The sequence below is a fragment of the Panthera pardus genome, unplaced genomic scaffold (assembly GCF_024362965.1).
Source record: "Panthera pardus isolate Hobbes unplaced genomic scaffold, ASM2436296v1 HiC_scaffold_12, whole genome shotgun sequence".
In the NCBI taxonomy this organism is placed as follows: domain Eukaryota; kingdom Metazoa; phylum Chordata; class Mammalia; order Carnivora; family Felidae; genus Panthera; species Panthera pardus.
The window spans coordinates 72,281,451-72,402,494 of NW_026526677.1; the positions used below are offsets into that span (position 1 = coordinate 72,281,451).

At 36.2% G+C, this 121,044-nt stretch overlaps 2 protein-coding genes and 2 long non-coding RNA genes across 6 annotated transcripts; 2 read left to right on the forward strand and 2 right to left on the reverse strand.

Moving 5' to 3' along the window:
• Positions 1-2,338: 2,338 nt before the first annotated feature.
• On the forward strand, positions 2,339-70,918 carry NAALAD2 (N-acetylated alpha-linked acidic dipeptidase 2). Of its 3 annotated transcripts, XM_053900186.1 has the most exons (21): positions 2,339-2,497; positions 5,204-5,339; positions 9,628-9,758; positions 10,517-10,628; positions 20,367-20,553; positions 22,050-22,151; positions 24,741-24,866; positions 26,570-26,756; positions 31,674-31,767; positions 33,000-33,098; positions 37,848-37,933; positions 38,223-38,342; positions 38,448-38,530; positions 48,652-48,715; positions 49,412-49,479; positions 52,594-52,685; positions 53,888-53,978; positions 55,431-55,695; positions 58,236-58,317; positions 59,410-59,502; positions 70,503-70,918. In XM_053900186.1, exons 1-21 carry the CDS (start codon positions 2,386-2,388, stop codon positions 70,690-70,692), a joined length of 2,520 nt encoding a protein of 839 aa, XP_053756161.1. In that variant the 5' UTR covers positions 2,339-2,385; the 3' UTR covers positions 70,693-70,918. The 3 variants fall into 3 exon arrangements, with proteins under 3 accessions (XP_053756161.1, XP_053756162.1, XP_053756163.1); XM_053900187.1 differs by lacking the exon at positions 5,204-5,339 and having other exon boundaries at positions 2,408-2,497; XM_053900188.1 differs by lacking the exons at positions 2,339-2,497; positions 5,204-5,339 and having other exon boundaries at positions 9,448-9,754.
• LOC128776192 (uncharacterized) lies at positions 61,786-63,643 on the forward strand. The gene is made up of 2 exons (XR_008421244.1): positions 61,786-62,349; positions 62,623-63,643. It is a non-coding gene; the product is annotated as an uncharacterized LOC128776192 (long non-coding RNA).
• LOC109267337 (uncharacterized) lies at positions 62,787-69,400 on the reverse strand. Its single transcript, XR_002080037.2, has 2 exons — positions 69,022-69,400; positions 62,787-64,321 (listed from the first exon to the last, which is right to left on the reverse strand). It is a non-coding gene; the product is annotated as an uncharacterized LOC109267337 (long non-coding RNA).
• Positions 70,919-83,932: 13,014 nt separating the features above from the next.
• Positions 83,933-105,649, reverse strand: CHORDC1 (cysteine and histidine rich domain containing 1). Its single transcript, XM_019450065.2, has 11 exons — positions 105,467-105,649; positions 101,810-101,859; positions 98,714-98,770; positions 96,923-97,080; positions 94,412-94,515; positions 93,697-93,755; positions 89,844-89,914; positions 88,792-88,897; positions 86,756-86,875; positions 86,024-86,086; positions 83,933-85,330 (listed from the first exon to the last, which is right to left on the reverse strand). The coding sequence occupies exons 1-11, from the start codon at positions 105,528-105,530 to the stop codon at positions 85,184-85,186; spliced, it is 999 nt and encodes a 332-aa protein (XP_019305610.1). The 5' UTR covers positions 105,531-105,649; the 3' UTR covers positions 83,933-85,183.
• Positions 105,650-121,044: the final 15,395 nt, after the last annotated feature.

Here is a 121,044-nt window from a genome sequence, read left to right on the forward strand (position 1 = left end):
CATGGTAAGTGCAGTCTCTGTTTCCATGCAGTGTTATTAAAATATTGATCATATTCCCTGTGCTGTGCTTCTCATTTCCCTGACTTACAACTGGAAGTTTGTACCTGTTACTTTCCTTCACCTATTTTGCCCATCCACCTACCTACCTTCCCTCTGGCAACCATCAGTTGTCTGTATTTAAGAATCGTTTTTTTTTTTTTTTTTAGATTCCACATAGAAGTGAAATCATATGGTATTTGTCTTTCCCTGACTTATTTCACTTAGCATAATATCCTCTAGATACGTCCATGTTATCACAAATGACAAATTCTTTCTTTTTAAACTTTTTTAATGCTTGTTTATTTATTTATTTATTTATTTTTTTGAGAGAGAAACAAAGCATGAGCGGGGGAGGGGCAGAGAGAGAGGTGTGGGAGAGACACAGAATCCGAAGCAGGGTCCAGGCTCTGGGATGTCAGGACAATGCCCAATGCAGGGCTAGAACCCACAAGACGTGTGAGATTATGACCTGAGCCAAAGTCAGACGTTTAACCGACTGAGCCACCCAGGTGCCCCACAAATGACAAATTCTTTTTGTGGTTGAGTAATTGGTCATGATATATTTATACCACATCTTTATCCATTCATCTATGGGTGGACACTTGGATTGCTTGCTTATCTTAGCTATTGTGAATAATGCTACAGTAAACATAGGGGTTCAAGTATTTTTTCAAATTAGTGTTTGAGTTTTCTTTGGACAAATACCTAGCATTGAAATTATTGGATCATATGGTATTTCTATTTTTAATTTTTTGGGAAACCTCCATACTGTTTTTCATAGTGGCTGCACCACTGTATTCCCACCAACAGTGAACAAGGGTTTCCCTTTCTCCACACCTTTGCCAACACTTGTTATGTCTTGTGTTTTTTACTTTGGCCATTCTGACAAGTGTGAGGTGATATCTCATGTGGTTGTGGTTTGCATTTCGCTGATGAAAGTGATGTTCAGCATTTTTTCACGTGTCTGTTGGCCATCTGTATGTTGGCTTTAGAAAAAATATTTATTCAGGTCCTCTGTCCATTTTTTAATCAAATCATTTGTGAGGTGTTTTTGTTGTTGTTGAGTTACAGATATTTTGAAATCAATTAGTTGACTAAAGATATTTGGTTCAAAGTTAACTCTCAGGGATTCTACGAAAGTTCCAAGGGAAAAGTCTATCCAGTATATCTATCATCAATTACAGTGCAATAAAAATGAATTTAGACTCTTTTGGCAACCTGTTAGGACCAAAGAGAGGTGTCTTAACTATGATCATCAAGGAATCAAACAGTGCAATGAAGATTGGAAGTATAACTGTAGATGTACTGTCTCCATTATTTACTCAGTAGGCATGTTTGGTTTGGCTGCAAAACTGTTTTTGGTTGGATACAAGGAATTCAGTCATGAATTGCTAAAGATTTTCCTTTAGGATGAAATGGATGGGTGCAGGAGTCCTATTTTGCAAACCTTCTAAACACTTCTAAAGAGAAATGCTGCATAACTGATATGAAGGGGAGGGCAGGGAAGATGCCATTTGTTGAGAACCTCTTGTTCATTATGGTGCAAGGCACTTACAGTGGTTAATCTTATTCATTTGAACCTACAATATTTTAATAAGGTAGGGAAAAAACCCCAGGACAGAAAAAGAAACTGAGAATTATGGAAACTTGGAGCCTTGCTTAGGTACAGAGGACAAAAGAACTCAGTCTGATTAGTTTTGATATTGATGCGTGGGTTAAGGAACTAATAGGTTACAGTGGAGCAGCCTGGATCAGAAATGTTTCCCAAGTGTATCCAGTTAGAACTTAGGACAGAATCTGGCAGCAGAATGATAAACAGGGAAGGAAGAGCAGTACTTATATGCACTTTGCTGCTGCTGAAATTCAGCAATTGAATGGAGGTGGCAAAGACACAAGAAAAAAAGTAGTGTGAAAATTAACAAAGAGAAAGCTCATGAAAATAGAGTGGGAAGAACAGAAGAGGGAGCTTTCATGCTGTACTACTCATCACCAATTGCAGGCCCTAACAGGGATAGACTTACCTTTCTAATCCTATTACTTGACCCAGCAGAAGGAAGAAAGGTCATCCCTCCCCAACAGCCCAGCCAATGAAATACTGTCACAATCCAGCCAATGAAAAGCCACTATACTTCAGACTCTCAGTTTACTCCAACAGACTGTTTGATTATAACAGCAATCATTCTCCCTCCCCCTTTGCCCGCCCCCGGAAAAGAACATTCTTCTTTGTTCTCTGGGAGCTTGCGTGTCCTGAACTGGAACTCTCTACAACTCTCGAAATAACCCATATTTGTTAGTGAAATAAGTGACAGTTTAACTTTTAAGATTAACATTCCTTGGTGAGCAGATATGGGATCTCAAGAAGACCCCCCAATAACTCCAAGGCTAGTGAGCAAACAGGTGCTAGACCCCAAAGAGCCAGTTGAGCTCACTGCTTTCTTGCCGACCCTGGAGTTTGAGGGTAAGTTTTCTCCTGGATTTGGTCTCTGCTTTCTTTGTGTTTGTAGTGATCTCTACAGGCTTCATTTGGGATCTACTTTGGTCTGGGTCTTTCTGAGAGTACTTGTTCAGCTTTTGGTATGCCTCCTCTTTGGAACCAGGCTGTGCCTTTTGGAACTCTGCTGATCTTTGGTGAGACTCCTTTTTGGAACCAGGGTGTTCCTATTGGAACTGTGCCATTTAGGAACTTTGCTTTTTGCTTTAGAGAACACTTCTAAAAAAAAAAAAATGGAATTCTAGTCATCAAAATGCTTTGAAGGGTCCCTTCCTTCTTGAACCCCAGATGGTTTTATGTTTAAAAACTGTGGTCCCTCCTCATGTGCATGTCTAACTAAATGCACCAACTTAATCAAAAGCAATTTAGAACTTTAATGGCCATTATGGGGAACTTCTGATTTCCCCAGTTAGAAAGTCACAGCTAAAAGAAAAACAACAAAAACTGGGGTGCCTATTTCATTGATACCTTGAGGCTTCCAAATGTTTTTTGGAATTCTAATTCTGCTTCTTTGTGAAATACTATTTCTAAGTTAACTGAAACAAACAATTGAAAGGAATCAAAATGGCTTCTGAGGACTATTTTCCCCCTCCCCCTCATTTGTACCCAGACACCTGTGCACAGGGCCTTCCTCCAGTACCATTTTTCTCTATTCCTTTGTGCCAGCCTTTCCTCCTGTATATGTCCCCTCTCTCTTCTAATCCTTTTGCTTAAGTTCCTTTTTCCTTTGAATCCTTTCTTAGTTCTTCCTCTTCTGAATGTATTAAAATCAGCCCCTATAAAGTTAAGTTTTCTGAGGATCTGAATGACCCCCAAGTTTCTTATGAAGACCTGAATTTTAAGCTGTAGTTTCCTAAAGTGACTGAGGACCCCTTTAGGTTTGCTGAAGAATTTAGCATAGTTATTCAAATGTGCAACCTGGTTTCTCAGATTTATATCAGTCCACCTGCCTGTTGGTGAGGGCCAGGCCAAATAATTGGATAAAACTAACTCAATGGGGACATCTTGAAAGGGATGTAGAAAAATAAACCCCTAACTTTTGGCAAAATACTTGGAACTCTCATTGGAAATCTCCACCAAACAATTACAGTAGCTTTTCATAAACCTGTTGATGAGAACAAAATTCAGGTTTGTACACAAAAACCTGGTGAAACTGTTTATGTCTATTACAGTCCACTCCAAAATGTCTGTAAAGGAAGTTTTGGTCTTTGTTTCAATGTTGAATCCACGTGGGTAGCTTTTAATTTTATTAATGCACTGAAAGGGGATCTTTCCCTTTTAGTTAAAAGAAACTTGATGGAATGGGGAACTGTGTCCACTCCAGATTTAGGCAATTTGGCAAACTAGCTTGTTCATATCCCACATAAGTCACCTAAAAGAAAGATGGCTACAGTTCCAATTTTCAGTTCTGGAAATCAAAGCCTCCTCTACAGAACCAAAACCTCCTAGTTTCTGGCAGCTTTGCAAAGGGCCAGGACATTGGACAAAAGGATTGTTACACATTTAAGCATTCCAGGTGCCATCAGCCCCCTAGCCAGTCTTTCCAATGTCTTCTTCATTCCCAGTAATGGCACACCGAGGAACTACAGGGGCTCTTCTCAGTATTCCTTCCTAATTGGCTTAGAGAAACCACTCTCCAGTTTGGGAATGACTCTCTCTTTGTCCTTATTGACACCAGAACAACACTCCCAGTGCTTACCCCCACTGCTTTAAATCAGCCCCATCTCAGAGTACGAAAACAGTTCAGATACTGGGGGTCTTTAATAAATGCCAACAGGTTCCTTTCTGTCTGTCTCTCCTTTTATCTAGGCCTTTGTGACATGCACACTCTTCTCCTTAGTTCCTCCACCACTATTCATTTATTGGACCAAGATTTCTTAGAAAATAATCATGCTGGAATTTCTTTCACCCAAAAAGAGGAAATCTAGAATTTGACAGTAGTAATCTAAATAAGCAACCAGGGAAAGTAAATGACTCTTTGATATCTTTTATTTGCTCTGTCTCTGATGTCACTATAGCTGAGTCTGGAGACCATGATCATTTATTCTTCTTGGATCAGCTACCATCCTCTTATGGGCAAAATGTCTAAATGACAATGGTGGAGTCCAGTGTACTTCCCATCAAGACTCAGGTGGATCCCTCAAAACTTCTCAGAATTAATAAAGATTTATTAATCAATTTTAATAAGTTAACCTACAAATAAAGAAGTCCTTCTAAGGCATTAGCTCCATAATATAAGATTGCAAGGCTCAGGGCCCCATTTCCCCTGCCCTAGTCCCTATTCTCTTCCCCTAGTCCCTATAATACCCCTATTTAACCTGTGAGAGAATGCAGCGGTAGAGGATGGAGATTTGTCCAGGACCTCTGAACAATAAATAACGTTGTTGTCCCTTGGCATGTTGTTATTCCTGACACACATTCCTACCGAAAGCAATTTTTTCACTATAATTGCACAGCATTTTTTCGTATTCCTGTTAATAATGATAGCCAGTATCTCTTTGCTTTCACTTGGGAAGACTGGAAATAAATCTGGACAGTAATGCCCCAGGGTGAGAGTCTTTTCTTTTCACAAACCTTAAAGGCTGATTTGGATGATGAAGTTTTCTGCAGGTTCTATTTGTTATGATACATAGGTGATTTGCTTCTCTGCTCCCCTCTCACACCTCTTCACAGGAAGACAGCATCCATCTGTTAAAACTTTTGGCCTCAAAGGGGCACAAAGTCTCCAAAGAAAAAATGCAGTTTGCTCAAACTCAGGTTCGATACTTAGGGTACCTGATCTCAGAACAAGGACTACATTTGGATCCAGGTAGGCTTCATGGCATCCTGAACTTCCCAAAACCTAAAACTAAGTGCTATTTATGAAGTTTTCTTAGACTGGCTGTCTACTATTGAAATTGGATTCCAAACTTCTCTCTTGGGGCTCAACCTCCATATATTTTATTTGAAAATGACCCTATTATTTGGAAGGATCACGATGACATAGCTTTTGGGACATTAAAGAAAAGCCTAATTAAGTCCCCTGTCCTCAGACATCCTAATTATCAACTTCTTTTTTCCCTCTTCACATGTGAGGGGGAAAGCCATGCCCTTGGAATACTCACCCCAAAATACGGGGAGCACTATCAACCAATGGGGCATTACAATCAACAGTTGGACCCTGTAGCATGGGGATAACCCCCTTGCCTTAGAGTCATTCCTGCTACTGCTCTTCTGTTTTAAGGCCTTGGGAGAAATAATCACAGGATCCTCTAACCATCCTGTGTTCCATGTAGCAGAAGCTCTTCTGAATACTCATCACCCTCAACACTTCGGTTACTTCCCTTCTGGGTCATCATCCTGCTAACTGCTCCTTTATATGACCTTCTCCTACAATACCTTTAGTCCTGCTATTCTTCTCTCCATCATGGAGGAAATCCCACGTGACCGCTTAATGCAGATAGATGACCTTTTGACTCCCTGTGACAATTTATAGGAAACTCCTCTAACCCGTGCAGATTTTTCATGGATTACTAATGGTTCTTTTCCTTTTTAATTTTTTTTTTACATTTTTTATTTATTTTTGAGAGAGAGAGACAAAGCACAAGTGGGGGGAGGTGCAGAGAGAGAGGGAGACACAGAATCCAAAGCAGGCTCCAGGCTCTGAGCTGTCAGCACAGAGCCTGACACGGGGCTCAAACTCACAACCTGAGAGATCATGACCTGAGCCAAAGTCGGACGCTTAACTGACTGAGCCACCCAGGCGCCCCTACTAATGGTTAAATTTAAAGGATTAAAATGATAAATATTGTGTTGGGTATGCTATTGCAACTCCTTTGGAAGTCATTGAGTCAGCTCCTTTCCCTTTGGCTATTTTGGCCTAATAGTTGGAGTTATATGCATTTACCCTTAGCCAAGGGTAAAACCACATTTATACCGAGAGTTGGTGTGCCTTTGGAGTATCTCATGACTTTGGAATGTTATGGAAACAATGAAGTTTCCTCACCAACAATGGGAATAAAATAAAAAATGGCTCCCACTTTCAAAATTTATTAGATACTATACTTTTTCAGGCAACTCTGGCTATTATTAAGCTTCCTGGGCCTTCCAGACTGGACCCCTAGAGTCCAAAGGAAACTGCCTCACTGATATTCCCACCAAAACACTGATCTCAAGGAAACCAAGACCCAAACCTCTCTCATTGTTGAAAGAGATGTTCTCTCAAATGATGATTTGGAAATACTGACAAAAGCAATCCAACAATCGGCCTCAGAGAGGGAAAAATATTAGAAATCTAATAATTGTTGGTTTAATAAACAAACAAACAAAGATAACTCTGGTTTAGATCTAACAATCCTGCCTTGCCAAAAGTCCTAGAATTTCCACTACTTACCATTGTACATGCATTAAACGATTGGTCTACTGACAAACTAACAGTGTTTGGGAATGTTGGTGGGGAAATATTAAAAAGGCTGCAAAAAGTACCTACCTTGCTTGTCCACCTGTCCAAAGTATAATCCAAAAAAAAAAAAAAAAACAAAAAAAACCTATTCACACAAATGGGTTTCATACAGCATCCCTGTCTCATGGATATAAATGTGTTGTAATTATGGTTTATTTTCTCATTGGACCAAAGCTTTTCCCTTGTAGATAGTCCAATGCTTATTCTGTGGCTAAAAGTCTGTTAGAAAAGATTATCCCTCCTTGGGGAACCCCTCTTAACCTTCATAGTGATTGGGGAGGTCATTTTACCAGTCAGGTGCTTCAACAAGTCTGTTGGACAGTTTTACAACTTCCATTGTGAATGCCATCTTCCGTCCTCAGGGTTAGTCAAATGCACTAACAGCACTAGTTGGCAAAATTTGTATAGACCCTCCAAATACCTCCAAAGCATTGCTGTTGGTCCTCTAAATCTCAGATCCACCCCCTTTGGGACTCAGAGACCCTCATCCTTTGTAGCACAGTGATGAGATGGTCACAGGGTGTCCTATGTACTTGGCCCTTGCCTCCTCTGACTCACAGTTGATAAAAGGAGATCTACTTTAATATTGTAAAGGCCTAGTTGCTTCTATTAAAAATAACCATGCTTTGGTAGAGCAATCTTTTCACCATGTACTCCTGGGAGACCTCAAATATTCTGCAACCTGGAGATTTCATCTATTGGAATAGACCCCTCCAGAAAGGCCTCACTGGAAAAGCCCTTATCAGAAACTGCTAACCAACTCTTGGGCCATTAAACTCCAGGGAATAGATTCTTGTATTCACATGACCCATGCAAAGAAAGCATCAAACCCTGACTGGAACTGCACACCAGCTGGTGGTGACATGAAAGTAAAGATTTGAATCGAAACAGACAACATCTGACGAGACAGCTTTCCCAAGATGTCCAGACCAGGCCTGTAGCCCTTTTTCTCACTGTTTGCTGCTGTTCGATCTCTTGTGGAAAGAAAATGCTCTGTCTGCATTTCCCAAATTCTTGCAAAAGGAGGAAACCTGTTCTTTTGTTTATGGCCTTTTGGAAACAATCTTATCACGATCCGTGAGCTCTCTCTGAAGGGTTAAGGTTCAGAATTCACAAAAGTCTTTTATCTTGAATTACTGACTCCTGATTCTAACTCAGATTCGTGGTTTCTGAATGTACAACTTTACATCTGTATTATTGATAACATATTTGCTTCCAAACGGTTCGTTTTAAAACATCTTTGAAGTTTTGCAACAAGTTCATCAGCTACTGCTTCATATTTACACCTGTACTGTATCTTCCAAAACGCACTCAGTTAATTCTTTCAGTGTGCTCTTGCTGTATCCACTAATCTGCTTTCATGGTTGTTTTAAGTGGGGGACTTCCAGGAAACATACATGACTTCAGTTCTGCCTTCCTAAGGTGGAACCTTGCTCCCCTAAATTGGAATAAGAGCCAATAAACCTTTTCGTTGGCTATTTTCTGACCTAGAGTCTTGGTTGAGGGCAATCCTACAGTTTGGAATTGTCACGTTACTACTTTTGCTTTGTATAGTTATTTTAAGTGTTGGGTTTTGTTCCCCGTCAAACTTTTGTATAAACAGTGTTTTGAAAAATGCGATGCTAGCTCAGTGCTTCAGAGATGATTTCCAATGCTTATGACTTTGAGAAGATATGGACTTGACTGGGGAAGTGCCTGAGAATTCTGCCTCCAAGTCCTTTCTGTTACCATGTGGTCTTTAGTGGCTTCCGACTGGTATGTTGTACTTTCCCTCGGACATTGGACATGACAACCAGGAAAAGTCCTTCCTGGACCCAAGGGACAAAACCACTAAATATGGAAAACCTGACTCTTGCTCAGTGATGCTTTTGAGGAGAGATATTGGTCAAAGAGAAGAAATGTAAAAATTAATAAAGGTAAATTTAACTAAAATGGAGTGAAGAGGCCAGAAGAGGGAAGCTCTCACACTCTGCCACTCATCACCAATTGCAGACGCAGATCAGGAGAGCCAGAAGAGATGAACCTTGCAAGCGGATATACCCCAGCACAAGGAAGGAAGGAAGGTTTTCTCCTCCCCCAGCAACCGCTCAGCCAATGAGAGACCGTCATAACTCAGCCAATGAAAAGCCAGTAAACTTTAAACTCCTGCAAAGTAAACTTTGTACTCCAATGGACTTGTTTAAAGCAGCCCTCCCAAGTGCCCCCACCCCTCCATAAAAGAGCATTAATCTCCTTGGTTCTCCTGCCTTGCCTATGGTTTTGCTGTAGCAAGGCATGTTTGGAATTGTAATTTTCTGCTATTCTTGACTCATTTTTGTTGGCAGATTAACTGTTTTATTTTCAAGGTTGACAGCTGAGTTATTTAGGAAACAATTAGAGATGTTTTCCCGGCAGCCACCCCCTCCCCATCCCCCCAGAGCAGACTGTCCCGGTTTTTACAGGATCAACAGAATGGAAGTTGCATGCCTATGGGAAGGCTCTGTCTCCTCCCCTCGCAGGAATTCCTTTTTCCCCGGGAAGGCCCCCTGAGGACCAGAGGGGCAACGAGTTGTTTGGGCCTGGTTGGGAGGGTGGAGTCAGTGGCCAGACTTTGCAGAAAGCCTGCGGGTGGGCGGGCTCTCACCACCTTCCCGGGGTGCTCTCTGTTGGTCTGCAGGCTAGAGGCCCGCTCTGGCCAGCCCCCCAAGCTCGGTCCTCAGGGAGGCATGGCGAAGTCCAGGGGCCGACTCTACCTTTGGATGTGCTTGGCTGCGGTGCTGGCATCTTTCCTGGCAGGATTTATGGTGGGTAAGTACGAGCCCCGTGTCCCCAGAGCCCCGTGTCCCCAGCGCGGGGCTGGCGCTTCTGGCTCTGATGCTAGGGAAGAGACACAGAAAGCCTGGAGGCCCTGGCGGGGCTCCCTGAGCTGTGGCCAGCCCCGCGGAATTCAGCCCAGCTGGAACCCCGGTAGGATGACTTTGACCTTCCTAATAAAGTGCGACTGAAATCCACATTCATTAAAGTTTACAGCGAGTTGAGGATACTGCCAGGAGCTGTTAGGAAAGCAGGTCAGAGCTGTCACTATCTACCTATCCACAGGGATGAAAAGATGGTTTCATTTACAAGCACGCTTAACAAGCCAAAACTAGCAAGGAATGTGGACAGCACTGCAAAAACTGCCCTTCCTTCCTCACTTACTAAATAGATATTCGTGGAATGTTCCTTGTGTGTCAGGCGCTGTGCTACAAACTAGACCACCCCGAGGAGAATGAGAAAGACAGGCCCCACGCCTTGATGCAGAACATGTAGAAAGAGAAGTTATCTCTCTCTCACATAAAACTAGTTTTAACCCACCCAAAATTACATTGCACAGCAGAATTTGAAGGATTTCTGAATTTAATATGAACATTTTTGTAAAGCCTGCCGTGAACTGTTTCTTATGCAAGCACTATTTTTTTGGCTTCTAGTGTTTATAAAAGCTAAAAACAATTATGTCTGTATGTAACATGTATATATGTATATATTTCCACCCCCCCCCACCCCCCCACCTCCCCGCCCCACCCCAGGCTGGTTTATTAAGCCTTTCAAAGAAAGCACCACTTCACTGGGCTATCATCAAAGTATGCGGTGGAACCTGGTATCTGAGATGAAAGCTGAAAATATTAAATCATTTCTTCGGTAAGTTTGTCTTGATGTTTATTGCAGAGCATTTAAAAACGTTTTTTTGCAGAGTGGGAAGTCTATTACAAGTGGTTATATTCACATAGGTAAACTTTGTGTGAAATTACGTGATATCACATTAATTTATGGTAGCTTAAAATGTCCCTTTAAACCACTCAGGGTACGATGTATTTGAATGTTGCAGGAGTGGGTTTTTCTTCCCTAACTTCATCTACAGAAAAAGTATCTGGTTGCTTTATTCTGAGATGTTTTAACTTCATGTAACTTTAGACTGCAGCTGAATGTTATTTCTTCTTCATGCTTAATAAGCAGTTTTAATGAACATCGCATTCAGTCAGGAAGACTTAGATGGTTGTAAACTCAGATTTAAAGGAGGCGAGATAAAAGTTGCAGATTCTGTCTGCCACAAATTAAACGTTTGTCCCACGTTGCAAACAGAAGTCACACGGATAGGACAAAATGAGAGCAAAGGATCAGTGCAAATCCACCAGCCTCTAAGCATGGAGAAGAGTGACATTTGGGGGAGTGGTGATGAACTCCTTGAAGGCAGTCACCATGACATTTACGTGCCATTAAACAAATAAAAACAAAACCCAGCTTTATTGAAGTATCATTTACATAAAATGAACTGCATCCTATAAAGCCTAAAATTTGAGAGTATTGACAGATGTGTAATATTCCGAACATACCACTTCTTCAATCGAGATTCAGAAATTTTTACATCATGCAATCTTCACTTTTAGCCCTAGGCAATCACGGATCTTTTTTTTTTTTTTTTTTTTTTTTAAGTTTATTCTGTGTGAGAGAGAGAGAGAGAGTACATGAGTGGGGAGTGGTAGAGAGAGAGAGACAATGCCAATCCTATGAGGGGCTCTAACTCACTGAACCATGAGATCATGACCTGACCTGAAATCAGGTTCAACGCTTAACCCACTGAGCTACCCAGGTGCCCCCCAGTCACTGATCAGTTTTATGTCACTATGGCTTCTTTGCATTTTCTAGAATTTTATGTAAATGGAATCATACAGTATGCGTTCTTATGTGTGTGCCTGCTTTCATTCAGCATAATAATTTTGGAACTCATCCAGGTTGTTGCATGTATCCGTTCATTGCTTTTTACTGCCGAGTAGTATTCCATTGTGTTCATATACTGTAATGTGTAGTTGTTGGACACTTGGGTTGTTTGTAGTTTTTGATTATTATGAACAAAGCTGCTGTAAACATGAGTTTACAAGTATCTGTGTGGACATACATTTTCATTTATCTTAGAATGGCTGTATTGGAGGATAAACATGTTTAACTTTTAAAGAACATGGCAAATAGATTTCAAAAATAATTGTAATGTTTTACATTCCTACCTATTATGTGTGAGTGTACCAGCTCTTCCACAACCTGGTCAGTACTTAGGATTGTCATTTTACTTATTTAAAAAAAATTTTTTTTAATGTTTATTTATTTTTGAGAGACACAGCCTGAGTGGGGGAGGGGGAGAGAGAGAGGGAGACACAGAATTTGAAGAAGGCTCCAGGCTCTGAACTGTCAGTGTAGAGCCTGACATGGGGCTCAAACCCAGAACTGTGATGGTGATCTGAGCTGAAATCTGACACTCAACCGACTGAGTCACCCAGGCGCCCCAAATATTGTCATTTTAACTATGCTAATATATATGTAGTGGTACCTTATTATGGTTTCAGTTTGCATCTTTCTTATGACTGGTGATGTAAAGCATCATCTCCTATGCTTATTAGACATTTGCATATCTTTTATAAAGTTTCTGCTCACATATTTTCCTATTTTAAGTTGTTTTCTTATTATTGAATGGTAGGAGTTCTTTATGTATTCTGGGTACAATTCCTTTGTCAGACTTCTACTGTGAATATTTTCTTCTATTGTATGGCTGGCCTTTTTTTGTTCATGGAGGTTTTGAAGGGCAGAAAAGTTTAATATTGGTAAAGCTCAGCTGACCAATTTTTGGTTTTCTGTTTCATACTCTGTGCTCTCTAACTTTGCCTATGAGAAGTTGTGAAAATTTTCTTCTATCTTTTAGAAGTTTTATAATTTTAGCTTGTATACTTAGGTCAATGGTCTACTTCAAGTTAATTTTTGAGTATGGTATGATGTAAGGGTTGGCAATTTTTTAGATACAAATATTCAGTTATTCCTGCAACATTTGTTGAGAAAAAAACCTCTATTTCTGCCTTGAATTGCCTTGACATCTTTGTCCAAAATCGCTTGACCATATATGTGAGGCTTGGTTTTAGATTTACATTTTCTTCTATTGACCTCTATATCTCAACACTACACAGTGCTGGTTAGTGTAGCTTAATAATATGTCTGAAAATGAGGTAGAGTTAATCCTACAAATTTTTCTTTTTAAAAATTGCCTTGACTATTTTAAGCCCTTTGTATTTCCAAGTTAATTTTAGAATTAACTTCTGAATTCCTACAAAAAAAAAAAACCCTGCAGAAATTATTAAAATTGCATCAACTCAATAGATGAATTTAGAAGAGAAGCAGCATCTTTAAAATATCAAGTCTTTCAGTCTCTTTATTCATTTGTCATAGGAATGTTCTACAGTTTAACTTTTCACCCATGGAGAGATTTTTTACATTCAGTGTTTCGATATTATGATTAATGCTGCTATTAATATTTGTGTATAGGTTTTACATGATCATAGGTTTTCATTTATCTTGCATAAATCCCCTTGCTAAGTTGTAGAAGAATTTGCCTAACTGCTCTTTAGGGTGGCTGTATCATTTTATCTTTTCCACTGACATTATCATTTTTAATTTTACCCCTTCTGACAGGTATATAGTGATACCTCATTGTGATTTTAATCTGCAGTTCTCTAAGAGTTAATGGTATTGAATAACTTTTCCCATGTTTATTCATCATTTGTATACTCTCTTCAGTGAAATGTCTATTCATGTCTGAATTTTTTTCTATTGGGATAGGTTTTTTATTGTTGTTGCTGCTGTTCTTTTGTTTTTCTGCTGTTGAGCTTTGAGAATTATTTATATTAAAAAACATTTTTTTAACATTTATTTTTGAGGGAGAGCGTAAGGAGGGTAGGGGCAGAAAAAGAGGGAGACACAGAATCCGAAGCAGGCTCCAGGCTCCAAGCTGTCAGCACAGAGCCCAATGCAGGGCTCGAACCCATGAACCACGAGGCCATGACCTGAGCTGAAGTCGGAGCTTAACTGATTAAGCCACCCAGGCAACCCTAGAATTCTTTATATCTTCTAGATAAAAGTCTTTTGTTGGCTTTGTGGTATTCGGATATTCTACTCTATTATTTGTCTCTTCATGTCTTAACAGAGTCATTTGTAGATAAGAAGTTTTTAATTAATGAGGTCAAGTTTATCAGTTGTTCCTGTTATGGATGATGCATTTAGGTTCATATCTAAGAACTCTTTGACTAACTCTAGATCCCTTTTATCCTCTTTCCCCTGCCCCCAAATTTTATACTTTACATTAAATTTGTGATTCATGTAGAGTTAATTTTTACATAAGATGTAAAGTTTGGCTGAGGTGTATTCTTGTGTCTATGGATGGCCAATTGTTCTAGCACCATTTGTTTGTTGAAAGGCTATTCTTCCATTTAAATGCTTTGCACCTTTGTCAAAAATTAGTTGGACTTATTTGAGTGAGTCTATTTCTGGGTTCTCTATTCTCTATTACTCTGTATGTCTACTTTCTGCTAGTACCACATGGTCTTGATTATTGAAGCTATATAATAAGCCTCCGCAATGTGTACAATAACTCTTCCCACTTTGTTTTTCCAAACAATTGTTTGAGCTATTCTGTATCCTTTTCCCTTTTATAGAAAACATAGAATAAACATACTTCTGTCTGCAAAGGCATTGCTGGGATTTTGATTGTAATTGCACTAATCTTATAGACCAGTTTGGGGTTTTGACATTTTTCCCATGTCCAATCTTCTAATCCATAAACATAGCAAGTCTCTCCAATTATTTAGGTCTTTTTTGATTGCTTTTACCAACATTTTGTAATTTTCTGGATGCAGATCCAGATCTGTATGGTTAGATTTATATCCAAGGATTTCATTTTCTTCGGAGAAATTTTAAGTCATCTTGTGTTAAATTTCAGTCTCCACATATTTGTTGTTAATATATAGAAACACTGTTGATTTTTATGTTGGCCTTGCCTCATGTGGCCTGTGGAAACCCGTGTGTTTGGAAGTTTTTTGTAGATTCATTGGGATTTTCTATGTAGACAATTATGCCGTCTTTAAATAGGGACAATTGTATTTTTACCATTCCAAACCATACGCTTTTTACATGTGGATTTTTATTTGTTTGTTTTGTCCTTATTGTGCTGACTGGAATTCCAGTAGTATGTTGAATAAGAGTGAGAGCAAACATCTTTTTGTTTCTAGTCTTAGGGGGAAAGCATTCAGTTTCATAATGAAGTGTGACATTGTCTATAGATTTGTTGTAGATGCTCTTTATCAAGTTAAGGAAACTCCCCTCTATTCCAAGATTGCTAGGGGTTTTGTTTTGTTCTTGTTTTTGTTTTATCATGAATGGATGTTGTTACTGTCAAAAGGTTGTTTTCCTGCATCAACCTATATGATCATGATTATTTTTCTTTATCTGGGTTATTCTTTTGCTTTTTTACTGATTTTGGCAGGGTGGGGATCAAGTTATATCAAGAAGGGAGTCACAATCTCTAGGAATGTGAAAATGTATATTTTTCCCATTAATTATGTAAATTTTTGCTTTATATATTATGAATTTCATTGATTAGACATATATACCTTAAGATTGTTGTGCTCTTAAGACAGAACTACCCTTTTATCTTTATGAAATATCCTTTCTTATCTTTGGTGATCACTATTTTTAAGTCTATTTTATTTGGTATAAATATTACTCCGTCAACCTTCTTATGCTTAAATTTACATGCTTCCATCTACTTTTAATCTATCATTTTCTTTAGAATTCAAATGTACCTTCAACAGAGATCATTTAATTGCAACTTGATGTTTAATACATTTTGATAATCTTAATTAAAGTGTGTCCTCTGTAGGCAGCAGATAGTAGCAACTTGCTATTATATTCCTTCTGGTAATCTGTTGCCCTTTAATTTCAGTATTTAGTCCATTAACATATAATGTAACTATTGATATGGTTAAAACTTAGGTCTACTAATTTATTGTTTTCTGTTTGCTGTGTTTATTTTCCTTTACTTCTCATTTTCTGACCTGTTTTTGGTAGTGGGAAGAGTAGTTAAAATTTTATTTCATTTCAATTTATCTTTTGGCTATCTGTCCTTGCATTGGGTTTTTTAGTAGATGCTGTAGTGATTATATCATACATCAATAACTCTTCACTCAATTATTTATTTTATTTTATTTTATTCTTTTATTGGAAAGAGAGAGCATGCAAGTGGATTTCATGCACATCCCAACCTGAGGCTCAATCCCACAACTCTGGGATCATGACCTGAGCCAAAATCAAGAGATGCTCAACCAAACTGAGCCACCCAAGCACCCTACTTCTCTCAATTCTTAGTTATTTTTGGTACAGCTTAACATACAATATGAAAAACTCAGATTTCTATATTTCCATTCACCATTTCCTCTATCATTCTTTATATTATAGCTGTCAAAAGTAGCATATGTGCACTGCAATATTAACCTTACAAAACAATTATCAATTTTTCTTTGAACATTATATGTATTGAAATTCATTTAAGAGCTGAGGTGCCTGGGTGGCTCAGGAAGTTGATCATTGGACTCTTGATTTCATCAGGGGTCATGATCCTAGGGTCATGGGATCAAGCTCTGCCTTGGGCTCTACACTGAGATCTGAGCTTAGAGCCTACTTGAGATTCTCTCTTCCTCTTATGCTCTCTCTGTAAGATAAAAGAGTTAAAATAGTATTTTGTATTTAATTTCCAATGATCTTCATTTGTTTCTGAAAAATTTTGGTTTTGCTATGATATTTCTATGTAGTCTGTGAAATTTTCTTAAGCATTTACTGCAATATGAACTCTGGTGATAACAAATATTCTGTAATTTTTTTCTATGTATAAAATCCTTATTTGATCTTAATTCTTGAAGCATACTTTTCCTGAATATAGATTGCTAACATGACCTTATTTTCTTCCTCTTTCATAACTTTAAATGTTTTTCATTGTCTTTTGTCTGGTATTGGCATCTGATGAGAACTTTACAGTCATTTAAATTATATAACATATGTCATTTTGTCTTTAATATTGAGCAGTTTTACCATGTGCCTAGTTTTCCTCAAATTTATTCTGTTTACGGCTGAGATTCTTGGCTTTGTTAACTTCTGTCTTTCACTAATTTAGGAAGGTTTTATTCACTGTTTCTTAAAGTTTTCTGCAGATTCTCTTTTCCCTTTCTGAGACTCCACTTAAACCCTAGAAATCAAATAAAGTGTGTGCAGTGTGGTATATTTCCTCCTTATCAATTCTGTGATTTAATGAGGTCATGAAGTTCCATCTTCATCTCTGGGTAAACTAGAGCAAGCTGTAGTAATGAGGAATGAAAACAGCTACACTGTCATCAAATTTGAGCTGATTTATGATTGAGGTGCATTAGAGATTAGGAAGCAAACTCAAAATGTCTGTTGAGGTGCTTGTTTAGAGATAAAGGAAAAGAATCAGGCAGTTAGGATGCATGTTGTTTAAAGAGAAACTCAGTCTTTATTTTTCCTGCAGTACAATATAAAGGCAAAATGTCTTATCAGTTGAGACAGAATACTTGTATTTAAATTGTGTAAGTTAAAAGATGAGATATAATGTAATACTATCGAACTCTGTCTGCAGCATATTATGAAGTTGCTGAAAAAAGTCACCTAGAAAGTTAGATCTCAGAAGCAAAACTTAGTAATATTTTTGACCATTAAAATTTGTTTATCTCTATTTTCCTTTAATGTGTAGTATAGCATAAGGTGATTAGTTATGTATAAATAGTTTATATAATTATATTTTTGGAGTTTGCTTTTCTTTCCTTTACATCCAACTGAATACAGAAGTTGCACTTGAAGAATGATGACAAGAGTAGAAATAGAGTGAAAAACACTGAATTAGGAACTTAACACTCTAATGAATGAGAAGTTTTGATAATTTTGACAAGTACCCAGAAGGTGTAGTACGTGGTAACTTTTGGTATGAGCTGTAATAGTCGTGTTTTTTGTTAAGAAAAAAAAGGAAAAATATTTGTAAGAGCCAAGGGAGAGTAAAAACTAGTAGCAGATCTTCTAGCCCTGAGATATGTGGGGGCATGTGAAATAAAACAACTTGCAGGTGAGCAGGGTCCTCTGAGGAAACCAGTTACAGCAAGGAAGTCAAGCAAACATTCAGAGAAGGGGCTGAGGATACAAAATTGTTGATCATGGATGTACAGGGTTTATGATCAGTGAAGGAGCCTAGGAGGGAAAGGTGATCAAGATTGGATTAGCAGTTATAATATAATAAGAACAGTTTGATTTCTCCCTACCCACTTTCTTGTTGACAGTGTCTGACTGATGACTGTTGAGTGTTCCTCATCCTTCATGTATTCAGTAAGGGTTACTTCCTTCCAGCTCAGGAATCTCTTGATTGGTCCATAATCCAATCATTAAAACTCTTCCCTTTGGTAGTGATTCGTTTAAGAGGTATATACCCTATTATGATGAAACGAAAAGAATGTTTAGCTGGATCTTCTACAAAAAAGTTTTCCTCTGTTAAAAGAAACACAGAAGAGGAAATAGATATTCCTGTTTGTACTTGTTTCTCCTGAGCATTACAGTGTAAATATTTTATGCCTGGAACTGTACCCATCTTGGGGACCATAAGGAGAAATTTTAAAATAAACTAAAGGATGTTACACACTGCTGCTCTTTTTGTTTTGTTTTACTTTTGCACTTCGGTATTTCATTTCAGTGAATTCTTTAAAAGATGGATAGCAGAAGTTGATGGCCAACCCTCCATCTTAATTTAAGGAAATACATTTTGTTCTTAGTTATAATGATATTATCTGCTCAATGTAGAAAATAAAACAATAATAAATTATATAAAGTAGAAATTAAATATCTTGAGCCTCACTGTTTTCATACATATAAAATAACTTCTTTCAAATAAAGAAAAAAATAAAATTGCTTCTTTCTATAAACATAATAATGCTTTTTAAAACATATTGTAAGATGTTAAATGTCTGTAACCTGTAGTTTTCATTTAATGATAAAGGGAAAGCTTCACAGAGGAGAAGATGCTGGAGGAGTCCTAATGGATGATGAGTAGTTTGCAAGTGGGAAAGGGGAATAAAAGAAGTGGTGACAGAGGGAGATTCAGGTAGATGGGACAGTATTTATGTCTGAGAGAAGATCTTGTGCAAAGGGAACAGGTGGTCACTGCAGAAGGAAAATGAGTCTACCAAATGCTGCATGGTGGAGAGGGATGGGAAATGGAAAGGAGAAGGGTGAATCAGATGAAAAAGGACCCAATACGCCATGTTTGAGTGTGATAATGGAGAGTGCAGGGAGCCATACAAGGAGTTCAAGTAGTTAAATAATATGAATGATTTCAAATTATCACTATTTCTCAAAGTCAGACAACTATGACTTTCATATTTATTTAATGTTTATTTTTTATTTTTGAGAGAGTACACGTGTTTGAGTGGGGGAGGGGCAGTGAGCAGGGAAGACCCAGAATCCAAAGCAGGCTCCAATCTATGAACTGTCACCACAGAACCTGACGCAGGGCTCGAGCCCACAAACCGTGAGATCATGAACTGAGCCAAAGTTGGACACTTAACTGACTGAGCCACCCAGGAGTCCCATGATTTTCATATTTTAGCCCCAGCATTTAATGGCTATGAAATTGTGAGCAAGTTATTTGCCCTCTCAGCTTCCTCATTTGCAAAATGAGGACAATGGAAGAAGGGTTGTGAAGATTCAATGAGGTAACTCAGGTGAAAGTACCTGGTCACATGCCTGACATATAGTAAGTTTTCTGTAAATATCAACTTTCCTTTACTGCCTATATTTTTTGTTGTTGTTTGGTTGTCATATGGTTGACTAAAAAGCCGATTTACAAAAGCATTATTATTTTACTGAAACTTTTAAAAATATGGTTTACACTCATGTAAAGTGAACCGATATAAAAACTACTTTTATGAGGCTACTTAAATGCTACAACCCATTTACCCTCAGAACCAAGAGAACATTGCCCAAATGCACTTCAACAACCTGTATTGTATTATTGCTGGATAACAGGCAGGAACTAAGCAGTAGGCAATATAAAAAAAAAAAAAAATGCATGGACTTTACCTTCAATAAAATCAATAAACAACTGAATAAATATGACAAGACTCTAGTAGAAGTATATGTTAGACAGCCAAGTTGGTCTCTGGAAAATATTATGAACTCCCCTTCCCCCAAAATGTCCTCCTCTACTGATGATCAGCAAGAAGAAGCACCACTGGTATAGAGGCATGACCTTCCAAGGTGCCTTCTTATAGCTGCATACATGTATTTACCATGGAATATGTTCTTTTCTGGGGAAGTATAATGTGAAAATTATAGTGACACACAAATAGTTTTTATTGGCATACCTAGAAATTGGTATCACTACCTGTTTTTTTTTTAAATCTCTGATGTGGAAATAATTTAGTATGTAAATGATGAATGATACCTCTAGAACAGTCCTTAGCACATTGTCTGAATATAGATTTAACACCCACTTGTATTTTATTTTCATTGTAGTTCTTTTACAAAGCTCCCTCATCTGGCAGGAACAGAACAAAATTTACTTCTTGCCAAGAAAATCCAAACCCAGTGGAAGAAATTTGGACTGGATTCAGCCGAGTTGGTTCATTATGATGTTCTCCTATCCTACCCTAATGAGACAAATGCCAACTATATATCAATCATGGATGAACATGGAATTGAGGTGATGTGGAATTGCTGGTACTTGCTGTATTTTATGACCCCACTTGTTTATGTGAATTGGGATGTAGGGTCAAGTAAAAATAGAAATTTGCTAATAGTGCAGTGGAACTCATATTTCTTAGAAAAGTTGATAGGTTACAAACTAATTATTCAGTGTCTACTGTGTGTTAGGCACAGTGCTAAGTCTTGAAGCCAGAACGAAGTCTAGGAACATGGTCTCTTTGCTTTAAGTAAGGTATGGCAGACGTTGGAACACATCATTTTAAGTTAATACGGTAAGTGTTAGGAAGAGTATGGTTTCGGTTCTTTACACAGAAAAGGTTCACTTAGCCAGACACGGACTTAGAGAAGGCTTTCTGAAAGCAGGCCTCCCTGATATGTGAGTTATGAAAGATCCGAAGGGGTTAACCACATGAAAAATCAAAGTAAAAGAATTCTAGGCAGAAGAGAAAATTAAGGCAAAGGTTTGGAGACCTATACTAGCTTAGTATTATTGAGGAACTTAAAATTTTTCTGTATTTCAAAAATGTAAAGTACGAAGTGGGCCACTGTAAGAGATAAACCAGGATAAATGTTTTGGGAACAGGTCATAAAAGGGCTTATACATTGTCGTAAGAGGCTTAGAATTCAACTTCAGTCAGTGAATACCATTTGCAAGTCCTAAGCAATGGAAGGATGTGACTAGAGAGGCATTTTTTAGATAGTTTAGGCTGTCTTCAGATTAGACCTTGACTAGGCAAGAAATTCAAATTGGAGTCTTAAGTTAATAGTTCAGGTGAAAAATGATGATTCCCTGAATCAGGATGTTAGCAGGAATGAGGAAGAGGGATGATCTAAGAAACAGTTAGAAAGCAATATTAGTAGGAATTGATTAGTGATTGACTGGAGGCAGGAGATGAAGACAGAGTTCAGGGTGACTCCTAGTGTTTGGAACGGGTTGCTGGTTACTGACGCTGCTGGTAATCACAGGGAATGCCAAACCAGAAGTCGGCCTGGGGTGAGAGATAATAAATTCAAAATTTGACATACTCAGTTTGGACATCCAATCTGAAATAACCATCTGGCCCTTAAAAATACAAGTCTGGAAATATGGGTATTATAAGTATATTGGTTAAGGTTAAAACTTTGAGAGTCAATGAAATCTTCCGGGAAGGGAGTATAAAATGAGGCAGACAGTGGACTGGGGATAAAACACAGAAAATATTATTTACATGGAATTGAAAGAAAAGGAGTCACTGGAAAAGGAGGAGGAGAACCATGGGGATGCCACCTTCAAAGCCCTGTTTTTATATGGGAATTTCTAGTCACCTGAGATGGCATTAATTTGCAGAGTTGCTACTATTTTGAAGGCGATAATAATGATAAAGCTCTTTTTCATTGTTGCCAGTAGAATTTACCTGTTTAATTATTGAATCTAGTTTCGGAATGCTTAATCTTGATAGTGGGGGAAAATCTGGAATATTTCTCTCCAACTTGATGTGTTTCGATTCTCACTAGATTTTCAATACATCATACCTTGAGCCACCACCAGATGGATATGAGAATGTTACAAACATTGTTCCACCATATAATGCTTTCTCAGCCCAAGGCATGCCAGAGGTAAAATAAGACTTTTTTTTTTTTTTTTTTTTTTTTTTTACTAAACTCTTTAAACCCTTCTTTGTTATTTAAAGCCTATGTTGAGGACTAAAACTAAGGAGAAAAGGCGAATCATACATGATCCATACTTTGAGAGTCAGTGCTATGAGCACCCTGTGTAAAAATAGTTTAAGAAAAAGAAAAAAAAAGAGAAATACATAAAAATCAGAGCCTGATGAAGTGGATGCCACTCTGAAATGACAAGCTACTGAACATATCTTTAATTCAGTAATGTCAATAGATGTTTTTTACAAGCTTTTTTCCTTTGTTCATAGTCTTTGTCATAGATTTATAGATTACACCACAGAAGTTATTAACTTAATACTATGCTTGAAAATTAAACACGGTTGGGATTTCTTTTTTTCTTTTACAAATCTCCTTTATTTCACCCATCCCCCATCCATCTCCCCTCTGGCAACCATCGGTTTGTTGTCTGTGTGTGAGTCTGTTTGTTTGTTCATTTTTGTTTAAATTCTGCATGTAAGTGAAATCATATGGTATTTGTCTTTCTCTGACTTCTCTTAGCATAATACCCTATAGGTCTATCCATGTTATTGCAAATGACAAGATCTCATTCCTTTTTCTGGCTAAATAATGTTTCATTATATATATATATATATATATATACGCACACACACACACACACATTATTTATATATAATGTTCATCTGTCAGTGGACACTTGGGCTGCTTCCATACCGTGGCTCTTGTGAATAGTGATTCAGTAAACATAAGGGTGCATATATTTCTTTGAATTACGGGTTTTGTTTTCTTTGGGTAAATACCCAGTAGTATAATTACTGGATCATATGGTATTTCTATTTTTAATTTTTTGAGGAACTTCCATGCTATTTTCCACAGTGGTTTTACCAATTTACATTCCCACCGATGGTACCTGAGGATTTCTTTTTCCTTTTGTGAACACTTGTTATTTCTCATTTTTTTGATACTAGCCATATCCGACACATATGAGGTAATATCTCATTATGGTTTTGATTTGCATTTCCCTGATGATTAGTAATGTTGAGAATGTTTTCATGAGTCTGTTGCCCATCTGTATGTGTTCTTTGGAAAATTGTCTATTCAAGTCTTTTGCCCATTTTAATCAGATGATGTATGTATGTATTTATTTTTTGGTATAGAGTTGTATAAGGTCTTTACATATTTTGGATATTAGTCCCTTACTGGATATATCACTTCTAACTATCTTCACCCTTTTTAGTTTTGTTTATGGTTTTATTGACTGTGCGAAAGCTTTTTATTTTGATGAAGTCCCAATGGTTTATTTTTGCTTTTGTTTCCCTTGCCCAAGGAGACATATCTAGAAATATATTGTTAAGGCTAATGCCAAAGAAATTACTTCCTATGCTTTCTTTTATGGGCTTTATGGTTTCAGGTCTCACATTTAGGTCTTTAATCCTTATTTAGTTTATTTTTGTGTATGGTGTAAGAAAGTATCTTGGTTTCATTCTTTTGCATATAGTTGTCCATTTTTCCTAGCACCATCTATTGAAGAGACCGTCTTTACATTTTTGCCTCCTTTGTCATAGATTAATTGACTATGTAAGTGTGGGTTTATTTCTGGCCTCTATTCTGCTCCATTGATCTGTATGTCTGTTTGCATGCCAGTACCATGCTGTCTTGGTGTAGTATATCTTGAAATTTAGGATTATGATTCCTCCAGCTTTGTTGTTCTCCTCATGCTTAGTTTGGTTATTCCAGGTCTTCTGTGGTTCCATACAAATTTTAGTATTATTTTTTGTAGTTCTGTGACAAGGCTGTTGGTATTTTGATAGAGATTGCATTGAATCTGTACATTCCTTAGGGTAGTATTTTAATATTTTTCCAGTCTATGAGCATAGAGTGTCTTCTTTCTTCTGTGTCATCTTCGGTTTCTTTTATCAGTATTTTACAGTTTTGGGCGGTAAAAGTCTTCCAACTCCTTGGTTAGATTTATTCCTAGGTATTTTATTATTTTTGGTGTAATTATAAATGGGATTGTTTAAAACATAGCTGGGATTTTTAAAATGACTTTAACTGGGGTGCCTGGGTGGCTCAGTTGGTTAAGGGTCCAACTTCAGCCTAGGTCATGATCTCGCTGTTCCTGAGTTTGAGCCCTGTGTGGGGCTCTGTGCTGACAGCTCAAAGCCTGGAGCCTGTTTCAGATTCTGTGTCTCCCTCTTGCTCTCTGCCCCTCCCCCACTGACGCTCTGTCTTTGTCTCTCTCTCTCAAAAACAAACATTAAAAAAAAATTAAAAATAACATGACATTTATTTCCTGTGGCCCAGTATATGCTGATAATCTCTTCAAAACAGAACACACTGGTTAAAGTGTTACATATTGGCTTTTTTTTTTTTTAACTTCTCAAAGTATTGAAATATTTTCTAAAAACTTATACAGAATTAGCATGGATCTGTTTATTAAGCCCAAATCACGAAAGTTAACTTTTGATGATGTGGTATGGTGGAGCAAACTTATTGTTTGGTTTTCTCTTTAATTATAGCAGTATTACATATTTAATTTTTTTTTATTTTTTATTTTCCTTACAGGGAGATCTTATATATGTGAACTATGCTCGAACTGAAGATTTTTTCAAACTGGAAAGAGAGATGAACATTAATTGCAGTGGAAAGATTGTTATTGCAAGATATGGAAAAATCTTCAGAGGAAATAAAGTATTGTATCATTTGCTTTTCTAGAGGGAAGAGGATAGTATGTATCCTGTAAATGTAAATGATCAGCTTGTGTCATGTTTTCCAGAATTACCTCAATATACATATTAAAAGTTTTTTCCCCCTATTTGCCATGGTAGCATAGGAAATCCTGGTTTTTTGTTAACCTCCCATATCAAGAAAGGGAAATTACTTTTATTATAGAAACAAAATCTGCTTTTCAAAAAATTTTGAAGGAAATTTTGTATGTAAGCTGAAAAATTAAAACTTCCTTGCATTACTCAGTTTCCTTGCCCAGACATGATCAATCTTAACAGCTTTTCTTAGAATATATAAATTCTGTGAAATATGAATATAAATATCTTTTTGTATGTACTAATTTTACATATATTATACATTTTTTTATAAAGATAGGATATACAGTATATGTAGCTTTACTTTTTCACTCAGTTGTAATACAAAGGTATTCCTCTAAGCTAATGCATTGAAAGTTGTATAATGTGTGGCTAAGAGTCTAGGACTCTAGATCCATACTACATGGGTTCTAGTCTAGTCTAGGCTGTTTTCTAGATCTTTTACTGCAAGCAAGTTATTTAACCTTTCTCTGCCAATGTTTCCTCGTATATAAAGTGAAATTAGTGCTATCACTTTAGAATGCTTACTGAGATGAAATTATTTTGTTTGAAAGCACTTATGATAGTGACTGGTACTTAGCTAATTATGAATACCTGGCTTCTTATTAAGTAAATATCTCATTCTAGATAGGTGCATAATACTTTATATAAGTATTATGCATGCGTAAGACTTGATAAGCAGTTTAACCATTCCCGTGTTGACAGATGCTTGGCTTGAATTTATTACTATTACAAATAATTACATTGTGAACATCTTTGTCCATAAACACTTGAACATTTATGTAAAGACTTTTGTAGTATAGATTCCTAGAAATTGAATGGCTGAATCAACATGTATGTTCTTTCAAAATTTTGAAAGCCATCATCAAAATGCCTTCAAAAAAGTTGTGACAGATTTCATTCGCATTCATATTGTAAGAATGATTTCTGAATATTGGAATGTGTTTTAGTTAATCAAGACTGATGGTTATCTATCTTTTGCTATAATACTTCTGATAGTGAAGAATTCAGAATCTTGCTTGGAAAGGTTTTCCTGTTTGTGTTCAGTTTGGATTGTTAAAAAATGTTTACAGAACACGATGGGCAATTTTTCACACACTACAACTATTTTGTATAGAACTTTAGTTTAGTTCCACAAATATTTGTATGATGTGCCAGACTTGGAGGGTGGGTAGTTAAAAGTGAATTAAGACATGGTCCCTTTTCTAAAACCACCCTCAGTCTAGCAGGGGAGAAAGATATTTTAAAGGTATTTAAAATACTATGACCCATCCTATAACAGAGATGTGTACAAAATAGAAGAGGCAGAAAGAAGGGAGACATTAATTTTGTAGTTTTAGGGACAATAGGAATGCTTAAAAGAAGAGACAGTCACTTATTTGGAGTTGTATAGAGTAAATGAGAGTTGTTTGCTCTCCCAGGGGAGAAATTGTATTCAAGACATAAAGGATTGAATGTGTAACAGCATGACAGAAAGCAGTGCCTTAAGTTTCCTTACATTATTAAATTGATTTTTACTTAGATGAATTAATTTGCCAGTACTACTTTATGGATTGCACATTGCCCCTGCAGGTTAAAAATGCCATGTCAGCAGGAGCCATAGGCATCATCTTGTACTCCGATCCAGCTGACTACTTTGCCCCTGGGGTACAGCCATATCCTAAAGGATGGAACCTTCCTGGAACTGCAGTGCAGAGAGGGAATGTGTTAAATTTGAATGGTGCTGGTGACCCGCTCACTCCAGGCTATCCAGCTAAAGGTAATGGATGGGCCTGTCACCGTCCACCTATTTTTACAAAAATATTACTTGCCCTTTTAGAAGACATAAAAGCAAACATCTATAGGATAACCTTAAAACTGTATGTAATTGTAATGTTTTGGATTACTGTTGCTAGGAATTCAAAAACCTTTCCCTCGTATTACTTTTTTTTTTATTTTTTTATTTTTATTTTTTTAATGTTTGTTTATTTTTGGGAGAGCGGGGGAGGGGGGGAAGAGCAGAGAGAGAGAGACACAGAATCCGAAGCAGGCTCCAGGCTCTGAGCTGTCAGCACAGAGCCCGATGTGGGGCTTGAACCCATGAACCATGAGATCATGACCCAAGCCAAAGTTGGCACTCAACTGACTGAGCCACCCAGGCCCCCCTCCCTTGTGTTACTTTTGTTTCAAATTTCCATGAGGTGTGGACATGGAGAGGGAAGGGTGGTTGAATTTCTCTTTAATTTTTTTTTTTTTTTTTTTTTTTTTTTTTTTGAGAGAGAGATGGGGCACGAGCAGGGGAGGGGCAGAGAGAGAGAGGGAGACACAGAATCTAAATCAGGCTCCAGGCTCCAAGCTGTCAGCAGAGAGCCCAATGGGGGGGCTCAAGCTCATGAAGATCATGAGCTCAGATCATGACCTGAGCCAAAGTCAGCTGCTCAACCTACTGAGCCACCCAGGCACCTCAATTTCTCTCTACTTTTTTTTTTTTTTTAATTTTTTTTTAATGTTTATTTATTTTTGAGAGACACAGTGACAGAGTGAGAGCAGGGGAGGGGCAGAGAGAGACGTAGACACAGAATCCAAAGCAGGCTCCAGGTTCTGGGCTATCAGCACAGAGCCCAACGTGGGGCTTGAACCCACGAACTGTTAGATCATGACCTGAGCTGAAGCTGGACGCTTAACTGACTGAGCCACCCAGGTTCCCCTCTCTCTACTTTTAATAGAGGTCCAAAACACAGGTCCCCATACCCAAAGTAACATTGCTTTTACCAAACTAGGACTTTGGTTTTCTGAATTGCTTACTGATTTTATCCTTCTTTAGATGATACATTTGTATTTTTTTAAATACTAATAAGTTTTTGATGTTGTTTAATATGTAAAATGTAAAACGTTTTGACATCTGTGTAACTACCTCCACAATTAAGATAATGAACATATCCATTATCCCAGAGTTTTCACTCATCTCTATGTAATGCTTTCCTTTCAACTCTTCCTCACCCACTCCTTGCCAATTCCTAGGCAATCACTGATCTGCTTTCTGTCGGCATAATTATTTTGAGATCCATCCACGTTTACGTCTGTGTCAATATTTCATTCTTTTTTATGCTATGTAGTATTTCAGTGAATACACTATAGCTTGTTTATTCATTTATTTGTTGATGGATATTTGGATTGTTTTTAGTTTGGGGACTCCTGTATATAAAGCTACTATGAACAGTTGTATAGAAGTCTTTACATGTACATATGCTTTTAGTTCTCATGGATAAATCTATAGAAATGCAATGGCTGGATAATATGATGCATATTTAACCTTTGAAGAAATTTTCAAATTGTTTTCCAAAGTGGTTGTACCATTTTACACCTTAGCATCAGTGTGTGAGTATTCCAGTTACTGTACCCTTGCTACATTTAGTTTGGTCATTCTTTTTGATTTTACATTCTAATAGAGAATCCTCCAACTTACTTTTTTTTTTTCCCAAAGTTTTGGGGCCATTCTAGGTCCTTTCCGTGTGAATTTTAGAACAAGCTTATTTCCACTGAAAACGCTCCTGGGAATTTGAGATTGAATTAAATCTATATGTCAGTTTGGGTAGAACTGACATTTTAGAAGATACTAAATATTTTGATCTGTGCACATGACACAACTCTTCAATTACTTAAGTATTATTTAATTTATCTCAACATGTTTGTTGTTTTATTGTACAGATCCTGTCTTTCACATTTATCCATATGCATGGATAGTTTTATGCCTTTTAAAAACACATTTTAAATTTCAATGTCCATACACTTATTGCTAGTAAATAGAAATGCTTTGTATTTGTAGAAGAAATACATTGATCTTGTGTCCTGCAAACTTGTTAAACTTAGTAGTTCTAGCAGATTTCTGTAGATACTATCAGTCTTTACACAGATGATCATGTTTTCTGAGAATACGTTTTATTTCTTTGTTTCCAGTATGGATGCCTTTTGCTTTTTAGTATACTGGCTAGTACCTCTCCTACACTGCTGAAGAAAGTTGTTTAGAGGAGATACCTTTCCCTTTGTTCCTGCCTCAAGGAGAAAAAAAATCCAGTGTTTCCTTCTTAAGTCTGATATTGCTGTAGGTATTTTTTATAGATGTTTTTTGTCAGGTTGACAAAAGTTGTCAGGTTTGTCAGGAAGTTTACTTCTAATGTGCTAAGAGCCTTTATCTTAGCACATTTACCTAGGAATGTACAATGGATTTTGTCAAATGCTTTTACCGAGTCTTGACATGATAATAAGTTCTATTAATTTTGTTAAGTTATACTCGTAAACTTTTGAATGTTAAACCAACCCTGCCATCCTGGGATAAACTCTACTTGAACACAGTGCATTATCCTTTTGTTAAGAATATCTTTCATGAGGGGTATTGGCCTATGGATTTATTTTCTTGTGTATTTCTATCTCATTTTGGTTTCAGAGTAATGTTGGCCTCATGGGATGAGTTGGGAACTATTTCATCTTTTTTTAAATAGGAGTTTATATAGAATGGGTTTGATTTTTGCCTGTAAACATTCAGTAGAATTCCCTAGCAAATATATCTGGGCCTGAAGTTTTGTTTTATAGGAATGTTTTTAACTACAAATTCAATTTTTTAAACAGATATGTGCTAGTTAGGTTGTCCATTTCTTCTTCTTTTTTTTTTTTTTTACCTTAAAACAATCATTTTTATTCTGTAATGCTTTTCTACAGTCACTATCACTGTGCACGTAAGACTTTACACACATGTCACCAAGGCCTGCAAGCTGTTTCTAGGTTCTTCATTTACCTGATACTATTTCCTCTGCACATCTCTCCACACATCCACTTAGACTTCACTATTATCCTTGTTGATGGTGAAGTAATGTCTCATTAGTTTGACAAAGCAAACTTTGCTTAACTGACCCCGTTTGGTTGGGCATGTGGGCAATTTCCAGATTTTAATCATTCTGAATCACACTGCTATAAATATCTTTATACAAATGGCTTTTTAACTTTTTTTTTTTTTTGAGGGTTTATTTTTTTTATTTATTTTATTTTTATTTTTATTTTTTTATTTTTTAATATATGAAATTTACTGTCAAACTGGTTTCCATACAACACCCAGTGCTCATCCCAAAAGGTGCCCTCCTCAATACCCATCACCCACCCTGCCCTCCCTCCCACCCCCCATCAACCCTCAGTTTGTTCTCAGTTTTTAACAGTCTCTTATGCTTTGGCTCTCTCCCACTCTAACCTCCCCTCCCCCATGGGTTTCTGTTACGTTTCTCAGGATCCACATAAGAGTGAAACCATATGGTATCTGTCTTTCTCTGTATGGCTTATTTCACTTAGCATCACACTCTCCAGTTCCATCCACGTTGCTACAAAAAGCCATATTTCATTGTTTCTCATTGCCACGTAGTATTCCATTGTGTATATAAACCACAATTTCTTTATCCATTCATCAGTTGATGGACATTTAGGCTCTTTCCATAATTTGGCTATTGTTGAGAGTGCTGCTATAAACATTGGGGTACAAGTGCCCCTATGCATCAGTACTCCTGTATCCCTTGGATAAATTCCTAGCAGTGCTATTGCTGGGTCATAGGGTAGGTCTATTTTTAATTTTCTGAGGAACCTCCACACTGCTTTCCAGAGCGGCTGCACCAATTTGCATTCCCACCAACAGTGCAAGAGGGTTCCCGTTTCTCCACATCCTCTCCAGCATCTATAGTCTCCTGATTTCTTCTGTCCATTTATTCTTGAGTGAGCTTTGGTAGTTTGTCTCCTAAGGATTTTGTCCATTTCATCTAAGTTGTTAAATTTAATAGAGTTGTTCATAATCTTCTCAGTCTGTGTGTGTGTGTGTGTGTGTACATACATGTACAAGTATTCTGTTCTTTATTCCTGATTGTGGCAATTTTTTTTTCTTTTTTTCCTGAACTGTCTTGCTAAAGGTTGATCAGCTTTATTGATATTCTCAAAGCACCAGCTTTGGATTTTATTAATAATTGCTACCATTTTTCTATTTCATATTTCTTACTTTTCTGCTCTGATCTTTATTATGTCCTTTCCCTGCTTATTTTTGTGTCATTTGCTCTTCTTTTCTAGTTTGTCAAGGTGGAATCTGATGTCATTTGATTGAAACCTTCCTTTGTTTCTAAGATGGGTGTTTTAGTGCTGTACAACTATTTTGGCTGAAAGCCAAAGTCCCAGTGAGGTTGTAAGTCTGACAATAGTTTTCAGTCTTCCTTTAAAGAGAATATTGTATTACTATTTGAATAGGATCTTTATTATTCCCAGATCTCATAAGTTCCCTTTAATTTTTTTTCAGTTATATCTAGTTTCAGAATTTGGGACACATTTTCCAGGCAATTGGTTAAATGAGTCTTCTTTAAGAAGGATTCAAGATATCCTTGAAGAAATAAAATATTCTTCTAAAATTCAAGAGAAATACATGAAGTGTCAAAACAAATTTGGAAATTTTTAATCCCAATGGTTAATTTTACATTAAAATATAAATGATTTAGTTTCTTACTGTTGAATAAAATAGGCCATGTTAGGCAAAACAATCATTGGCTTGGGGGGAACTTTCAGTTTTTGATATAACTTCAAACATGTAATAGATCTGCAATAGTAATAAAAGACATCTCTTTATACCCTTGGCTCAGATTCTTCAATTGTTTTCAATTTACCTTATTGATTTCTGCAGAGTACACTTTTAGACTTGATGTCAAAGAAGGAGTGGGAATCCCCAAGATCCCTGTACATCCTATTGGGTATAACGATGCAGAAGTATTATTACGGTATGTGTTTTTAATTGGATAGGAGATTGAGATATTTTGTACTAATATGTCCATTTTCTCATCTAAAATCAATGTAATCTAATTATGTTGAAAGTTAAGTCTGGTTGTATACCTGAAACCAATGTTATGTGTCACTTATATCTCACTAAAATGTTTTTAAGTAAAAATTCAGGAAACAAAGTAGGAAAATGAGTTAAAAAAAAAAAGAAAAGTCTTGTGTCAAGATTCTCCTGAAGTAGGAATAGCAGAGCACAGCAAGACATGGCAAGAAACTATTAGTTTGCTGCAAATGAAAGTCTCAAGTGCAAAACTGTCCAAAGATAAAAAATACTGATTGGAAATTTTTCAAGTAGTTGGATTTTCTTAGGTATTAATTTGATGTTTATACCTGACCTGTATTTTAAAAATATTATAATGTCCACTACTTATTAGATTTGTGAACTTGGACCAGCTACTTAATCTTTCTCTGATTCAGTTTCCTTGTCTGTGAAATGAGGATAGTAATTGTTTCTCCCTGATAGAGTTTTGAGGAGGAGGAGATGAGATCAAGTACATGAAGTATCTAGAATATAGTAAATATTTAATTAATGTTTGCTATTCTTGCATTCTGTTACTGATGTTCTTTTACAAACATCCAGACTTTTTTTTTTAAGATGTCTATACCAATACAATTAGTGATTGCTTTATGAGTACCTACTAGATAATCAGCGCCTCTAGAAATTATTCTCCTTAACACAGTCATGAATTTCCTATTTTCAGTATTTCTTAAAAAAAATCTTTAATGTTTGTTTATTTTCGAGCACGAGTGGGGGAGGGGCAGAGAAAGACACAGAATCCGAAGCAGGCTCTAGGCTCCAGGCTGTCAGCACAGAGCCTGTGGTGGGTCTCGAATTCACAAATCATGAGATCATGACCTGAGCTGAAGTCAGTATTTTCAGTATTTCTTCATCTTAAGTCTTCACTAGTCAAAAGTAAAGAGGCCGATGCTTCTCATTTCCTCTCCCTATCTTTTTCCTTAAGCTGTCTTATCACCAACATATTAAATACTTTATCTCAATTATGGCTTTCTCGGTAAAATGTCAGTTCCCCAAGGAGAGGGAACGTTAGCAGTACCTAGCTCAATAAATATTGGTTAAATGTACGATGAAATATCTCATTGTCAGACTTCATGATTTCTTCTAAGAAACTGTGACATCAGCCTTCTTTCTGTCATTTTCGTTTTCTCTCGACAGTCACATGGGAGGAACTGCTCCACCAGATGACAGCTGGAAGGGAAGTCTTAATGTGGATTACAACATTGGGCCTGGCTTTGCAGGGCATGATTCCTTCAGGTAATTTTATATTACTTTAATAGACTGGAAAAGTTTTATATGTTTAATGGAAAAATGTCAAGGTAACTGTTCTGCCAGGTAGCTTTTGCTTGTCTTTTTCTCATTTTTCATAGTGAACAATTGATACTTACAGGGGTGCTTGGGTGGCTCCAACGCTGGGTTTTGGCTCAGGTCATGATCTCACAGTTTGACAGAGTGAGCCCCGCCTTGAGCTCTGTGCTAGGTGTGGAGCCTGCTTGGGATTCTCTCTCTGCCCCTCCCCATTAGCTCATGCTGTCTCTTCCTCTCTCAAAATCAATAAATAAACATTTTTTAAAAATTGAAAAAAAGAAGTATTTACAGAGTGATGTACTGAATTATTATTCTTATAGTGGTATCAGAACATTTGTTTTATAAAGTCTTAAACATGACTAAATTTGAGTTTAGTGTTTAACATTTAACTTCCTTTTTCACCTTAAGTTTTAGAACAATGTTTCAGATAACCCAGTATTTCAAATGTGTAACATTTTGAAAGTTGCCTTAAGGGAAGGAGTACAAGAGAGGAGACAAAGGAGGGTAACATATTGCTCACCTACTATGTAGGGTAAGCACATAACTATGGTAAGGCTCAGTGCATTATCATTCTCACATGCACTATTGTAGAGGAGTGATCACAGAATATTTGTTCATTGAGCTTAAGTTATACAGAAAGGTTAAGTTGAACACTGGATCAAGGCAGGCAGGAAATTGCAGTTTAAAGAGATCATCTTGGGTAGAGTTGTGACACAACATGGCATGATTACAACTTGAAGTAGTTTGATTTGCCTGAAAAAGAAAGGGAGATAGAACACTGATAAATCAGAGAACATATAGCTCTTTTTAATAAAATCAGTCTTGTTTGGTAACACGTTACCATAGGATTCTTAGTGGTTTTTAGTTTTTGTAAGAATTTTTCTCCAGAACTTTTAAGGTATTAGAAGATTAATATTTTATTTTATGGGAATTTTAGAAATACTTTATGTAAGTGCTTATTTATCTTTATAACTTAGAGCAGAGTTACTTTAATATAAGAGAGTTTATTATCTAATTTATTAATACCTTAACAGCAGCAGGAAAACCTAACACACACAATGAAAGATAAAGGCTGTTTGTTTGTTTATTGAGTGTGAGCAGGGAAGAAGGGCTGAGGGAGAGAAAGAGAATCTCAAACAGGCTCCATTCTCAGCATGGAGCCTGATGCAGGCCTTGATCCCATGACTAAGGATCAAGACCTGAGCCAAAATCAAAAGTCAGACACTCAACCAACTAAGCTATCCAGGTGCCCCAACAAAGGCCTTTCTGATTTAGAAACAGAAACATGACACAGAGAACAGAAACATGACACAGAGAACACAGAAAACCTACAGCTTCAGTTCTATAATTGTAGTTCAAGAGTAAATCAGAAGCATACAAATCCCCTTGTCTAGATATCAAAAAGCTGTTCTTCACCATGGGCACAAAATTATTAATTGATTTGAGCTCAAAATGAACAAATACACAAATAAAAATCTCTGTCATTTTTCACCCAGAAGAGTTCTTGACAATCTATTTACAGATATTCAACGTTGTTTTTCACTCAGATAAACCGTCTAGATTCTCTGTCATTTCTCACCCAGAAGAGCCCTTGACAATCTATTAATCCATTTACAGAGATTACTGAGTGACAAGGCATGAAACCACATTTCTGGAGGGGAAGATGGGTGGGAGGATGGGCTAAACGGACGACGGGCATTAAGGAGGGCACTTGTTGGGATGAGCACTGGGTGTTATATGCAAGTGATGAATCAATGGGTTCTACTCCTGAAATCCTGAAACGAATACTATACAGTATATTAAGTAACTTGAATTTAAATAAATACATTTTTAAAAAACATGTACAAAAAAAACCCAAAACACGAAATCAGTAGGAAAAAGAGTATATAGATAGAGATGCACAAAAAAGAGACAAACCAAGGAACAGACTTAACTATAGAGAACAAACTGATAGTTACCAGAGGGGAGGTAGTTTGGGGAGAATGGATGAAACAGGTGATGGGGTTAAAGACTACACTCATCATGATGAACACCAAGTAATGTACAGAATTGTTAAATCACTGTATATTGTATGCCCGAAGCTAATAGAACACCATATGTTAACTATACTGGAATTAAAAAAAAAAAAACTTAATAATAAAAAAAGCTAGAGGGGCACCTGGCTGGCTTAATCAGTAGAGCATGAGACTTTTGATCACGGGTCATGAGTTCAGGTCCCATGATGGGCATAGAGCTTACTTAAAAAAAGATAATTTTTTTTTTTAAATTTTTTAACGTTTATTTATTTTTGAGACAGAGAGAGACAGAGCGTGAACAGGGGAGGGGCAGAGAGAGAGGGAGACAGAGAATCCGAAACAGGCTCCAGGCTCTGAGCTGTCAGCACAAAGCCCGATGTGGGGCTCGAACTCCCAGACCGCGAGATCATGACCTGAGCCGAAGTCGGACACTTAACCGACCGAGCCACCCAGGCGCCCCAAGTATAATTTTTAAAAAGTTGGAGATACAGATCATCAGCAGAGTTAAAATTCTGTCACTGCTTCTGATTTACCTCAGAGCCAAAAGAAGACATGTCTGGGTTTATGCTACCCACACCTGGTTCTGTGAGGTGAATCTATTGCACATCTCAATGGAACTTCCAAAAATGCTAAAGGATGATTTTTTTTTTTAAGTAAAACCATAATTCTCCTACAGATATAAAATGAACATGTGTCAAATATTTCATTTAATTCATTAATAAGGAAGCCGCAAAAGAGTTTAAGATGGTTCAAAGGAAAATTCAATGATACAAAAACAGAATGCTGAAATGAAAGTACAGTACTCAATAGCAGAAAAACTTGTTTCTTCCACTCTGAAGGAATGAACTAAATATTCACTAGACAGATTGGGTGTTTCAGTCGATATGTTGTTTCTACAAATTAACCTTATTCTCTACAGAGTTGTGAAATCTTCTAATCAAAGACAGTGATAGGCAGAGGTAACTGATGGATGAGCTAAGGCCTTTCTTGCTTTTTCCTTAAAGGAGTTTATTCATTCATTTCACAAATATTTATTGAGCATTTACTATAACCTAGGTACTATTCAGCAGTGCACAAAACAGGCAAAATTCCCTCCCATGTGGGGCTTACATTGTCGTTCATTTTTTTTTTTTTTTTTTTGAACATTAGGAATTTGAAGTGATAATAGGACAAATGGATATTCTTTTAGAAACTTCTGGAGTCAATGGTATTAAAACTAGGAAGACTTAAGGATTAAATATGTGGATAGTCTATTTTCAGGTTTTGATTAAAATAGTTTTTTTTTTTCCGGGGTGCCTGGGTGGCTCAGTCGGTTGAGCGTCCAACTTCGGCTCAGGTCATGTTCTCACAGTTCGTGGGTTCGAGCCCCAAATCGGGCCCTGTGTTGACAGCTCGGAGCCTGGAGCCTGCTTTGGATTCATTGTCTCCCTCCTCTCTGCCCCTAGCCCACTCGCATTCTGTCTCTGTCTCTCTCAAAAATAAATACACATTAAAAAAATTTTTTTTTTAAATAGATTTTTTTTCCTCATTCCTCATTTGTAACATTCGTATTTTCTTCATTTAATGACAGTATCAATGGCTTGGGGTTTCTTACTAACCTTGGGCTTCTGTTTTTAGACATACATGCTAAAAGTGTTTCTGCTTTTTTGCTATTAGTTTTTATCTATTTGATATTTTAAATGAACATTTAAAAATATTTTTTTATCTGAATATGCATTCAGAAACACAATATACTTCTGGTGGGGAAAAACCAGAATCTGCAGTTAGCAATGTAAAGGTTTTGACAACCTCTTAATTCCTCCATTCATAAATAAACATAAATTAGAAACTGCTGAGATTCCTCTATCTACCCCACCCCCCATGGATAAAGATTTATTTTGTCTACTTCTGAAAAAAATGGCTCAGCATTTTCCCATATCATTTTGGGTTCATAAAATGTGAATGGCTTTTTTGTTTGTTTTTCTATTTGAGCTTGATTGAATTTTGCTTTGAATTATAATTTGGGAAGTTGTATTTCATGAACGGATATTTAAAACGCTGGCCCAAATCAGAATCAACAGTGATGGGCTAGAAAAGTTTCATCATACAGTTGTCTTATGCATTTTAGCAGGTGCTTCCCAAATTCCTATTTCCTTCCCAAATTTGCCATGTTTCTTTTTGGCAGCTCTCAGCCAGCTATTTAACAATGTACTGACTGAATAACCTTGAAGAAAGGTCAATAACCTTGAAGAAAGTTACTCACCAGCAGGAATTAATGTAAATACAAAGACCTACTTAAAAGATGCTTATTTGTTCTTTAACACATAATTGGCTGTCTTATTTTTGTAATTCATACAGTATACTTACAAAGTTTAGAATGAATACCCAAGACATTTTGAATAAGTATTTTGGACTTTATTAACAATATAGCTTTGTTGGAGGAGTAATAAAAAATATTGACATTCTATTTTCAAAATCTGACTTCAAGCATGCTTAAGTACTTAGGAGTAAAATACATTAACCATTTGCAAATTGCACACATCAACAATATTAATGATTATAGAATTTAGGTTGTGGATGTATGGGAATTCATTGACTTATTAGAGTTTTCTGTAATTTTGAGATTTTTCATAATAAAACGTTGGAACAAAACTGTTAGACATAATGCTCTACATGAAGTAATTTATTCCCTTTGTAATCCTAGGAAGGTTAGAATGCATGTTCATAACACCAATAAAATTACAAGGATTTATAATGTGATTGGAACAATCAGAGGATCTGTGGAACCTGGTGAGTATGAATTTTTTAAACACTTCATTTTCACAAAGATTAAAAGAGTAAGAGATAAAAACCTTTAGTCAATAATTCTTTATTTCCCTTGAGTGATTAGAGACAACTACATTTGAAAAAAAAAAAAAAATTGCACAACGCTAAAAGAAACCTGTACTTTATAAGTGTTGATTTTTTTTTTTTTCTATAGAAGAAACACAACCAAAAGGGAGTTTAATTTAAAGACACAAGTCACAAGTATTTGTAAGGTATTCAAAATTGTAGTTCTTTTGAACACATTATTTTCCAGACAGGTATGTTATTCTAGGAGGTCATCGGGACTCCTGGGTGTTTGGAGCTATTGACCCAACCAGTGGAGCTGCTGTTTTGCAAGAAATTGTCCAGAGTTTTGGAAAACTGATGAATAGAGGTAAATGATGTTTCTTTGGTAGTTGATGACAAAACATGACTCACTTAATTTTCCTCTATTTTTAGGCACATGTGCCTAATTAACGTATGTTAACAATGATTGCAGGCTGGAGACCTAGAAGAACAATCATTTTTGCCAGCTGGGATGCAGAAGAATTTGGGCTGCTGGGCTCCACAGAATGGGCTGAGGTAAATATGGCTGGAGGTTCTTGTTCTTGATCAACAGGGAAACAAATACATGTATTTCAGGGTGATCACAGATAGATTCCATTAGCTAAAAATGGTTTTAGTTTGGAGAAAGACTCAAAAATTTAAGAAATTTTGTAAATGGAATTATTTTAGTAAATTGCCTTTCTGATTTCAGATATTTATTTCTTCTTTAGGTATGATTGATTTTCATTTCACACTGGTCCCAGATGCTTTGTCTTTAAGTGTCTCTCCTAGACACCCTTCTTTCATCTTCCCTTAGCCTCCACATTGAGTAAGTTCTTTAACGTACAAGGTAAGGCCACACATTTTTGTCAAGACATGAACACTGTATACTTGCTTTACCTGCACCATCTATTTATCTTTGGGTTGATATTTTATAGAATTGTTTTAAAGCATGTCATATATTTCTTGTTATTGTCTGGTTTTAAAATACTTTCCTCCTGACTACTTACCTGTTTATTTTGAAATAATGTGAGTGAAATAAACATGGGGGTGAAATCATACAGTTATTTCTCTGCTTTCTTATCCGTATATTCAATTGACATGGCAAAGTTTTGTTATCATTTTGGTAATTATCAATATGCATTTTGGAAGTAGACTGTTCATTTGGATGAATCAAATGTCCTCTACTTTAAGAAATGCAAATTCTTGTGAATGCATGTATATATAAATACGTGACTCTGTTTCTCTAATTTTACCAACTTAAAGATCAAAAAAATCTCAGATATAAAATAAAACATGTACTTCACATTAATCTAAATAAATCGGGGTTAAAAGACAATTTCAACACTGTTAATTCATGATAATATTCAGCAGCATACTTTTCTTAAAAATAGTTAAGGAATCTTTATTTCTACTCAAAATGTTATAATGGAAACTCTGACTCTATCTATAGAAGAGACAGCTACTATTTGGCCATTATGGGCAAGGGGAGAGAGGAAATAGTCCTCACTTGTGCCATAACCACTCACAGCTTTACATTTTTTATTATAATATATTCTATTTGTTTAATTTAAGTTTATTTATTTTGAGAGAGAGAGAGAGAGAGCATGCATACTCAAGAGCAGGGGAAGAGTAGAGAGAGAAGGAAAGAGAGAGGGAAAAGAATGAGAACATAACCCAAACTAGGCTCTGCACTGCCAGTATGGAGACCAATGCGGGGTTTGAGCTCACGAACCGTGAGGTCATGACCTAAGGCAAAACCAAGAGTCAGATGCTCAACTGGCTGAGCCACCCAAGTGCCCCTATTCTTCTTTTAAATTTAAGTATAGTTGACATACAGTATTAGTTTCAGGCACACAAACTGTGGATTGATAATTTTATACATTATTCAGTGCTTGCCACAATAAGTGCAGTTACTACCATCTATCACCGTACAAAGTTATTATAATATTGACTATGCTGTACTTTACATTCATGACTTGTTTATTATTTATAACTGGAAGTGTGTACCTCTTAATCCCCTTCACCTATTTTTCCCATTTTCTCACTCCCCTCCCTTCTTGCAACTACTAGTTTTTTCTCTGTATTTATTAGCCTTTGTTTTTTGTTTGTTTTGTTTCTTAGATTCCACACATAAGTAAAATCATGTGGTATTTGTCTTTCTCTGACTTAATTCAGTTAGCATAATACCTCCTAGGTCCATCTATAGGTCCATCTACAATGTCACAAATGGCAAAATTTCATTCTTTTTTATGACTGAGTAGTATTCTCGTGTGTGTGTGTGTGTGTGTGTGTGTGTGTGTGTATGTGTGTGTGTGTAGAGAGACACATCACATCTTCTTCATTCATCCCTTGATGGACACTTAGATTGCTTCCATATCTTGGCTATTATAAGTAACGATGTAATAAATATAGGGGTGCATATATCTTTTTTAATTTGTGTTTTTATTTTCTTTGGATAAGTACCCACCAGTGGAATTTCTGGATCATATGGTAGTTCTATTTTTAGTTCTCTGAGGAACTTCCACGCTGTCCTGTAGTGACTGCTCCAATTTCTGTTCCTACCACCAGTGCACAAGGGTTCCCTTTTGTCCACGTCCTCACTGATACTTGTTATTTCTTATCTTTTTGATACTAGCTATTCTGACAGATAGGAGATGATATCTCTTGTGGGTTTCATTTGCATTTCCCTGATAAATGATGTTGAGCATATTTTCATGTGTCTGTTAGCCATCTGTATGTCATCTTTGAAAACATGTCCATTGAGGTCCTCCACCCATTTTTTATTGGCTTATTAGGTTTTTTTTGTTGTTGTTGTTGTGTTGTATCGGTTCTTTATACGTTTTGGATATTAATCCCTTCTTAGTACATAATTTGTAAATATCTTCTCCCATTCAGTAGGTTGCCTTATTGTTTTATTGATGTTTTTATTTGTTTGTTTTTTTGTTGTTGTTTTGCTGTGCAAAAGCTTTCTATTTTGATGTAGTCTCAATTGTTTGTTTTTGCCTTTGTATTTCTTGCCCAAGGAGACAGATCCAGAAAGATATTACTGAGGCTGATATCCAGGAGATTACTGCTTATGTTTTCTTTTAGGAGTGTTATAGTTTCAGGTCTTACATTTAGGTCTTTAATAAACTTTGAGTTTGTTTTTGTGTATGGTATAAGAAAATGGTCTAGTTTCATTCCTTTGCATGTAGCTACTCAGTTTCCCCAACACCATTTATTGAAGAGACTGTCTTTTCCCTATTGCATATTTTGCCTCCTTTGTCATAGAGTAATTGCCATTAAGTGGGTTTATTTTTGGCTCTGTATTCTGGTCCATTGATCTATGTGTCCTGTTTTTTTTGTTGTTGTTGTTTACTTATTTTGGGAGTTAATTTATTTTGAGGGAGAGAGAGAGAATGGGAGAGAGGCAGAGAGGGACAGAGAGAGAATCCCAAGCAGGCTCTGCACTGTCAGCACAGAGCCCGAAGTGGGGCTTGAACTCACGAACCATGAGATCGTGACCTGAGCTGAAATCAAGCCAAATGCTCTACCATCTGAGCCACCCAGGCACCCCAATGGGTGCTATTTTTGTGCCAGTACCATACTGTTTTGATTACTATTGCTTCTTAGTGTAGTTTGAAATGTGGGATTATGATATCTCTAGTTTTGTTCTCTTTTCTTAAGATTATCTTGTTTATCTATAGTCTGTTGTGCTTCCATACAAATATTAGGATTATTCTAGTTCTGTGAAAAATGCTAAGTTACTGGTATTTTGATAAGGATTGCATTGCATCTGTAGATTGCTTTGGGTACTATGGACACTTAAAAATATTAATTAATCCATTCCACCAGCATAGTATATCTTTCCATTTGTTTGTGTTATCTTTGGTTTCCTTCACCAATACTTTCTACTTTTTAGAGTACAGATCTTTCACCTCCTTGGATAAATTTATTCCTAGGTATTTTCTTTTTGGTGTAGTTGTAAATGGGATTGTTTCTTTAAAATCTCTTTTTGCTACTTTGTTATTGGCATATAGAAACAACAGATTTCTGTGTATTAATTTTACATCTGGCAACTTAATCATTTATTAGTTCCATTAGTTTTTTGGTGGAGTCTTTAGGGTATAGTATCGTCATCTAGAAGCAGTGACAGTTTTCCTTTTCCTTACCAATTTGGATGCCTTTTTTTTTTTTTTTTTTTTTTTCCCTTGTCTGACTGCTACAGCTAGGACTTCCAATATTATGTTGGAGAAACTGGCAAGAGTAAGCATCCTTGTCTTGTTCCTGATCTGTAGAGGAAAAGCTTTCAACTTTTCACCATTGAGTGTGAGGTTAGCTGTGGGTGTGTCGTTTGTGGCTTTTATTATGTTGAAGTATTTTCCTTCTAAACCCAGTTGCTGAGAATTTTTATCATGAATTTTGAATTTTGTCAAATGGTTTTTCTGCATCTATTAAGATGATGTGATTTTTTTATTCTTCATTTTGTTAATGTGTGTCACATTGATTTGCAAATATTGAACAACCCTTACATCCCTGGAATAAATCCCACTTGATCATCATAAATGATCCTTGCATTTTTGGTTTGCTAATAATTTGTTGAGAATTTCTGAATCTATGTTCATCAGGGATATTGGCCTGCAATTTTCTTTATTTCTATGTATTTATTTTTTTGTAGTGTCTTTTAGATGGTTTTGGTATCAGGGTAATGCTGGCGTCACAGAATGGGACGTTTTACTTCCTCTTCTCTTTTTTGGAATCGTTTGAGAAAGATACATATTAGCTCTTCGTAAGTGTTTGGTAAAATATATATGTGAAGCCACTGGGCTGGCCTTGTGTTTTTTGGGAGTGTTTTTGTTACAGATTCAATTTTGTTACGAGTAATTGATCTGCTCAGATTTTTGATTTCTTCTGATTCAGTTTGAGAAGATTGTATGTTTCTAGAATTTTATCTGCTTCTTCTAGCTTGTCCAGTTTTTGGATATTTAATTTTTATAGTCTTTTATAATATTTTGTATTTCCATGGTGTTAGCTTTAACTTCTGTTTTGTTCATGATTTTGAGTCCTCTTTTTCTTCATGGGTCTGGCTAATGGCCAATCAATTTGGTTTATATTTTCAAAGAACCAGCTCTTAGTTTCACTGATACTTTCTCTCTTTTAAGTTTTTATTTCCTTTATTTCTGCTCTGATCTTTATTACTTCTTTTTTTCTACTAATTTGGGGTTTTGTTTATTCTTTTTGGGTTTTGTTTGTTCTTTTTCTTTCTTTAAAATAAATTTTTTTTAACGTTAATTTATTTTTGAGAGAAAGAGTGTTGTGAGCTGGGGAGGGACAGAGAGGAGACACAGAATCCGAAGCCGGCTCCAGGCTCTCAGCTGTCAGCACAGAGCCTGACCCGGGGCTCAAACTTACAAGCCATGAGACCATGAAGCCTGAGCTGAAGTTGGCTCCTTAACCAACTGAGCCACCCAGGCATCCCTAAGGTTAGATTGAGATTTTTCTTGTTTCTTGAGGTAGGCCATAATGTATTGCTATAAAACCTTCTTCTTAGAACTGCTTTTGCTGTGTGCTGAAAAATTGAATCATTGTTTCCATTTCCATTTGTCTCCAGGTATTTTTTTATTTCCTCTTTGATTCATTCATTGATTTATTCGTTGTTGATAGCATATTGTTTTAACCTCAACATATTTGTGTTTTTACCAGTTCCCTTCTTGTTATTGATTTCTAATTTTTACCGTTGTCATTGGAAAAGATGCTTAATAGGATTTTAATCTTAAATTTATTGAGATTTGTTTTGTGATATAGCATATGATCTGGAAAATGTTGCATGTGCCGTTGTAAAGAAAGGTGCATTCTTCTATTTTTGGGTGGAATGTTCTGTATTTATCTGTTAAATCCATCTAGTCTAATGATTCATTTGAAACCACTGTTTCATAATAGATTTTCTGTCTGGATAATATATCTATTGATGTAAGTGGGGTGTTAAAATCCCCAACTATTATACTATTACCATGGATTTCTACCTTCTTATGTCTGTTAACATTTGCTTTATGTATTGCTTTATATGTTAGGTGCATAGATATTTACCATTGTTATATCTTATTGTTGGATTGATCTCATTATGTGATGCCTTCTTTGTCTCTTATTATAGTCTTTGTTTTAAAGTCTATTTTGTTTGATAAAAGTATTACTACTCCAACTTTTTTTTTTTATTTTTATTTTTTTTGCTTCCTCTTGCATGGATATCTTTTTCCATCCTTTCACTCTTTGTCTCTGTGTGTCTTTTATCTGAGGTGAGTCTCTTTTAGACAGCATATAGATGGGTTTTGCTTATTAATCTATTCCGTCATTCTCTCTTGATTGGAGCATTTAGTCCATTTACATTAAGGTACTAATTAATAGATATATACTCATTGCCATTTTGTTAATTGTTTTCTGTTCATTTTTTTTCTGTTCCTTTGTTCTTCTCTTGCTCTCTTTCTTTGTGATTTGATGGTGTTCCTTTAGTATTATGCTTGGGTTCCTTTTTATTTTTGTGTATTCTAGGTTTGAGTTTGTGGTTATGGTAAAGTTGATATATAACCTCTTATGTATTAGTACTCTATAAGTTGATGGCTACTTGGGTATGAATACATTCAAAAACACTAATTTTTGACCCCTCCCCCCCATTTTATTTATATGATGTCATATTTTACATATTTTTCATACTGCCTACCTAATATTCTAAATATAGTTGACTTTACTATTATTGTCTTTTTAACCTTCATACTAGCTTTATAAGTGACTCATTTACTACCTTTACTATATGTTTGCTTTTACCAGTAGAAATTTTTCCTTTCATAAATTTTTTTCTAGTATGACCTTTTCTTTTCTAAAGAAGTCTCTTTAATGTTTATTGGAAGGCAGGTTTAGTGATGATGAATTCCATTAGCTGTTGTTCATCTGGGAAACTCTTTATCTCTTCAATTCTGAATGGTAAACTTGGTGGATGGAGTATTCTTGGTTATGTTTTTTTCTACCACTTTTAGCACTTTGAATGTATCATGCCCCTCACATCTGGCCTGCAAAGTCTCCCATAAATCAGCTCATAGCCTTATTGAGTTTCCTTTGTACGTAAGTATTTGCTTTTCCCTTGGTGCTTTCAAGATTTTCTCTTTATGTTTTGACATCTTAATTATTATGTTTCTTGGTGTGGACTTCCTTGGGTTTATTTTATTTGGGGGATCCCTGGTATTCCTGGATGTCTCTTTCCTTCCCCCAGTTAGGGAAGTTTTCAGCTGTTATTTCTTCAAATAAGTTTTCTGCTTCCTTCTCTCTTTGTTCTCCTTCTGGGAACCCTGTAATGCAGAAGTTGTTATGCTTAATGCAGTGATACCTTAACCTGTCCTAATTAAAAAAATTTTTTTTTCTTTTTGCTGTTCAGTTTGGTTGCTTTCCACAATCCTATTTTCCAGCTCACTGATCTGTTCTGCTGCCTCTATTCTGCTGTCATTTTAGTTATTGTATTTTTCAGTTCTGATGGTTCTTTTTTATATTTTCTGTCTCGTTGAAGTTCTCACTGAACTCACCTAACCTTCTTTCAAGTCTGTTGAGCATCTTTATGACCATTACTTTGAACTCTTTCTCAGGTAGATGGCTTATTTTTGTTTCATTTTGCTGAGGTCCAGCCCTAGCAGGTCCAGGGGTTCCCAAAGGATGAATGGCGTCGGCGAAAATAACAAATGGACACAGACAATAGCAGCGTGTTAGACTGGTCGCTTTATTGTGGCAAACGTGGCATTTTATGTGTTAGCAATTTCTTTGTAGAGTGCATCATCTATGTTTTTCAGCATTACCTAATTCTAAATATGTTTCTTTGTGTAATCACCCAGTAAGGAACAACATAGTTATTTTCTTGTAACATTCCCTCCTGCCCTTTTGCTTATTAATTTCTTCATACTATTTTCATTATGAATCTACATTTGTCTATAAAGCATTTGCTTTGCTGTTTTCATGAAAGGTCATCTATCTCTCAACACCTCAAGTGGAACGTTTACAGGGATGTGACTTCTTAATTGTTCCTTTGAACCATTTGCAATACAAGGAACAAAAGTATTCTCTTTGGTCTTGGGTGCCGGGAGGGAGCCAAGAGGGCCCTGGGAACCCACGCCTTATGCATTCCCAGAGAGACAATGTATACCTAGGAGCTAATGAACCATTCTGTACCTTAACCCACCAGGTCGAGTTATCATCTGGAATGCCTCCTGGGGGCCAAGTGGGTCTAGGGTTTGGAGTAACTTGTATCCATGGATACATTTCTTTGTTGGCCGGGTGGGGATTTCAAACCCATTTGTCCCCCTCCTTGGCTGGGAAATATATGGGGCTATCCTTCCTTTAGGTGGGGGACAGGCAGGCAGGGGTGGCACCGGCTGGGTATAAGGTTTCATTATCCATCTTCGGATTCTCATGGTTTTTCCCAGAGGGAGTTTATATATCCCCGAGTTTGCCCCCATGGGTTTATTTTGATTCACCAATGCTAATTAGACTATGGGGATGGCCATGATGAATAACAGGAGGGATACTGGTAGCTTCCCATTCGAAGGGTCGCTGTGCGTTGCCCTCTGCCAACCACCCACGCTGTGCCATCAGGAAGGCTGGATGGATCGGCTCCCGGCATCATTTAGTTTTTTTTTTTTTGAGGTCTTGTTCTTTTGTTTAGAACATCTTCCTCTGTCTCCTTTGTCTGACTTTGTTTGTTTCTATGAATTATGTGGAATGGGTACCTCTTCCAGTCTTGAAGGAGGAGCCTTACAGAAGAATGTCTCCTGTGTAGACTGTGTACTTGGTGGCTTTGGCTGGCTGGTTGGTGCTGGATGGGCATTGGCTGGGGCCCTCTACACAGAGGCACCCTGTCAGGTCAGCTGGAGCAAGTGTAATCCATGGTTCCTGGAGTGCTTTGCACTATGGTCACCTTGGAGGGTCAGCTGACATGAAGCAGACTCAGGCCAAGGGTTTTTGGGGTGCTCTACATTGGGGCTGCCTTGGTGGGATGGCTGGAGATGGCATGGGAGCAGGCCAGATATGACATGGTGATTTGTGCCTGGGTCACCTTGATGGGACAGCTGAAGCTGGTGTGGGTTAGAGGACTGAGTAATCTGACCCTGGAGAGAGTTCTAGCAGTTACACCCATTTGGCAGACATTCTATGGTTGGTAAATGGATTTCCTTCACTTAATAATCTAGTTTCCCTTTATTTTATTAAAAAAAATTTTTTTTAAACATTCACTTATTATTGAGAGACAGAGAGACACAGAGGGTGAGCAGGGGAGGGGTAGAGAGAGGGGGAGACACAGAATCCGAAGTAGGCTCCAGGCTCTGAGCTGTCAGCACAGAGCCCGACGTGGGGCTCGAACTCACGATATGTGAGATCATGACCTGAGCCGAAGTCAGTCGCTCAACCAACTGAGCCACCCAGGGGCTCTCTAGTTTCCCTTTAAATTACTGTTTGTTTTGTTTTTCTGTGTCCCAGGGTAGGTGACTCTGTCCATCGGCCCCTCAGTGATATCCCTCTCTACTCTAGGTTGCCACATCAGGTGGTTGTTCTCAATGTTACTGTGTGTCTGTCTTTCCTACCCTTCTTTATGTGGTCCCTCTATTCTTTGTCATGCAGAAGTTGTTCAGTCAGCCCTCAGTTCTTCTTTAGGAAGAGTTGCTCTGTTTGTAGGTGTAGATTTGGTGTGTCTGGGAACTGAGTTCAAGGTACTTATATGCATCTATCTTGGACTGTGTCCTATTATACTGTGTTCTTATGAGGTAGCAAGCTAGAGAGAAGTAAAAGGCTCTCTCAGCATATCCCATCTGTGTGATAGTAGTGTGTGTGTGTGTGTGTGTGTGTGTGTGTGTGTTATAGTGAGAGGAAGAGACTATCCTAATGGCTTTCCTTCTCTCCATCTAGTTTCTTTTTCTATCCTTCTTTTGAAAATTATTTTTCTTTGCATCTCCTCTTTTAAAAATAGATAAATGGAGGGGCACCTGGGTGGCTCAGTTGGTTGCATGCCACTCTTGATTTTTGGCTCAGGTCATGATCCCAGAGTCACGGGATCAAGGCCTGTGTCAGGCTGTGTGCTGATAGTGCTGAGCCTGCTTGGGATTCTCTTTCCCTGTCTGTCTCTGTGCCTCCCCTGCTTGTGTGCATGTGCACTCTAAAATAAAATACTTTAAAAAAATAGATAAATTGACTCTATTTCTGACTTTTAAAATTATACTTGGGTTTCCAGTCTCAGTAGCTCTCTCAAACTTCAGTGTATGTAAGGATTTCCAGGGATACCTTTTAGAAAATACAGATTTCCAGGCCCTTCAGAAATTTTTAATCAGTACATCTGCTGTGGGGCCCAAAATCTGGGAGCCTCACCCCTTCATATTCTAATGCAAGGAGTCAAGGAACCACACTGTGAAAATACTTTTTTTCTGAGAATCCTTGCTATTGCTATAAATAGTAGCTACACATATTTTTCTTTTTACTTGTGTTAATGTTGTCAACCAACCAGTTATCTGCATTTTCTCATAAATTATGGCAAAGGCATAGATACTGGATTCATAAAGGTATCTGTAGACCACCTTTATACTAAATTGATTTGCTTATTTATTTCCACAATTGTAAATATTGTGAATTAAATAACAACTTTGCTTCAACTGTAGGAGAATGCAAAAACACTCCAGGAGAGAAGCATTGCTTATATCAATTCTGATTCATCTATAGAAGGTAAATCTTACTTCAGATTATTAAACAATGCATCATCTTTTCAGTCTGCAAATTGTAACTAACTTGTAAACTAAGATTATTCTCGTCCTATGAAATTCCTCAATAGTACCTCCATTTTCCACTTTACCACAGAGAAAATGATTATGATTCAAATGAATCAGTATGAGTCATATCTGAGCTACTGATTGTAATTTCTTTAGTATGTTTGCCATTTGCCTATCTTGAATTACTACTTAAAACTCTAGTATTAACCATATTCTTCCTGTGGAGATATTAAAAGAATTTGGCTACAATATTTCAGAAGAATGTTTTACGGAATATTCCACATAGAAATACTTTATGGGAGCAATTTGAAGTGAGTACATACTACAGACTTTGCTTGGAAGCTGACATACGACACTTGTGTCTCTAGGCTTTCTTTGTATTACTTCTAGATGAATGTCAGAGCATACTTCCGAGGTACTGAAATGCTCTGGTCTAATGTCTTGATATACACTGTTGAATTGATGGAGTAAATATGAATGGCATAGCCTTATCACTTCCTTTGCCAAAGCCCCCCTCGAAAGATACCACCTTAAGAATGATGCTATTTGATTTCAAGACTATACATTGTTTATAATTAGAAATAGTTAGAATTAGACTTCTCTTGGAATTTCACCTGGAAGTATTAAAATACATTGTATTTTATTTTTTCAGGCAATTATACTCTGAGAGTTGACTGTACACCCCTTCTTTACCAATTGGTGTATAAACTGACAAAAGAGGTATATAAATAGATGTCTTAATGTTTTCTGATGAATAGAAAATAAGTGGATAACACTTGTTTTCTTAATTAGTGGTACTGATTTTTAAACTGGTAACTGATTTGTATAAGTAAGAAGTCAGAAAAAAATCTTTAATACACTATTTATATGACCTATGTATAAAAATAGCATTGCTAATCTTTCTAATAGTAGTTATTATTGTATACACTGTTGCCATGTAGAGGGTATACAGTTTCATTTGGCAGAGGAATTTCGATACAACAGAATGAGCTGGAATGGAGAAAGCCTTGGGTTCAAACCCTATAAAATGAATTCCAGCAGCATCAATGATAAAAGGACATGGTCACTGTATCCAAATACTTCGCAATCTAGAGAGGATACACACTTGTAAGTGAGGAATTACACGTCAGTAGAATATTGGATACTACAAACAATGGAGAAGAATTATGGAATAGAGAAGCTGAAATTCTGGGGTGGTTGGGGAAGCATCAGAAGATGTTTACAGAATAATTAGTTCTTGGGTTGTAAAATGGAAGGGTGTGAAATTAAGAGAGAAGGCATTCTCAGCAGAGAACACCGTAACCTAAAAAAGATGTGGAGACATGAAAGAAAATATTTCCTGAACTGTAGGTGGTTCAGGGTGACATAAGTATAAGGTTTTGGTGGATAAATGGTAAGAAATGGAGCAGGACAAATAGGCCAAGGTCAGAAATATGGTGATGGGAAAATTAGAGAATCTTTTTTTTTTTAAGAGACCTGGAAGATCATTTCTTCCTTTTATTTGTTTTATCTTATTTATTATTAAATGTTTATTTTTGAGAGAGCGGGTGAGAGAGCACACGTGCATGCACGTGGGGCAGAGAGAGGGAGACACAGAATCCAAAGCAGGCTCCAGGCTCTAAGCTGTCAGCACCTATCTGATGTGGGGCTCGAATTCATGAACTGTGAGGTCATGACCTGAGCCAAAGTCAGATGCTTAACTGGCTGGGCTGAGCAACCCAGGGGCCACAGAGAATCTTTAACAAGGTTATACATTATCATATTTGTTCATTAGAAAGACCACTCAGTATCAGTATAGTGAATAGATTAAGCTGTAGCAAGTCTAATAGCAAAATGGAAATAATTCTTACAGGAATTTTGTGAATATTATTGATAAAAAGTACTTTGCACTCTACTCTAAAAATGACATATATCTTTAATTTTTGTGTACTTCATTTAAATGGTTCATTATAGAATTTAGTTACCAAATACAAATCTTTAAAGTATGTTATCACTTAGATTACAATGTGAAGTAGGTGTCACTTCTCTGTAGGTACTATTTTCCACTCTCCCTTAATATTACCCTTTCCTTTTTCCCATTAAATGCCTTTAAAAACCAGTTTTCCCAAATGGGAGTGCTCTCATCATTCCCATCCCAACTCTCAACATATTGGGTAGCTTATGTTCTTGACACTTTTATTCGAATGTCCCATTAAAACATCTAAAGCAAGCTGTAAGGAAAATTCTGAGAGAATCCTGCTCAGGACATGCATTTATGCTTTGTGCTGTCCTCCAGAGATGGCTCCTGCCTTTGATATCAAGGATAGTTAATAATTTCAGGGCCAATAGGGAGAAGTTGAGGTCTATGCCCCTTTGTACACAGGCAGATGCTTCTCCACGGCCATACCAAAACCTGGTAGAAAAAGACTTCTGTGAACGGACTATTACCATTTCAGCAACCTCTAGAATGTGTTGGCAGAGGCAAACCATGCTGGTGGCAGGAATGCAGGATGGGAGTGGTAGAGAGGGCAGAGCTTAGAGACTGGGCAGCTGCCCAATTTAAGAACTGGGACAAGGTGTTGAAAATACCCAAGGGTCAGCATTTGTGACAAGACAGCAGAGACAGAAAGTATGCTCTAGGGGGTACAGGCTAGAAGGACTCAGTTCGGGGTAGTGCTAGACTGAAATTGTGATTCCAGAAAAGGAGAGGGTTTTTCAGGGAATTCGGTCTAAGCAGGATGTAGGAATTGGAGCAGGTTCTCAGCCATTGCAAGTTGGCGGGAGCAGAGTCGAGTAGAACCCAGTCAGTTGGCGGGAAAGGAGTAGAATGTCCCTGCTGCTGCAACATGCTGGTGGGCAAAGGAAGGACGTGGAGAGCCAGGACTGCCTTTAAGCTGCGGGCTCATGTGCAATGATGAGGCAACAACCCACTCTGTATAAAGGCCACAGAAAATATCAGAGGAATTGATGTTTATGTTAAGATGGGGACCATTATCCCCATTTCCACAGCTGAGAAAACTAGCGTTTGAAGAGGGGAAGCAACGCACCATAGGTTATGATGCTTTCAGAGCTGCGTGAGGAGGGTATGCCTTTTTCTGAACAAAGCAGAGCTACAAACACAAAATTCAGGCAATACGTGTGTTCATGAGGATCTAAAACAGGCACCTCAGCCTTCACAGTCCACACTCTACCTTGTGGCCCTGCCGAAGATTGGAGAGAGCAGAGTGTAAGTTAATGGCCGTACCTTTAATGGGGGCAGTAAAAAAGGTTCTTGTATTCATAGAAGCTCTTAAAATCCCCAAAGAGAAATGTGAGGTTATGCAGAGCTTTTAAAACCCATCAGATTCCAACTTGGTTTGAATACAATTGGACTTTCCAACAGCAGTTCCTCCTTTCCCCTCGGGCTCTGCAAAACCAGGATTTACATTGCCCTTGTCAGGCTTAGATGCTTCAGCCACGTCTGCCACCCTGAGGCCTCTCTTTAAAGGTCTTTTAGGACAGAAGCAACTTACTTACGTAAATCTTGTATCCAAGTTTTCCCCCAGTGACTTACTCAAGGACATCTAAACTGCTAAAAATTAAAGTGATAACATTTGTTATAAATCTGCAACTCTATTAAAAAAGTTTACCAAAATAAGCCAGAGATTTTTATCTCACGTACATGGCAAAATTATCAATAGGCAGGCAACAAAAATGAACATGAATTTGGTTGTATTCTTTTGTCATTTGCTTGTTTTTCTATAAAGAACATGATATATGTCCATATAGTTAGAAGTTGATAACCTATGGTTTTATTATCAACATAAATTTAGTTGCTTCTGCCTCTAATTCCCAATATTTGATGTTTCTTTCCAGATATCCAGCCCAGATGATGGTTTTGAGAGTAAGTCTCTTTATGAAAGCTGGTTGGAAAAGGACCCTTCATCTGAAAATAAAGATTTTCCTAGGTGAATTACTTGTATATTTTCTACCGTTAGGATCAATTGTGAATTCCCCTTTGCCCGTTGTTTCTCCAGAAATGTAATTCTCAGCTATGTCAACAATGTGAGTAGAAGAAAGATAATCCCAAAGAATCCCTGTGTAGCCTTCAATTTGCTAATGGTACAGAATAGCCAAGTCTTTGAATCTATAATAAATTCTACTTTTGCAAATGTTTAGCCAAAATTATTTTGCCACATTATCAGGTATTATTTTGCATTTTTGTATTAAATTTTAGATATGTATTCAATGCATTAATGTGACACCAAATGATAATGATGAAATATGGATTATTTGCTTCTAAGTTTAAGGGGCATTATAAGTCACTACCAAATTGTGTCTTTACCTGTAATGAATATAGAATGTATTAATTTTTTACTTCTCATTCACAAAACAGTTTTCTTCAATTTTTTTTCTCCTGCAATACTATTTCTATAAACCAGCAGATAATGGTAACAGTTAATAGCTCCATTACATACTCCAAATAAGTCTTGTGAAAGTTTGTTTCCATTGTAAAAGTTTTACATGATTAAAAAACAAAAAAAAAACAAAAAAACTAGAGTCAAAAAAAAGGTTTTTAAAATACCTACATCTCAAAAACACATTGGAAGTATGTATTTTCTAATACACCTATAATTTTCTTCTTTGCTTACCATTTTATCATAAATTTTCCCATGTTATTGCATATATATTACATATGTATGTATGTAGTGGTTTCTTAACTACATGCAAAAATATATATTGTAATTTCATTTTCTAAATAAGGCATAGATTCGTGATCCTAAATATACTTTATCATGGCAGTTTTCTTACTATAGTTCTCTGAGGGTAGTGACCAAATTTTATTTTTCTCTTTTTCCTCTCTATGTAAATATTCTAAAAGACTGACGATGTGAAAGAGACCACAGTCACTAGGCTGCTGTCTTCGGTGGCACTGTTCAACTGTGACTGTAGTCAGTGCAGATTTACAGGTTTAATGCAGCAATTTCCGGCATGTGACAGGAAAGTAGCTTGGGGTGGTGTACCTTCTAATTTTTGTAAATGTGCTGTGCAATTCCTTGCTATTCCTGGGACAGGATTCATTTTTCTATTTCTTTAACTTCATATTTTTTAACTTATGCATTTATAATATCCTTGTGTGTGTGTATACACATTTATATCCTACATCTAGAATCAACAAGCTGGGATCTGGAAGTGATTTTGAAGCTTACTTTCAGAGACTTGGGATTGCTTCAGGCAGAGCCCGTTACACTAAGAACAGGGTAAGCCATTTCATTATTTTGGATACATAGCATTTTATCCAACTTCTTGTTAGGAATTTTAAACTGTTTAGTTGTTTGGTACCAGGGCACCAGGTCATGTGGCCTGGGAAGAATTCCAGGGCTGGAGGCTGACTTCATGTCTCTTTGTAGATGGACTAGGAATTAATTTGGGTTATTCAGTGAATTTTCCTTGCAGGATTATTCAATGAAATGGTAGCTGGGAGATTACTGCCAAGTGCTTAGCTGGTTAGCAGAACCAAGTAGTGCACATCCCTGTTCTCATTCAGGCTTTATTGGAAAATCCCATTCTCCTCCACTTTTCCTGAGGAAAATGTGCATGTGAAGAACCTGTTTTGGTCACAGGGAATGCTAGGCCACGAGTCTTTACTGTCAGTAGCCCCTCTTCACATCCTCACTCCTGCCTGTCATCTGAGTCCAGGGCTCCTGAGTAGGGAATAAAACAAGTTCCTCCTGATTTTTAAGTCGATTAACTTTTCTGATCAGTTTGCACCATTGCCATTCAAACACACTGATGATATGTATTTGAATATGCCAACATGTGCCATGTTTGCTTGTCTAGGTTATAAATTATGTGATAAACCAAACTGAAGATTACATCAGCAAACCCAGATTTGTCACAGATTTTAATAATTTTCAAATCATAATTGCAATACACAGTCTTGCTTGCCTAGAATACATACCTTTTGTAAATCTGATTCTCCAGAATCAGAGAACAGAGATGAAAGCAAAATAAATCTGTATCCTGATACTCATTAAACTCTTTCAAGGCCTGTTCACTTTTATATTCTGTCATCAATCTGAACACAGTTGTCTAGTTTCTAAGAAATTGCAGATTAAAAGCAGGACATTAGACAGGAGAGAGACTGACACAAGGATTCGCAGTAAAAATGTTCACCTTATAGCAAAGTAGCATATAGGTAAAACTAAACTTAGGAAAGGCAGACCTAAGGAGTAAAACAAATATTTCTATAAAATACATCTATGTAATAGTTTACAGTGGTAGCCCTTAACTGCATAATAAAGGTTAGATGGCATTTGGTTATACAGTTTGGGAAGGCAGAGAAGGTGCTTAAATGTAGATTCTATACAGATCTTAGCTGCCCAGAACCTTTCATTTCCAATCAATTGATAATTGTAAACTGTGTTAATATGCAATTTGAGTATGTATGCCTTAATTTCAGTTATCAGAAATACAATAACAATTTTGAAGTATTTTGAATGAAGATTATGTGAATGATAAATAACAGTAAAATTTTAAATGGGTGAATAGTTGGTGAAAGTGTTAGATTTTAACTTTTTGCTTCATGATAAAACTCAGAGTTCCACATGGTTGTATTTTTTTTTCTGCATTTTTAAGATTACATAAATAATATAATTGGAGTATTTAATGTTTGTCTATATTCAGTACCTACCCATATTTTGTTTCCCCAGAAAACAGATAAGTACAGCAGCTACCCGGTATACCATACAATTTATGAGACGTTTGAATTAGTAGAGAATTTTTATGACCCTACTTTTAAAAAACAGCTTTCAGTGGCTCAGTTACGAGGGGCACTGGTTTATGAGCTTGCAGACTCTAAAATCATTCCTTTCAATATTGAAGACTATGCAAAAGCTTTGAAAAACTATGCAACAAGCATCTACAATTTATCTAAGAAACATGACCAACGATTGAGAAACCATGGAGTATCATTTGGTAAGAATGGCTGGGTATGTTTTATAATCTGAGTTAGAGCTTTCAGATATCGTCTCCGACTGTCATCACTGCACACTCTTTCATCCTAGAATACATCCTTGCGTTACTTAAGTTTGATTTCTAGGAAAAAACTTGAAACACCTTTAAAGAATGTCATTTAACCTGGTATTTGTAGGATGAATTTGTTTTGCTAAGTTAGTGCTATGAACATTGGGTTGGTTAATATTTTCCCTATATTGCTGCCTTTAGAAATATTTTTGCTGTTAAAAGAACAATACTATAAAAATACAATACTGCACAAAGATGGGAAAATAGAGAAAACCAATTCCACTACATATATAATTATTGTATATTTTTGTTTACATGGAGATTTTTTTTACCTGGTTTAAGCATTGTTTCACTTTGTGTATTTTATATTCATTTTATATTCACATTGCCATTTTGTGGTTATTGTTATGTACTATGCTATCTCCAACAAAGCAGGGATGAAATATAGTATGGTACAAAGGACTGAGCATTGGGTCTAGAAGCAGTTACCTGGTTCAAATCCCGATTCTAATATTTAGTCATTGTGTGATGTTGGAAAAGTTACATGACCTTTGTCAATTTTCCTCTGAGTGAAATGGTAAAGAATATAACGTTTCCAAGACTGCTGTGGGACATTCAGTTGGTTGGATATATAGACACAGTGGTGAGTCTCATAAACGTTACCTACTAGTACTGTTTTACTATAACCATTTTCTTTTAATCTGGGAGTAGATATTCTTAGTACATACCAAAATTATCAAGTATGTACTCAGTGTCTGCTGTCTACTGTGTTATTTCCTGGGAGATACAAGAATGTTTAAAAAATAATCATTGTCCTCAAAGAGCACAGGCTCTCACGTGAGGGCAAAGACAAAAGTGCCAGGGACAAGCTGTTATAGGACGCTACAGAGAGTACTGTAGGGACACAGAGTAAGTAGAGAGAAGTCAGCAATGGCTTTGGAATATTGCATACGAATTAGTAATCTTCAAAGTCATGAGCAGCAGGTACTATGATCTAGATAAAGTGATACAAAGAAAATCTAGGAAACTGTATTTACATCAGTGATTGGAGAGTCTCTTTAACGAGGCAAATGAAATCGGAATAAGCAGAGCCGACAGCGAGATAGACATTCACAGTTCTGTGGCTCACCAGCATCCTCTTCTTTTCCTAGATGCCCCGATTTTCTTTTGGTGAATTACCTTTTATCACTTTAAGTCAGGATCCAACCGAGAGAGAAAGCACACAGTTACAGGTGAAGGCCACTCTTCACACAAAGTGACTTAACCTACTCTATTAATGCCCCTTTCCCCCCATATTTTCACCCTCTCCACCTCAGTGGCAATATTCCATCCACGTTAAACCATCTTGTAACTTTCTTATAAACATTTCTTCTACCTAATGTACCCTACTCCCTTCCCAATCAAAATTCTTCATTTAGTGCCAGGCAAAAAGCAGTCCCTAACATGTTTTAATGAATGAATGATGGATAGGATGGATATGTAATTTACATGGTCTGCAGTTCTCTACTTCCTTCTACCAATCTAGTACTGTCCTATCTTCCTAACACTCTACTGAAATTGCTTTTGCCAAAGTTATTCACCTGTTACTAAATACCAGGCACACGTTTTATTTCTTATCCAATTTGACTATTGTGGTTCATTGGAAATTTAAAATTCTTTCCTCAACACTCTTTGGCTTCAAAAATATCTATTATTAGATTATTTTGTACTTGGCTTTAAGAATAGCAACAGTAAGTAGAGCTTAAAGGATATCTAGGACTAAAAAAGACCTTGTCTTTTATATTGAAAGTAACTATTTACTAGTTGTGTGACCTAACAGAAATCCTGTGGAGCAGTAAGTGCTTTCTCTGCCAAATGAATATTGTATTCCCTGTATCACAGGATTAATGAAGGAAATCAATGATTTATGCTAATGTTCAGTTTAGAAAAGATGGAAAATGATATAGGTTGTTGTAATAAAAAAATATGTTGAGAATCTTCTCACTTCTTAGAATCTATGTTAACTAAAGAAAAGCTTGACTAGACCAGACCTGATCCTGTTTGAGTCCACATACACCAGCTTGTCACAGGTTGCATTTAAACAAGATCTTAAATGCACTGCTTAAAAAGAGGGGTTGGTTCACATTGATTTATTCTCTAATTATTGCAGGAACACAGCTCAATTTATAGCTGTATCCAGTATCTAGCATATAGAAGTTGTATTAATATACATTGAATGAGTATCTACATGAATGGTAAATTAGGATTTAAAATAATTATGTCCTAGACTCTTGAAAGTTCCTTCATGAAGAACCAATTTAGAAATTTTGTTTTATCCATTGTCTCTTTGTTACAATATTTTCTGATCTTCATGGATCTACAAAAAGGCTCAGTAGAAAAACAGTTTTAATATCTATTCAGTCTTGTCAGCCTGGAATGTGGAGGGCAGGGAAGTAAACATCTGAAATAAGAAGCATTTACTAATATACCTTCCACTTTTCTATTTTTAAAAGATTCTTTATTTTCTGCTGTGAAAAACTTCTCAGATGCTGCTTCAGATTTTCATAGAAGACTCACAGAAGTTGATCTTAACAAGTAAGTTTCAAATGTAAAGTTTCCTATTTTGAAAAGTAATCTAGTTACTAGAGTGAATCGTGTACACTTACCTAGGCAGGCAGCTCTAAGTCACTGCTACCCAAATTAAGGTCTGTAACTACACCATCAGCATCACTTAGGAGCTTGTCATCACACGTAGAATTCTGCACTTTAACAAACTCCCAGGATGGTCAGTATTCACATTGAAGTTTGAGAAGCAGTGCTCTATCTGGTAGACTAAAAACCCCTCCCAAGACAAGGGCCAGCCAGCCTCATGCCTTTAGGAGTCTGCATAAGAATTTTGAGTGTAAGTCATCATTCCGTGGGTAAATGCACTTGTAGTATATTTTACTAATGTCCCAATACTTCTATGACCAGTGTAGGAATTCTTTTACTGATAGAATTTTTGCCACTTTTAGATTGAAATATAATTTGAAAAGTTCTATTCAAAGCATTATTTAACAAGCATAAACTGTCCTGTCACATTTACTTTTTCAGATCCAATTAGAGTAAGCTCTCCCACTACCCATATTGGCAGAAAGATTATCCTTCATTCTGAGGGGCTTCTCTCTCCTTTGGATTGTAGGAAAGCCCAGAGAATTTGTGTAGCACCCCAGGAAGAGTTGGCAGATGCCAAGTGTGAAAGGGGATTCCCAGCCCATGATGGGCAACTTCCTGCAGACTGGCACTCTTCCTGCAGACTGCTGCGACCTTCCTTCATTTGTTGTTGTTCAGCCTTTATTCTGCAACTTTCTTCCACAGTGGAACTGAATGGCTTATCAACAACTGATAGTACACCCAGTCGGCCTTTGCAGGAGGCCTGGCTGTCCTCCTAGAGAGAATTAAAACTTTTAGTTCTTTCTGTGGTCTTGAAAAACAAAAGAAGCCATCTCCAGTAGGTCTCTCTTACTCTGAATATTAGGAAGATGACCCTCTTGTTATATGTAGCTTACATATAAAGCATTACTGTTAATACGTATTTTCTTAAAAACCTATGTATTTTAGAAGTTTATTTTTCCATGCCTTATGCTATATTATTTTAAACTATAGTTCCATGAAAGAGTTACAGTTACCTATTTCTTATTTTCAAAGTCCTATTGCAGTGAGAATCATGAATGACCAATTGATGCTCCTGGAGAGAGCATTCATCGATCCTCTTGGTTTACCAGGGAGGCGGTTCTATAGGTAAGGAAGCAACATGTGTTCCACTAAAGGATATTAAATACTCCAGTGTGACCAAAACCAGCATATCCAAAGTCTGCTTTAAACTGTTGCCATCAGATGAACGGAAGGTGAATATGTATGCTGAGAAGAATATGGGTAAGATTATGCATTAGAACAGTGTAACTTGTAGTATCAGAAAAATTAATTTCATGTTGTTTACTGCTTTGCTACAGATGTAAATGATAGTTGAAAAATAACCTGTAAATATAAAGGCTATTAGTATCTTAGAGCTTGTGTAGTTCAAATTTCTACATTAATTTTTTCTATAGGATCTGAGGTAAGTAGCTTGTCTAGCCTCTGAATCTTCCAATTGTAGGAAGCTTACCACCTCATGAGGAAGTCCATCCCATTTTAAGAGAGGTCTACTTTAATAGAATTTTTTCTTCATAAGGTCTTTTCCCCTGTAATTTTCTCCTTCTAATCCTATCTACTCTCCAAAATCAAATAGAATAAATCTAGATCTATTTCCATGTAACATTTTAGGTTTTTAAAGATGGCTGCCATGTTCTGAAGAAATATCCTTTTTGCCTCTGTATTTCTATGTCAAGTTTTCTTTGAGTATCTTGGCTGTGTGCATGGGCAGACTCCAGTTTCTTAAGATACCTCTTAAACTGTGGTTCCTTGGTGAAAATTTACGAGGCTGTTTATCATCAGATAACCTATGCCACAGATAGTTCTATATGTTAGCTTTCTTATAAATATTAGTGACTAGTATTAATATTTAATTAGAAGCACAGGCTTTTTTAGAGCCCTGCTCTGGCTCGTACTAAGTAACCTGGGCAAGATACTTCTCTAAAGCTCATTTTCCTTAGCTGTTAAAGGAGATAACTGCTTTCACCCCATAGGTTTATATATTTCAGGCATGTGGAAGATTGAGCTCAGAGAGGGATACATTCAGTAAGTGGCTATTTTCAGAAAATGATAATTCATATAAATAATAGCAGCCATCAGTTAAGTATTTACATGTCGAACTAAAAGCAAAAAGCAAAGCTACATGTTAATCCTCTCCTGCCTGTATTTGTATTTTATAAGCAAAATGTCTCTATTTTGTCAAAATGAAGCAGCCTTGTAGAATAAAAAGGGACAGTGATCCTTCAGCATTCCCTTCTATAACCCATACCCAGCCATTTGCTAGTCTCTAAAGAAAATGTTTTATATACACATGTGTGCAATGTATGTGTGTGTATACGTATATATATTCATCCAACTGTATTTATATAAATGGGCCTACACATTATTTTTCAGCTTGTTCTTTCTTCATAACAATTTGTCTGCAAGATCCTCCCATGTCGGTATATATCCGGCGTGTAGTGTTCCACTGTATGGCTTATATGTGTAATTTTTAAAGTCCTTGTTGAGTTTTTATTTACTATTGGGATAAATACTGTAGGATGCCCCCCGTGTCCTATTTGAACATGTCCTAATATCTAATGAGTATGTGGATTTAACACATTTTAAATTTAACTGCCACACTGTCTTCTAAAAAGACTGCACTGTATTTTGAAAATATGTCTAGAACTATTACCTGAATATTAAGACTATATTCTAAAGCCCAGGCAGTACAAGAGCAATGCAGGAAGACCCTGAACTCTCTCCATCCCATGGACACCCTTAAGCTACAACTATGTGTGAACCACATTTCCTCCAACGGAGACCTGAAGACTAGCTGAGCAACCCCTTCATTATCAAACAAGAAAAAGGCCTGACTGAAGATGGTAGGAGAGTCTGAGAACTAATTCTGCCATAAACCTGGCCCAAGGCACACAACCCACAATTGGGAGGGAATTTATAAACCCAGAACCTCTCCTTGGGGAATGAAGGGCTCATACTTAAAATAGGACTCACCAGCTTTTCAGACGTATGCCTGAGATGAGCCTCCAAAACATCTGGCTATGGAAACTAATGGTGTGCTCACATTCAAGAGACCCAAAGGGCCGTGGAGAACTGAGGCATGGCTCTTGAAGGGCTTAAATGGACTCACTTGCCACAGGATCCAGTGCACAAGCAGCACTTTGAAAAGCAGACTTCACGTGAAACATTCACTTGCTAGCTTTAATGCATCATGTGGAGGCACATGCTGGACTGTTCTCTGGGATGGAGGCTGGTGGGTGCCATCTTCGCATTCCTCCTCTGCTGAGCTCCAAAGTGCCAGTATCTCCTGGAAGGGAGCCTTTACACTTACATTTTAAAGTTGCTGCCCAGGGATGCCCTTTGACTGGCTCTGGAGCCAGAGGGTCTTATATTTCTAGGTCCCATGGGACTGGGACAACTGGGAGATGGTTCTTGGCTAACTACCACCTACAGTGTACCGCACAGATAGTGGACTGAAACACGACTTTTTGTCCAGGAGCTCTGGCCTCAGGAGAAAGCTTCTGGTCTGGCATGTATCTAGGAGTCTGTGGCTGAGAAGCCTCTTTGCACTCTCCCCCTGCTTTCCCCAGCTTGATGGCATATCCCCAAATGGAGTTTGTACCTTTGTCCAGCACCCCAGTTTTTGCAGCTGCTGCAGGGGACACCTGTACATTGTATGGCTCTGGTGGCCAACAGGGCAAGGCTGATGGGTCCCACAGGACAGTAATCAATGGAGAAGCAGCTACCTCCAGGGCACAGCAAGAGACAGCAGATCCAAGAGCTTATTCTTCCAGTGAAAGAGGTCTTAGTTTATCATCATGGCTACAGCCGGAGGGGCAGGCTTCTAATTAAAACACACATCTAAGGATTAGTTATCAGAGGCCTCAGAGGGCAGGTGCTCTCACTCTGCCTGTTCCAGAGCACCAACATCTCTAGGAGGGGAGTTCTCACACCCTGGTGTTTGTGGCTTGCTCGGTGGGGGTGGGGAGCCTCCTGAAACAGATGCAACTGCACAGACAGTGGACTGAAACTCACATCCTCTTTTTGTAGAAGAAGCATATTTATCCTGAAGCTTCAGCCTAAGAGCAGGCTTCAGATTTGGCACTCATCTAGAGGCCTATGGAGATAGTCTCAGGCAATGTGGATGAGGGCAGTGCCATCTTTGTGCTCGTAATTACAGCTTGCTGGTATATTCCAGAAAACAGCTTATGTTTGCAGTCTCACAGAAAGTTTGGAAACCAGACCCTCAGGCAGCAGCTTTCAATCATCCTGAATTTAGGTGGCGAGAGATTCCCCTTTGGTACACTGACAGGTCTTGGCACACCCTCAGCTACCAGGAGCTCTTAAAAATAGTCTGCTTGGACAACCACAAGTTTGAGAAACAAATGATAGGGCAAGGTTGAATGAAAAGGTTTATCTTCAACATTGGGAGAGGTGGCTGTTTCATCTAAAGCACAGAAACCAACAAAGAGGAAAAAAAAAAAAGAAACAGGAATATGTTCCAAATGAAAGAATTAAGATAAAACCTTGGAAAAATACCTCAGTGAAATGGAGATAAATAATCTACTTGATAAAGAGCTCAAACTATGGCCATGAAGATGCTCACCAAAATTGGAAGAATGGATGAACACAGAAGTTGGAAAAAAAAAAGTACCAAATAGAAATCACAAAGCTAAAGGATACAATAACAGAACTGAAAAATTAGAGGGGTTTTCCAGCAGACAAGATGAAGCAGAAGAAAGGATCACTGATCTTAAAGACAGGGTATTAGAATTCACCCACAGCGCAGGGGCGGGGGAGGGGGGAGAGGAGGGGGAAGCTTAAGAGACTTAGAGGAAAACATCAACTAACATTCACATGACAGGGATCCCAGAAGAGACAGAAAGGGGCTGAAAACCTAGAAGAGGAACCCAACATCCAGAAGCAGGAAGCCCAGAGAGAATTCCAAATAAAATGAACCAAAAGAGACCCACACCAAAACACTAATTGTCAAAAGTTAAAGACCAGGATAAAAGCAGCCAAGAGAGGAACTTCTTATATACAAAAGAACCCCCATACAATAATTAGCAGATTTTACAGCAGGACTTTGCAGGCCAGAAAGGAGTGGCATGAGAGAGTGCAAGTGCTGAAAGAAAAAGACTTCCAATCAAGAAAGAATATACACTCTTGCAAAGTTATCTTTCAGAACTAAAGGAGAATGAGTATTCCAGAACAACAAAAGCTAAAGGAATCTGTCACCATTAACTGGCCTCCTAAGAAATGCTAAAGGGAGCTCTTTAAGTTGGAAAGGTGTGGATTAGTAACAAGAAAACAGGGAGAGTGAACATTTTACTGGTAAAGATAAACATTAGAATAAAAGTAATGGTATGAAGGTTAAGACAAAACTAGTAAAAATAACTATAATTAAGGGATACACAAAAGTAAGAGGAAGTAAAACCTAAACCATGGTGGTAGGATGGGTAAGAGTAAAAAGGCAGAGCTTTAGAATGCCTTCAAAGTAAAACTGTCCTATTCATGAAAGTCTACTTTAAATTGGTAGTTTGTTCTATGTAAGGCTCATAGTAACCACAAACCAAACAGCTACATAGGCATACCTCTGATCTACTGCAGGTTAGGTTACAGAGATCTGCAATAAAGCAACTTAAATGAAGTTTCGGGTTTCCTAGTACATACAAAAGTTATGTTTATACTGTATTATAGTCTATTAGGTGTGTGAAGCACTTCTAAAAACAAAGTACATACCTTAATTTAAAAATACTATATTTCTAAAAATGCTAGCCATCATCTCAGCTTTCAGTTAGTTGTAATCTTTTCCGCTGGTGGAAGGTCTTGCCTCCAAGTTGATGGCAGCTGGCTGATCAGGGTGGTGGCTGCTGAAGTTTGGACTGGTTGTGGCTAAGTCTTCCATTCAGGTTTCTCTGTTGTGATGCTGTTCGAGAGTTCTATTTCAATAGTCAATTCTCTCAAAGCCTGCTGCTGCTTTTTAACTAAGTTTATGTAATATCCTAAACCCTTTGTTGCCACTGCTGAATCTTCACAGCATCTTTACCAAGAGAAGATTCCATCTAAAATTAACGACTTTCTTTGCTCATCCATAAGCAGCAACTCTTCACCGATTAAAGTTTTACTGTAAGATTGCAGCAGTTAAAATATAATGATTATGAAAATTAAGGCCAGTATCTGATGAGCAGAGAAGCAAAAATCTTCCATAAAACAGTAAATGGAATTCAACAATATACTAAAAGGATCATTCACCATGATCAAGTCAGATTTTAGAGATACAAGTGTGGTTCAGTATCCACAAATCAATCAATATGATACACCACCATTAACAAAATAAATGATAAAAATCACACAGAAAAAACATTCGACCAAATACATCTGTTCATGATAAAAATTACCAGTGAAGTGGGTTTAGAGGGAACATGCTTCAATGTAATCAAGGCCATTTCAGATATACCCACACCTACCCTATTACTCACTCCATAGGGAAAAGTTGAAAGCTTTTCTTCTGAGATTAGGAATAAGACAAGGATGCCCACTCATGCTATTTTTATTCACCATATATTGGTAGTCCTAGCTGCAGCAGTCAGTCAGACAGGAAAAAGAAATCAAAGGCATCCAAACTGATAAGGAAGAAGTAAAACTGTCACTATTGCAGATGACATGACACTACATACATAAAACCTAAAAACACCAAAAAATTAGAACTAATGAATTCAGTAAAGTTGCAGGGTACCAAACAAATGCACAGAAATCTATTCTGTTTTTATATACTACTAAACAAAGCAGAAAGAGAAATTAAGAAAACTCATTTACAATTGCATCAAAAAGAATAAAATATCTATGAAGAAATTTAACCAAGGAGGTGAAAGACCTGTACTCTGAAGAGTACAAGGGAGCACAAAACAAGCAAACACAATCCGTATCAAAATATCAATAGCATTTTTCACAAAATTAAATTATCCTAAAATTTGCATTGAAACCAAATGCACCCTAAATAACCAAAGCAACCTTGTGAAACAAGAACAGACAGAGCTGGAGGTATCACAATCCCAGATTTTAATATATACTACAAAGCTATAGTGATGATACAGGAAGAAACATGGACATATAAATCAACAGAAGAGAGAGCCCCATGCTTATGTGATTAATAATGTACAAAAAAGGAGGCAAGACTGTGCAATAAAGAAGGTCTCTTCAATAAATGGTGCTGGGAAAAATGGACAGCTACATACAAATGAAATGGAACTACTTTCTTATCACAAAAATAAACTCAAAATGGGTTAAATACCTAAGTAAATGTGAGAGCTAAAACCATTAGACTCAAAAAACAAAACCCCAAGAACAATAAACTGGGAGAATAGCACACTAAAAAGCTTTTGCACAGCAGAGGAAACCATCAATAAAACAACAAGGAAATCTAAAATGGGAAGGGATATCTAAAATAAAGAACTGCTACCACTCAACAACAAAAAAATTGATTAAAAAAGGGCAGAGAACCTGAATATGTATTTTTCCAAAGAGAAAAAGACATGAAAAACATGGTCCCCACCACTAATCATTAGGGAAATGCAAATCAAAATTAAAATGAGGTTTTCACCTCACAATGTCAGAATGCCCAGTATCAAAAAGACAAGTGTTGGCAAGGATGTGGAGAAAAGGGAACTCTCATGCATTATTAGTGGGGATGTAAACTGGTGCATCCACTACAGAAAACAGTATGAACATTCCTTAAAAAACTTAAGATAGACATACCTCATTACCCAGTAATTCTATTACCGGGTATTTACCCCCCAAAAAACAAAAACGCAAATTCAACTAAATATATGCATTGTTATTTAATACAGTGTTATTTACAATAGCCAATACAGGGATGCAACCTAAGTGTCCACTAACAGATGAAGAGAGAAAGATGTATACACACACACACACACACACACACAACGCAACAGTAACCATAAAAAAGAATGAAATCTTGCCATTTGCAACATGGATATACCTAGAGAGTATTAAGCTAAGTGAAGTAAGTCCGAGAAAAACAAATCCCATATGATTTCACTTCAAAACAAATGAACCAAGAAAAAAATTGGTGGTTGCTAGAAAGGACAGTGGGGGGGGGGGGGGGAGTATGGACAAAATAGGGGATTAAGTGGTACAGACTTGAAGTTATAAATAAGCCATGAAGACAAAAAGTCCACCACAGGGAAACAGTCAATTATATTGTAGTAACTTTGGTGGCAGATGGTACCTACACTTATTGCAGTGAGCATTCCTAATGTATGTAACTGTCAAATTACTATTATACACCCCAAATAACACTGTGTTCCAATAAAGAATATAATAAAGTCTGAAATATTATAAAAATAACCAAATTGTGACAGAGACAAAAATGGTGCCAAAAGACTTGCTTGATGGAAGGTTCCACAAACATTCAATTAAAAAAAAAAAAACAACGAAAAACGTACTGTCAGGCACAATAAAATGAGGTAAGCCTGTAGTAGATACAAGAAAGATAAAAGAAAATCTAAGCATACCTACCATCAAATCACAAAGGGTGAGAGCAAGATAAGCAACAAGCAAGAACTACAAACAGCAAGAAAACAATTAACAAAACAGCAATATGTACATACCTATTATTTTTAACGTAAATGGAATAAATGTGCAATGGAGAGACAGGGTAGTTGAATGAATAAAAAAACAAGACCTATATGATGTCTAGAAGAGACTCACTTCATTTTTTTTTTTTTTTCCTGAGCGCGAGTGAGCGCAAGCGGGGGGAAGGGCAGAGAGAAGGGGAAACAATCCCAAGGAGGCTCTGCACCACCAGCTCAGAGCCCAATGTGGGGCTTGAACTCAGGAACTGTGAGATCATACCTGAGCCAAAGTCAAGAGATGGATGCTTGACCAAACGAGCCACCTAGGCACCCAGAAGAGACTCACTTCAGATGTAAAGACCCACACGGAAGAAAACTGAAGGCATGGAGAAAGACATCTAATGCATAATGGAAACCAAAAGAAAGGAGGAATACCTATCCTAGTATCAGACAAAATACTTTAAAAAGAAGACTGTAATAAGAGACAAAGAAGGAAATTACATAGTAATAAAAGGGTCAAACAAGAGGATATAACATTTGTAAATATATCTGCACCCAACCATATAAATTAGGTATTAACACACATCAAAAGAGACAGGAATACAAGAGGAGGAGACTTTAATGCCACACATCAATGGCTAGCTTCTAGACAAAAAAAATCACTAAGGAAACGTTACCCTTAAACGTAACATTAGACCATATGAAATTAAAAGATATATACAGAATGTTCCATCCAAAAGCAAACCACACATTCTTGCAAGAGCATGTGCAATGTTTTCCAGGATTGGTCATATGTCAAAAAATAAGTCTTGACAGACTCAGGAACTATTAAGCATCTGTTTTGACCACAGTGATATGAAACTAGTAATCAACTACAAGAAAAGTAGAATATTCCCAAAAAGTGGAAATTAAACAATGTTCTACCAACTATAGGGCAGGTCATGAAATCAAAAGATAAGAAAATACCTTGGGAAAAATCAAGAGGGAAATACAGATGGCAAAATTTATGGGATATAGCAAATGCAGTTCTAAGATTGAAGTTCACCAGCAATAAACACCTACCCCAAGAAAAAAGTAAAATTCTCAAGCAACCTAACATCCCACCTCAGTGAAGAAGAATGATAAATGAAGCCAAAAGTTAGTAGAAGGGAGGAAATCAAGGAAATAGAAATTAAAAGGTCAAAAGAAAAGTTCAATGAAATGAAGAGCTGATTCTTTGGAAGAAAATTTATAAACCATTCACTGGATTCACCAAGAAGAGAAAGGGTTCGGATACATAAGAGATGTTACAACTAATACCACAGAAATACAAACATACAAGACTATCAACACTATTAATGCCAACAAACTGAACCGCCTGGAACATATGGACAAACTCCTAGAAACATACAGCCTTTCAGAACTGAAGCATGAAGAAATGTATATGTAAAAAGAAAGGGAGGATACTGAATCAGCAATCCTCAATCTCGCAACAAACCAAAGTCCAGGACCAAACGGCTTCACTGGTAACTTCTCCAAACCTTGAAAGAAGAATCAGTACCACTGGTTTTCAAATTCTTTCAAAAAACTGAAGAGGGAACACTTCCAAACTCCTTTTAAAAGGCAAGCATTACCCTGATATGAAAATCAAACAAGAATGCCACAAGAAAATTACCAGCCAATATGATGAGCAGAGAAGCAAAAATCCTTCACAAAATATCAGCAAACCAAATTCAACAATATATTAAAACAAGATCACGTACCACAATCAAATGGGATTTATCCGAGGGATATAAAGATGGGTTCAATATCCACAGATCAATGTCATGCCATATTAACAAAATGAAGGATAAAGTCTTACATAGAGGCAGAGAAAGCACTTGACAAAAATTCAACATGCATTTTTATTAAAACTCTGAATCAAAGTCATGTAAAAAAATGTAACTTAACATAATAAAGGCCACATATGACAAACCTCCAGCTAATATCATACTTAAGGGTGAAAAGCTGAAAGCTTTTCCTCAAAGATCAGGAACAATATAAGAATGCTTACCTAGTCTTGCCACTTTTTTCCAACATAGTATTGGCAGTCCTACTGAGAGCAATTAGGCAAGAAAAAGGCATCCATACTGGAAAGAAATAAAACCATTACTTATTTGTAGATGACATTATATATAGATAAACCTAAGGAATCCACTAAAAAACTGTTAGAATGAATAAATTCATCATATGGTGAAGACACAAAATATACAGAAATCTATTATATTTCTATACACTAATAATGGCCTATCTGAAAGAGAGATTAAGCAAACAATCCCAATTCCAACTGCATCAAAAAGAATAGAATACCTAACAATTTAGCCAAGGTGAAAGGCCACAGGGGTATTAGATGTCAGGTCAATGATTCGAACCAGGTTTATACAATTCTTAGTATGTATGTATGTATGTATGTATGTATCTATCTATCTATCTATCTATCTATCTGTATTTTACTATACTCTGCTTTTACAGTTTTCCAATAGAGGGCAAGTATACTTATGAATAGCTACAAACTTCATGTAGAATATCTCAAGTCATATATAGGTCAGAATATCAATGTTTATAAGCAGTTCAGTATGTAACATTGGCTCTAAGAAAGATCCATTTGAGGCCATGTTAAGATTTAAAAGCCAAGAGAAATAAATCCTGATGTAATTTGGATAATCTAAATGATTTACATTATAAATTTCTATTTGATCGTTAATATTAACTTACATAGAGTTTCATATTGTCTCAGACAGTAGATTTACATCTTAAAGAAGCTGTAGGATTTTGACCTAATTCCTCATCATGGTATTCAATAAAATATGTCCTTTTCTGGAAAGCAGCATTCCAGAGGAAGAGAAGTAGCTTGATCTCTTCAGGTATTTATAAGACAAAATAAAAAATCAAATGCAAAACTTTCCTTCTAGATTACAAATTAAATGTGTCTGTAGGCAATTCACATGGACTTCATTCATCATCCTTACATTTATGATATATTGGCAATACACGCTTATTGAATTATTGATTTTTAATGTCTAAAGAGTATCGGAACAAGTGTCATTCTTGTTGAATCTCTGAAAAAGGCAATGCACAGATAAATTATTTTTTCAACCTCTTCTCACTCTTAGTAAATATATCCATAAAGCATACTTGTTTTCACTGTTCGGGTGTCTTGACAGTCAGACAACTGATGTACACAACTTACGAGAACGAACCCATTTTCTTCCAATTGGTATGGGTAGCAACATGATTTATGAGAGTAATCTTAGTGAATGCATATGGTCAACTTTCTTTATTTAAAATTATACGGTTACATAACTATCTTAAATTAATTATAGGTCTTCATTATGGAGTAAAAAAGTGAATGCCAGGAGGAGACACAGTATTCTTAAGATGTCATCTAAGGAAAGGGAATGAAGACAGAAGTGTGTAAAATGTAACGTATGTACATATACTCTTTAGCTCAACCTGCCCTATGTTGTTGTTTTGGTTTTTTTTTTTTTCTATTAGGCACATCATCTTTGCTCCAAGTAGCCACAACAAATACGCTGGAGAATCATTTCCTGGGATCTACGATGCTATGTTTGATATTGAAAATAAAGAAGACCCTCAATCAGCCTGGACAGAAGTAAAGAAACACATTTCTATTGCAGCCTTTACAATTCAAGCAGCAGCAGGAACCCTGAAAGAAGTGTTATAGGAAGGTCTCAGCCAAATGGCCATTAAAAGTGTTACTGAAAGTCTCAGGATAAAATCCTTCCTTGTTTTTTGATAACTTATGAAGCCAGAGTATTCAATAATCTTGCTTTTCATGTCCTATTTTGATTTAGGCTTCCATTCTGTTCATCTGTAAAGAGTTTTCTGGCTTTTTAAAAATTCAAAACTTCATCACCAAATCGTTAATCTAATAAAACAAAAGAACTCCAGTCTTGGGGCAGAAAGACATAAAGTAACTGAAAATTCCCACAAATAAAATATGACAAGGAACTTGGAGCTCTCAGACGTTGCTAGTAGAAATGTAAAATGGTACAACCATTTTGGAAAACAGTTTGTTAGCTTCTTACCAAGTTAAAAAATACAGTTAACCCTTGAACATGCATCTGAACTGCACAAGTCCACGTATACATATTTTTTTTTCTAATACAGCATTTTCTTTATGATTTTAACATTTTTCTTCTAGTTTTACTGTAAGAATACAGCATATAATACATATATATAAAATATGGGTTAATCAACTGTTTATATTATTGGTAAGGCTTCTGCTCAACAGTAGGCTATCAGCTGTTAAATTTTTAGGGAGTAGAGTTATATGCAGATTTTTGCACAAAATCTGTTATATGCACAAAACAAAAAAAGTTATATGCACAAAACAAATCTGCCTGGTAGATTCGCACCCGTAACCCTCACACTGTTCAAGGGTCAACTGTAGTAACCCTTGCCAAGTTATTGTTTCATAAGTTATGTTGTTTTTATCATCTTTAATCAACAGCTGATAATTAGAACAAGTGATTATGTGCCAAAGCCATGTAATTAAGCAAGGATGTTACATATATAATGAGCTATTTTTTTTAATGTTGATTTTTGAGGCATAGAGAGTGCGCGAGTGAGCGCATGAGCAGGGGAGGGGCAGAAAGGGGGAGACACAGAATCTGAAGCAGTCTCATGGCTCTGAGCTGTAAGCAAGAGCCAAACGTGGGGCTTGAACCCACGAGCCGTGAGATCATGACCTGAGCCGAAGTTGGACGCTCAACAGACTGAGCCACCCAGGCACCCGTGAGCTATTTAACGTTTTCCCTTACGAGTACTTTACCTATAAGATGTTTTATGTATGCCACTTACTAATGACAAAACAAAAATCTAGTGATGAAACAAAAAAAGGGGAGACTGAGGAAATCACCGTGGAAATCCACTGTACAAAGGTAGAAACAGAGGGAAAAGGAAACACAGGAGATAAAAAAAATAACCAGAAGGCAAAAAAGAAGACAGCAGTAGTTAAGTAATCATAAATGGATTGAATTCACCAAAAGGCACAAAGTGGCTGGATGCAAAAAACACCTAACTATATACGCTGTCTAAAGGAAACTCATTTTAGTTCTAAAAACACAGACTCAAGGTGTAGGGACAGAGGAGGATATTCCATGCATGTAGATACCAAAAAAAAGTAGGCATCACCATATTTATGCCAGAAAAAATACACTTCAAGCCCAAAACATTAAGAGACAAAGAAGTCACTAATGATAAATACATCAAGAAGATAAAACAATTATCCATCCAACATCAGAACATCACAATTAAATGGATTCAACAGTCATATACAGAACATTCCAACCAACAGCATAATCCACGTTTTTCTCAAGTGCATATGGACATTTGCCAAGGCAGATCACATGATAGGGCACAAAACAAATCTCAGCAAATTTAAGATTGAAATAATACCAACTATCTTTTCTGACCACAATAGTATAAAATAGAAATCAGCAAGAGAAAGCTAGAAAAATCTACTAATATGTGGAAACTAAACATATTTCTAATCCAGGAGTCAAAGAAAAAAATGGAAATATGACACATCAAATCTTATGGGGTGCAGCAAAAGCAGTTGAGAGGAAAGTTTACAGTATAAATGCATATATTAAGAAATTACAAAGATCTCAAACAGCCAGTTATGAAAGTTACTCTAGGAAATGTAAAAAGAACAAATTAAGTCTAGACATAGCAGAAGGAAATAAAAGCAGAAATAAAATCTCTTTCAGAAAAAAGCATCAGTAAAACCTAAAAGCTGGTTCATCAAAAAGATAAAACTGACAAAACTTTAGCCAGACTTAGAAATGAAACCAATCTTGGGGTGCCTGGGGGACTCAGTCATTAAGCATCTGGCTTCGGCTCAGGTCATGATCTCATGGTGTGTGAGTTTGAGATGCCCACGTTGGGCTCTGTGCTGACAGCTCAGAGCCTGGAGCCTGCTTCAGACTCTGTGTGTCTCTCTTTCTCTGCCCCTCCCCCATTCACACTTTGTCTCTCTCAAAAATAAACATTAAAAAAATTTTTTTAAAAAAGATCTTACAACTGATACTACAAAAATACACAGGATTGCAAGAGACCATTATCAACTATATGCCCCAAAACAGGTAAAAAGGATACATTTCTAGAAACAACCTATCAAGACAATGAAAAAGAAACATAAAACATGAATAGACCAATAAGGAACAAGAGACTGAATAATTTAAAACATCACAGTACAAAAAATAACCCAGGACCAGATGGCTCCATTGGCAAATTCTAATAAACACTCCGAGAATTAACACCATCTTTCTCAAACTTCCAAAAACTTTAGGTATATGGAATATTTTCAAACTCACTTAAAAGGCCAGCATTATTCTGGCGTTAAAGCCAGAAAAGAACAAAAAGTAGAGACCAATATTGCTGATGAACACAACTCTCAACCAAATATGAGCAAACCTAATTGAAGAACACAAAAAGCTTATACATCTTGACTAAATGGGATTTATCCCTGGGATGCAAAAATGGTTCAATACGTGTAAAACAATAAATGTCATACATCACATTAATAAAATGAAAGACAAAAATCACGATCATCTATGCATTTAAAATGCAACATCCTTTCATGATAAAAACTTCAGGCACATTGGGTATAGAATGAACATACCTCAACATAAAGGCCATGTATGACCAACCCACAGCTAACATGATACTCAACTGAGAAAAACTGAAAGCTCTTGCTCATATCCAAATCAGGAAGGAAGAAGTGAAACTGTCCCATTTGTAGTTAATATGATTTTGTATATGCAACATCCTAAAGACTCAAAAAAAAAAAAACCACCAAAAACAAATCAGGGATTTCAGTAAAGTTGCAGGACACAAAATGTACAGAAATAAGTTACATTCCTATACACTAAGGATGAAACATCTGAAAAAATTATCCCATTTACTGCATCAAAAATAATCCTTAGAAACAAATGTAATCAACGAAGTGAAAGAGTACAATGAAAACTGTAAGACTGCTCAAAGAAATTAAAGACAAATGGAAAGACATCCTGTGTTCATAAATCAAAAGAGTATTAAAATGTCCATACTGCGCAAGGCCATCTGCAGATTCAATGCAATCCCTATCAAAATACCAATGGCATTATTCACACAAATAGAGAAAACAATCCTAAAGTTTGTATGGAACTGCAAAAGACCCCAGACAGCCAAAGCAATCTTGAGGAAAAAGAACTAAGCTGGAGGTATCTCCTGACTTCAAACTATACTACAAAGCTACACTAATAAAAACAGCATGGTACTGACACAAAAACTGACAGAGACCAACAGAACAGTGAGCCCAGAATCAAACCCCTGCTTTAACAATCAATATTTGACAGGGAGCAAAGAGCATCCAATGGGGAAAGGACAGTCTCTTCAACAGATGGCTGTTGGAAAAACTGAATAAACACTGAGCAATGAAATTAGGCTCCTATCTTATACTCCTCTCGGAAAATAACTGGGAATGGGTCAAAGACTTCAACATAAGACTTGATACTATAAACCTAGAAAAAAAAATGGGGGACGAAGCTCTTTAACACTGGTCTTCATAATGTTTAGGATATGACCCCAAAAGCACAAACAAAAGCAAAACTCAACAAATGGGACTACACCAAAGTAAGTTTTCACATAGGGAAAAAAAGAAAAAAAAGAAAAATCAAGTTACAGAATGGGAGAAAATTTTTGCTAATCATCTAGCTCATGGAATTAATATCCAAAAAATATAAAGAACTCCCTACAACTTGGAAACAAAAAACCCAAATCCAAAAAATGGCAGAACTAAACAGACATTTACTAGATATCTACGTAGCCAAAGACACATGAAAAGATGCTCAACTTCACTAATCATCAGGAAAATACAAAATAAAACCAACATGAGAGATCTCATACCTATTCAAATGGCTACCATCAAAAAGATAAAAGTGTAGCAAGGATGTGGAGAAGAGGGAACCCTTGTGCACTATTGTTAGGAATATAAACTGGTACAGCCTCTATGGATAATAGTGTGGAGTCTCCTTAAAATTTTAAAAAAAAGAGCTATCATAGGACCTAGTAATTCTCCTTCTGGGTATTTATCCAAAGAAAATGAAAACACTAACTCAAAATGATATATGCACCCCTACATTCACTGCAGCATTATTTGTAATAGCCAAGATATGGAAAGAACCTGTGTCCATCAACAGATGAATGGATAAAATGTGGTGTGTATATACACACTGGAGTAATAATTCACCCATGACAAAGACATCCTGCCATTTGTGACAACATGGATGGAGTTTGAGCACGTTATGCTAAGTGACAGAAGTGAGAGAAAGATAAATGCTGTATGATATCACTTGTATGTGGAATTTAAAAAGGCCAAAGTTGTAGAAACACAATAAAATGGTGGTTACCAAGGGATGAAAGTTGTGGGGTCAAGAACAGATGTTAAGGGTACAAATTTACAAGGAGCAGTTACTTTAAGCCAAGGAGTAGTTAAGCCTTAGAGATATAATGTATAGTACAATAAAAACAATAAATTGTATTATAACCAAACTTAATAAGAGACTAGACCTTAATTATTTCAACTACCGAAATAATTATAATTATGTAATATGCAATGTGATAGAGGTGCTAATTATTGCTACAGGCGGAAAATCATATTACAACATATACATTGTATACCTTAAATTTACACATTATATGTTAAATATATTTTTTTAAAAAGTCATCCTAGCAGAGGGATGGTGTTAAGAGTCCTTAGCACCTAGCATGGCACCTCCTTAAGCACTTAAAGAGTTTCAAATATACTGGTGCCTGGGTGGCTCAGTTGGATAAGCATCCAACTCCTGACTTTGGCTCAGGTCATGATCTCATGGTTCAAGAGTTTCAGCCCTGTGTTGGGCTCTGCGCTGACAGTGTAGAGCCTGCTTGGGATTCTGTCTCTTGCCTTCTTTCTGACCCTTCCCTGCTTATGCACACATATGCGTGCACTCTCTCTCTCTCAAAATGTTTTTTAAAAATGTGGTATTCCATATAATGGAATATTAGTCTTGAAGGAAATCCTGACATTTGCAACCACACGAATGAACCAGATACTCTGATAGTCTAATATTCTGAACCTGATGTTAGGATATTATGCTAAATGAAATAAGGTGGTCACACAAACACAAATATTGTATCACTTGCATGAGGAATCTGAAGTAGTCACACTCAGGGTAGCTCAGTTGGTTAAGCATCTGACTCTTCTTGATTTCAGCTCAGATCATGATCTCACGGTTAATGACATCAAGCCCCAAGTTGGGCTCTGCTCTGACCGTGCAGAGCCTGCTTGGGATTTTCTCTCTCTCTGTCTCTACCTCACTTGTGCACTCTCTCTCAAAATAAATAAACCTTTATTTTTTTTTTTAAGTCTTTAAAATAAATGTCCTCTTGTAATTTGATGGGACATCTTCCCTGACTTTTCACAAATGAGAACCTATCCAGTTTCACATAACTGAAAGAATGAATTCATTTGCCTAACACACTAATAATCTTAATGCATTGCTTCTTTCACTCCATTACAATGATGTGTTTTGCCTAAGTACATGGCCTTTCAATCATACCTACATTTAAGTATACAGAGATGCAGAAAATTGTCCCAAAGTCCAGATGACAATAAGGCCAAGTTTACTTACATGCACAAGCCTTTACAAGACAAATTCATTGCCATGAGCCTATTACTTTCATTCAGTCCTGCAGACTCCATCCCTAATTCTTGTCAATTACCCATTGGCCCTTTAGAGGTCCTTCTCAGATAAGTCAATGGCTCCACCGATTACTGTGAAAAGTGAAAGCTCATTATCTTTTTATGATACTTTGGTCGTTTGATATTAAACAAGAAAAGACTAATAAATGGTGTTCTAAATTTAGGTTTTGCACGGTGACTTAAGAGTTTAAGGACTTAGGAGTCAAAGTCCCTGATTTTAAAATCTAATTTCACCATTTGCTACTTACGTGACCTGAGGCAAAGTATGCAGTTTTCCTTTGCCTCCGTTTCTCCATTAGTAAAATAGGGATAATAGTATATATATTCATATGAAGGTGTTCTAACTTTAAGTGAAAAGCTACTAAAAACACTTAGCAAAGTGCTTGGCACACTAGCTGCCAAGCTATTGAACAAAAACTCCGCTATTGTTAGGTCTACAGGCTAAATTCCTAAGCTTCAATCACAAAATTTGTGGTCTTCTAATCAATTGAATGATAAAGTCCTGTTATTAGACACTTACTTTTCCTGATGGCTTGAAATTACCTGCCTGAAAAACTGATCTAGAATTCCACCTGAATACATTCCAATTCTAATTTTCATTATCCTGTTATTAGCTTTCTGCTCCCTTAAATTTTTTCCCCCCTGTGTCCAATCCAGTCTTCTGCAGATATTATGTTTTGTAGGGGAGCGTGTGTGTGTGTGTACTGGAAGGAATCCCTAAGACATCAAAACCAGTCCATGTTGGCCTCTAAATATGAAGTCTGCAGTCTGGGATCAGTCTGTTACTAGAATCCAGCTTCCATTAATAATTGTAAGAAACCCATTAATTCTAATAAGCCCAATGTGTCAAACATTTAAAACTTGTGGATTTTATTTATTGACACACACAATCTTCACATTTTCTTCCACCTTAAGAATATATCATGCCTGATTAAGTTGTTTAAAGAAAGAGTCTGTAGTTAACTTATGTGGTTTCTGTCAACCCAGCCTTCCTTCCCTGTTCTTCTGGCAAAACACTTTTTCATACACAAGACGCATCACAAGTGACTTAGGTGGCATACACTGCATACTCAGGGTGTAAGAGTGAATGATTCTTTACCGGACTTCATTATCTCAGTACCTGTGTACTCCTACTTCATCATACTCACGGGCAGGGTCTGTCACTGCTTTTTGAATGAAAAGTAAGGTACCCTAACAAAAGTTCAAAATGCTATCCATTTTGCATCCTCAAAGTTAGCCAAATGGAATATTCACATTACTATTTACTTACGACTTTCAAATCCTAAGAGCCAGACAAGACCTCACCAACCTTAAGCTTCAGAACTTACCAACAGCCTGGACTGTTTTACTGGGATGTCATCAACATTCCTTGGACTCAGCAGTCTTCTGTGAAAATCACAACCTTTTTCTGTATTCCCTGTCTTGTTCACAGTTAGGAATTATGCAGAAGTTTCACTCTCTAGTCCCTAATAAATTTCAGTTCAAGATCCTAAGTCCCTTAACTTACCCCTCCTTTCCTGCTGCTTTTGTTCCATATTTCATGCCTTTATCCTATCTGGTCTTTCCCTTCAACCATTTCCAATTACACCTTCTTACCAAACTGCTATTTCTAAGTAAAATCCAAGCCTTATTACTAAATACATGGAACAACTTAAGTGAAGGCAAAAGGCAATCAACTAATTCTGAGTCTGTACAAGAAGACTAAAGGAAAAACAAAACCAAACAAACATAAGCACCATGCTCTAGCTGATGACTTTGTTCTCCATGTGAAACTAGGTTAATAATTCTGAAACTGCTATACATGCGTACCTGAATTGAACGATTAGAGTAAATGGATAGCAGATGGTTGAAGTTGTCAGAGCAAGTTACAAATAAGCAAGAGGAGGAAGCTAAAATAATTATGTAGTAATGGATTAGTGCTGGAGATAGGAGTATGAACTCACGTTTAGGTTAATATAGATACAAATGGTTACTTGTAGAAATATTTATAGATATGTGTATAGACACAGGTTGGCATACACACCTACGTTTCCTTGCTATCAGCTGAGTGTGCCTAGAAGCAAAGACAGCTTAGTGGCAATGAGTGGACACCTAATACCATTCTTCAATAAACCAGGGATCCTTGGAGAAATGGCTGACTGGAGCATTCTGAAGTGCCTGAAGGTAAGAAAGTGCAAAACAAAACAAAACAATAGAAAACCCCACAATGGAAGGACAGTAATAGGATAAACAACAACAACAACAAAAAAACCCCAAAAACCCACAGGAGCCAAGTAAAAGGTCATGATAAGCAAAACTGGAACAATCTGAGAAACAAAACAATGTGATACTAGATTATAACTTAAAATATGAAACAGAGTCCATAATGCAATAAATAAAAGATGAAATAAATTAGGAAGAGACAAATTTCCTATGCACAAAAATTCTAAATAATTTATATAGACACTCCACCCTCAAAAGGTGGAATATAACCCCCCACTCTTCTTTAAGTGTGGACTGGATGTAGTAACATCCTTCTGAAGGACAGAAAGGAATTAATAGTAATTTTACAGTTAAAAAAACACAAAACCTTAGCCAGATAAACAAAATGTTAAGACATGTTGACAGTATGTACCCTTGATATCACCAATGAGAATGACACTTTACGTCTGTGGTTTCCCTTCTCAGTACACATTCAGTTCCCTAAGAAAATCACCAGACAGATCCCAAGTGAGGGCTATTCTACAAAATACATGACCACTAGGTTCTCCTCAAAACTGTCAGGGTTTTGAAGGAAGACTGAGAAACTGTCAAAACCAAGAGAAGCCCAAGAAGACATGACGACTAAATGTAATGTGGTATCCTAGATGGGATCCTGGAACAGAGAAAGACATTAGGTAAAAATTAAGGAAATCTGAATAAAGTATGGACTTTAGTTAATAAGAACGTATCAATATGGGTTCTTAATTCTAACCAATATTATCATACTAATGTAAGATGTTAATTATAGGGAAAACTGGGTGTGGAATACATAGGAACTCTCTGTACTAGCTTCACAATTTTTCTCTAAATCCAAAACTATTCTAAAACAAAAAATAATTTTAAAAAATTATAAGTTGGTAAGAGGGAAAAAAGGCAAGCCTGATCACACTTCCACGCTACTAGTACAAACTTTATGGTTTGTACTAGTTTCTGGAACTAGTTTCGCATTTAGTAGGTTTCTGATTTTGTAGGTCTGAGGGTGAGGACCAAGAATTTGGATTTCTAACAGATTCTGAGATACAGTGATCCTCTGGGTCTAGAAATGATACTTTGATAGCCACTGGCCTAGCCTAGAAGATGAAAGTCAAAATTTCAAATGATCCCTTGCTATCTGTCCTATCTTTACAATCTTATCTGTCTGTCCTATACAGGTATCTTATGTCACAGACACTTTAAATTATAGAATTGCTTTAAGCAAGTCTCATACTAATGGGGAAACAAAAGACAAATTTGATGCTGTTTCATTACACATTTTATCTAACACGCAGATATGCATTCCTATCTATAAGCTCCATACAAGATACATATCATTTTCAAAATAACAATGGAAACTTGTTTTGAAACAGGATTATGAAAATTCTTTGGAGGCTGCTGAGAGAAACTAGAGACCTAACAGTGGTCAAATCACAAATGAGAAGTTTTTAATCCAGCTATTATTAAAACTAAAACCACTCAGACATAAGGACTACATGTTTTATTTCATAAACTTATCTTCTAACACAACATACGTAGCTAAACATCTGTTTCTGGTGACCAAACACAGTGTTAACCAATTTTCCATGCTATGTGCCAATGTTTCATGGAAACTATTAATACAACTGACACACATAAGCCCCACAGAATAGTTAAAAGACAAGCACAGAACACAAAGCCAGGCTGCTTGAGCTTGAAATCTCTACTCTCCCTAACTCACTAGTTTTGACTTAGGGCAAGTTATTTCACCTCTGCAATAAATCACTTTCCTCCTCTGCAATATAATAACAGAACCTATCTCACAGAGTTATCATTAGGATTAAGTGACTGGCCCATAACAAATGCTGCATTGCTTCTTGATACTTACAAAAGCCAATCAATATGCCAAGCACTGTACTAGAAAATGGAATGGAGACATAATGGTTGGTCAAAACATACTCAAGGTTATATTCAGTCTATAAGAGGCTACAGATATTAACAAATTAATCACACAAAATATGAATAAATATGGACTGCAAACTGATGGAAAGGATCACAGTGTTTTAAAAACATTAATACTACTACACTCATCTAGTCTCATTTTTGGGGGACGACAGGAAAGTACTACAGGTTCAGGGATGTTCCCGTCTTCCAGGCTTCATAGTCATCTTACTTCAATTAAGAAAGTCTTAAAGATAATTTAACAATTCAATCATTTGGACAGTATATCTGCTTTGTCAAGAAGAAGTGGAAATCAAATTATTTTGACACAATTTCTTTTTTTTTTTTTTAATTTTTTTTTTTTTCAACGTTTTTTTATTTATTTTTGGGACAGAGAGAGACAGAGCATGAACGGGGGAGGGGCAGAGAGAGAAGGAGACACAGAATCGGAAAGAGACTCCAGGCTCCGAGCTGTCAGCCCAGAGCCTGACGCGGGGCTCGAACTCACGGACCGCGAGATCGTGACCTGGCTGAAGTCGGACGCTTAACCGACTGCGCCACCCAGGCGCCCCCACAATTTCTAATTAACAAACATGTTTAAGGGTGGAAGTTTTATTTCACTTTAATGGACATTAAAAGTGGTCTACTAAATTGAAAAACTAAGAAAAGTCATTAATTAGCATTTAATTAAAATATGCTCTTTAGAGAAACTGTTCTTGAAAGAATTCTTCACAACTGAGAACTACGTAAAAACTTAAAAACCAAAAATAACAAGGCAACTGGGTGGCTCAGTCAGTTAAGCGTCTGACTTTGGCTCAGGACATGATCTCAGGGTTCCTGAGTTGGAGCCCCTCGTTGGGCTCTGTGCTGACAACTCGGAGCCTGGAGCCTGCTTCGGATTCTGTGTCTCCCTCTCTCTCTCTACCCCTCCCCCACTCGCACTCTGTATCTCTTTCAAAAATAAACATTAAAAAAAAATTAAAGAAAAATAACTATGCAGAAGAAAAACACAGCAAGCTCAGTACTTTAGAGATAATACCACCTATATAGAGCCCCAGGCATCTATACCTACATTAAAAAAGGCAAATCATGCAACAACTCCGTAAGTTGTAAAATACTTAAGCAGTAAGGAAACAGGTTAAAAAAAAAAAAAAAAAATTCAACTTCCTATCTACCCAACAATGAAAATAAATGGAGGGAAACCCTATTAACAAAACCTAGAAACAGACTAGACTTAGCTTGCATTTCAGAACTGACGCCATAGAACTATGAAAAAGGCAAAGAATAAAAATACCAAATATAAATGCCAGATCAAAATAACTTGCTATGAAATGAACCAAACTCTGTTTATGTTGACAACTTAAAAATACATGGCCATTAAAAAGAAAGTTAGAGTACATACCCAAATGCCCTAAACGGATACCAGCACTCCTTAATGAGCTTTTAAAAATTTACTGTGGGTGTATGCATGTATGCCTTTTTGGGTTGTGGAATGGCTGACTTCTTTTTTAAAAAGCAATGGGTGAGAGCAATAACCCAAAGTCATCTTAAAATATTTGCAAGAACTCTTTAAGATTCTCTTCACCCTTAGATGGTTAAAGAATTGTCTAAAAAACCAAGTTATATAAGAATTAAAATCTCCAGGAAAAAAAAAAAAAAAAAACTCTAGGATAAAGTTATAATAAAACTGATCATTAGTCTTTGCCAGTATACGGGTACAACAAGAAATTACATAGCTGACCTATATAAACATTTCTCTATGGTAAGAGGATTTCAACTTATATTTACAATGGTTTATAAATTACTGGCTAAAATGATCACAAAACAAACTAGGATAGGTTTTAAGAAGTACCCTTTCAAGTGTTCCACTAAATAAAAGACGGTCAAAATTAATGTTCTACTTTAAGTAATAGCATTGTACCAAGGCTAATTCTTAGTTTTGTACAAGTTCTATGGTCACGTAAGATTTTAATATAAGGGGAAGCTTAATATAGGGTATAAAAACTTATATAAATACTTTTTTTGCAATTCTTCTATAAATCTAAAATTATTTTCAAGAAGTTAAAAAAAATAAAAGCTCAACTCTTAGTAACTTACTATCTCTATACTAGCAAATGTGCTAAGTAAGAAAAATAGTACTGTCTCCCATGTTGAGTTTAACTGTTAGTTACCAAGTGCATAATAGTTTTGACTGCTTTGCTACAGTAATTTTTTGAATGCTGCGAAAGACAAAGTGTATTTCCAGAGAAACAAATAAACTCAATAAAAATTTTTGGCAGATAAAGTAAAACATATTCTACTTAATTATAACTGTGTTCCTTTATGTATGAGTCTAAGATAAAAATATCATTTAGATTTTTATTTGGGTAACAAATCAGATGTTCATACGAATAAGAAAGGAAATAGAATGGTCACTAATGTAACCAGACTATATAAGCTACCCCTCCCTCTCTCTCTCTCTCACACACACACACACACACACGCACACACGCACACACACACACACACAGTGTCAGTACTCTGTAACTAACTCTTGGGTGACTAATCCACTTGCTTTGAATAATAGCTCAACTGCATGTAACATATTAAGATATCGTTTAGGGAAAAATAGCCTCAAGAAGAAAACATTAACAAAGGTATATTAATCATTATCTCAAGTCAAATCAAGTATCAACCTTTCCCTTTAATTAAGATTTCATGTCTTCAAATAAACCCAAGTTCCTAAATTATGAAAGATAATTTGAAAAAATTTAAATACAACCCCAAGTTGTATATGCTCTATTTTTGTCTCAACTGTACTGTCAAAAATTTCTGGCCATGGTATTTCATTAATACCATGTGTCATGAAAGCCTGGTTGCCAGATTTTTCGTCTTTATTTGTAACAGTGCTAAATCATTCAGTAATTACATAACCACCTTCAGTAGTTATTTGCTAAGGGTAGTGGAGTAAGCTATCCTAACCCTCTATTAACCTATACTTCAAAAACGGTACTTTTGTAAATTTTTCTTTGTAAGAACAAAAGAAAAACACTCAAGGGGATTGGGAAATAATCATTTTAATCTACATAAGCATAATTCACACCCAAAATGCTTAAACTGTGCCAAAGTTCTGGCCTTCATAACACTTCTTAATTTTAGTTTTCTTGGTGAACTCTGCACTGCCTCAAAAAGTAAATTATCCTTTAATGGGTTCAATTGGCATAAACAATTTAAGTCTGTGATACCTGTATCTAATGAAGTATAATATATAATCAACATCGTATCACCTAGAATTGTCAAGCTGTTTATGAAAGCCTAAAAAAACTCCAAAAGAATTAAGCTACTTTACTTAACATGTAATAGGTATTTCTCATAAAGCAAAGCTTAAATATTTAGTTTTTTGATACTCTAATGTATTCCCATAAGCCTTTAAGTCTACAGTTTTATAGATACAGTTTTCCATCAGAGGTGGAAAATTATAGATATATTTCTCTTTACATGTAACTAATTAAAGATTTTAAGAGGGTGTAGGCTACAAATCAAGTACAATTTAGTCATAACACCATACGAAGACCTTATAAAAAAAATCAGAGAAGAGATGGTTAACATTATTGCTTGGTCTTAACAGCAAATTTTAACCAAATTGATACCTCTCTACTCTTATTTATAATGTTTCTGATACATTTATATCATAGCGCTTGGCAAGTAATAAAGGTACTGATATGTTTTAATTAGTTACAAACAAATTCCAATTTGTTAATCAATGTATGTATGTCCTCTTTAACTAGTAAAACTACACTACCTCAGAATTAATCCTTCTAAAACAAGTAACCTTCCCGAGAAGGCAATGCAGAGCTTCATGTCTTCCTTAAAGATTTTCAAGTATTATAGGAACACAAACTCATGGAAAAAACTAATTAAAAATCGGATATTCCATCTTGGCTTTACTAATTATGGGATAATAGGAACAGATGTGAACCAAACAAATGTTCCGTTACACTTGTCTGCTAAACATAATATCATACCAAGAAATACTGAAACTGTGCTGTTTTCTAGCTTTTCAAGTACAGGACACAACTACAGTTCTATCAAGTGAGGAGAAACGAATAATCAACCTTAGGTAACTCAAAAAGATGGGAGGCACAAAATGATAACCTGACTTTGGCTTTTAAGAACCTACCGTTGACCCTGAAATGCCAGACTCAACAACAATGACGACAACGACAGCAACAACAAAGATTACAGCAGCAAGCCAACATTTTACCACATACTAAGAATTCTGAAATAGGCAATCATTTTTTCCCCCGTCAACTCATTCTGTTGAATCTTCTTTTTGTTCTTCCTGCTTTTTGGTTGCAGGCAGTTCAAGGCTTGCCCACTGCATAGGCTCAGCTTTTCTCATGGTGATCTCAATCTTTGTTGCAGTCATAGTTACATAACTTCGTGTTACATCAATCACCTGAGACAGAGCAGAGATAGCTGTGGTAAGCCTGGATGTTTTGTTTTTTTTAATTTATTTTTTTAAATTTACATCCAAGTTAGTTAGCATATAGTGCAACAATGATTTCAGGAGTAGATTCCTTAGTGCCCCTTACCCATTTAGCCCATCCCCCCACCCCCCCCCCCCCGCAACCCCTCCAATAACTCTGTTTGTTCTCCCGTATTTAAGAGTCTCTTATGTTTTGTCCCCTTCCTTGTTTTTATATTATTTTTGCTTCCCTTCCCTTATGTTCATCTGTTTTGTATCTTAAAGTCCTCATATGAGTGAAGTCATATGATATTTGTCTTTCTCTGACTAATTTCACTTAGCATAATACCTTCTAGTTCCATACACGTAGCTGCAAATGGCAAGATTTCATTCCTTTTGATTGCCCAGTAATACTCCATGGTATATATATATGTATATATACCATATCTTCTTTACTGGATGTGTTCTTTTTAAGTCTTAGAGGAAAGCAGTGGTCCTATGTTAACAATCAAAACTCCAAGCTTCTAAGGGCATTTATATACTTAGATTTAAACTTTTTAGTAAGAATGAATGGTTAAGTTATACACCTACTTTACACCAACGATTTCCAAAGTACTGCCTTTTTACTGCACCAATGGGTATTTTAAAGTATTAAAAAAAAAATCTGGATTCCTTAATACTTACACCCCATAATTTCACATTTTGATGAAATTCTTTCTCTCCTTCAAATACAATATGCACATTTAACTGAAAAATAATAAAGTTAAATAACTGATCAAATCCAAGTTGAAGGAATAGGATTTAAAGCAATGATTATAAAAGTAACATACTGATATAAATCACTTTAAAAAAATTTTTTTAATGTTTATTTATTATTGAAGATAGAGACAGAGCATGAACATGGAAGGGGCAGAGAGAGGGGGGAGACACAGAATCTGAAGCAGGTTCCAGGCTCTGAGCTGTTAGCATGGAGCCTGACATGGGGATCAAACTCACAAACCACAAGATCATGACCTGAGCCGAAGTCGGATGCTTAACCGACTGAGCCACCCAGGTGCTCCTTGATATAAATCAGTTAAGGTATTTAAGAAACTGCCAATATTGTTATTTTTTTCTTTAATTTGAGGAAACCATTCACAGAAAAGAAAAATTAACTTAAAGTTTCATATTGAAAACTAGGTACTATATGATAAATCTTGAAGTACTACAGTACTTTCAGAATGTTTCAGAACTAATTCTTTTACGCAGAAATTTTCATTTAAAATAGTTTCTGACAGTAATTTCAAACTATTTTTTCAAATGGAAAAGATTTAAAAAGTTTTAAAATCAACAATATATATAATGGATTTTATAATACATGAAAATAAAGAGTAATATATGAGACAATTTTTACTCAAAATTATTTCGTATACTTACCAATGTACTATTTGCTACTACTTGGCTAAGTTCTGGAAGTGAATTTTTAGCATATACTGAAATGGTGACTTCACCTCCAGTCTGATGCCAGTCATGTCTACATGGAACGACTTTTTTCCCCTGTAATATAAGAAAAACCTTATGAATTTATTATGTGTCATATGACCTCTAAAAATGAGGAATCTGACCAAACAACTGAGAAAAAATAACTATGTGCAACTGAGCCCTTAGTGTTTTTAAGGGCAAGCAACTTCTAAAGTTCTCACCCAAAAGCTTAAACAATAAAATCTATCACAATACAAAGAATCTTTACAGTTTTACAGCTGGAGAACATGCTTATTCTTCCTTTTTTTTTTTTTTTTCTTTTGGAACCATAGCATTAACATACATTGAAAAAGACAACTTAAGAATTCCTACTAAACTTTATCCAAGTTTAACATTTCTGAAATCCACTAAGCAGTCATAAAAACGTTCTCCAAAGACTAAAATAAACCATTTGCTTAATGAAATAATCCAGACATCTTAACCTCATGCATAAAAGCCTTCCATTTATTTTCTATAAATTGGAATCTGACTACAAATTAGAATTTCCAATTTCTACAAGTGGAACTAATTGACTACTTACAACTATCCGCTACTTGTTTCAAATAATTATTTTCCTCCCATAATAACATGCAGAAAAAAGTGGGGATTTGTGAAAGTAATGTTTTGGTTATTATTATGGAAGTAACTATTACCTCCCAGTAGAACACTGTGCTTTATCAATGACTATTTTAAAAAGAGACAAATTGTAATTTGTTTTATAAATGAGAGCAACATAGCCACATAATGCAGGAAACCGTGAGACACTACTGTCGAAAAAGTAGTATTTACATTTTGGTACAATTATGCTAACTGAATTTAAAGTACTTATAGCACTTACATTTTGTGCCCTAAGCTAGAGCTTATACCAACTTAATACTTGACAACTGTATGCGTGAAAAAATAACAAAAACATTATTTCATCAAGGGTTATATTATGAAAACTTCTACGTATAACAGAAAACATTTTATGTTTTCAAGCTAAAACTTTTAAAATTTAGGTCCTTGGGGAAAGTAGAGAGAGACTTTACTAAGTCTTTCTGCTAATAAAATATCCCTGGAAGTTTTGTGGCAGACGAATCATTATAACCTGAAGGATATATTTACACTTCCAAAGCATATGTTATTAAAAATCAGAAACTACCAAAAAAAAAAAAATCAGAAACTACAGAATATTCAAATGGAGAATGAATAAATCCCTAAAACAATCTGAAAATTTACAATTTTTTTGTAAGTTAAAGGACACATATAATGAAAAGGCTGATTGTGTTAGTGGGGTTGTTAGTGCCAATACAACATATAAAACTAATTTAATACATTATAAAATACATTACAGCAGCCAACACATACTTACTGAGCAATAAATTGTTTGCTTGCTTATAATTTAATGGGATTTAGACACTTAATTTGCACAACCTAAATCTTTTAATAAAGCTATCTAGGGAAGTAGGAACTAATGCTTTTTTTGTTGTTGTGATAAATTACCTTGTAGCAAGCAGAGGCATTCAAGACAATTCCAACAAGTTTGCCATCCTCCTCTTTGGCCACTAGATGGAGTGTTTTTGCATTGTAAATAGCTGAATGAAGTTTTAAGTGGCCAAAGGGAATCAGAAGTCTAAGTGATCAGTAACTCAAATGAACTCAAAAGTGATTTTTGAAAAGCAAAAAGTGGGAGCAGGCTATGGAATTACAGAAACACATTCTTCAATTTTGGCAGGCTTTAAAATTTCACAAAAACTGGCACGCTTGTGTCATTGTACATAATGGCTACTTTGATCAAAGGGCGGTGCTCTGGGCGCTTGACTCAGATTAACTTTAATTTTCAGGAATATGAAATCTTTACTGTATGAGACAGAAAAACTTTCTTTTACATCTGAAGACAGAGTAATTTTTAATCTTTTTAAAATGACTCAGATGAATACACCCCAATGTGTTATTTTGAAAAGGCTACTTACAGCGTCCTTCTTAGTCCACACGTGTTTCCCTGTTGTACAGCCCTCCTGGGCTAAGAATGTATTGAAATCTGAAGTTTTTCTTCTACAACAGCTCCAGTATTTCATCCTTTAAATTATCATAGAAAAACTTCAGAAATAAAATCTTACAGCTATTTAAGTCTAGAAGTAGCACAGCGACAGTGTGAATTTAAAAGATAAGTAAATGTGCAAGTTTAGTATTCTAACAAAGTGTTTAAGGTACTAAACAGTTAAAACTATCAGAAGAAAATCATTTTAAAACCAGAATGCCATTTATTGTAGCAATTTTGGAGCTCCTGACTAAAGATGCTTAAAACCACCAGAAAATTCCAAACCTGCTTTTCACTAATTGTTCACATTCCAGTTTCCTCATGGAGCTACCAAAAAGTGGTATAACCAAAGATTTTAAATCCCATTTTAATAAACCAGGAAAGTGAAAATATGCAAACAAACTAAAAACTAACATTTACACAACCTGTGATGGTCAGTCCTAAAGTAGGTGATACCCACTATTATTTACTTGAGACTAGAAAGATAAAAATTACAGTAAAGCTTTGGGTTTGAGTCTTGCAGAATATGGAAAAAGAGTGGAAGACTTTAACACAGTACTGCATGTCTATAAACTTCAGCATAATACAGAAGGGGAGCTAGCTCTCAATTGAGGACTATGGAAAGTGTGAGGTTTCTTGGATGCCACAATGCCGGTGTCTTTGTGGCACACAGCCAAAATTCTCAGAGTCCTGTAGTGCACAGAACAGTTCTTCAAACTAAACACTATTCAGCCCAAATAGAGTATCCCACTGAAAAGTAAGGAAATAAGGAAAAACATGAGGTTTGGATCACAATGGCCACTTACTGTAATATTGTTTCAGTTTTTTATGTGTAAAAAGACAAAATCCACATTCTAGGTGACTCTAAAGATGTTGACAATGTAAATAAAAAACCTGATAATGCTGCACGGCAAATAATGCTTACAGGCATATTAACTTTTCTAACCTCTACATAAAGTTTTAATTAGTCATGTATTAAGTTACCCTTCATGAAAAATAGGTACTCCAGAATGATATACACAGACTTCATCTAGACTCTGCAGACCTTGATATGTCTAAAAGAGAAAAAAGAAGAAGAAATTAGCTTCGTATCTCAACGTTATGTTTCATAAACATTTGTAGTATTGGTGACCTCTAAGGACTATGAAAATGCTCAAGAAATAACAATTACCTAGAACATTCATAAATTCACCCCAGGCCATTCCAATAAGGAATGGAAAATAATTCCTTTTTGGCTATAGTTAAGTTTTAGTTCCCTGTGAAAAAGGCAAATAAAAAGTAGGCAATGGGATACATTAAGATGCTCTCAGACTTTCAGGTATGAGGTCACATTCAAGCATATTCAGGTATTTAAGTTTATAGAACAATACTGAAACCAAGGAATTAGTATTCCCAACAGAAATATAGTTAAGGCATGATTTATGTGTATAGGAAACTCTGTGTGGACATTACGACTTAATAAGCAATTCTGGAAGGTCTAGGAGTTTTGCTGATTTCTTATCCCTAGGAAGGGTAAAATGAGCTGCAGACCTATAAATATATCCAGGGTTTGTCTGGAAGATCCGGGCCCCACTGCTGCTGTAGGTGAAGGCCCTACAGATGAATTCACAAAAAGTTATGTTAATAAAACACAGATGCAGCCAGTAGTATATTTTCTACGTTGGTATTTATAGCAACTACCTACAAGTACAGAAAATAAAATTCTGTATATTTACTTTTTGTAAATCCAAAGTACTGGGTTGACAAAATGCACATCTCCTAAAGATATTCCATAAGCACATAAAACAGTATGTTAGATTCTGAACTTACCACTATTGCCCCTTCTTTTCCTCCCCGCTACTCCCAACTCCTACTCTTCTTCCCACCTTATTTCATGGCACCATATCCAGTCTCCCAAAGCAGCAAAAAAAAAAAAAAAAAAAAAACAACAAAAAACAAAAAAACCAAAAACCTCTCCTTCCATCCATGTTTTCTATCACAAAATCCTATCAATTTAGCTTGAAAATACCTATCAGTTTAATTTGCTAACCTTCCTCATGATCACCAGCAGATCTTAGACAATGAGACTACACTAACAGGTTCTAATTCATTTACTATCTAATTAAAACATGAATCACTCTCTTATCTACAGTCATCTACCTCATACCTTGCACAGTTATCAGTTCCAGGTGGTTTGTACATTTAAATGCGCCTCTACATATGAGGAAATAGTCACGGCTTTAAAGTAAGTAGATTTCTTAAAAACAACGCAAAAAGTGCTAGTCAAAAATAATGGACAAATTGGATTTCATTAAAATTAAAAAGATTTTTTATCAAAAGCCATTATTAAGATCATGAAAATGTATAGTGTCCCTCTTCAACAAAGTACTTCTGAATGAAAAATAAAAAAGAATTCCTAACATCAGTAAGACGAAGCCAACTAACAGAAAGAAAAATAGGTATAAGATTTCAGACATTTCACAAAAGAGGATATCCAAGTGACCAATTAACAAACAAAAAGGAACTCAACGTCATTATCGGGAAAGTGCAAATTAAAATCACAATGGGAACACTACACACTAACCAGAATAGCTAAAATACAAGACTGATATTAAAAAGCGTTCCTAAGATGTAGAACAAATGCAATCAGCTTCATATACTGTGGCAGGTGTGGAAATACAACTATCTTGGAAAACTATGAGGAAATATCTGTCAAAACTGAACATATGCATACCCTATGATCAGGGAATTCCTTTTCTAGTCATATACCTAATAGAAATGTACACACATGTTCCAAAGTCAGGCACAAAAATGTTCATAGCAACATTAGTCAAAAAATGTAAAGGACAAAAGAAAGGGTAAGCTGAACGGCACATTCACACGACAGCGTATTTTAAAACAATGAAAATGAACAAACCACAGCTATATGCCAACAAAGAGAAGTCTAACATACATTTCATGAAGCAAAGGAAGACAGGCACAAGAGCACCTCGTCTGTAATTCTATTCACATTAGGCTCAAAAATAGGCAAAACTATACTGATAGAAAGATGTGGTTACTTTTGGGAGAAAATAATAGCTGGGAAAAGATATACTGAGGGGCTCGTTTTTGTGAAAATCCCTCAAGCTATAAACTTACTTACTTTTTAATGTTATTTTTTCAGTGAAAAAGATCGAAAGTTTCTTTAATGGCCTCTGTAACCTACAGTAAGATCTCACTTGTGGGCATGGTAAAACTGTAAATGCCCTTAAAGTTCTGGCCTCTCTGTCTCTCTTTTAACCTCAACACACCAACAAATTTTGTACCATGATTATTAACTGTTTATTGTTTCCTGAAACTGCTATCACCTCTGCTTGAGACACACTTTCCCTTTTGTCCATTTACAGGACTGGCACTCATTCTTCAAAATTCAACTGAGATGTTTCTCTCTCATCTTACTGCAGTACCCTACCACTTCCACTGTCTCTCCCCCACCCCAGTACTCACTCTTTTTTATCTACTACTTCTACCCTACATATATGTGAATACATTTCCATTTCCATCCCTAAATAAGCAAGGTGATCTCCAACTTAACATGAGGGAAAATTACAAACCTGCTCCCCTAATCATGTTTTCTCCTTCTTGGTTAATGGTGTCACCAGTCACCTAGCTGCTGGAGCTCGAGGTCCCCCTCACTTAAAGCTCATTAGCAATTCCTGCTAATACTTTGAAATAGTATTCATTCTGCGTGATTTGTCATGAGCCAGGCAGGCACTGTTCTAAGCATTCAAGATACAGCAAAGAACAACAACAAAATTCTTTTCTCATAAACCTTACATGAGAGGAGAAGGGAAGGGAAGGGAAAGTCAGCTGGGATAGATCAGAAGTAAAATACATATGCAAAAAAAGTAGCATGTTATAAGGTCGTTAGTGCCCTGGAGACAAAAGGGCAGTGAGAGTGGAGATGTTGGAGGGCACATAATTTTACATAGAGGGGTGGGGAAAATTCTCACTGGGATGTTTGAGTACATCCCACATTTAACTACTTCTAAAAAATACTCTCCACTCCCACTGCCTGGTCTTCTATAAATGCATCCTAGCTGGTTTTCCTTCTGCCAATTCCCCTATTATGCCAATATATTTGCCACGTATCAGCCAAAGAGATCTTTTTAAAATTCCTCCTTAAAATAGACAATGGCTTCCCATTATGCTTAAAAAGAAAAGAAGAAAAAAGCGCAAACCCATCATTATGCCCTAAAAAAACTGCCATAATCTTGCCTACCTCGCTTACTCCTACCTTTCACACCACTAAGTCCCACTGACCTTTCTCATAATTCCTTGAACAGCCAAGCTTTAAAAGCTCTACATATACTGCTCCCGTATCAATTTCAAGGTTTATATAACTCACCTGCTACATTATTTAGATTTCTGAGTTAGTGTCACTTCCAAAAGGATTTTCCTAATAGCCTTATTTAATACCTTTACTTGCCTTGTCCACTGTATTTTCTTCATATCTACCTAAATTCATATTTAATTACCTACATGTTACCCTTCTCCCTAAATTACAGTATAACCTCCACAACAGGAGAAATTTTTGCTTCACTTAATACTGTATTTCTAGCCCCTAAAACAATGTCTGGCACACATTTACTGTGCTCAGTAAATGCTGACTGCATCAGAATGACTTATTCCCATGAGTCTATCAGATATGGTGTTTGTCAGAGACAGAGTCTCTTATTCGTGTTCACAGCCCTAGCCCAAGCACACTGACCAACACATAACAGGCACCCGAAAGTTTGTTCAATCAGTAAACTGCCCTCTCTTCTTTGAAAATTAAAATTTTTCTTTCATGACCCAACACAAATTTTACAATATATACCTTTGAACACCCTCCATTTTTACATGAGGTCCCAATCTTAATTTCATCACTGTCCTCTTCTAAAACAAAGAAAAGAAAATCAAATTAGAAACATTAAGATAGATACTTTGGCGTTATTCTTAAGTAACCTCTTTCATAAAATAAGTATTTGAAAAAATAATCTAAATTTAAAAAACACTTATTTTAAGACAATTTTAAGTTATTTTCTAGGTGACCTTTCCGGTAATTATATTTAAAAAACTAAGAAGAAATCAACTATTGTGATTACGCTTTGCCTATGTCCCCAAATAATACATGACACGCTTCTATCCTATACTGCAATACAACATCCAACATCTTGACCTCGTGAAAGGGAAATCATGAAAAAGGTACTACTTTCCCCCGTGGTATGGAGTGTAGGTCAGAAAAAATTGAATATACTTTATATCATGCCCAATGAAACATGTACAATTATAAAATAAATTTAACTGTTAAAAAAGTGATGAATCATGGAAGAAACAAATTTTTAATTAAATTTTTCATTTTAATACAGACATTATGGAATAAACCAATTCATTCTGAGGTATTACTGGTATTTAGAAAGCAAAATAAATTCTTTACTACAATATGTTACCTTTTCTTTCATATTTATACTCAGTGAACTACACTGTCTCTTTTATCTTTTAGATAACTGGTTAATTGTACAGAAAAAAAAAATTATAAAATAAAATCTTACCTTTTTTATTTTCTTCATTCCCTGATGACAGTTTAAGTTTATCAAGTGCTTGTTTTAGGGAGGCAGATATTTTTAATTCCAAGTTTGTCATTGGTTCATCTGGGCTGGAGAATTTTTAAACTTTATTACCATTAGTGATGTACCAAAACATTTTTTTTGTTTTTTTTTACTAAAAATAAATACACTAAGAGCCTATTTATAAAAAGAAGCCAAATGCCTCATGAATCAGGGTTTTCACATTAAATACTATTTTACAAATAACTGCCATAGTGTACCTACACTTCTAAATTTTAACAGGAAAGTTGGTATTAAAATATTAAGTCTCAAATAATCATGCTATTGCCAACACAGTAAATTATTAATCAGTATCCCTAATGGGAAGGAAATAAAGACTAGGATTCCAAGTTTGCCAAGAAGGGATCATGAAGTACTTTTACATGCCACACCTAAGCAAAATGTTGGGCATAAGCCTAACAGGCAATAAATATGTACTAAGTGAATCCATATTCCTACCAGTGGAGATAATTCACTTAGTGTGGACACTGGTATATACATCTATATGTTCATATACAATTCTAGTAGGATTAAAAATCAATACAGTGCCCCTTCATAACGATTAAGTGTTGTATGTACAATTTAAGGCCATTCAATAAGTATTAAGAATATTTACAAAAACAACAAAAATAGAAATGCTAGGTTATGCATTCCACATCCTTATTGAAAACAACTATTATAAGTAAGATGTAGAAGTATTACCAAAGTATGTAAAATCCTGTATTCTCATAATTTCTACAATATCACCAAATGAATTTAGGACAAAATACTTAATTTCTCTTACTTAAGTAAATTAGTAGTCCATTATTTAAAGAAAATATTAACTCATACTGTCAATTACAGTAGACACTACTGTGATACTTAAGAATGAGTCATGCCAAAATTGTCTTTTTCTCATAATTTTTTTCAACTGGCAAATCAGTCAGCCAGGCATTTGATAAACTCTCTCATGATTATGAATAAGGTGAAGATGGAATAATAATAATTCTAAGTAGTTTGGTTAAATGAATAATTGTCACAAAGTCTCTCAGTCTTATCTTGGTCCAGTATTATTCAATATGCTATAAATTTCTACATAAATTTACCTAAATTAAATGTAAGATCAGGAAAAAAAAAATATGAAAAACATTAAATCCATGGTGTGAATAAAAATATCAACTGGAGCCATATTTGAGGCCACAGAATCATGTTTTTTGAGTCTCATATTTTGGTTCTAAAACAACACTCAAGTGCAACATTAAGAAGGCCTGCTGTAACAGCATTAGCCAACACACGTGTGTGAGCGTGTACAACTGAGTTTAGCTGACGAGGTGACTACGAAGGACTTGTGTAATCTACTGCAAAACGAGCAAGAGGTATTTTAAAAGTACTTTAACAGATCTGCATCTAAATCAAATAAATAAAAAGTTTGTAAGTAATAATATTATCAGTTTTCAGGCATCTGAAAATAGGAGTGACTAGGCTTGCTCTAAGCAACAAAGCATGGACAAATTAAAGAGACAGGATTTGGCTCAATATTAAGAAAGAATACACAATAACAAAATGGAATGCTTTACAATAATAAAAGTAAATTCCTCTTTCCAGAATTATTTGAAAGGAAACTAAATATCCTTCTGTCAAGAATGTCCTAGATGCTCTTCAAGAAAACAGCACAAGAATGGATAGGAAGGCCTCTAGGTTCTTTTTCAACCCAAAGTGATTCCCAGACAACAATTTCTTTATAGAATTTCTCCATACTACAGTGAAAAGGCCATGTTAAGTCACAAGAAAGATGTGTGGCTCTTCTGCTCTGGACAAAATTATGACGACAGAGTGAACACATATGCGATGGAAATTTACTGTGTACATGTCCTCAAGGTAAAGGGGAATAAAAATGAAAAGTATACTTAAGGGAGCATCAAACAGATCTACACAAGAGCTATAAATGATATTATATAAAATCATAAAATACCAGGATCAAATGCTATTATTTTTTTTTTAATATATGAAATTTACTGTCAAATTGGTTTCCATACAACACCCAGTGCTCATCCCAAAAGGTGCCCTCCTCAATACCCATCACCCACCCTGCCCTCCCTCCCACCCCCCATCAACCCTCAGTTTGTTCTCAGTTTTTAACAGTCTCTTATGCTTTGGCTCTCTCCCACTCTAACCTCTTTTTTTTTTTTTTTTTTCCTACCCCCCCCCACCCCCCATGGGTTTCTGTTACATTTCTCAGGATCCACATAAGAGTGAAACCATATGGTATCTGTTTTTCTCTGTATGGCTTACTTCACTTAGCATCACACTCTCCAGTTCCATCCACGTTGCTACAAAAGGCCGTATTTCATTTTTTCTCATTGCCACGTAGTATTCCATTGTGTATATAAACCACAATTTCTTTATCCATTCATCAGTTGATGGACATCAAACGCCATTATTTAATTGTGACAAAAATTACAACTGTATAAAGTTTACCTTGGCCTTTTTATTGCTTCTACTGGTTTAGGGGCTTGAATGATGTGCTCCTGAAACTTAGGCTTCAATTCAGAAAGTTCTTTCTTCTCAGTAGTCTTGACTTCAGGTTTGACTGGCTCAGGTGGTTTCTCACTATTATGCCTACCTTTCGTACAGCCCTGTTAGTGACAGATGAGAGTTAGCTTATCATGGGTTTCATATGCCCTGACAAATTAGTTTTCAATTCTTTATTAATAAAATCTCTTCTATGCTTTCTCCACTTTCATTACACAGACTTATTTTAAGAAACTAAAACTAGAACTCCAAATTTGCAATTATTACATCTGAATGCATTTTTTATTAACTTGTTTTTTTATTTTATTTTTTAATTGTTTTATTTATTTTTTTTTAATTTACATCCAAATAAGTTAGCATAAAGTGCAACAATGATTTCAGAAGTAGATTCCTTAGTGCCCCTTATCCATTTAGCCCATCCCCCCTCTCACTACCCCTCCCGTAACCCTCAGTTTGTTCTCCATATTTAGGACTCTCTTCTCTTTTGTCCCCCTCCCTGTTTTTATATTATTTTTGTTTCCCTTCCCGTATGTTCATCTGTTTCATCTCTTAAAGTCCTCATATGAGTGAAGTCATATGATTTTTGTCTTTCTCTAATTTCACTTAGCATCATACCCTCCATTCCATCCATGTAGTTGCAAATGGCAAGATTTCATTCTTTTTGATTGCTGAGTAATACTCCATTGTATATATATACCACATCATCTTTATCCATTCATCTGTCGATGGACATTTGGGCTCTTTCCATACTTTGGCCATTGATGATAGTGCTGCTATAAACATGGGGGTGCATGTGTCCCTTTGAAACAGCACACCTGTATCCCTTGGATAAATGCCTAGTAGTGCAATTGCTGGGTCGTAGGGTAGCTCCATTTTTAATTTTTTGAGGAACCTCCATACTGTTTTCCAGAGTGGCTGCACCAGCTTGCATTCCCACCAACAATGCGAAAGCAATCCTCTTTCTCCACATCCTCACCAACGTCTATTGTTGCCTGAGTTGTTAATGTACATCTGAATGCATTTTAAAAGAAGCCTTTGAATTATGCTTCATGATTATCTATTTATAGTATATACATAGCATAAACTTGTTTTTCTACTTACTACCCATGCAACCTTGAGCAAGTTAATCTTTTTAAACCTCAGTTTCCTCACTAGTAAAATGGAGATTATGCCACTTAAGATATTTTTTGAGAGGATTAAGTAAAACAATAGAGTATTTGTCAAGTCTGGCATGTGGTAAATTGTCAACAAATGCTAGTGACCTTTTTGACATTCCATGGAGTCATACATGCATTGTAACATCCTTAAAAATCATACAGAACTTCAATGGCATGTCATTTCATTAACAGCTTTTGTTTTCTTTCTTAAGGGCATACAAAATAAATGGCACATCTTGGTGCATGTTAGATTTGATAATAATATATTGTTCCTCACTAAAAATGCCTTAAATTGTTACCTACCACTTCTTTATTAAGGTACTTTAAAGACCACTAACACCAAGGACAAACCTAAATTGACATGTGGGTAATTAGTATCTTGAAACTTTTATTTCTGAAACAGACGAATTCCTTATTTTAAAGGCTATCAAGGGAGGTGAGTTCCACTTTAAAAGAAAGATTCTATCTGCAAGTTAACAGACTACTTAATAGGTGTCCAAAAATCAGACTCCTCAAATGTGGAGCTTCACATTGTATGTACGTTCTCAGGAGATAATCTAGGAAAAAAATGAATACTTACTGCAATGCTTAAAAAATCAGAAAAATCAGTTGTTCTTCTCTTACAGCAAGACCAACCCTATGAAACATGAGAAAAAAAACTTAAAATTGAATTTGCACAGAACCACAACCCACTAAAAGGGTCTACTTGTACTTATCTCCTTGAATCTCACAGTGACTGGCACATAGATAGATTTCACAGTTGTAAAGTGTTATACATGATTTATCTAATCAAGTGAAACGATTTTTAGTCTTTGATTTAAAAAAAACCCTAATTAACCAATGTTAGAGGTGATTTGTGTTTTGAATGATCACAAAAAGAAACACCTTAAAATAGGGAAACAAAAACTGCTTCTGGTTTCAAGACTAGTAACTGAATTTTAGAACAGAAACACTTTATAATTTCTAAAAACATCATATATTTTAAAGGATCTGGAGAGTAAGTGAGGTGCTTTACTTTAAAAATCTGGTAAGTTAGATAGAGATGATTATCACAATTCAGCTTCTAAAGAACTCACTAGCTGTTTCCCAACAATAAGCAGTCTATTTTCAGAACACCATAGATTGATTAGCATAGCAGCCTAAGAATTGTTAGGTCTTTGAAGGTTAAATGATCTTTTCAGTGACAAGCATAAATACACAGAAATTCTAATGCCGTGTGTGATTTCTAAACAAAATACTAAGTGGCTTACCAAAAAATGGCTTTAAGCTGTCATCCGTAATTCCAAAGTAGTACAGAGAATAAGAAAATAAAAATGCAGCAGTTTCAAAACGTGGGATGTTTCAAATTATACTAAGGGCTAGGATTTGCACATACCCATTTGGGCCTCACTGCTTTTCTCAAGATAATGTATGAAGAATTTGGTAGTGATTTTTTCCACACTATGCACTTACAAGATTTTTTTTTTTTTTAAAGTTTATTTATTTGAGAGAAAGAGAGTGAGCACACATGTGCGAGCAGAGGAGGGGCAGAAGAGGAGACAGACAGACACAGAATATCCCAAGTAGCTTCTGTGCTGCAGGCTGTACACATGGGCCTCGATCCCACAAACAGATCTTGACCAGAGCCAAAATCAAGGGATGGATGCTTAACTGACTGAGCCACCCAGGCACCCCCAAAATTATTTTAAAGAAAATGTTAAATATGCTATAATTCAAATTTTCCTTTATTTTGAAATTATCTTTTACTCTGAATTGAAATATAGATGAAAACCTACTATAATGCTGAAATATAGAATTTAATTACTATTGATAATATAGTCTTCAGAAAAGTCATTCTACACGACAAAAAGCTTTATTGTCTTGCACAAAGACTTACAGCAGATATTCTGGGGAGACCAGGATACATACATGAAATAGACAAGCTGTTCCCAAATATCAATCTGGGATCTATCACAGTCCCCAGTAAAAAAAAAATGAAGGGTAAATTTAAGTATGTAAGTATAAGGTTGTTTCTTAAGACAAATTGTCTCTTTTCTTTGTCTATGCCACTTCTAATTTGAATATTAAAATGTTCTTTCTAACTTCTTATTTGCCAATAAACCGGCAACAGTAGACATTACACTGGTTTATGTATTTGTGCTGTGAAATCCAATAGTCTTTGGATTTCAGGTCTTCAAGAAATGTTTATAGAGCTCTTATGAACAGTAGGATTGAGAAGGAGAGAAACAAAATTACTTCAAAGTGAGATCATTAAGATTAATTCAACAGGGAGATTAACAGCTGGGTAGTAAAAAAAAGAACAGCAAAGTTGAGAGGCTATTTCTGGAATAAGAGTTCACTTTAAAAACTGGTTTGCAGGAGCAAATGACACACATAAATGGAAATATTTTGTAGAAGCCATTGGCACAAAGATGACATTTAAGGACACAAACGAATGAACTAAATGAGAGAAAATAGGAAGCCCAAAACAGAAGTGAAGTAGGTCTATGGTTAGGAGATAGAAAAATATAGCAGAAGAAAGAGAAAAACATACAGTAAGAAAAAGTAACACAGAATAAACGGCAGTCCAGTAAACATATAAAATACCCCCACTCCTCTGCAAAAGTATTTCCACAGAAGCACAGTTTCCATCCCCAAAGAGTTTCAAAGAGGCCAAAAAGACGTAAGAAGGAAGACTCAGGTCTCAACTTGCCCTATTCTGTTTTCCTCTCTTAGAACTAACCAGAGTGACATAAACTTGCTACATGTTTATTTACACTCGGCTATCTAACAGTTAAATACCAAAAGTGTCCACCTACTCCCTGGAAGGTATAATTAGAAATTCAGGCGCGTGGGTGGCTCAGTCAGTCAAGCGTGGGAGTCTTGACTTAGGCTCAGGTCATGATCTCACAGTTCCTGGGCTGGAGCCACGTCCGGCTCTGCACTGGGAGTGCGGAGCCTGCTTGGGATGCTCTGCCTGCCCCTCCCCCACTTGTGTTCTCGCTCTGCTCGCTCTCTCTACCCTCCAAATAAATAAGCTTCAAAAAATTCAAAAGGCATCAACAATATTTAAACACGTAAGACTGTTTATGTTCCTAAAAACAAAAGTACACCAACACCTAAAACCACGGCAGCCACACTGCAACATTTTCTTTTGAGATACACGTTATCTATGGAGATAAATGTACCATGTTAACATAAATTTTAAAAAATCAATAAACCCACCAAGAAAAACCTGATCAAACAACATCCTATTATCTAATTCTCCAGAACATCAAGAAAGTACAGGTGGAAAACAGTTGATATCTGTCTGTCCTGCAACTGGCACCCTTTACTGCTAAGAATCTTCCCTCAAATTCAGAGCTGCTCTTTATTAGACAGCAGCTGCCCAACAGACTGAGAAACTAAGATTCAGTACAACTGCTTTCACTTCCCCTCAAAATTGAAAAGTGAAGAAATGAAGGGTATAGAAAATGAGAGCTGGGATGAAAAGAACCTAATTTTATACTTGGGAAAGACTTTAAGACCACCACCTACTGTCTCTGCCTTTAGACTTGCTTAAAGCACCCCAAAATGGTCATTAAGAAAGCAAAAAGTCACAAGCTGAGCTGAGGAAAAAAGATGAGAAAATAGTTAGTATTACACCTCAAAATTTAATATACAAATATGAAGACACTGAAATATACCAAGTTCTTACCTTTAAGGCATCATGGAAGACTGGAACACCTGGGTGGTATGTGCAAGCATCTGGTCAAAAACAAAGAAAGAAAGGAAAAAAAATAACTTTATAATGAAGAAGAATCATTATTTTCTTCAGGTGTTAACATTTTAATCATTTTTCCAAATGCAGGTAATACTTTACTTTTCCTTAAAAATTCACAAAATGCTCAAGTTAGATGCATGGCACACAGTGCTTACTATAATATTGTATTAAAACAGTAACAGTTCAGGGCGCCTGGGTGGTGGCTCAGTCGGTTAAGCATCAAACTTCAGCTCAGGTCACACACACACAGTTCCTGGGTTTGAGATCCACCAGGCTCTGTGCTGACAGGTGGGAGCCCGGAGCCTGCTTCAGATTCTGTGTGTGAGTGTCTCTCTTTCTGTCCCTCTCTGGCTCATGCTCTGTCTCCCTCAGTTTCTCAAAAATAAATAAACGTTAAACAATTTTTTTTTAAACAGTAACAGTTAAAATTCTAATTCAAGAGTATGATAGTTATAGATAAAAAGTTGCACTACAGACTAGTGCAACTATAACAAACTGTATTCTATTCCTTTAATCTTTGTAGTTAAATTTGTTTAATACCAAAACTTCAAGCTCCAAGATTTTGACAGTCCTCTTCCAATTCTATTTACAAAAACACTATCAAACTTAAGTGTGCTTATGTGCACTGATCCATAAAGACTGAAGAGATTCTCTAAAAAGATATTTTGGAAGGACAAGTTCAAAATTTTAAAAACTGAAGCAATATCTGATTGCTAATTTAACTTTCCTAGACAGGTGTCAATATCTAGATACAAACTTCATTTAAAAAAGTTTTAAGTTCTACAGTCTATTTTCAGGGTTGTCACTGATTGTTATTCTGTATTTCCCTCCCCTCCCCATTACACCATCAATTTCTACTAACTCTTTCATGAAAATGGGCTTACTATACATGGCAATATACTGTATTACATTAAAAAGTCAGATAATAATAATAAACAATTATTTCCTGACTAGACACAACCATGAGCTTAGAAAAAAACAGGTCAGCTCCACACCTGTGCAATTTTCTTATAAGGCTACTTTGCCCCCACCTTTCCTTGTGTGCTTAGCTTTCAATTGCCCACAGCCTCTGATTCCTGGTGTTGCCTTAAAGTGATTAATTCCTGGTACTTACAGAAATCCTCCTACCCCCTACAGTAATAGCCAATATAGTTTATTAATTACGGGTAGTAGTGGAATTAAGGGCTGAAAAAGGAGATTCAAAGTAGAAATGAATAAGCAGAGGGATATGAAGTTACGAACAGAAGCAAAGAGAGAACAGAGTATTTTCAAATACCAAACATATAGATGGAGGCATAAAATGCATACCGTATAACACATTAAGAGGCATTAATCATAATAATGGTCAGTTTGGGCAGAATGGTAGCAGGTGTGAGTCAGGTCTTAACCATACACCTAGTAGGAACACAATTTGAAAATCACTGCTTTCAAATGTAAATAACAAGCAGATGGTCATTGGCCTCTCTAGCCTTTATCAGGTTTACCAGTTTTGCTCAAAGTTAAATTTCATGGGTAAAAAACAACATAGTAGCAGTTCAGAGTTAAGGAAATGAAAGTATTGGGGTGCTCAAATTCTGGTTCTGCCCTTTAGCAGCCAGTTCAGTTTACATACATGGCTTAAGTAAAAAACTGTGAAGTGGTGCTTTGTACAGAGTAAGTGTTTAATACGTGAAAGACACTGTGCCTCCTTTAAACATTAAGTTAGCTTGTGTTTCAAACTAAAGCCTTGTACCAGCTTAGAAGGCTTTTTATTTTTGTCAATACAAAGGTCAAACCTCTCCCATTCTATAAAACTTTCTCCTAATCAACTCCACAGTTTGCTATTTATTAGCTCTTATCTTCTACTTCCTATCTCCATTTTCTTAACTTTCCACTCAAATCAAGCAACTTACTTGGTCTCTAAGCCCCATTTTGCTAAAGCAGCTAAATTTTCAGCAACCTTATTGGTGCTTCCTGATGAATTTAGTATTGGTGACCACACAATGCTTGAGTGTCTACTCTGATTTTCCCACTCCCCTCCACTCCCATCTCCTTTTTAGGCATTATACCATTACACACACACACACACACACACACACACACACACACACACACACTGCTGACTTCCAAAAAATGGCTTTATCTCCCCCTTAATTTCAGGCTCGTATATAACATTCTATAAATATATATACTTATTTGGGAACATTATAGTCGCACTCAACAAAGTATCAGTCTTTCCTCTTCATTTAATATTAAAGTAGAATGTGTAGATACTAAGATAATTTACTTTTTATGCATGCTGCCAACAGCAACTGATTTTAAAACCTCTTTTTCCTCGATTTTGTCATCCACTGAAATCTCACAATTTTCTCTTTGAGTAACATATTAATATCATAAAAACGCTGGGGCTCCTGGGTGGCTCAGTCGGTTGAGCATCCAACTTAGGTTCAAGTCATGATCGTTCATTCGTGGCTTCGAGCCCGCGTAGAGCTCTATGCTGACAGCTCAGAGCCTAGAGCCTGGAGCCTGCTTTGGATTCTTGTCTGCCTGTCTGCACCTTGTCCGCTCACGTGCTCTCAAAAAATCAAACGTTACACATTTTTTTAAAAAAATCATGAAATTGTCATGACAGTAACATGAGTATTACACCAAGACTGAAAGACTAGATTCTAACTTCATCCATAGAATCCTGCCAAGAGTTTTATTTTAAAATATGTCACCAATTCACGTGTGCACCAAGTAAGTGCTTCAGACATCTCAGAGGTGGAAAAGAGTGTCAAAGGCCTCGATTTTAATTCCCTTCATAATGCAGGAACCATGCTGCTACCATGTTGAACCCGGCTTCTCTATTAAATAGGTCTAATAATACATACTTCACAGGGGAGTCCTGAAGATTAAATGAGATGATGATATAAATGACAGACCAACATCTGGGGTATAGAAAGCATGCAATTACCGCTAGTTCAATTTGACAAAGTGGTGTCACTTCCCACAATAGTCAAGAAACCAACTCACTTTATCCCAATCGCCACTCAAAATTCAAATTCATGGGCTGTTCACCTAGTCCAGCCACTAACTTTCACTTTACATCCTTAACTGTACACCTAGGAACAACCACTTTATGCCAACACTTGGCAGAAGTAAACTCCGGAAAAATATACTAATACGGTGAGCTGAACTAAATAAAATAACTCGCCCACAACCCAACCCTCCCACCCATCTCTGGCACGCACACGCACACACACACGCCAACCGCTAAGCGAGCTCTGTAGCACCGGGTTAACTTTGGCTTCCCCAAAGACACGGGTGGGGGCGGGGGGATAAAGATGTTCCAAACTGCACGCGAATCCGCGAGCGAGCGGACCACCGGGAGACACGTGGGTGCCGGGAACGTGGGCCCGTGGGTCCGCGTGGCTGCAGGGAGAGGGTCGGATGCCGTCGCCGAGCGGCCCCGCGCACAGGCAGTAGGGCTAAGAGGGCGGCCCGAAGGGACCCGGACGGGGGCAGCGCGGCAACGGCTCGCGGGCGGACCCCGAGGTCGCCCTTGGGCCAAGGGCGTCCCCCCGGGTGAGGTGGACACGGGAGGGAAGGCCGGCGGCGCGTTCCTCTTACCGTCGGAGTTGGTCTCGGGGTCGAAGCGCTGACCGCAGCCCCGGTTGTAGCACAGCAGGGCCATTTTCTTTCCCCACCGTTACGGGTCGGATTCAAACACAGACACGAGCAAGAGGATGCGCTTACAACCCCACTGGCGCAACGACCGGTCTGACGGCTGGGGCGGCTGCCGGCTTCCGGAAACGGCCGGTTCCGCTTCAGGAACCTTCGCGAATTTTCCGGTCGCGCAGGCGCGCAGAGAAGATGGAGGCGGAGGGAGCGGCGGGAGGCCGGGCAACAGCCCGGACGCCGTGAGTCGAACTCCGCAGGGTGGCGGCGGGGCGGGGAGCTGGCGTCCGGATGTTTGAAGAGGAGAGACGCTAAAGGCAGAAAGCGATGCCATCCGAGGGGCTGACGTGCTCGCCCCAGATTTCGTCTCTGGCTGCGGCTTTGTCGTGCAGCCAAGCCGCCGCCCAGCGGGTTTGCCCCAGCACCGCAGGCTCCTTGCTTTTGGGATTGATACAATCACGGCATTGTTACGTTCGCCCCCTATCTGCTGCAGAGTAGGGGCAGAACCCTGCAGTATTTCCGAGTCCTCTGCCTAGAACGTGGAAGCTTGGCAAACGACGAGAGGACTGGTGGACCATTCTCCCTGGGTGATTGTGTGTCCGTTGTCCCGGTCTCTGGAGCACTGGAGAAGCGCAGGCATCGGGAGCAATTGTGGTAACTGAGGTCAAATCACTTTGAAAATACAAAGCGTCTAAAATCAGAATACCGAAAGTACTGATCCGATACAGTGCTAGAAGTGGTCACTATTGCTCTAAGACCCAGGGGATAAAATCGTTGCTATTTCATGTGAGCCTCCATTTGATCAGTGTACCCGTACTTAATTCTTCTATCCCGAAGCTGATTTCATCGAGTGCATTATAAAAAAAAAAAAAAAGAAAAAAAAAAAAGCGTGATACTAACAGGCACAAGCTAAAGATACTAGTTACAACTTGTATATTTCCCAAACTTGGGGTATAGAAATAAAAGCAAACACTTGATAGCAGGTATACTGACAGTCTTAGAATAGTAACATCAGTGTTAAGTAGAAGTAAAAGCTATGCAATGTTTCTAGTGATCCCAAAACTTTGGGCTCAAAATTTTCTCACCGTCGTAAAAAAAAAAAAAAAGTTTGTTACCTTCGCATGATCCCTTCCTCTTTTTATATCTAGAAGTGTTAAATTTTTGCAGTAATCTCAACATAGAGATATACAATGTATTATTCTTCGTTTAACCTAACCTGAGTATTTTTCTGTTTCATAATCATCATAAATGGAGTTGAATAAATCGGCACTATGACCAGATCTCCCTCCAGGATAAGTTTTGGGACGTGGCAGTACTGGGGTAAAGGGCGTCCACTTCTGGCTCTGCCCCAGCCTGTGTAGCTGTTCCTGCATGTGGATGCTGCATGTCTGGTCTGGGGCTTGGATGCTGCACTGCCCCATTGCCTGTCCCTTCTGGTAAAATAAAGATCTGTTATGCCTATAAGTCTTTTAAAATAAATTTAAGATTTTAAAGATAAGTATAGCCAATTGTTTCCAGTAGGTGGCACCAACTTTCAATTTCACCAGCCGCGGATTGGAGGAACAGACCATAGGAATTAATCTTACACAATTAGAGAGAGGGAGACGTTTACAAAGTTTTAGTTGTGGTTAAATTCGTGGTCTGAGTGTCCTACTACCAGTGCAACATTATCAGGATTATTATTAAGTTCTTTCAAATACTTTTAATGTTTACTCTCACTTTTTTCAGCTACAACATTTTATAAACAGAAAATAATAAATACAGTAGGTAATTCAAAAATGCAGAAATCTATCAGGAACAAAACCAATAATTCCATCACCCAGCAATAAGTACTGTATCACTAAAATAACTCATTGATAAATTTATTTCCAGTCCCTTCCCTGCCAGGCATCATACCAATAAATTATTGGTATGAATGTTAAACAAATTAAAAAGACAGCAACAAAAAAAGCCCAAAGAATTGGAGTCATAATATACATGAAAGTTTATGTTCCTCTTTTGGCTACAAAATTAAATCATTCTTATTAAGAGAACAGAGACAGGACATTCCACTCCATTCCCACACTCCAGTGCTGACTACCACAAATTGTTGGAGAAATTTTGTGGTGGTAACACTGCAGAATTTATATAGCTTTAAATCCAGGTCCCATTTCCTCCCCCAACAGAAACATACTGTTGCACAGAATCTTGCGATTTTTCCTGTGTTATGAAAGCAATGCTATATATAGGATTGTTAAGAGTAGACCTGGGTAGCACAGTTCGTTGAGCATCTGACTCTTGATTTCAGCTCAGGTCATGTGGTCTCTCTCTCTCTCGCTCTCTCAAATAAACAAAATAAAAAATCTTCTTAGAAAAAACAGAAAGCTTTGGATTCAGACAAGCATTCAGATCCTAGCTCCACAATGTACTAGCCAGTAATCTTTTCAGGAAATCTCTTTGGGCTTCCATTGTAGACTTGACCCAGCTATCTATCTACAGCAGGAAGTCCAATCTCAGGGCTTGAAAAGTGATTTTGAACTTATTTTGATTAGTCATGTAATATTGAACATGTATATTTATCTCCATTTTCTCCTCAGATCCCACTAAAACTGTGGTAAAGGAATAAATATATTAATAAATGAAAGTAAGAATTAAAAAATATATAAACCCACAAGGACAAGTTTGAATAGGGTATTGCAACAAATGATATCAACAAATTTTTTTTTTAATTTTGTCTTTACTTTGGCATTTAGGAACTTTGGCATTTGTGTATTTCTTCAAATTGTTCCCTGTATACTAGTACTTAATTATCTCTTACTTTTTTCTTAGGCATTCCTGCTCACTTTGCCAGATTGGACTGAGTTTGACTTTTAGTTGCTTCCTATAGGGCAGTCAATGAGATTACTACTCTTCTTTCTTCCTTCCTTCTCCTCCCATTTTAGTTGTTAGTTTTTTCTACTTTGTTGGAAAATGCAGCGTTTGCATATGAGGCTTCCATCCAGATACCTAGCTGTATTATTTATTATTTAAATATATTTATTATTAATATATTTGTGTGAATATATAAATATATTTATCAAATCTATGTAAATGTATTTATTTATAACAAATATATTAAAAATATTTTCACTGGTCACTACTAGTCTCTCAGCTGAGGTTTCCTGGCATTCTTGTCAGATGAAGCTTATTTTCTAGTAGAGCTGGGCAGGAAACATTTCGATCTCTTACATGTTTCAAATAGCTTCTTCTATAGACTTGAAACTTGAAGGAGTGCTTGAGTGGAAATAAAATCCTTAGTTCATACTAAGAGTTCAGAATTACTTAGTTCATACTAAGTTCAGAATTTACCCAGAAATACTGAACTAAATTTGTGTGTGTGTGTGTGTGTGTGTGTGTGTGTGTGTGTGACGAAACCTATGTGGAATCAAATGTAAAACAAAATGAAAGAGAAAAACCTCACTGTGGCAGTACATGTTTTTCTTTTTCCTTCTCTGCATCAATCAAACTTTTAGAAATGTCCTGAACTTATTTCACTGCCCCATAAATCAATATAAATGTCCTACAACAGTATTGCACATTTTGTAAATGATTCTTCCAAAGTTTGGTTACTTTTTTTTCGAAATAAATGGAATATCTTTATCTGAATAGTTAATAAAATTTGGGTTGCCAAAAACCCTTCACCTTTTGAAGTCCTTAGACAATTGCAATTAAAAAAAGAAAACAAAGATTACAAGTAAGAATTACATTGAAGTTTATCCCTACTACAAAGCAAAGGAGGAAATATAAATAAATAACAAGAGAGACTAGAGATGATTATCTTGTATATTAAAAATCATACATGTGGCACCTGGGTGATTGGTGCACCTGGGTGACCTGAGGGTCCAACTCTTGATTTCGACTCAGGTCATGATCCCAGGGTCATGGGATACACACCCCCGCATCGGGATCTGCGCTGAGTGTGGAGCTTACTTAATTAAGATTCCCTCTCCCTCTGCTCTACTCCCCCGCCTAGCGCTCCTGCTCTCTCACTCTCTAAAAATAAAAACAAGCAAACAAACATACAGTGATGTTTATACTCTAGAGTGCATGCACACAGTTATTTGAAGAATACAACTTTTCTAATGTTACCCCATATTTGAATTTCACTATAGGCAGCAATCCCAACAGAAGTAATTGTGAAGTATATTTTCTTATAAGTCCTCATTTACTTATATTTTTACTTTTTAATTTACATCTAAGATCATGTCCTTATTAGTTTTAATAACCTAACAAAACGGGAGGTGAGATTCATACATATTTTGTGCTCCACCTCACATTCTTGTGGCCCACCAGTTTCCTCCAGTCATTGTGATGTAACCTGACATCTCATTCATCTGTATCACATACCTTTCTTTGGTCCCATGCTTCTCTGGCGCCAATATTTGAGATGCCTGTTAGCCATTCTGATGCATACCAGACTTGGAAGTGGGAGGAATGAACATGCAGTGGTGCAGTCCTTGACCAGTTCTTAGATGGGGACTAGTGGATAAATGTTCCTGATTCTGTGTCTCAGGTAGACAGTTCTGAAGTGTATTCTATAAGGCTTCTTAGAGGAATTGACCCCCAGCTACTCACTGCAGTAATAAAACTCCTCAATAATTTACCTTAGGTATTAAATTTATTCTTTCCCTTGTTTTCCCAGTTTCCCACTCCTCTTCTTTGGAATAATTTCTTAAAATAAACTATCTGTTTACAAGCTTTTGTCTCCAGCTCTGTTTGTGGAAAGGACCTAGGCTGAAAGAAATGAAAAGATATGCATTTTTACTGAATATATTTTTAAAAATTAAATCCTCAAAAAAATGAAATTTATCATATCTCAGAAATTTATAGAGTGACTGCTTTCTATTACTAGGGAAAGAAGAGACAACTTTATAGATCGAAAGTTTGAAGCTATTGTCGATTAAGAATTGATTTCCTTGTACAATAATTGCTGGCATTTCCGTAAGGTTACATTTCCTACATTTCCATTACATTTCTATAATGCTGGCTTTTCCAAACAATTTCAATTTTCATTAAACTTTGGCTCTTTAGATGGTGCCTATGAGTGCTAAATAACTTGTTCAGATTTGAATAACTAAAATATAAAAAATTTGTTGCTGACTCATTTATTTGTTGCTCACTTTTCTATAATCTTATAAGTACAGAAATAATTACTAAGACTTCCAGTTCTACAAAATTTTATATGCATGGTCCTGATTTTGGAGTATTATACATTTTTTTTTTCTAAAGAGCCTATTTTTGTGACAAAATCTTGTATATCTTCTTTCCTTCCAAACTATGAGCTTATGCAGTTTATCAAAGTGGATAACAAAGATTGTTTTTAAAGAACATTAAGACCTATAAATTCACTTTATTTTTTTTTAATTTTTTTTTAACATTTATTTATTTTTGAGACAGAGAGAGAGCATGAACAGGTCAGAGAGAGAGGGAGACACAGAATCTGAAACAGGCTCCAGGCTCTGAGCTGTCAGCACAGAGCCCGACACGGGGCTCGAACCTACGGACCGTGAAATAATGACCTGAGCCGAAGTCAGACGCTCAACCGACTGAGCCACCCAGGTGCCCTTATAAATTCACTTTAGATTCCAGCTAAAATGTAAGATCCTTAAAAGCAGGGATTTTTGTGTCTTTATGCATTCTTATATCCTGAACGCTTAGAAAATGACTGACATAAGATAGACATTTAATAAATATTTGTTGAATAAATTGAATAAATGAATTTATATGTGCTCAATAGGAAAAAAACCTAAAAGACAATAAATTCAAAATTAAAATATGGTCAATTACAACTTAATTTTTTCTTTAGCCTGTAGAATTTGGAGCAAAATTGAACAAAAATTTAAATACAGAAATTCATTGAAAGAGATTTATATTACAATTAACAAAGCAATATTAGACTCCAAAAAGATACAAAGTCCATGTAGATTGAAAAGTAAGTTTGCATGAAAGCAGCAGAAGGAATACTTTTAGGGTGATATCTCTTTCTAAAAAACAACTATGGATAATTCTGGACTAAGTCTTGCAAAACTTAAGCATTATTATAAATATTTTTCCACAAGATGGCAGCAAAGATTTATTTTAGAATCACTGGACACAGTAGTCATCCCAAATGATGTATGTCTTTAAAAGCTACAATGTGTAAGGGAAGTGGGGGATTCTTTTTCGTTATTCCTTGGAGGTACCACTGCATTAGAAAGGTTTTATCATTGGTACCTAGAGTTTCTGTGACTCTTTACACATGCCCCTCTCTGTCATACTCTCCACTGCCATTTTTTTTTACATCCAGATTAATTTTAAATTACAAATCTGAACATGTCATTTCTTAACTAAAAAAGAAAAAAAAAAGACTAATAATTTCCTAAGCCATATGAAATAAAGAATAGTATTTTCTAGTTAATTCACTCAACCTATTCAGTAACTGTATTCTATGTGCAAGTTGCTATGATAGGTACTAGGAATAGAAACATGAATAATGCTTGGGGCTTTTCATTTTATGAATTACAAACATGTAAAGATAGAGCTGCAACAAAGCACTTACCTGGAGAAAACTTTGATTTGGGGACTGGTGAGGCTCAAAAAGGAGATGAAGGTGAGAGATGTGTTTGTACATGGGGCATTGAGGACTGGAACTCAGGGAAAAAATCTGGGTTTAAGAGAGCAGTTTGAGAATCAACATGCAAGTATAATTGAAGGCATATAAATATAACTGGTGAATTTTTTATTGACTCCCCAATTTAAAAATTCATTCATGATAATTGCAAAACAAACATATTTAAAAACTATAGAAATGATTAATGTTAAATTCACTAGAATATATATATATTTATTTATATAATTTATATATATACAAATTATTTATATTATATATATGTGTGCATATATATATATATATATATATATTCGGATTTACATATAAACACAACTTACGGGGTGCCTGGGTGAATTAGTCAGTTAAGCTTCCGATTCTTGATTTTGGCTCAGGTCATGGTCTCATCGTTTCATGAGTTCAAGCCCCACGTGAGGCTCTTTGCTGACAGTGTGGAGCTTGCTTAGGATTCTCTCTCTTTCCCTCTCTCTCTGCCCCTTCCCTGCTTGTGTACTCTGTCTCTCTCAAAAATAATTTAAAAAACTTAAAAAAATGTAAACACAACTTACACGCACATACCCTGAATATTTGTCTATGTATATATAACAGATTACATTAAGGCCATCATACACAACCTGTTCTTGTAACTGCAATTCACTGAATAAGCTGAGTTGGGGAAGCTGGAGGATGGGCAGATGAGACTGAAAAAGACTGGCTGTATGAAAGGAAAGGAAGCTGTCTAAGAACCCAGAGAATAGGGCCATGTATGACAAGGACTGAACGACTTCTAGGAATGGAATAATTTAGTGTCAAGTTCTACAGAAATGATTAACTGAGAAGAGAACTAAGAACAATCGATTGGATTTGGCAATTAGTATCCTGGATGTGACCTCTGCCAGAACAGCTTTTGCTTGACTGCTATGTGACAATGAGGGATGAGAAGCAAGGCAGGGGTGGCAGTTGTGAACTTTTCCTGTGAGAAGATTCACTTGCAATGCAAGAGAGTAAAGCATGAATATAATTTGTGAAGAAATAACCTGGTGGACAAAGAGAGGTCTAAAATATAAGAAAAATAGGGAATAACCCATAAAACAAGATTCTGGAAGTGGTCAGATGTAATAATAATAATTAAAAAAAAGCCTAGGTGAAGTATTTGTTTATACACAAAAAGAATTTTGTTTTGTTTGTTTTTCCCTTTTGAGTATAGTTAAGTTTTTAGGTGTAGGAGTGAGAGTTCAATTCAAGGATCTTAACACTATGGTCTCAATCCTTTACTGAGACCACACTTCATGTGGCTTATACATGAACCAAACTGAATTATTTCCTCTGGCTGGCCCTGGTGTATCTATCCAACGATTTACTTATCGCTTTGTTTACTTCATTCTCTCTTCAACCTCTTCTTGTTGAAAGTTTCCACATTCTTTTATTTTTTTTTTTTAAGGTCCATAACAAATTACACTTCCTACTGGAGCTATCTTCACCACATGATCTAATTCAAGTGTGACTTTTCACTATCTGGAACTTACAAGTTAGTCAATGTTATCTCCAAAAACACCACCAGTACAGACAGAATACTGGAGGAAAGCAAGGCAAATATAATTGGGGGTGGTAGTTCAAGAAGAACCTTCTGGGTACATAATCTTTCCCGATCTGACAACATAAGAGAATCTTACAGGTAGTGAAAGGGGTTCTTTGCTTTTTTTTTTTTTTAATTTTTTTTTTTAACGTTTATTTGTTTTTGAGAGACAGAGAGCACAAGTGGGGAAGGGGCAGAGAGAGAGGGAGACACAGGATCTGAAGCGGGCTCCAGGCTCTGAGCTGTCAGCACAGAGCCCGACGCAGGGCTTGAACCCACAAACTACGAGATCATGACCTGAGCCGAGGCCAGACACCCAACTGACCAAGCACCCAGGTGCCCCAAGGGGTTCTTTGCTTTTTAATCTGGTTCAGTAGTTTCAGAAATTATATATAGTTCTCTTAAAGTTTAATTCAATCCACTGCTTTTTAAAGCACAAACTTCACTTCTATTATTAAACATAAAATGTAAATTAAATTTGTCAATGAGGAAATGTTTATTTAATTTTTGCTTTGTTTCTGATTAAGTTTCCAAAAGGTGGTTTGAAAATTTTATTAAACTGTTTTCATGTGAGTTTTTATCAATATATAAGAATAAAATTAAGAAGTATAATAAAAAGCACTGACTATCAATATAATAGTCAAAGACAAATAATGAGAAGAGCCAGGATTTGGAGTAAGAAGGCCTGGCAGTGCAAATGTATAGTGTTGTGTATGTCACCTCTCAGGTCCACATGCTTCCTAACCTAAAAATAGGGTATTAAAAAGTATCAGTTGAAAATACTTTTGTAAACATGTGTTGTGAACCACAAAGTCTTGTGAAACTATTAGCAAACTTTTTTAGAAGCATTCACATAAAAGGATATTGTTTTTAAGAAGATTTATTATAATTACAGTAGACAATTATCTGTAAGTTTCACAAATTTTGATGTCCACATTGACACCTTTGCTTCTTAACACTAAGCACAAGTTGACAAATGTTCCTCAGCAAATGACTTTGTTAAGTGAAGTAATAGTGAATAATTGGCTCTATCTTGAGACCAATTAAAATAATTTCATTTTTGGGACGCCTGGGTGGCTCAGTTGGTTAAGCATCTGACTTCAGCTCAGGTCATGATCTCACAGTCCGTGAGTTGGAGCCCCACATGGGCTCTGTGCTGACAGCTCAGAGCCTGGAGCTGGCTTTGGATTCTGTGTGTCCCTCTCTCTCTCTGCCCACCCCCACCCCCTCACTCATGCTCTGTCCCTCTCTGTTTCTCAAAAACGAATAAATGTTAAAAAAAAATTTAAAAATAAAATAATTTCATTTGAGTCTTAAAAATCAGAAAGACTTAATTACATGTCTTAAATATAGATATAAAATATTTTGATCTGTTTTTAGCTAATGAGTATTTAACTTTAGATTTTGATCCTAAAATCATTTTTCCTTTTGTTTATGTCTATAAAATATTTTAATCAGAATTATTACACAATTGATTATTTTTCTGTGTGAAAATATTTGGGGGGAAACAAAAATGTATTTGGGGACTAGATGCCATTATGTCAATTTAATCTGTTAATTTTTTCTCCACAGAAAACTGTTCACAATTTTGCCATTTTCATTTTAAATTTACTGACATTATTTTTGCTAATATTTTTTTTCTTATTATGTTCTTAACATTTGATCCATTGATTGTTTTTTGCCTATATAAAATATTATCATTTGTAACGTATGCTACTAGAATTTTCTTTGGTGGCCATTATTTCTACCAAATCCAATGTATTTGCATCAAATTGAATATATCCCAATGTTACACCTACGGTTTTATCTATTTAAAAATGTATTTGTCTTGCTTATTTGTACCAGTCATATTCATCAAAATCTTAAATACTGAAAGTTTATGTTTGTTTGTTGGCTAATCTTAGGGAAAAAATATATGGCTTTCAGATAGTTTAAGATTGAGCTAATGTCAAAGGCTGATTTGTTGTATGGATAAGCCAATTCTTTCTTATTTTTGAAATCATTTTGTGTCTTATCAATGTTTCTATTTGATTTTGAAACTATATAGTGTGCTTTTTCTTTTCTTAGAGTCTGCAAAATAAGTCAGCTTAAGAGATATCATTTAAGTTGATACTTAGAAGTCATATATTTGGTCAATTATCTGTGGTCCTGAATAATATATTCTAAGGCTTTTTCCATTTCCTAGAATAACTAAGGCAATACAAATTATTTTGTGCGAAATATTAGTGATAAAATACTCATGAGTTGGTCATGAGATATTTCAATGAGGAATTCATAAAAATCAAAGCAGAATATGTTTGAGAACTGAAGAGAAAAATATTGTAATACAAGAACAGAAATTTTAAATAAATATAGTTTCAGGAAAAATGTTCTAATACTAAAATCATGCTATGAAATATCCTCCCATGGGAAGTGTGAACACTTCAGTTATTCAAAACCAGCCTGGAAACAGCATTAAAAAATGTACCCTTGGGAGTAATTTTATACAGTGGTTGAGTTGACTCGGATCCTAATAGGCCTTTACCATATCTGCTTGGTATGACTTAAATAAAACAGCAACTTTTACAGTATTTGCCATTGGAAAGTAGAAATTTAAAAATAATGTGACCAGTGCAGGTAACATGATTCTTTTAATAAAATGCAGTCACATTTTACTAACCCATCAAATATTAGGAATAATGATGATTTTCAAAGAATTTTGGAAATAAAAAATGTTATGAAGTGTTGTCAGTCTCTATTACACATTTTTATTCATACATATTACTTCTCTGGAAAAATAATTCTATAAGCTGAAAAGTGGAAAAGCAAGGGGGATAATATAAGAAGAAGAAAAAGTAAATAACAGGAAAAGCAGAAAACATCTGCTAAGAACTCTGAAGGACATCAGACTTTAATGGGACCAGTTCCAGCATATGTAAGAATGTGTTTTTATTCATTGGTAGCATGTCTTTTTTAAGGTCTAATATAAAGAATACTTCATTGGTTAAACTTTTGAGTATATGATCCATAATATTTCAGTTCATTTTTGTCTTTGGAAATATGTAAATATGTCTGAAAATAACTATGTAAACTACAAGTCCAGAAGTTAAGAGTAGTTCGATCAACATATATTTCCATAATAGAGTATTCCCTATTTATTAAAAACTGTCAGTCTGATGCTCTCTAAAAATAGCAAAAGTCAACAAAATAATGTCTAAATATATGCATGTTTAAACTTAAGTTGAGCTATCTAAATATTATATCATAATTTTTAAGAACAGCTGGAACACAGGATCATTCTGTTCTTTTATAGTCATTACTAAATATGACAAGAACACTTCAGGGCTTATCCTGGTTTAGGCTCATTCCATTAAATAATCCCCACAAAAACTGAGATGGGTATTTTATTATTCCAAGTTTTCAGATTATGCAAATGAGGCATAAAGGAGTTAATTAACTCACCTAAGTTATCACAGCTGGCAGGTTGCAAAGATTTAATTCAAACCCAATCATTCTAAATCCAGAGGTCATGTTCTGGGGCTTTGTATAAAGCATTTAAAATAAGTGTACTTAATAGTATTTGGGCATTATAGAATTAGCATAACAGAGTACTGATATATTTTGTAGTAGTTGTGTAACTAATTGCTATTTCTTCTTAGTAAGTGTTCTTTTGTAGCTGTAGTTAAGTCTTACTTTCACTCCTAGGTGCCTAATACAATATCATTACATAATTCTGTGGATACCTGATGCATATTTGTTTAATAAATTATGTCTTACAATTTCACTGAGGAAGTTGCGCAGACAAAAGGAGAGAGAGCAATATTTGAAAGCTACTTTTATTTTATGGAGTAATTTTTTTTAATTTTTAATTAAATTCTGGGGCACCTCGGTGCCTCAGTCAGTTAAGCATCCGATTCTTGATTTTGGCTCAGGTCATGATTTCTTGATTCCTGGGTTCAAGTCCTGCATCGGGTTCTGTGCTGACAGCACAGAGCCTGCTTGGAATTCTCTCTCTCTCTTTCTCTCTGCATGCCACCCGCTCCCACCGCTCAAGTTCTGTCTCTTAATGTCTCTCAAAAATAAACATTTAAAAAAAATAATTTCTAATTTTGTGATGATTGAAGATTCACTGCAGCCTTAAAAATATAATATTGAGGGTTCCCATGTACCCTTTACCTGGTTTATGTTCACATGACAATATTTTGTAAAACTATATAATATAGATATGATGCTGAGGAAATTGAGAAACAACCAATTCATCTTCTTCAATTTCCCCAGGTTTACATGTATTCATTGCATGTGTGCATATTGTGCATATGTGTTTGTGTGTGTGTGTGTGTGTGTGTGTGTGTGTTTAGTAGTATGCAATTTTGTCACATGTATCAGTTCAGGTGACTATCATCCCAATCAAGATACAAAACAGTTACATCACTACCAGAGTACCTGTTATAACTTTTTAAATGCTCTCCAGCTCCTCTGCCTTCCCTAGTCCTTAACAACCACTAATTTGGTCTCTATCTTTATACTTTTGCCATTTCTAGAATGTTATGCGTGGAATTTTAAAGTATGAAATCTTTTAGGATTTTTTTTTTCCCACTCAGCATAATTTCCTGGAGACTTATCCAAGTTGTTGTATGTATCAATACTCATTGCTTTTTATTGCTCAGTAGTATTCCACGGTATGTATGTGCCACAATTTGTTTAATCTTTCATCCGTGGAAGTACATCTGAGTTGTTTTCAGTGTTTAGTTATTACAGGTAAAGCTTCTATGAACATCTGTCTATAGGTTTTTGCATGAACATAAGTGCTCATTTCTCTGGGATAAATGTCCATGAGTGCAACTGCTGGGTCATATAGTAGGTGTGTGTTTACCTTTATAAGAAAACTGCCAAATGTTCCCAGTGGCTGTGCTATTTCACATTGTCACTGGCGATGTATGAGTGATCCAGTGTCTCTGTATGCTTGCCAGCACTTGGTATTGTCACTATTTTTAATTTTAGCCATCTGATAGGTGTGTAATAAGATCTCATTGTACTTTTAATTTTCACTATCCTGATGGCAAATCATGTTGAACATTTTTTTACATGCCATCAGTTTGTCCTCTTTGGTTGTATATAGATTGCCAATTTTATTTTATCCTTTGGTGACATGTCCATTAGTAGTTGTCTATTTTCTCGTTGGATATTCTTTACAGTTGAGTTTTGCGAGTCCTTTAATAATCCAGATACTTATGCTTTGTCATTTTTATATTCTAGATACTAGTCCTATGTGTAGTTTGCAAATATTTTCTCCCAGACTGTAGTTCATCTTAAAAATCTCTTAATGGAGTCTTCTGTAGAACAAAAGTTTTTAATTTTGATGAGGTCCAATTTATCCATTTTTATTTTATGGATTGTCTTTTGTTTCTATTTAAGTTTCTCAAAGTTAATCCTAAAATTTTATTAAATTGCTTACATAGTATGTGAGTTTTTATCAATATAAAAGAAGAATAAAATTAAGAAGTATAATAAAAAGCAGTTGAACATTAATAGTCATATATAAACTGGGTATTGAATTTATAAAGCAGTTATTAGGTTTAAGATGGTCTTCAAATGATCTAGAATATACTTTATTAAATATCTTAACATACAAATTAGATCATAATGTTAAAAAAGTCTTATAGACAATAACCCGATAAATATGTGCACAAAACATTCATTTAGGAAACTCTGATCTTAGATGTTTCTATTTAAAAGCTGGCAGCATAATCTTTTGAAAATAACATCTGCCTAAACATATCTGTAGACTTTTGAAAAAATGGGTGTATATAATTTATCTACAGTATTGCTTTAGTATAATTATTTTATTTTGAATGATTCACATAGAATCCTTGTGATCTAGAATCTGAATTCTCATTAGTACTATAATGTCCTTCTAAGATACAATGCACTTTCCATTATTTTTTCAACAGGTATTCACTGAATACTTACTGCATGCTAGTATTGGAAATGAAAATAAAATCAATGGTTGGTCCTTGCCCTAGAGCAATTTATTAACCAACTTAGAAAACAAACACTCACATTAAATTTATAATATCAGTAGCTAGCATTTATCAAAAGCTTAGTATTTTCCAGTTCTATTCCAGGTTCTTTACTTGTATTCCATCACTTGCTCATACAAATAACCTTATAAGGTAGGTACTATTATTTTCCCTCTTTTACAGAAGTAACTAAAGGACAGTTTGAATAACCTGCCCAAGATCCCACAGCTAATAAAGGCAAAGTTACCATTGAAGCTAGGCAATCTGACTCACAGTCTGTGCCTTTATCTTTCCTCAGTATTGTTTCCTAAGAAGGGAAATAATATCATGAGGCTGACTGACCAGGGCCAACCTTTGTGTCAACTGATTCTACAGTTTACATTTTACCATCTATACCCCTTTGCCAAAGCAATCAGTATATTGCCACAACCATTTTTGGAAATTATATATTTGGGGAAATTATTTGGTCATTATAATGGCCATGTTTGATTACATATTCGGGAAAACTCCTACTACGGAAACATCTTCACCTTATTTTGGGAGTCTCTTTCAGAACCATTGTCCCTTCTTTTGAACTGCTGTTGGTTGGACTGGTAAAAGCATTGCATTTAATGTGGAGGTTTTATTTCCTGACTGGCCATGTTGACACATACAAGGAATCAGGACAACAATGTAGTAGGTGATCAAATAAGCCTACTAGAGTTGAAAGTTATTTGGTTTATACTAATATATTTTAAAGGGTATTTCTGTACTCAAGTCAAATTTTGATTGTTGACACTTTTTTATTTAAAAAAATTTTTTAAGGTTTATTCATTTCTCAGAGACAGAGCATGAGCAGGGGAGGGGCAGAGAGAGAGAGGGAGACACAGAATCTGAAACAGGCTCCACGCTCTGAGCTGTCAGCACACAGCCCGATGTGGGGCTTGAACTCATGGACCGTGAGATCATGACCTGAGCCAAAGTCGGATGCTTAACCGACTGAGCCACCCAGGCACCCTGATTGTTGATATTTTTAACATTCATGAATTTAGGAGTAAAAGTAGTTTTTTGTTAGTAACTTCAGCAAATTATTAACAGGAATGATGAATTATTTTTCAATAGGTGTACTTTTACTTTTGAGTAAAACATTCCAAATATGAAATTTAGTCAACCCTTTTTCAGAGATGACTCAGTAATTTGGGCTTTTTCTTCCTGTAAGTCACTTAATTTTACAGCATATCACTATAAATTTATAATTGCCTGTCCCCATAACAACTAAACCACGAAAACCAAAGTGCATACTAATTCTTTGCTATTTCATTAATTAATCTAATCAGAAAATTTTAGTGAAGGCTGTTTTTATTTTATTCAG

What these genes read in the sequence shown, in the direction of transcription:
- NAALAD2 (XM_053900186.1), top strand. Translation starts at nt 2,386, where the DNA reads ATGGGATCTCAAGAAGACCCCCCAATAACTCCAAGGCTAGTGAGCAAA. An exon ending in GATGCAGAAGTATTATTACG is followed by an intron (nt 31,768 to 32,999) that starts GTATGTGTTTTT and finishes TTCTCTCGACAG; the next exon opens with TCACATGGGAGGAACTGCTC. An exon ending in CAGAGGATCTGTGGAACCTG is followed by an intron (nt 37,934 to 38,222) that starts GTGAGTATGAAT and finishes ATTATTTTCCAG; the next exon opens with ACAGGTATGTTATTCTAGGA.
- CHORDC1 (XM_019450065.2), bottom strand. Translation starts at nt 105,530, where the DNA reads ATGGCCCTGCTGTGCTACAACCGGGGCTGCGGTCAGCGCTTCGACCCC. An exon ending in GAAGCAATAAAAAGGCCAAG is followed by an intron (nt 94,516 to 96,922) that starts GTAAACTTTATA and finishes AAAATTCTCCAG; the next exon opens with CCCAGATGAACCAATGACAA. An exon ending in GTACCTATTTTTCATGAAGG is followed by an intron (nt 88,898 to 89,843) that starts GTAACTTAATAC and finishes GATAATTTAAAG; the next exon opens with GATGAAATACTGGAGCTGTT.